The sequence below is a fragment of the Netta rufina genome (assembly GCF_964035555.1).
Source record: "Netta rufina genome assembly, chromosome: 3".
Lineage (NCBI taxonomy): Eukaryota > Metazoa > Chordata > Aves > Anseriformes > Anatidae > Netta > Netta rufina.
In genome coordinates, this window is record NC_140125.1 from 34014794 (window position 1) to 34155796 (window position 141003).

Sequence of the window (141003 nt, forward strand, 5' to 3'; positions counted from 1 at the left end):
TCATTTTGATTTCCAAATATTTTAGTTTTTAATGGTGAATTTCATAAAATGAACTTCATGAATGTCTTGAACACACTATATGGAAAACAATTTATTTGCTGTGCTTTAAGATGTTCTGTAAGCTGCTGCTTCCAGGACAAACATTTATCTTTTGTTCACAGCCCTAGAACTTGCAGCGAGTGAATGGCTATCTATTTCTCTATTAACTATATAAATTTATACCACCTTTTCTTGTCAAAACTGACGTAGAGTGGATTGTTTCAAGTCAGAAAATAAGTTGAAAAGCAACACATTTTTATTTAACTGTGTTTTGCTTTTATAAGCCAGATGAAATTTGAAATTAAAGCCTGTATGTTAAGGCCCAACCAAGCAGTAACCTATCACAAGCATTTGAATTAAAAAAGCTGCAGTAAGTCTTCCTCAAATTTTAACTAATAAGTTAGATATGAAAGTAGGATAATAAGATGTTTGTAAGACCTCAACTTAAGCTTGGCAAGTACTCTACTTCATTATACTATGAGCTGCACTGAGTAGCAAAATGAATTTCAACCTTTGCAGTGAAGACATCCTCAGAAGCCATCTTCCTGCACCAAGGATTTACTCCTAGCTGTGTTAGCTCTCAGACTTGCTCACACCAAGGTTTGTTAACCTTTCTGAGTGAACGTTTCCATCATTTCACTCCATTTTGAATGCCCATGAAGGTATGGCCTCCCTCCTCGTTCTCCTCTTCCTCCTCCTCTGTACGCAAAGAAAGAGCTCAGAGGTGATGGCCAATATTATGTTCCCTCAGGATCTGAACAGGTGCTGAAGTAACTACAGGTCCAGGCAGGGCAGGAAGCAATATGGCATCCCACACCCTTCCCAGCCGCCCAAGTGTAAAGCTCCGAGCCCACTCTAGGCAGGCATACCTGGGCAACCCCTGCCTGCCCACGCGTGGCGTCCAGTGCTCCCTCACATCTGCCTGACCCCCGAGATGCCCGTTTTTCTCCCCGGCGCAGCTGACGAACAACCCGCGGTTCACACGCCCTAAGCCCCTCACAAACAGAGCTCAGGGCGAAAACCGAGCTCGGGCGGGAGCCCCTCGCCTCAACAACGAGGCCACCGGGAACGACCGCGGTCGCTAACGGCGACGGCTCCACCCCCACGCTACTGCTACTGCTGCTAGTACTGCTACTAGGGCTAGTACCACTGCTAGTGCTAGTGCTACTGCTACTAGTGCCACTGCCGCGCCTGCGCTGCGCCGCCCCCTCCCGGCGTGCTCGACGGGGCCGTGATGGCGGCTCCCTGCCGCCGATGCCCGCACATGGGCTGAGAGGAGGGCACGGGCTGAGGGCAGGGCGGCGGGACCATGCTGGCCTTCGAGCGCGCCCTGCTGAGGGGCTTCCTCAGCGCCGCCGAGTCCTTGGAGTGGAAGCAGGGCGATGTCTCGGCGGCAGGTGAGCGGGGCGGAGGGGAGGGGAGGGGAGGGGAGGGGAGGGGAGGGGGGAGCGGTGCCCGCCTTGCCGTGGGGGTCCCGGACGCGGCTCCTGGGGTCCCCTAAGGCGGGCACTGGGCTGGGCTGTGGGGGCACTGCTGCTCCTGGGGGCACCGCCGCTCCTCAGGCTTCGCCCCGGGGCTGTCCCTGGCTTCCTCGCGACCGGAGCGAGTGAGGCACCTGCCTGCCGCGTGTGGCAGCGGCGAGAAGCTCCCTGCTGTAGCAAAGCGAAAAAAATGTGGAGATAAAGACTCCTTTATCTGTACCCCGAGCACATGCTGAATTTTGGAAAAGAGCTGATCTACTCAGCTCTATTTCCTTATGTTTAGATGTAGAGCTTAGGGATATGGTTTAGTGGGGACTGTTAGTGTTAGGTCAGAGGTTGGACTCGATGATCTTGAGGTCTCTTCCAACCTAGAAATTCTGTGATTCTGTGTGTGATTCTGTTAATTCTTATTTAACTGTAATTCTTGTATTTTCTGAAAATGTCAGGTGGTGTGACTGACATCTGGCAGGTCTTTCATAGCTTCCCACTGAATAGTGTACACTTGTGGTTTTATTTTATTTTATTTTATTTTATTTTATTTTATTTTATTTTATTTTATTTTATTTTATTTTTTAAGTAGTGTGCTGTGATAAGATGTGGAGAGTGGTATTGAAGAAAGCTGTCTTGCCATAGAGGTAGAAAATGGCAGGGGTTGTGATGGTTTTTAGTCATCGCTTCAGTGGGCCCTGAAAGTAAAAGTTAAAGACTGTGACCTTGAATTTGTATGGTGTCTTATAAGAAAATAAATAGAGAACCAAGATCAGATTTTATATGCTTACAGTTATGTTGTACTGTTTCTAGAAAGAAAAACCTCAGTATTCTTCATTAGTGTTCTCAGGGCCAAGGGTTATTCTACAAAATACAGTGCTACCTGTTTGGACGGCTGTAACATATAAATAAGTTGTCACTTTGTGAAAGAAATTCTCCCCTAAAGTACTGATGGGAGAAAGTTTCACGTTATTTATGTTTTACGTGAGGATGTGACGTCAGTAAGGCCCCAGAACCATTCTTAATCTTTTGTATATGCCCTTACAGGTACAGCTTGAAATGTTTTACAATCATTTACCACAAAAAAAAAAAAAAAAAAAAAAAAAAAAAAAAAAAAAGACTTCTTATATCAGGTGGCTGGTCATTGTTGCAAAGAACAAAAGTAAATTGTGCTCAGCAGCCTGGTCTGTAGAGATTAGGAATGAATGTGTGTCCATCACCATTCCTACCAAATCATCTGTCACTGCTATTGAAGTTGATTTCTGTGCTCAGTCTTCAGTCGTGTCCGAGACTGAGAGCACTTGGTTTTGCTGGGGGTTGGTGTTTGGTTAGCTTCCGTGTGCAGCTGTAGCTGGTGTGGATGTATACCTGTGCTGGCATTAAATAGGCTAGCTTAGGCCCTAATATTAGGGTAGCTATGGTAACACTGAGTGCACAGGAGCTGCAGTCCACAGCTGGAATCACAGGTTAATATGGCAGGTATCCTATGCAGACCTCTGCATTTCCTCACCTGCATTACAGCATCTGCATTAGCTAGTTGACAACTAGTTAGTATGTCTGCATGAGCTGCAGTGTAGACAGGTACCAATTTCTCTAAGAATAGAAGGTGTTAACGTGCTGAAACTGTTCTAGCAGACAGCTGCTGGATTGGTCGCAATGTAGCGTGCTTGGTGAAAGAAGGGAAGATACCTTCTGCGAACAAAGCCTGGGTCAAGAATACTTCATGAGTTTGAAGCTTCTTAGGAGTTAAATGTATAGCACTTTGTGAATTCTGTTTGCCTTGAAAGGATTAGGCAGAGAAACATTCATGGATTCATATCCACCTCAGTAGTTAATCTGAAGAATGAGGTAATAAACTTACAGGAAGATAATACAATTTTATCTTCAGAAAAGTACTGTCCATTCTTTTGAATATTCTAAGCATTTAAAGTGAGGGCTGTGTATTTCATGGTTATACATGGGTATTCATGGAACTCTGTAAGTATTGAACCATTGTTATTTGCTGCAGTTTCCCTGAAAGAATCCTTAAGTCTTTGAAATTGTCTCTCCCACAGGATTTTACCATCACACACTAACAAAAAAGGTTTTGGAGGAAGAAAACCCTCCTATGATAATTGTCAGTGTATGTATTTGAAAGGCTATCCATATATTTCCCCTGAAATTCCTGTGCAATTTTTATGCTTTACATTCATCTGGCAGTTTGTATTTCATTGTCACGTTAATACAAGTTCTGTAAAATTCATTTTGGATTAAGGTGACCCCTGCTACTGCTGTTCTTCAGTTTCAGTGCAACTGCAGTTTTCTGGCGACTTAAATGATAATTCAGTACTCGAAAGGGGAGAGGTATATGTTTTGGTTGGAATAGCTCTTGTAGGATGAAATTCTTTCAAATTTAACACTGATTTATTTTCCTTTCTTTTTTTTTTTTTTTTTTTTTTTTATTATTTCCAGAAAGTGGATCACTGTTGCAGTTGATTTTTGATGGGAAATATGAAGCAATATTTTCAAATTCAGCTATCCGGAATGTTTTCAGTGCATCTTCTGTGTCAGAGGAGAACATTGAAAGTTACCTGGAGAAACAGATCCTGACATACCTGGACTGTTCCGCAGAGGTTGATAACGTGGAAAGGTGGAAATCATTATTTATTATATGGAAGATTAATAGAGGCAATGTTTGGTTTTCCAAAAGGCATTATTTGTTTTGTAGTATGTGTCATAGGGCTTCCAAAGTTCTTGATCTGAGAGAAAAATACAAAATTGATTTCTCAAGTTGTTCCTCCCACTTTCCTGGGGCATCTGTTCATTATCATTGTTTCTTTCACTGGATAGTGTTCTGATATGAAGGGTTGTTGAAAACACTGGCCTTATTTATGGTGACTACCTCTGAAGCTGCTGGTATAAAGAAACCAAGAAATGTAAATTCATGTTGCCGAGTGTCTTGAAACAGTTTGTTAACAGTTTTCTCTGCAACATTGTGTTACATTAATGTGAATACTTGAAGTACCATGTAAAGTTACTGTGAAAGTAATGTCCATATTTCTGAGTCTGGTTCATAGTAAGGTTGTTTTAATGTAAACTCAGTAAGTTATTCATGGCTGGTATTTATGGATTAGTTATTTTCTTCGTAAGACTCACTAAGATGGATTTTAGCCTGTTCATTATTTACTTGGAGAATTATAAACACCGAAGTCAGACTCATTAACAGCAAGAATTAGCGTATGGAGTACAGTTAGAGTGAATCTCTTGCATTATGGATAGTAGAAGCAGAAAATTATGTACGTATAATTTAAACATGAGTATAGGAACAGGTTTTAGCAAAGGGTAAGAGAACATAAAAGTATAAAGGAAGTAAGAGGAAGGTAACGTATTGCCAAGAAGCATGGCTGAATACAAATGTGTATGTTTTAGTATGAGGCATGAAAATGATTTTTTGCTAAAATGCCAGAGAGAAACAAGTAGTTGGCACCTCTAAATTACCTAGGCTTGTTAGCAACACTGATTGTGGCTATATAAGAAAAATATATATAATAAAAGATTATCTGATAGTCTGATATCTCACGCGCTCCTGTTTTCTGATCTGGAATGTATAGAGATTGTTACTGTGCATTTTGTCTCTAGGTATTTTTTTTCCTGTTTTTATTTATTTATTTTCTTTTTTATATTCTTTTGGAAAGAATTAATGCAACTTTTGCACATGATCTTTTAATGCCTGTGGTGAAAATGTGTGTTGTTGTTTTATTTATTTTTTCATTTTGAAGGAAAAAAATCCTTCTTCCCTTTATAGGATTTTAATAGAAAAAATCCCTATTTTTCCTATAAAGGAAGTACAGCAACTTCTAAGTTCTAGCTCAGAAAAATCATTAAGACACTGGCTTTCCTCTGACTTCTAGTAGACTTCTTACTAGTGGGGTCTTACTTCAAATACATGCTTTTTTGCTGAACTGAGAACTATAATTCTAGAAATTAAACTCTGTGAGTTGAATTCAGTCAGGATCAGAAAGTTGGATAATGCTAACCTTATTCTTTTAACACAATATAAACACAGTACAAAGTATGGTTTTATAATAGTATTAAAAGAACTCTTAGGGAGTTCTTTTTGTGAAGCTAAAAGGGAGCAGCCTGAAGGCAAAACAGCTCAGACTTTGTAGCTAGATTATAATTTCTTTGGACGTAGCCTGTCAAGTTCTCTACTTCCAAATCCATGGTTCTATAAGGAAAATATTTAACAGTATTTCAAAACTTGCTGCAACTTTTTCTTTCACTTTGACTGCTTCTGTCCTTCCCCTGCCAGACATATTTTGGTATGGCACTTTTAACCTCCATAGATTAAAAGTGAAGCGTCCAAGTATATTTTGCAATAAACCTACAAAATAGAAGGTGTTTCTTTTTTTCTGCTACAGCTACTCAATTCAAAGGCTATTGCTTATCTTCTACAGGAAACATAGCTTCATACCTGTATTTGAAGTCAGCAGAATTGTGGAGGAAGAAGTTATAGTGTATAAATGCTAAACAAGTGGAAGGGGAGAGTCTCTGGTGTTGTCAAGACTTCTGTTTGAAAGAGGTGTATTTTTGTCTGAGGTAGTTTCCTTCTAGAGACCAGGAGGAAATAATCTGCAGGACACAACAAAAATATTTCAGGAGAGTTTCAAAAGAGCTTGAAAGTCTATTAAAATGTTTGATTCTAAAACCTAAAGGAACAAGGAAATGATGATGAACACTTGTTTTAATTGTCCATGTATTCACTGCTACTACCTTATTCAAGATAGCAATGAATGTCAGACTTTCCAAAACAAGTCCTTGCAATAAAGCTTGGTTTGATTTCCTGACACATATTTCTTCAGGATGCTTACAGTTTGTTAACTACTGTGCTTTGCATTTTAAAAAATAAAAGTGAAGAAATTCTTGCTGTTTCTGCAACTTGCTTTGATGTATTTAAATTGAAAAAATAACTCTTAAACATCTCTAATTTTGTTTCAACTTCTCTTCTGTAATTTGTCTTCACATTTAAAAAAAAAAAAAAAAAAAGCAATCTATAACCTACTTGTATCTAAAGCATAGCCTTACTATTGGTATTTATTTGAAAAATGGAGTGTTATATGCAAATCCATTACTTTTTTTCAAGTATCAATGCTCTGTCATTTCTGAGTTTGAGAAAATATAAGTAAAGCAATATGAATATTACAGTGGAATGTATTTAAGCATCTGGTTTTACATCATGGATCCCAAACCTACTTGAGTTGGTGTAAAGTGTTTAAAAAAATACATGGAGAAAGTATGAGTGAGATGAATGGCTCTCTGTATCTAAGGAAATTAGAAGAAAGAAATGAACCTATATATAGGTCACCGTAATAAGTGGAACACTGGCAGCAGTGCCTCTCTTGCTTTTCAGGCAGCACAGAAGAGCAGTTTTAAGGCAGCACTTGGGAGGTAAGCACTTGCAGTTCTGCATTCTAAGCATGAAGGGCAGTCAGAGATGGAATGGAAAAAAAAATCTTGGAAGAAATTAAGTGATAGGTGAGGGACGCTAGCCTTATTTGCAGGGATTAGAGTTTAGAAGTAGCATTCTGTTTCAGAATGAGTGTTAAGGGGACTGCAGGTTGGTCACTAGTCGGAAACTGAAGACAGCAACAAGAAAAAAACAACTGATGATGACAAATAAGACAGTGGAAAGAGAATCACAGCCAAAGTAATGGAATTGCATATAATTTGCAGAGCCCTTCTGCATGGTTACAAAAGCATTTAGACATCAAGCAACTTTGCCTACCATAGAAAGATTTCAATAAAGTTCTTAAATATGTATTTTGGTTGTAGGAATTATAAAAATAGAGTAAATGATAAAATAATGAAAATGAGTCTTTGAAAGACTGAAGAGTTGTTGAACTGCAATGTCTCAATTGATTATTCTGTATGTTATCTTTCCTTTTAGAAGCTTTGAAGCTTAATTTATAACAGAATAAATAGTGCATGTGTCATTGTTTTGTGCCTAATGTTAATAATTCAGTGTGCAGTAATTGTCACTGCTTTGTTTTTGAGTTGATTGGAAGTTTAGTGGTAACCTGAGATACACATCCAAATACTATTTGGTGGTAGATAGTTACCAGCTGAATAATGACAACTATAAAATCTAATTGACAAGAGCTCTTTATACCAGTCCTTTTTCTGAAGGCTCTTGTGTTTCTTTTTCTTTGTCTTTTTTTTTTTTTTTTTTGGATTCGTGCACTCTACACCATTGTTATACATCTTCTGACACATTCTTGCCCACCAGCTGCTTCTGTGTGGCTTTTTCTATTGGACTTTGTTTTTTGGAGTTGTATAATGCTTTATCTCTTTGTTTCCATTTGGAGGACTCCTGCAGCTTTAAGTCCATGTTTCACAGCAAAAGGATGACAAGTTTTTTTCCACTGAGCTCCTTAAAATACCAGTTCTTATGTTATATTAGACTAGTACAGTTAGAACATTATTGTAGGTAGGAGGCATGTTATATATGTAGTATGTAACAAGGCCCGTGTTGGCATATGACTGATTATAACCCAGTAAGGTCACAAATCCCAAAGAATCCTAAAACAAACTAAAAAATCTTCCTAAAAGTTTCCTAAAAGTCTACACCTGTTAAATCAGTCATTAAATTCTGAGGGATTTTGCCCTGCTTTCTGCAGGCCACATAGGTTATTACTGTAGGTACATAAAGAAATAGTATCATAAGGGTATTAGTTGAGTAAAATCTTCTAAACAAGAAAATTTTATACACAGTTCCAGGAAGGCAACAAAGTCTTGTAATTCCATTTTTAAATAAAATACTGTGTTTGCAATGAAAAAGCATGATTGAATGAGATAACATTTGCTGCCGAATTATCCGAACCAGCTCTGAGGTGATACTTCTGAACTTTATGACACTTGTTTGATTGTTTTGTTCTCAGAGGGAGTGAAATTAAGCAGCTGTGTAAAAGCAACAATAAATATGCTGTTTTGTAGCGTATGGTAATGCAGCAACTTCTCTTTTGAAATGTTGAGGTTTAGATACAAGAAAATGCAACTGTCTGGTTGGCAAACAGCGATAATCTTCATCCGATGCTAATCTCCCACTTGTATCTAATAGGCACAGCCTTAAATTGTAAAACATTTGATTTAACTCTGTTTCCAAAATATTTGTCATTTGTTACAACCATCATATTTTCAAACCTTTCAGTTTCCCATGAGCATTTTTGAATTCTATGCTAACTATATTTTCGTGCTGAGAGGGGTGGATTTTTAAGGCTGGATGTTTTGAACTGGTGTGGAATTAATCAGATCTTGCATTCCTAATTAAAAGAATGATCTATTGCTAATTGTTTTCCTTATCTATATTGCAGGCAGAGGCTGATGTTTTTACTTGGTGTGGGCAGTTTGCAGCTCTTCGTTCAAAGCAATTGGACCGGGCCTCCTGTTCAGTTACAGCTGCAGGACTTTTTGCCATCTGCATTGTTGCAGAAATTCAGTGAGGTATGCTTGAGTTATAATAAGCTGTCCTTTTACAGTCACTTCTATTTGTGAATAACCCACTTATCCAGAGAATACATATCTATGAGGTCCAGGGTTAGAATTAATTTCCTTGAGTGTGAACAAGCTGCTGTTGCGAGCATCATCAACTGTGTAAGTTTTTTAAGCACTATCCTAAAAGTAGCTAATGTTTGTCTACTTCAACTTAATAGATTTCCTTCTGGAAATGTTGGTTTTGAATATGGAAGATACTTACTGTGCAGCAGCATCTGCTTGAAGGATGTTTGCTGTCAATAAGCTGTTTGTTTTGGAATGTGTTCTTAGTTGGACCAGAGAAAGATACTTATAAATGACTTAGAAATTTTCCTTGGAGCAAGGTAGAAGATGGATAACTTGCATATAGCAGACTATCTGGTAGGTGCTAAGAGGACAGCAGATTTGTATGCTAGTATCCTTCTAGGCTCATGGATGATGCCAGCTGAATTGTGGAATTGGTAGTTCCCATGAGCAGTGTAAATGCTGTAAATTGTGGAATAAGGGGAAGTTTGACAAGTAGATAAGAAGCTTCATGTAACATTAATGTAACGTCTGTTACATTATTGTGGTGTGTTTTTGCAGGAATAATGTAACTCATGAATACCTGCCATAGTTCGTAGTTTCATTTGCAAGGTTGCATTTCTAAATTACTTAGTTTGGATACTGTATCTATCCCTTTTTTTAAAATATAGATGGTTATCAGTGTGGTATATTTTAGAGATGGCATGGTGTGTATATGTATAGGCTTATTTTTTTGCTTGGTTTTTGAGATCAGAAATTAAATTGCTGTCAGACTATAAGGAGTTCAGACCTATAAAACATAATGTTCATAACTTCTATCAACCATCCCATTTATTGTCTATATTAATGGACGAATGAGATGCTAATTATCTGTTGAATAAGGGAATGTGTGTCTCCTGTTTAGTTTGTCTTATGGCTGTGAATGCAATGCATTGACGGATGTTTGCATATGCAGAATATGCGTATTCCAGAATCTAAATCAGCAAGAGATGAAAAAGGAAAACAGACATGAGCATTGTTGATTTCTAATGAGTACTGCATCAGACCTTGTTAACTGGAAGGTTTAACTAGTTCTGCATTCAGGCAAAAGAAGTTTAGTTTTATGTATACTATTGCTATCTGTAGCATCTGAGAAGTTTTTTCCAAGAGCACTAAACAGTTGTGCTAAAATATCTATCCAGTTTTCTTTTGTTAAACATCTTAATTCAAAAGCTGTCATATGCTTTGAATTATTTTTATGCAGATACTTTTATGTTCAAGGATTCTTAGTATATAAACACTCCATAAAAACAAACATCTCAATAAACTGATATTTTTGTGCTTCTTTCAATCCAGCTTTTCTTTCTCGCATGCACAGATACTCAAAAAAAAAAAAAAAAAAGTGGGTTAAAAATACAGCTCTCATTTTCTCCATTTCTAATGTAATCATCTATATTCTGTCATCAATACTGGTATAAATTCTTTTTTAATAAGCTTTCAATTTTTCAGACTGAAATGATCTTTTTCCCATGTCAAGGTTAAAAACAAATAAATAAACAAATAGTTTCATTTCTGCCCTCAGATAACTGCTGAATGCATCATTAATTTTACTTTCTTATGAGTGCATTAAGACTGCATAAGAATATAATTAATTTCAGTGAAGAGCACATCTGATATTTGAGATATTCAAGGCCCATCTGGACACCTACCTGGGCAGCCTGCTCTAAGGAACCTGTTTTGGCAGGGAGGTTGGACCTGATGATCTTTCGAGGTCCCTTCCAACCCCTACAATTCTGTGATTCTGTGAAATCATAAAATAGCCTGATTTAGATGAGTTGCTAGTTGGTGCCTCTTGGATGTCTTCCACGAAAAATATTCATGAGTATGTGTACTTTATTTCCCATCCTCCAAATTGATTCCAGCCTTACTTCTCCGTAAGTTATGGTTAAATTCATGTACTCCATTAGGGTTCCATTTTATGTCCTGCAGAACTGTTTTGTGCTTTTATTTTAAGAGTCCATGCCTAAAAACAGTTCAGTAATTTCTAAACAGAAAAGCAGCTAGTGTTTTAGTTCTTAGGTGACTGAGTTTTCTAAAATTCCTTCAGGACTTTATCGTTCCAATTAAATACTCTTGCTGAGTTTTTTTATGGTAAGTGACTTATGTTAAAGCAAGATTAAAAACAAACAAAAAAGCCTGTATTTAAATTAAATGGATTATCAGATCTGTCTTCAAACTCACTGGGATTAGGCTAAAACATTTTTATTTTACAGTAAGTGGGATAAGTTCCTCGTGTTTTTGAAGTACTGTCACTGTCTCTGTGCAGGTAAGGGAATGAAAGGTGCACAACTGTTTAGGTTGCAGTGTGTTTTATCCTGACCTAAGTTTGAGAGTTACAGAGTATTGTTTGTTGTCTAATTTCATATTCACAAGTAGGATATATTGGTATCAGCTAGAAACTCCATCTGGAAGAAGATCCCAATACGCTAATGCATAATACTTGTAAATAACTGGTAGGAGTCCTCCAAATACATTTATCAACAGCTCCTGCTGGCCTTTTTGTAACTTCCAGCTTGGTTCCAAATAATGAGTTTTGAAATGCATTTGAGTAACTTTTTCTCCTGATGTTTGTATTAGTGCTTCTTTTATGCATGATATGATCCTTTTGCTGGAAGATTGAAGCATCACCAGGCTTCTGTTGATACAAATAGCCATGTTCATAATTCATATGAAAAATAACGATGTGCTGTGTAGCAGTAATGTCTCAAATCCAGTATGATCCCTTATCCTTGTAAACTTTGTTAACTGAAACTGTTGGGAGTCCTTTGTGATCCAGACCTGTATTCTTGGCTTCCATTAGCATGAACTGGCCATAAAGATGAGAGCTGAACCTTAGGTTAACTCATGTGCTGTTTGAATACCAGTGACCAGCATGATGAAGACTATGAAGATTCTAACAAACCTTTCCCTCTTGTGGGGTGTATAAGGAGGGATGGTAAAAGCTAAACACGGAGGCAGTCTTGTAAGCAGAGGGAGTTTGTTGAAGTAACCTACAAACTTGCCATACATTCCCTTGCTATGTATATGTAAAATAAATAATTCTTAATGCTACCATTGGAAAATTCTTCCTTCTTCAACAACTCAGCAATGTCAGACCTTACAGGGAATACAAGCAAGCACATTCCTAACTAAGTACTCCTACATGTAGTGCACTCAGGGAAGACTTACTTGTGCTAGCTTACCTTTATCATCTTCTGTCTGCAGCTCAGCTCTGTGTTGTTTACATGTTGCTCATTTGGTAAATGAAACTGGAGACAGCCTGCACCATATTCTCATTATCTCCTTTGCAGAAAGTTGGAGGGAAGCAGTTGCAAGCAAAAGCAAATTTTCTATCCCCAAAAGATGTCTGGAGCAAAGGTTGAATTGTCTTCTAAAGGACCAAATCTTCCACTAGTAACCTGAGTACATCTTCCATCTTCCATTATTCTGGAAGATATATAACTTTAGCTTTGCCAGTTGACAAGCTGTGCAGGAGTCTTAGTACTATTTAAAATCTGAGAAGCCCAGTATATGACACTTAGTAGCTGCATGCAGGTTCCTTATTTGATTTTCGTTATTTATTTACTTTTTTTTTTTCCCTCTGTTTTTTTTTAATCCGTCCCATGTTGTTTACTGTCTTTTTCTACCTTTGTGTTTCTCTGCGCTTACCTTTTAAGCTTTAGGTGAAGCATCCCCAAGACTGAGAAAGGGATGAAGAAAGATTAGAAGGGCCAGTTCAGAGTGAGCAGTCCCTGAAACAAAAATAAAGTGTACCAAATGCTCACATTGCCTCTAATGATTATCATGAGCAAGAAAAAAACACGAAGCCCATAAACTAAATTTCTTATACTCTGTATTCTCACAGCCATTGAGCTGGAATGGCAGCTGGTAACAGTTGTGCTGGGAAGTACTTTCTAATACTGTGAAAGCCAAGAGTGCTGTCCAGCTTGAAGCTGATGTAGGGCTTTAGTAGCAGCTACTTAACGGTAAATGTGAACTTACTCTTTGTAAGTACACGTACTTTTGTACATGTACTTTTTTTTTGTAAGTACATGTACTTTTGTACATTATCTGTACTTCGGACAGAGATTGAAGCATACGTATTTAGAGTGAATTCAGCTTCATTTGTCTGTATTTAGCCCAGCGGTGGTCAAAGGGAACCACATGCAGATTCAACAAAACCTGGATTATTATCCCAGATATTTCTGAGTTCACAAACTCTAGTATATGTTTCTGTACTTATTATATACACACATTTAAGAATAAAATAATCATAGGTTTTAAGTGGAAGTCCGGTGAAGAATGGAAAGACTCACAATCTAACTCAGGTTTATTAGGTCTGGAACATTGTGTTAGCAAATTTTTGTTATGTCCATTTTGAGATACAGGATTTTTTTTAGATGCATGAGATAAATATGGAAAATGTCTAATTTAAGTGCTTAGACACAAGAAGATAAGTTCTAAATTTCTGTTTTCTCTTGGCCAATGTTTTAAGGATTTTTGTGAATTTCAGTCCAGTCTTCTATGCCCTTGAAGCTGTAAAAACTTGAAAGTCTACCTCTTTTATATGAAGCTGTTCCCTACCTTAAAGACTAGCTTAGGATAGTAAATTGTGTTGATAGAAATCTGCAATGATAATGCAGTCTTAAAGCACAAGTTAAAAGAATGAATATTGATTTAGGCTTTCTTAGTAAAGAGAATGTTTGCTTCCTTGTATGGTATTTGCTTTATGCAAAAGAACACGGATTTGTTAAGATAAAAGATATCGGTTCTTTGGCTCTAAGACTTGTTGGCGTATTTACTAGGCGGTGACATCTCTCTCCCTCTTCCCTCCCTCATTATATTCCTATTAATGTTACATTAGCTGGACTGAGCTCTCCAGTGAAAGGCTTTGAAATGAGAATGTGAGATTAATTGGTTGCTGTGGTGCTTAACTGTGGGTAGATTACTATAGCATATCAAATGTGTTTTAGAAAACAGTTCTATAACAAAGCTGATAACTTCTTTGCTTTCCCATTGATTCTTTCAGTGTTGTTTATTGAAAAGAGACCTCAAAAAGGATGATAGGGAAACAAGTTTAACTTAACCTGAAAACTGTATGAAGTCTCCTGTTATATCTCTCATGTTTTCAAAATGAATCTTTAGAAGCACAGAGTCATAACTTTTCAAAATCAGAGTAGTTAGAGATGTTGGTAAGGCTGTTCCTCGATGGATCTAATGTCTTCCTACATGGCCATTTTTTCTTTACAACAGTGTGAGAAACCACTTGGAAATAAACTTTGTTTTCAATGGTAGGATTGATAATTGCAGTGATGTCAGGTAAGAATTACGTTTTGGGTGAATAATGTAAAGTTCCTTAATCATTGCCTACTAAGTAGGAGTATTTTCAATGTTAATACATGATAAATAATGGACAAACCTAAGGAAATCAGGAAAAAAGTCTGAAAATTGCCGTAAAGAGAGGCAGGAATTGTTTAAAAGTGGACTAGGGAAATACTGTGGTTTTGATAACTTTTGTCTTTAAAGTAATCTGTTGGTAAAGGTGTTGAAAAAAGTTCCAGAGAACTTAGTAACTACATTACTGGTTTTGTTTGGAATGCTGTAATGTGATTAAAATGACTTCTATCTCGTTTGTGTAGACTGAATAAAAATCTTTCTCAGGCAAGTGACTTCAGTGCAAACTGTCACTTAACTGTCTGGTCTTCTGTTTCTGTCCATTCCCTTTTCTTGCCCCTTTAATACCAACTGAAAACAAAAGCATTCCTTTTTTCAGTTTGCAAAGGAAACTTGCCATTTGAGAACTAGGAGTCAACTGATGAACTGACATCTGCTCTAGTCTGAACATAAACTGTGGGAATGCTTTCCTTAGATTAAAAGGAAAAGAAGAATAGGTGATTGTCCCCTGACCATCATCACTGAGAGACAGGTTTCCTGGAGAACTACCTCAAGCCCATTAAGAAAAGAATTACTGTAGGGAACATCACAGGAAAACACCTAAAAGGAGGTCTTTGTTTACTGGACAAAAGGAAAAATGGTTCTAATATTGCTACTCTGATGCTACTCCAAAAGGAAGCTATCTCTGGGGAAAGACGATAACACATCTTGAAATCACAGGAGGAATATCTGGTGCATTTGAGTATTGTAGGACATTTAATAAATTTATTTACTTCTGTGATGACAAGTGGAATGGCTTTGGTTTATCAGTTTTTCTCCCTTAGATCAAGGAGAGGACATTACTAGAATGTATTTGGTAACATTAAGTGGACATAAGCATTTCCAGTGAGAAGAAATCTAAATCTAAATATCTAAATACATCAGATCACATTGAGAAGACGCCTCTGGCAAGCAAGAGGCAAGGCAGAATTTACCATGACTTGGTGAACAGTTGGGATTCAAAGACATATTGATATGTTTTTGGTTTTTTTTGCCTTGTTTTGAGCAGACTTTTTTTTCCTTACACATATGAGTAGCTGTTTTTCCTAATTCTATGATTTTGTTCATAAACTTTTTAACGTTTCCTGAACATTCTCACTTTTCTTGTTCTTTCAGCCCAAAATGCTGCATGCAGCAATTTTGAAGATGCTGGTTCTAGATGCTGAATCAGTCTATACCTTGACTTCTCATCCTATCTTGCTGCTTATAGCTAGGATAATCCTTGTGAATTCAAGACACAAACTTGCATCTCTTCAGGTAAGAAGCATGTGACCAATGATTATGACTGCCGGATGCTCATTAATTGGTTCTCTTGTTCTTTTTTTCATACCTTATTAAGTCAGTATAGCTTCTTCGATTTCTTTTTCTGCAGTTCTGAGGTTCTTTCTTTTAAGAAACAATTCAGACAAAGTGATTACAGTTAAACACAAGTGTAATTTTCTTAAACTATTTTCTCACTGTCTTCTCCAGAAGAGAAGATCCCTTCATAATCTGTAAAAATTAGAAAATTGAATAGAAAGCAGCTTTTAAAAAGGCACATACTTTGTAGCATTTTTGAAGGAGGGAGGGGGGCAGGACTGACACGTTAAATGCCCTATAAAGTAATGCATTGTACACTCACTGTGGCCTTTTTTGACAAGCTTTGGGATCTCATTAACTGCTACCATATGAATTCTAGATGCCAAGAAAGTCCTCTTTTGCTTTTTTTTTTTTTATTGTCTTCAACCTCTCCTGCAGGCATCCATGTGGAGATTTCCTTAATTCCCTGTTGTGTTTGTACATTAAAATCAGGGAGATATGAGTCTCTTCTTGAGAGGGTTTTTGACATTACTTCCTTTGTAGTTTAGTAGCAGGACTCTTTGGAACTGGGTGACTTCTAACAGCAGCATCTTCTCTATTGCATTCCAGTTGAACAGAATTTGGCTGGAGATCAAAATGCCACATGGTCCCTTTTTATGCTTGGCTGACAACATCCATTCCCAGCTGTGTCTTTGTGATGAATTAAACTGTGTGGGAGATGTTGGCTGTACTGCATTTCTGGAAGCCAAGCTCTTCCATCGTTTTCCCTGTTATTCACAGATGAATGCTGTTGAATTTCAACAATTGGGTCAGTCAGGGAGGGAGAAAATGTACCTGGTATAGAGAATTCCCTTGCTGCCTGCCCCCAGACTGACATAACTGGGGACTTCCTTCTACCAGTGGAGGTTCAATTACTTGTGGCTACATCAAGTTTGGGTGGTAATCTAATGGCAGTAACTGATAAAAAGTACTTTTATCAGCAGGTCAATGTAACAACTAAAGCTTAATTAATTCCTTCTCATTTCCTCCGAATTCAAAGGAAAGTTTCTTAAAAACTTTGTTTTTTTAAAGTTTACTGCTAATTAATTTAGAGTAGGATAAAGCACCCCGAAATCCATTATCTAAAGCATTAATAAAGGCCTGTTATATTTTAAAAATGTTACTGTCTATAGCATATTAAATGTTTGACAGTAATCAAAAAGTATTTTTAACTTAGATTCCAAAAAATAACGTTGCTGATTAAATATTATGCAGAGCTCAAGTAGTTTACCTGAAACTTTATAAATGCATTCTGTGATTCTACGATTTTTGAGTGGCAGGCATCAGGCCTCAGGAAATTGTATCATTGAGCTGGGTACTCTGTTGCATTGGAAATAAGTACTTTATTATATACATTTAAACTGAAGTCATTTGAAACTTATTTAAATTGCCTTTAGGTTTCAAAGTAAGTGATGAAATACTGGAATTTGACCTTTTTTGCAAAGTCTGTTGATTGTGTGCTTTTATTCTATTCAGCTTGATATCAGAAATCATCTTTCATTGCATTTTGAAATAGATACTATTATTCTTTTTGATAGTTCCTTTCTAGGGACATTACAGTCAACTACATGTGATGGGTTTAGATTATTTTACTTGAAATCTGTTCAGCCTTTAGGTCTGATGGATGTAAGCATACTTCTATAAAAAGTTCAGAAGATAGGTGCCTTTGAGCAGCACTTTTACATCTGTTTTGACAAAAATGATTGGAGTGCTAACAGTAGCAGAATAGCTAGTAATCATTAGAGCCTGCGAAGAGGCTCTACGTTTGCAGAAGATTATTTTAAGAATAACAGTCTATTCTCAAAATTATACTTGAGCTTTTCCATGCATTGCCATCTGGTGCAAATAGACAGGGATAAGATACGCTGGGGAGCTTATGTTTTGTGTATACAGCTTTCTAAAATGAGTTATCTCCTAAACTGTGGTCCAGCACTGCTGTAGAATGATTGCTTAGATCACTGAAGTATTTGTCTTTCTCAGATTCCACATACAAACATTAATAATTTTAATTGTGATTGTAAGGCGTTCTCATGAGCACTTCTGTCTCAGTCTCCTTTCTACCCTTACATAAAGAGATATGAAAAGATTTGATTGAACAGAAAAACTTACATGCAAGGGCAACACCGGATGGCCAGGGATACTGTACTGGATGGCTTCCACATGAAAAGTGACTAAGTAGTCTAGGAGTCTTCAGACTGGAAAGATTACTGAAGAGTGAAATCATGGCTGTTTATTAAAATCATGAATATGACATGAAAGAAGAAAAGTAGGGAACAGCTTTTTATTTATTTATTGTCTTTCTGTTACAAGAATTCGGAGTTATGAAAACAAAGTAGCAAGTGGCTGGTCCAGAATAAGTACACTCAGGTATTTATTTATCTCCTGGTCACAAAGTTTCTTACCTGATTGTGGTCATAAACATTTGCTGGGTTCAGAGAAAAGGTAGAGAAATTAACAGAAACAAAGCCCATCAAACTGTTAGAGCATTGAAGAGCTGCTTGAATATTTTCATCTTTATGCTAGGTCACTGCCCACTTTTTACATAAACCAGCTATTTTAGTAGATTTTGTTTTTTTCCAGAAATGACTATCTAGTAGATTAGTAAGTCTATATTTTAAAGCCACTCTTTCATGAAAAGAAAAAAAAAATCTGTATTTGTTGTTCACTTGAACTATCTGTGTTTTCTTTCAGACATTACCTTGGTGGACTCTAAGATGTGTGAATATTCACCAGCAGTTGTTAGAGGAGAGATCACCTGAGCTATTTACTGTTGCCCAGACCTGTATAAAACAAAGTATGTTTCTAATTATGTGCTTTGCTGGCCCACAGCATCAATTTTAAAATATCTTTGTGGGATGGGAATTTTTATGTAACTACAGAGAGTGGAGAAGGACAAGAATTGACTTAAATTGACATGGATTTGTATGGCATGTGCTGTTTTTGACACTAAGATGAGAATGTAATTGTAGGCTAAGGTTTTCTATTGAGTACCTATGCAGATTGAAGATTCAAGTCGGATATTTATTTCAAGAGCAATATTCCAACTTAGCTTTACTGTAAAGTATAAAAGAATATTAAACTTTTGTTTTTTTTTCTTACTCTAATAGTGGTTCTGAGATATAAGACTTTTTTCAGCTTTTTTTAATGGACATATCTTTTATCCACTTGAGTGTTTATAAATGTGTGGAGGTTTGCTTTAAGCATAACAGACTTCCTCTGCTGGTATTTTAAATATAACTTAAAAATTCTCCCAGACTGTATCCTGATAGCTTTTCTTTTTCTTGGTTTGCAGTGGCAGAAGCAGAAGCTTTCTTCACAGGTGGTGAAGGCTGTCACTTAGCAGTTCAGTTCAATCTTGAGTGTGCCTATACATTTTTGTATTACTATGAGTACAAAAAAGCTAAACAATGCTTCAATACAGCAAAAGACATAACAAAACTGCAGATTAATCTGACAGGTAAGTTTGCTTTTACAGTCTGTGAAAGTTGATTGGCTGGACCAAACTACCATGTTTTTCTTTTTTTAATGTGTCCAAATAAAGAAATATATTTTGGAAATTCTTGACTTCTTACAGGTTTGTCATAAGAATTAGCATAGCTTGGAAGAAGGAAGAGAAACATACCATCCAGTTACTATGTCAGCCTTAATATGAGTGTCTGAGCAGCTGTAGTATTACAATCCTTCCATGTTGTATTTCATCAGTCTATCAAATTCTAGATCTAGTTGTCTCTGTTATGGGACTCCTAAAATTAGTTGGTGTGGTAGGGAATACATCTTCAGGGTTGGGTTTGCTATACACTTATAAAGAAGTCTGCATGTTTATATGATGCAGTCTTTAACCTTTCGTGCCACTAGTCTAGGTCTGTTCCACGTCAGTTGCATTTAAAAGTCACTTTTGGAGCTGTTTTCACCGCAGAAAATAAATAGAAAAGAAAATAGAAATATCAAGGATTCAATCAGTATAGAGATCTTAAAATTATCCTTTCAGAATCTATTCTTTGGAGTCCTGAAGATCAGATTGCTGCACTTGTAACTTCGTTTAAAATTCCATATATAGATGTAGAAAGATTTGGCCTATCTGGCTCAGCTGAGTAAACAGGATGACACAAAATGCACAGTTTTCTTGTGTGGAAGCTTTAGGTTTTGTCTGGGAAGAAATGGAAAAAAAAAGTAGAAAGGATAAAGGAAGTGAAACTTGCAGCCCCCTTACCTATTACACCACTGTATGTAAAAAAGCTAGCTATTCCTTTATATTTAAATTGGAGCTATACCTACTTCTATTTATGTCCTTAACCAATTTAATATTTTAATTAAAAATAAGTTGGAATTGTTGTAGAACTCCATGCTCATTTACTCCAAGGTTTTACAAATTAACTGAAAAATCTGTGAAGAAAATCTTGTGGTGTAATACTTTGCATAACTGTGACTGAATTGATTATATTTGATGGTATCTGTCTAAAACATAAGAAAAAAGGTGTGATGGATTGAAATATAATTAATTTAAATATGGAAATTATTCCTATATGTGACATACCGTATGTGTGACATTTGCTGCAAGCTTGATAATATAAGGCGGTTTTGTTTAAAATGAACCCCATTTTTATTGCTTTTATTAAAAAGATCAGTGCCTGTGATGATGTTCAGGCTATAAAAATTTAATAAACTAAGAACAGGTAAAATTGAAGTGCCAGATGGCTATGCAGCTTATATTCCTCAAGTTGCTTGAGGAGTATGTGCTTTTCTTTAAAAGAGATTATTCATCTAAAAGCTAATTACCTCCATAAATCTAACCTAGGGAAAAGCTGGGTTTTGGAGGGGGAGGTGGTGGCTGGTTTGGGGGGTGACTGGGTGCTATGGAATTATTTGCATTTTTGATGACTATACCAAGAGGTTACTCTAGTCCTAGAGAGACATTACACTGATAGTCTTAGAATGTTGCTGTGAAACTCCTAAAAGTTCTGTGCCTTACCTCCATAAATGTATTAGAATAGTTATAAAGGATGTTGAACCTGAAGGCAGATGAAATGAACTGAACATGTGGGAATTGTTGGCATTCAAGACAAATTCATTTGACATGCATATTTTGAGTAAATGGAAGGAATGTTACAACATCAAAAATGACTTTGCTTTGCTGTAAAAATTCAGCTTCTATCAAAGATGTTTTTACGGCTTTGGGAAGGAATTTCCATTTTAGGAAAAGGTCTTGAGAGTTTTTCATTCTTCTGGGATTGTAATCCTTACTGACTGAAGATTTTATTACAGCATGGGAACTTATGCTGCTCTTGTAAAGAATTTAGAACCAGTATTTTTCCCAAGTTTTTTTAGAAATGTGTGAATAAATCATAGTTGTTTGTGGCTTGTGTATTTTTTTTGGCCCCAGTAATCAAGGTCTGTCCTGTATTCATCATTTGTTGAAGAGCATCCTTATATCCCTCACAGCCAGTCACAATCACCAATAACTACAAAACATTTGCCAGTAAAAGACTGTAGTCTGCCTTGCTTCTAAATTTACTAAAATGAGAGGTGGTAATCCAAATAAATTTAAAATGATCAGATATGAAGAATTAATAATGCTAAATCCTGAAATCCACATATTGCCCATTTACTGTTTTCATGCCCAGTAATGCATCCCTGGGAACTCTTAACAGAGGACGGAAAGTAAAATCTCTGATGTATAGAATCCCTATTTCTTTGTGATTCTGTCTGGTGGTATAAAGCAAGCAAAATTTTCCCCCAACTTAAATACGTAATAATCATTTTAATCTGGAAAATGTGTGTTTTCCCTGTAGTACAAAGGAATTATTTGCTTAAAAAAAAAAAAAAAGGTGAGGAGCTATCTCAGAGCATGAAGGCATCACAGCTTGTAATTGGTAGTGAGTAAAATTTAAAATTTATCAGTAACAAACATAGCTTTGTGAGTGCTTCTTTTAATCTGTTTAAGCAATAAGGCGTAATAGGAAGTGAATTACGGCATAATGGCTTACAAGCATTATTAAAATTGAGAATTGAGTGGTACTGTGTAAAATTAGTATGAATCGTTGCCTGGTCTCTCTTCCTGCCCTGACCCCCCCCAATGTGGTTGTAAGGTGCTATTTTTAGAACCATTTTCATTCCTTCATAAACTCTTAACATGGGACTTTCCCATTAAAAGGAGTGACTGGCAGAAAAGGAGTAATCAGTTTAATTACTCATTTCCCTAATGCTATCCTTCCACCTTCTGGAAAAAAAAGGAGCGAGTGCTCTTACAGCGTAAGTGCCAGACGATTCTTACTGACAGTGGCCTCATCTCTTGGCATTTGCCCACTGAACACACGAGCAGTCAATCATTGTTATGTCCAAGTTCTAATGCACTGCACATTTTCAAAACAAAAATGGAATTACAAACTTCTTATATCAGTTGGCTCTGCAAAAAGAACAGTGGGTCAGTATTCACATCTCCTTTTCCTTGTATTTGATTTCACATTTCACATTATCTGAACATTGTATTATAATAAACAAGCAAACCTCCAAATTTGGTAGTTTTCATCTCTATTTTGGGAGTGGATAGGTCTCTTGTTATTTTTAAGTTACTCTTCTGAAATTGTTCTGACTTCTCTGATTGCAGTGTGGAAACGGGTTGCTAATAGAAGTACAGCTATTTTTTTCTTTTCAATTTGGTGCCAGTTGCTATCCTAAAAACTTATTAAAAGTTGTCTGAGTATCTCATAAAGAACTGAAGAAACAAATGTTAAGATGACTTTCACATAGTGCATTTGAAATATTTAAAATATTTCAAATGTAGCTGTAAACTGTACAACTGTAGCTGTAAACGATCATTTTAAAAACATCATATCCATTAAAACTAGTTACATGAACTTCAGTAACAGCAAGCAAAGGTGTTTTCTTGAGAATAACTTATTTGTGAACTATCTAGTTAGTGCAATAAAACGTAAAGGAAAAGATGCAAAACTGAAGAAAAATTCAAAATTTGTATTTCCTCACAATTTATGTTCTGTCACCCCACATTTGGTTTGGGCATCGAACTCATGTCCTTAAAAAGCAGTGTAGCCCTAGGTAAAAAGCGAATGGGCTTTGGAAAATACCATCCATAGTGATTATATTTTCCAAACCCTCCTACCAATCCACAGAAGCATTGAGACACTGAACTGTTCCCATTTGGAAATTTTGTTGCTTTATAAGACATTAGGAGATTTTTATTTACCTAAACGTTTCCATGTTGTCCGTGGGGAAATTGACAAATCGTTTGCAGTATATTGCTCGTATTTTGCTGTAAGGAACTGATGAAATTTGGCTATTATGAGTTTTCAAGAGACAATATTGTGAGTTATGGGAAACTTACCTAAGACGGGCTTTGCAAGACCTATCTAGTTGTGTTTATATATTTTTAATACGTTTTTCTTTGTACATTGTAGTAAGCAATGAGAATACATCTAGTTCATTGTAGGCAGATCAGTTAAACACCACTGATTTGCAGGTTAACTCGATGTGTTTCTTTTTATTTTGCATTTTTTTGTGAGCAAGTTTCTAATATACGATGGGATTACGTTTTTTTAGTGGTCACTAATATAAACTTGTATTACTTTTCTGCAGGTGCTTTGGGGAAGAGAACACGATTTCAGGAAAAATATGTAGCACAGCTTATAGTGGATGTCCAAAGAACAGATGAATTCCTCCTTCCTCATAGTGAGCTAAGTCCAGCACCTACTCCTCTAGAAAACCTAACAATGGTATGTATTTGAGAGGAGATGTTTTTTAATTTCTTAAAATCTACTTGGGATTTTTAATTAATTAAAATACTTTTAAGTTTTTCTTTGGTGTTTGCATGCAGAAAGTGTGTGGTACCTAGATGAAACTTAAGCAGAAGAAGTCAACAATAACTTCCTGCTTCCAAACTCTAATCTACTATATCTACTCATTCTGAAAAATAGAAATGTGGCACTAGGAATGATTTTAGTGTTTCTAAATCTTATCTTGTGATCTTTAAGGAGGGAATTGAATTTTATGCAGATCTGAGTAACAGTTACACAACTCCATCATAAGCTACTCAGACTATCAAGAAGTTACTCTTTCTGTTATCACAGTCTACTATTTAAAAAAATAAATTAAAACCTTTTATTTGTGTGTTTTGTACATCAGAAATTCAAAAACGCGGTATTGGTAGAACCATGTCCTTCTTTGAGGAAAAACAGAGGTATTTCAAGTTCAAACATGTTATTAACCTTGCGTGGGTGTCTTGTCACAGGTATTAGACCAGACTTGGCGAAGTAGATTCCTAAATCCAATTTTTTTTCCATTTTCTATCATGTCTTTGTTGATAACTAAGTATTAAAATACAACTTCTTAATGTCATTTGTCAACTAAATGTAATTTTTTTTTAACAATGGATTCTAGTTTTTCTTTTGCAAGGTCTGGTCTCAAATTTGTCATCTCTGGGTGTATCTTGAAGCTCTTTCAGGCAAAATTGGAGTTAATGCTGTTTTCCATTTGCCAAAAGCTACTGGCAACAGTGTTGCTCGTCCAAGTTTAGGCCAGATGGTCGATGCATCTTGTAGACTTTTAGAAGACTACTCATGAAAGTTGTATGGAGGCTAAGTCTTGAGAGTTGCTGAGAATCTTCACAGATGATGCATGTGGAAAGCTAGAAGGCCTGTGATCTTGTACCAAAGTAGTTATAGGGAAATTTGATTCCCATTTTCAGTGTGGCTATGTAACATCTACCATTTGCAGATAAAGTAAAATATTCTCTTTGTATGAAAATAGGATGAGAGGGAAAACTTCTGAAGAGACTAATAAAAGCTGTGAGCTTGTGTAAAGACCAAGCTGAGGCTGGTCAAAATTTCTGATTTTCATCTCCATTCATGGAGTGCTTAGTTCTAAATTTCTTCCCTTGTTGTTTGTTCAGGAAGACGACTGAACAAGTTATTTTGCAATTAAATGGTCAGTAATTGCACTCCAGTGCACACTTGGTTAAACTGACAGTGTTCCTGAGAAAGGAAAACCTCAGGCTTGAGGTGACACATAAGGAAAGAAAAAAGCCCCAATGCCAAAAGCATTTGATTAGTTGTAATCTTATCATTTTCTGATGTTTGCATTACCTTTTTCAAACATTTTTTTTTTCACATTGAGAAGGCATAAATTTCTTTGAAACTGTGTCTAGTTTAAAATGTATGTTTTTCCTCCAACAGAACTGTGATTTAAATGATGACACGGTGCTTAATGAGATAAAATTAGCAGACGCTGATCAGTACCAGATACCTGATTTGTGTGCAGAAGAGCTTGCTGTAATCCTCGGAATTTGGTAAGTTACTACTTAATTACATAAAAAACAAACAAACAAAACTCATACTATTCTTGCAGTAAGGAAATAATAAAGTGGCGGTTGATGGGAGTTTCTTTTCCTTACTTATGTGATCTGGCTTAAAAAAAAACAAACCACATTATTCTTGAATTAAAATTTCAGTTTCCTCAGGGTGAATGTTAATGTCCAGAACAGATTTTCAGAGATGTTTCATTAATAGCTGTATCATTTTTTTTATCCTTGAGAAAGCGTCTTTTTCATTGTGTCTCAGTTTAATCATCTTTTAAATGTCAAGTGACAATTAGTTACCATATTGCGATCATACTTTGGCAAATTTTCAAAATATGTGTCAGTCTGCAATGGTCAGCTTCTTAGGACAATCATCGCTATCTTTCAAGGAAAACTCTTCCCCTCTATTCATTGCAGTGGGATTACTTCAGGCTATTTTTCCCCTTCTTGCATAAAGTGAAGTGAGTCATTAGTAGAGAGAAAGTTGTTTCCTTTTGTACACCCATTTCTCTGACTACAGCTTTTTTGAAGGCCCAGACACTTGCTTGGTTTGACACTTGCTATAGTTTAAGTTAAATGTGAAGTTGCATGTCTCTGGTTTCAGCCTACCCACTAGTCGGAAATCCACGAGCAGAGCATGTAGACTTTATATTTTCTTAATTTCCAAAGACTTGAACTTGCTTTCTTTTCAAGGCCACATCTAGATGCAATTCAGGGTCAAAGGAGAGGAGTGAACAGTGGGATGATAAATATCCTTGATCCCTGTCTTTTGTAGCCTTTAACTCTGATCCCTGTCTCTTGTCCTCCACTTCATGCAAGACATTTTCATGTACACCTCATTTTCTAACACAGTATTATCTTATATTCAGACCATAGTATCCTTCCATCCTCCAGAATGAAAATTTTATTCCATATTGGTCTTGTTGTTAAAGGGTAGAATTTGACCCTGGCTGGCAGCACAGTAGATTTCTTGACCACAGCATGTTACTTTGTAATCACCCCTATCATGCTGTAAATAGTAGTTAGAAAGTATCTTGACTGCTGGTTGTGTGTGTATGTTTTAATCCAAGTGGCATGTAATTTAGGTAGGACTCAAAGCAAAAACCTTGTTTAAGAAAGGAGAACAGCCCAAAATTTTTTTTTCAGTGTTGCTTTTCTGTATATGTGGTAATAGCCACTGAGTGGTATTCAGTGGTTGGGATAATATTAAATGTATGAAGCTATTTCAGTCATAGATAGGGTCTAGATTTGATAGCCAGCCATGCTCCGGAAATGTTAGAACACATTTATTCCTACATTTATCTGGATTTGTGCAGTGACTCTGAAGGAAGCATAGACAACAGAGATTAAAGGCCTGAATCCTATATGGCTAAAGTTAGGTAAGATGGATCGTGTACTTCATGATATATCAGATTCCAGTCTTCCTTGCACTTTATAGTGAGATCATGCTTTGTAGGTTGTATCAGAAGTGCAAGGCAAGAGCAGGTAAACAACTGCTTTTATCTGTTTTGATAAGAGAGCTTTCACTCTTCCAAGTTGTTGAGTTGGAAGAGATTATGTAAAAGAAACTGTGGAAGGCCGGGGCTTATGTTCTATGAAAGTAAAAGATGTAAAATAAAATCTTGGACAGCATTTATTGGTGGCAAAGGCTTTTCTGTTATATTGTTTTTGGCAGTCTGACCCATCTTCACAGACATATCATCTAAGTGCAAGTTTTTATTTTTTATTTTTTTTGAATAAACCTGTTACAGGTGCCAGACAGTATAATGATCTCACCATGGTTATTTTATGGCTGTTTAAAATCATTGCCACAAAGTATATTGCTGTGTACTGGTACACACAGCTGTGTGAAGAGATTTCGCTTGGGAAATGAACTTCCTGTCTTGCTCTTCGGAATACTCAGATTAAAAAGTCAATTGAGAATCTTTTGTAAAACTTTGAAAATGCCTGTAAAGTGATAAATTTGTTGGGTTTGGATCTTTTTCATTAACAAAGTTAACACAGCTGGGGAAACTGCATAGAAATACAGCAAATAATCATAAAAATACATGTGTAAGTTCTTGACCTATCTGTTCTTCACCTGTCTCACACTAATTAACTGTAGTTTAAGTAGATACTGAAGAAATTTAAATTTGCATTGTCTGTACTTGCAAAGAGGTAATGCATCAGGAAACATAAACAAGCCAAAAATCAGTAGTTGTCACTATCCATCTAACTCAGTACTGTCTTCAAGAGTGGCTTTAAGAAGATGCCTAAGGGTGGGTAAGTGTTGTTGCCTCTAAATGGTGATTTTGTGAGCCTAATCTGGCTTGTTTGCATAGCAGCCCTCATTGGATCTCTTAAATGCTCATAATCTTACTTTGAGTCCCTGCAAATTTTTTTACATCTGAAACATCCTTTGGCAAAGGCCTCTGTCTACATATTTCATGTCAACTGCTCAAAAAAATAAACCCGACAATCCTTCCAGTTTTGTTTCTCAATAACTTCTTTTACTGACTTACCTCTTATTGGAAGAGATGATGATCTGTCAGTCTCTAGCCACCCTCTGTTTTGCTAACAGTTTTGAGAACCTATGCGACGTACCTCCTTGGTGCTAATCCTAGCCTAATCAGTCAGTCATTTTGCAGAAGTTATGTTTTTGTCTATAAGACTTAAAACATCATAATTCGCTGTCACGAAATAATGATTGTTCTTGATGTCTGTTCCTGAACCTTTTCCAATACCGAATTACTGCTTCTGAAATGAAAGCTCCAAAATAGAACGTACTATTCTTGGGTGGACAAAGGCTTTACACCATATTTTATGTGGGTTTGTTATTGATAGTGTACTTCATGTAATATATCATACTGAATTCTCTATTCCTTTCTTAATTCCCTACATTTTCTATTTGCCTTTTTAACTGCTGCCTGGTACAGGACTAATGTTTTCATGCAGCTGCAATGCTAAAGAGGTGCTGAACAGAAATTATCAGAGCCTATCAGTTTATGTGATGCTAGGACTGGTTTTCCCACTGTGCATCACTTGGCATTTTTATTTTATTACCTTTTTGCTCCATCCTGTAAGATCGTTTTGCAGCTCCTCACAGACTATTCACATCCTTCCTTCATCAAAGAATGTCATACCATTTGTGAGTTTTCTCACCTCATATATTCTCCTTTTCCAATTTGTTTATGAATATTATAATACATGACAGCACAGAGCTTATGCAAGATTCCACTGGTGATGTTATCTGTTGGTATGGCTGACCATTTGTGGTCATTAGTGACTTCTCTTCGTATTGTTATGAAGAGATACCTGATCACAGATCCTACAGCCAGCAGATCCTAAATTCCACTCTGATTTCAGTTCCAGAAGTTGTCTGGAGTGAACTACTTAACCTGTCCTTGAAATCAAAACAAATGCAGGTTGTATACAAGTGAAATATTTGGAAAGTACATTGACAAGAGCTGCCAGAGTTGTTATAAATGCTCAAAGCTACATTTCTACTCTAGATACACATTAAGATTTAAAATACAGCTTTAAATTTGATTTGGTATGGTAAATCATTAGAACAATTTCATTTTTTTCCTGTGTCTTTCAAGGTTTGCTTTATTGTACTTTTGTATCTTAAAACATTGTACATGGATGTGGCAGAAATGGAAATTAGAGACCTCTTTTATCACTAGTTTTGAGCTGGAAGGTCCGCATCTATATGCTTAAAGCTGTGACAAAAATCTGAAATCTGCCCTAGAACAGGGGGAGAAATAATCCTTTCTGCTTGAATCAATGTATTTTTAGGCTATAGAAAAAGAAATTCCAATTTTGTCGAAATGTAGCTGTACCTTGGCTTACCCATGTGATTCAAAAGCTGCAGTCATGTCACTTAACATTCTGGTTGCCTAGCTGCTGCAGTGCTCTTATTATATTTGAAGTTTTCTTGCAGCTGTTTTTTTAACCTTTTCTTTTTCCTTTTTGCCGTTGAGAGAGAAACTTGCTGCTAATTTTCACCTGAAGTCATGTTTATATTAGTGACTAATGGTTAGTGATTTTAGTTGACTACCTTGTGTTCTCAGTTAAGCTGATTATTTCTGCTAGCAGCTGAGTTTATACAAGGACAGAAGTAACTAAAGCAGAACAATTCTTTATTACTTTGCTATTTCCATAAAGAAAATTCTGAAGGAAAGGAGAAATGGTATGTGACAGATTTGTTCCCTAGCAGTGTTGTCTAAAATATTCAAAATAAAAATCAGTAACATATCTATCTTATGTGGGAGAAGGGGAAGAATGCATTACTGTAATAGCTAATGTACAGGGGGTTGACAAGGTCTGCTATTCTAAGCCCTTTCTCATCGCTGTTCTACCAAAAGCATGATTTCTGTGAGGCCACACTCAGTTTGCCCAAGCTGCCAGATGTTATGACACATCAGCAGAAGGTACGTGAAGAGGGAGTGGAACCTCCGTCGTGGGAGGTCTGAAGTTACATAGGTATGCAGAGCAGGAAGATGAGTTGAAAGATCTCTCAGGCTTACTTCTGCTGTATAAACTGTTGTTTTTCAACTACTCTGGTCATTTTCTCCTCTACAGATGGAAAGACGAGCAAATCTTTCTCAAAAAAATCCTTACGAGTAATGCCCATTCTCTCTCACCTCCTAACCCACCCAATATGCTTTATTAGGTGCCTGTGTTGTTACTGGATAACTGTTTGGCTGATTGATCAGAGGGTTATTGCTATTACTTAGAAAAAGGGTAAAAAAAAAAAAAAAAAAAAAAAAAAAACCTTCGACCTTAAACAACTACAGTTAGATAATTTCAGTTTGGGTTTGAGCAACCTATTCTTTTGGCTCACGTTGCAGTGAGTAGTTATAGTAAGCCTGGTATCCTTCTAGATTCTCTATTATATACCTTATATAACGATTTTAAATGTCACTATTTTAATAAAATGGGAGAGTAGCTCCCATTTGCCATTTAGGTCTGTGGTAGCTCATTTAAAAAAAAAAAAAAAAGAAATTAGAAAATGGGGTGCGTGGTTCTGTTTACTTCGGTAGGCTTGTTTTGTCTTCCAGTTGAAATTTAGAGGAATTTAGAAGAAAACATCAAGAAAAGCACATCTGAACAATAGATCTCCTAAGCTGCAAAGGAAGAGGGGAACAAGGATTTTATCTTCTAATAGAAATAGGAAATTGAATCTCAGAGGGGAGTGTAATTATGCTTTTGCTGTGTCTCAGCATACCTGTATTTGGCTGCAGTCCTTTGAACAAATGCCATTTACTTTGTTGGAGTGGAATTTATTTCAGTCACATCCCTTAATTTCCTGAATGTTGCATCTGTACTCATTCCTAGGCTGCTCTAGTCTGATGAATATTAGTGGTTCCTAAAGAATGGCTGTTTCAGAAATGCTGAAGCAGCGATCTAGAGAGAACTTTCTTTTCTTATATATTTTCCTTGGTCTTCCACTTAATGGAGGTGGAATGTGCAAGAAACCTATGCCATCAGGAAGCAGTCTTGGCTCTGTGCTACACAAATGATTATTTTTCTTTCCATGGGCATGTAAAGGTAAAGAGACGAGTGCTTGAATGGCATCAATTATTTTCCTATCATGAGAGCTTCGCTCTTTTTCTTAGAATTATTTTATTATGGCTTAATACTTCCTCATTTATTTTTTTAGGAGAAAAACAAAACACATCAGGCACTCTGGCCTTTTTGCAGTTTATGTGTAGTCTTTCGAAGTATACTCAAGTTTGAAGGCCTGGTAAACTCATTAGACAGTAATGGTAACTATATAATACGTATGAAAATTAACACTATAGTGAGAGTGAAGCTAGACTCAGGTGAAATGTTTTCTCCAAAGTAAAATATGTAAAAGGAACGTAATTTCTATCTGTGACGTATCATCACAATTAACAAGCTTTTTGCAATTCTTTCTTATGAAATCAAGCCTGTTGCAGAGTTTAAGGAACAGTGCTGATTTTAAGCATACATACGTAGCTATTATATATGTTTGGTGATAATCCTTGTTCTGTAGTATGATTTAAGATTTATTATCGCTTGATATCTGTTACTTTCACAAGGAACTCAAATTGTAACCTGGCTGATGTTTCTGCCAGTTGCAGCTATCTCTTATGGTACGTTCTTAAGTGTTGGATGAATGCTGTCTAAGGAGATCATCCACCCATATAGAGTTGCAAACACCATTTATTTTTCATCTAGACAGTAATGTTCAACTACAAACAAAGTAACTTTATATCTCATCTCTGTATTCTTCTGGTTTTCCTCCTTTGTGCACCACAAGTTAGTGGTAACGTCACTTAGTTGAGAGATGGACTCCTGTGGTTAATATTGCTTGAGTGACTAGAAAGAGGGTGTTTGAGATTACCCTCCAGCACTTTTTCAGCATTAATGTGTTTTTGCTTTGCAGAATCTGTGTTCAATTAGTCATAGAATTTTAACTGAAAACAGATCTCTGTAAAAAGAGGGAATGGATTTAAAACTGTTTAGGATGCATAAAATTTAACCCCATAAGCACGAATGCAGTAAGACATTTCAGGTTAGAATGGGAAAGACACTATGAAACATGTTTGTCCCACGAAAAGGTTCTCTTTTTCTGTGGCTTCTCCTAGGTCTTGGCGACTTTCTGCACATATGCACTACCATTTGTAATTGTAGCATTCTTCCAGAACATCCTTTAGATTTCTGCAAATTTGAGAAATTTATTCTACATAGTTGTATACTGAAAACTAAACAAGCATTATCTTATATACACTTTTTTTTCTTTACAGTATAGACTTCCAAAAGAACAATCCCATACACAAGTTAACTGAAGAGGAACTTCTGGCTTTTACTTCAGTAAGTAACTTATCTGGACTTTTCACTAAACATTTTAATTTAATATTTAGTAAAGTACCAAGCAGTAATTTGCCCATCACATTAATCTTGAAACTGTGTTCAGTTGTTTCATCATTTTTTTTTCTGATTTTAATAAACTAAGTTGAAGTTTTATCCCATTTTGAATCATCCTCATGTGGGATAAGCTTGACATCTAAAACTTAATCTCACCTGAAAGCACGTACTAAACATTCTTCACTTGTTTAAGTTTTTGCTAACTCTATGAATGACTGTAATGTTAAAGCATACATCTTTACAACAAACTCTTCTATGGCACTGGTGTTCAAAGTACTCTTCTTTTAACAGTGTTTTGTAAGGGGACTTCAAAAGAAACTGCAATTTTCTTCTATCAGATCTGTTCAGTTTAAGTATCAGGTGTTCCACATAAACATGTTTCTTCCCAGCCCAGTGGATAATTTGTCTTCTTGCTGCAGAACAAATCTGTAGCTTCCAAAGCAGCCTTCAAAATTCTAACTTCCCTATTTCTTCAAAGTATTTCTTTAACCAAGACAAAATACAGCTTGCCCCAGCCTCAGTGCCTTCTGTTTTTTTTTTTTCTTTATTTTGTTTTTCAATACTAGTTTACTTGAGGGAAGAAGAGGAAAAGGAAAGTGATTACACTGTCACTTGTACTTGCTTTGCAGTGTTAGGCTTCAGCTTCGGTGCAGTACAGAGTGCTTTACTCTCCTTCGCAAGCTTGCAGCCTTATACTCATTTTTCATAGCAGTGCTATCTGGAAGAGTAAATTCTTGTTAGAATTTGCAGATAGGATCTCAACAAAAATCCTGTAGATTTCAAGTTAGATAAAATTGTATCACTTGCACATATGTGAAAGGATTATAGACAGGAGGGTTAACCATGGTAATGTTTTTCTGGTCAAAAATGGAAAATCCTAATATTTTTATTAGAATGAATGTGAAGTAGGTTGGTTTTAAATTCATGCTTGTTTAGGACCCCATGATACTGCAGTACACATAGGATCTGAATGGGGAAACTGAGTGAATCACTGTAAAACGGTTTGTTATGTGTAATCTCTTTATTTTTTCTGCAATGACTATAGTGCTTTCTGACTATATCCTCATACTTGCTGAAATGTTTTGGTTTTGCAAGACAGTTCTGTTTTGTTTTGTTTTTTTTTTTTTAGAAAGGTAAGAATAGCAGGAAAATTAAGCCCATGTAGAACAGGTAGTAGGAATGAAGAAAACAGGTTAACCTAATATTGCAAATTTTGGAAAAAATTGTGAAACTTAAGGTATATTTTTTTCAAAAATAAGGTTAGTCAGATGTATGCATTTTCCAGATGTGTGTTATAATTTTGTTCTAACAAACCCGGCCAGTTTGTGTTTAAATAATATGTTTTTAATTGAGGGCCATCTGTAAAAACTCGGAATGTTACTTCTCACATTTTGTTTCCTGTCAAACTCCCTAGGGTTTTTATATACTCCCTGCTTCAGTCTTCCTACTACCTCTTAGTCCACCCACTAATTCTTGGATGGAAAAGTGGTTCTGACATATCCGAATCTTGAATTAACTTCTTCACATATTTTATCCTTTTAATAGTAAGTGGAGTGGTATTGTGGTAACAGAACATCTTTAATGAGATTGCTCCTATTCTCATAATGTTATGTGTTCCAGAATAATGAAATTTATAGTGAGGTTTACTTGTTTTAACACTTGGATTTGCAAACATTTAAATGCTCTTTAGGTTTTACAGCAGAGGGGAAAAGTCATGGTAGCACGTATACAAGGTAAGAAGGGTAATCAGCTTTACTCAGATCTTGTATTTGACATTGCTTGAGGCACCATATTACCTGATACCTGAGATGTAAGAGATTTGTTGGATGAATTTGTCATAATAAAAAAATTAAACTGCATTTTTCTGCCATCTAGTGGCGGATTACTCAAAAATCACGAGAGCTGATGAACTTGCTCCTTAAATACTTCCTGCAGTTGGGGAGTAGATCTCCAGAGATGTATAACTGAGAGATATGGTTAGGCTTTTTTATCACTATGTACTCTAAGCAGGCAAAAAAAAAAATAAAGAAAAAAAGAAAAACACCCAGAAGATTCTATAGTAATTAATGAACAGGAATGTAGATCTCTTTAATAGTGCAGAGTTTAGTGTACAGCAGTGACTTAAAGATATAGCTGGTAACCTAACATTTAGAGTAAATAATACATTTCAATATTGGATTAATGTTCTTTTAAACTTTAATTAAAGTTTCCTATTTAATTGTCTGTAGTGACACAATTCAATCTTATTGTTACTCTCATGTTTGATCTGGATTTGTGCTCCCAAAAGACAAATAAGAAGTGCAAATTTTAACACTACAATGCCAAATCTTTCCTTGACACTGAAAACAGAAATCAGATACGAGCCTTTATAAGTTCTTTCTAATAAAGAAAGAACTGTAGCATTTACACTTCAGCCAGGAATTGTGGGCAGTAGAATTTCATGATGAAATCTCTGAGCTATTCTGTGTCTTAGCTCCATCTGAGCCATTGAGGCAAGCAAATAGATTGCTGTGCTCCCTGGCAGTGGAAATGTTGTATATGAATGTTAGCATGACCTTGATTCTTAAAGTCTCTGCCAGCTGAATATGGAAGTAGCACTGCAAAATTTATTGCTTGTACTTAAAGTATTTTTCTAAGCTTTAGTACTACCTAGTGATACAGACAATGAGCCCTATATCAATGCTGCTCACGGTAATTTCTTTAGCATCATTTAAACTACTATGTGTGTGTGTGCGTGTGTGAGCAGGCATCTTCTCAGCCTACATGTGGATTCCTAAATCTGCAGGCTGGTTAGATGGTTGTCATGCATTCATCTGATATCTGCTGAAATTTATCTTTCCTGAAGAAAGGAGGGCATTTCAAGATATCCTAGCATTCTTGAGAAATTTTAAGGCGCTTGTCACAGTTCAGTGGATCATCAAGAGACCCTCTTCCTTTGGATACTGCAAAACAAATGCATGTGACCTGCAGGTTCTTTCTAGCAGAGAGATTTAAGGTCCAGGTAGTATGAGAGGGAAAGGATGATAAAAGCGAATTCCAGTAGATGATGTGGTCCTGCCTCATACTAAGTGTAGTTTGGCAAGCAGGCATTCTGAACTCCCATTTATATCTATACAAGTTGAAAATGACTAGGTCCTTAAGTTATATATGTATTTTAAACCACATAGCATGTAATCCTAAAAACAGCGCTATTGAACTGTTTGGTTATTGCAGTCAAGTACAAAAGGATGATATTGTTATTTGTTCAGTGAAGTGACTTGGGAGTAGTTGCCATTGTCATAAAAGTACTAATGTTTCTAACTAAGAATTACTCTTAGAATTGGTAACTTTTGCAGCAGGGTATGGAGGTGCACAAAATCCTGTTTACTTCTATATGTAAGCTCACTGGCTGGGATAGTTCCTCTCAGATAAATAATTTGGACTTAAGTGCTTGAGGTGTTCCAGTCAAATCTGTTCACCAGTCATCAGCATAATATATCAGCTTTTAAGCTGTTAACCTGTATCTGAAATCAGAAATATTTTCTTCTGCTTATATATAAATTGTTAATTTATCTTTCCAGAAGAAATTTATCTCACATACATAAAAATAAACAAAAATAATTTTTTGTTTTCAGAGGAAATTATTATTCTCATGCATAAGAATTTATGGCAACAGTTATAATGGTTTGTGCTCTATTAAGAAAAAGCACTTGGGTTCCCAAGAAAGCTAAGGTTGTGTTTAGAGATCAGATAACACACAAATTGATTCAGAGGCATAGTTATGCATATTATATTTGGCAAACTTTCTGATTTAGCTTACTGAATATTGCATTATAAAGCCATTTACAGGAGAGGAAAAAAGAAACAGTAACCCAATATTGAAACCCAGTGCTTCTCTGTTAGAATTACTGGTGGTTTTCTCATAATAAACCTTTTTCTCCAGAGCGCTCTGTATAGGAAATAGGAAGTGTCTGATGCAAGGAATCCAAGAACTAACTCAGTATTGTTTTCACATGTAGGTTTTGTAGCTTAGTTTACTCCCAGAACCCCATGTTCTGGGAAGGAGTAACTACTAGCTGGCATTGCATTTTCTTCTTTCAAAAGGAAAAAAAAAAAAAAGTTTAAAAACAATACCTAATATTTAAGATTATACTCTGCAATACAAGTTCTTACAGCCTTCTAGAAAGCTTATACCATAGCTTACAGTTTACATACTAGAGAGTCAATTTAGTGTTTCATCATCTGATACAGTACTCCTCCAGCAGAATATCCAGGATTAAGGAGCTACAGCTGGTCCTTAACATTACCCCTGCCATCTGTCCTGGCGTTCACTTTGTCCAGGGGAGATGAGATGTGTGGCAAATGTGGTGTGCACCTAGCCTAGTGTAGGAGAATGTTGTGTGTGTTTTTTTTCTCTTAGTGGGTTATGATCATATGACTTGGAGTGGTAGAAGCAGTATTAAACTGCGGGAGACAGAGGAGGAAAAGCAATGAAAGGCTGGGGACCAGAAGCCTCTTGCATTGTGATTCTCACATCTTAGCTCCTTATTTTTATTCTTTGTACAAGATGAGAAGTGAAAGAAAAGGTATCATGGCAAACTTAGCTGTGTTGGTTTATTATCCTCTTGATTTCTGTCATTGATGGAGAGGAGAGCAGTTGGTTTCTTTCTTACATGATGAAAACCTGGACAAAGGAAGTTCTGACAGCTCTTCTGTCTATCAACATTTTCTGCAGGTGAGGATGTCTTTCTTACACTATTTTTTTTCCTCTTTAAGAATAATAGCTTTTATTCTGTTCACAGTACATAAATATTTCACCTTCTTCTAACAAAATTACCTGATCATTCTAAAGTTGTTCTGATAATGCCATGAAGAATAGCAAGGTCTGATTAATGACCTAGAGAATGTGGAGAAGACTGTCAAAATCCAAGGAATACTATCTATTCCAAAGATGGAGCAGATAGGAAGGAATACATCACTTCCTTTGTTTTTCCAGTGTGTTGAATTACTAATTCCATAAAAGACTTCCTTTTTGCCGAGGAAATTTGAGAACAGTTGGACAGATTTTTTTTCAAGGTGGGCATTTGAGTGTAGTAGAAACTGATGGTTGCGTATAGTGCGTTTGAAAATCACAGCAAAGAATCATAGTGCGCATTTCATTGAGTGTGTGTGTATGTATATGAATTACTTCTGCCCTTCACTAAGAAGGGGTTTGAGGAAGAGAGGGAGGGTGAAAATGGAAATGCTTTGTTTCTGTCATCTTTTGTATTGCATTTGTGATATTAATGTGGAGCTAGGGAGCAATCAAATCACAGCACATGAGATTTTTAATGTTAAGTCTTCCTATTAAAATCTCTGTAAAACTAACATGCCAATTTGGTTTCTAAAGAGCAGTTGTTTATATAGCTTAAATAAAAGCAGTGCATTTTTCTCTGCTGAGAAAATGGCTGCAGTTTTCTTTGTTTTATAACCAGCAAGAGTATTGAAAAGCTCATTAAGATTACCACGCGTCTCTACTGCTGTAACTTTTGTGGCTTTATAAAAAGTTTCTTTCACTTCTTTTCTAAGCAGTGCTGCCCATTTTGAATAGCCTCTGCTGGTTACAAGATTATTATGCTGCGAAGACTTTCTCTCCGAAAAGCCCTGCTAATAGTGCTATTAAGACTTATTTTTCTTCAGGTTAATGAATTAAAAGCTATTTTGTCCTTTCTTTCTTCCTTTTTTTTTTTTTTTCTAAGCACTCGTACTGAAAAGCCTGAATCCTTTTCCAGGAATGTCAGCATCCAACTGCTGCTGGTAATTTAATGCATGTATGTTTTCTGGTCCATCACGCATTACTGGAAAATCAGATGGAGCATAGCAAAAGGGAAGCTTCGTCTTTCCACAGAAGCATCATGTGCAAAGGCTCAACTAGATTTATTGGATGCTGAGTCACCAAGTGTCTTGTACTTAGGTTTACAACGTATCGTGAATAGGAAATTAACCTAGTGTTACCAGTTATTTTTGCTGCTGTTCCGTTGTGTGTGTGTGTTTAGATGTTTTAGGGTACATTAACTGGATGCTGCAGTGCATGTGTTGCAGGGCAGGGGGAAAGCTTGCATTCCATTCCAAAACTGGGATTAAGTAACAGTCTGTTTGAAGTTGTTTTATTTTACAAAATATCAGATTTCAACATAACTGACACTTTCATCTCTTTCAACTTTGTTCTCCTCTGTGGCCTGCATTCTTCCCTGAGTCCATGGAATCCGCAGCTCTGCTTGCATCATCTCTTACAGGAGATGATTCCCAGTTTATTGTGAGTGGGAAGAAATTTGGGATTGCCCTTCTTTTTAAGAATATCTGCTCTTTTTCTGTACACAATTACTCAATAGATCTTAGTGGTCTCACTGAAACCACAGTGGTAAGAGAACATGAAAATCATGTTTTAATATTAATAGATGATTCTCTTGTCTAAGGGTTTGCGATGTTAAGCAGGCAAATTTGATGACAGTTAGTAACATTTTTTCCCACAGCAGCCTTTCTTCTCCCCCTCCTCCTTCATCTTTATCTATCAGCAGCTCACTTATTTTTTCTAGCAGCCTCTCTGACAGCTGGTTGACATGTTGCAGGCTTCCCTTCCCCCTCTCGTGTCCTTCACCAGCTATAACTATTATCATTTACTTCAACAAAAAAGTTTTGGAGTTCATAACATCAAGAAGATTAAATTAAACCCTTTATTCAAGAAAAGACTGCTTGATATATCATCTGACGGGAATGAGACCTTCTCACTACCCAGTGCAGTGCTTAATGTTTGCATTTTGACAATATTCTGATGAGCAGTTCAATTCATATATTATCACTACTAGTAGTCACTTTTCTTTTTGAAGTGATGTTGTGTACTCTACTGATCTTCCTGTTTAGATGAGGAGGGGAGAGATAAACCAAACAAGAGCTAATCCAAGTCTTTGCTTTTTTGAAAGTAAATGCTTTTGTTCTTGTACTGTATGTAAGGAAGAATTATTTTTAAAGTTTATTTAGCTCTTCTAATGTCTTGCCCTTGTCTTCATTGCCTAGTTTTAACATTGCCTCTTCATTTGTTCTGTTCTTAACTGAGCATTTCAAATATGACTCTAATCTTCCTTGTTTCATAGCATCTGAAAAATCAGTGTAATTGAATTCTTGTTCACTTTTCAGTTGCTACTGTCTCTAAGCAAATGAGTTTAATTTACTGTATTCCTGTCATCTGTGTAGTTTGAACTAGAAGTGGAGCACTGCTTCCATCAGTGCCCCAAACAGTCTATCTGTTCTATATTAAAATGAAGTATTGAAAAAGTAACAATTTTTTTTTTACTTCAAATAGAATGTCATAGTCTTTAATTAAAGTCATGAAGATTTTTTTTTCCCCTAAAAGTGTTCTGAAGTGTGTAAATCTGATACTGCCTTTTGATTCATTTCTCATTGTTAAAATGCCACTTAGAGGGGGGAGAAAAAAAAAAAAAGAATAATAAGAAACAAAAAAAACAACCAACAGACACAAAACCAGGTACAGCCAAAGTACCTGGTTTTTCAAAGGGATTTCTAATTGGAATTTTCTTCTACAGTTTTATTGTTGGGCAATATAAGAATTTTGTGAGAAAAAATATTTGAGTTTTAAGTGTACTAAATCATCAGCTGTTGAGAGGAGGGAGAAGTAAGGGGGTAAATCTGTTTTTACCAGTTTTTGAAAAATGTTTCTGGACAAATTCTTACAGCTTGGATTCAGCAAAATATCCCTTTGCATGCTTATCATATCCTCATTTCAGTTTTATTCAGCAAGAAACATATCCCATTTTTGTGTATCTGCACTGTGTTGCCTTTGTAGAAGTATTCAGTTGACTTCAGTATGTTGTAGAAAAGCATGGTACTGTCTGTCTTGCTGAAGGACAAAGGTTTAACAACTCTGATTCTGGTATTTTTATGTTTCCTTTCTCGTCTTTTATTAAACGCAGGAATTTTCAAGTGCTGTTGACCAGAAATCAAGATGTTAGGATTAGTTTAATGTACAAAACATTTAAATCCATCCGTATGTAGGTGTTATACAATTATTTTACTTGTAATCATTTAATGCCTGAATTCTAGTACTGATCATGCACTGAACTGTACATTATGATCAAAGGAAAAAAAAAAACAACACAAAGCAAGCATTCTTGTCAGTAGGCCCCACCACTCTTTTTTTCAACCACAAATCCATTTTACTAGGGTAACTTTCATGTTGATAAGCTAAGTGTTATTTAGAAAAATTACTTGAAATAGCAAATACCCAAGGAAGTTTCAGAAGGTCATTTGCATGAAGTGATTTTGACCATTATTAGAAGTAATTTCCAGTTGCCTGCACATAGAATAGGAAATGATCGCAATGTATACCATAAATGAGCATCATCATTACTGTGAGAAAATTCAGACTTCTTCCTCTGTAAAATTTATACAGTTAGCATATAGGATGATGTGGTATGGCATAAATACTTCTGACATGTTTGGATTGGCTGCATTGATCATGGCAAGTGGAGTTGCTAGCTATGAAGACTATTCAGATGCCTATAATATGTTTAAAAGCATCATGTTGTATTTGTTTCAATTTGTAAAGATATTTTTAAAATATTTAAACTATTTGTTTTCTATCTGTGAAGTTGGGATGTGAGGCCTTTCCGGAACTGAAGTAAAAATCATGAAGCTACATAGGAGTCAGTGTATTTTTGATCTATTTGGAAAGACATTGCTGCCTTGCCTATATAATCCTTAAGCATGTATTGCATTAGTTAAGTTGGAGCTTGGCCTTTTTTTTCCTGAGAGACTGTCTTGTCAGCTAGATTTTTAAGCACATTTGTCAGAATATGTTGGCCAACACATTCTACAATGACTGCTATCATAGTCTAGACAAAAGAGGAGAGAGAAAACTTTTGCAGATATTTAAAAATAGACTGTGAAAGATCTTCCTGCTCTCTCTCACTGCTGGAAGCATTGTAAAATGAGATGTTTGGTTTTAGAATTACAACACTTGGAGAGAAAACAGCACATGCATTTGCATTCCCGCAAATTAGTACTCTACCTGCTTTGTATATACCATCGGCTAAAACTGGATGTTTTCTTTTGGTTCTTAGTTTAATGCATGTCAATAGAAGCCCTTTCAAGTTTAGAATAACTGAAAGGAGTATGTTTAGCAAATATTTTTTTATTGTTTTTAATGTCTTTCATGGTTTGAGGCTTTTTAATAGCTTTAGGAGCAAGACTCAGAAAGCAAGTCAGTTGAGCGGAGTAAGGCTGTTTCTCATCCTACCACTTAGTCTCTAATAACTGCAGTGTATATAATTATTTATCTGTGTATTCCCCTAATAGTAGACATACGTTTATTTATGTGTCTGGTGAATCTCTAACAGAACTGTGAAAATGCAAAGCTTAGAGGTACACAACTAAAAAGGCTCCCTCTTGCACATTGAAGGAAAATGTCTCTTTTTTGGCCACTTTTCACAACTATTTTAATAAACTGCTGTTGTTTATATGCATAATACAACTAAAACTAGACTTGGAGTCTCAATCCATTTCAGCTCATGCCTTTAACTACTTTTGAGTCTAAACATAGCCCAGACATTGCCTTTACTTTGGTCTCTAGGTGAATATATTCAGGATACAAATTCTCTCTTCATAACCTTGTCAGATTTAGGAATGTCACTCACTTCTGCACACTAAGACAGGTTTTTCTTTCATGTTTCCCAGCAGTCTCAGTCATTTTTTCCAGTGTTATTCATGTTTGCCAATAGCAGCATCCCACTTGCTTTAGTTATTCTTTCTTCAACATGCCATATTCCCCTCGGTCCAACTTTGTCAGCTCTCACCTCCCATCTATTTATCTGACCTTCACTTTTACTCTCATCATTCCTGATTCCTTTCTTTCTCATATGTTCCTATTTTTACTCCTTTCCTTCCTGACTTTTGCGTGCTGCTTGAGGAGTCAGTCTTTTCAGGGCTGTTCTGTCTTCAGTCTCTGAAAGGAAGGTGGCTGCAGCTCTGGGTTTCTGGAAACCCAACTTAGGCACGTAAAGTTTAATGCCAGGCTGCTGGTGACTTCCAGCAGTTTGATCCTATTGCGTGTAATGGGAACAGTAGCTCTTTAATGAGACAGACCACTTGTACTGGTGAAGTCAGGAATTGGAAGGAATCAGAACCCAAATATTTTTAATGGACATGAAGACTTGTTAACATGCTCTTTTCTGGGAAACTGCTGAGACTGTCCTAGAACTCCCACTGAAATTGTCACCTCCAGACTTTGACTCTACCCGCTTAGTCCACCAAACAGGAATTGAGGCATGCCTCTTGCGTTCAGCATGACACTTATTTGTGAACACCAAGGATTTCTATACGTAGATTCATGAATTACAGACACTGTTGTAGGCAAAAATTCCTGTGGTGGGTGCTGGCATTCAAAATGGGAAAACCAGGTATGGCACATTCCCTGTAGAATCCTGTCTGGCCTTCTGTGGATTTTCCTCTACTGTGCCTCATCATTCTTCTCCATACAGCTGTTTCTTTTCCAGACTGAAGGTTGCAAAGATGTTGTATGTAAATTCTATACATTGTTCTGACATAGCTTAATAGTAGAGTCAGTGTCAGGCTTACTATAAATCACTGGTTTAGGCATGTAATTCTCACTGAGTTTTCTTGGCTGTCTGAGTTAGAGGAAAAAAATGTACTATCTGATTTTGACTAGTTACCATCATTATAGGGTGGTTTTATAAATAGCATTTTTGCAGTGTAAAAGCTGTATGCAACTGTTTAAGTATTCTTGCTGTGCCATTGACAAATCTGAAAGTTTTGAAATTGTGGAAACATTAAAACTTGTTCTTTTTCAAGATGATAGTTGTATGTATGCCTTTTACTGAGGGATGTGAAAGGAGCTTTTAAGCTTCCATTGTGCTGTATGACTTCTGTGGTTGGACTCCAAATCTATCTGGGAACCAGTATTTTTGCTACTCTATATTACCTTCCAATGTAAAAGATGTTCAGTTAAAGTATTTAAGGATAATTATAGCAAATATTTATTTGTCCTGAAGTTTTATCATTGCAAAAGGAAAGGTAAAAGTTTCTGTTACAGTATTTGTGGTGTATTAAATAGCAGCAGTGTACAAAGCAGTATTCTTCCAGAGGCTGTTGGTCAGAGTAAACAAACAGGAAGCATCATTTATGCCCTATGGAAAAAAGAGTGGAGAGCTCATAAATGTGAGTAGGCGGTGGGGAGTGGACAGTCCCTACTATCCGGGGGCAATTGCATAAGGATCTGTCCTGCCCAAGGGATTTTGCAGTGGTCTTGAGTGCTGCAAACATTGGTTTTGCCCTCAAAAGCTCAAACAGTCAAAGAAGCATTTTAAAGTGTTCTTAAAAAAAAAAGAAAAAATAAATACAGGCTTAAAGAGTTGACCAACGTAAAGGAAGCATTGACAAATTATGGTTCTTGTCTGTAGCTGCAGGCAGCAATACTGGAAATGGAAAGATGGAAATTCATAACTGACTCTCTCCAAAAAATAAATTCCAGTCAGCAGAGGATAATTTAATCTCTGATGTTGTCCATCCCTGAAAAGTTCCTTGTTAGATGAGAGACAAGGCTGGGGCTTGGGTGGAGCAAGTAGGCCGGGGGAATTAAGAGCCTTCTGTGCTAGTGTCCCAAGGAATACCTGCTCGGGAGGTATGTACCATGTGTTGCTTTTTCCATGCTGTCAGTATGAATGGAACATGTTTGAAAGTATTCTCCGTGGGCAGTGATTGTTGTTCTTCCTTCCTTTTTTTCTCAGTCATTTGCTTTGTTTGTCGAGGCTAAATAGATTAAGTCATCAGACTGCATGTACTATTGCATACAGTCCCGAAACTACCTTGAACATGTCTAGCTGTTTTTAAATTCACTTTTTTACTACCTTTGCAGAGAGCAATTTTTTAATATGCTATTCTTTTTCTAGGATATTAGCAAAATAGTACGTGATATGTTTAGAACCTTGGCATAGACTAGGAAAATCCAGGGTTGAGCAGTTCAGAGAAACTTGTTCTTGTTTAATACCCAGGGAAATCCTTATCACTGGTACCAAAGAGTTAAAGTCTAGCCATTTGAATCCAAAAACGTGATTTATAGCTGTTGAGATCGGGCCTTAGGAAATAAATGCAGTACTGTGATGTGGTGTGGGAGTCTGTACTTATGCTGTTTCAGGAGTAGGTCCAAACCACAGACCTGAAGAAGACAATGCTACTACAGTCAAATCTGGCTCAAGTTATTTTCAGCATAACACAGAATAAGTGATACGTTTGGCGCAGCAGAGTGTGTGTCAGTAATATGGCTGGACTCTATTCTAAGTGAAAATAGGAGCGATATCTTACGTGGTTTACCCTTCACTAGTCATTGAAAGCATATTCCTTTAAAGAAAACAGTATCTTCGTTCTTCACGACATTTCCTTTTCTTCTCTAGTTTCCTCCTTTTTCTAAAGAAAATTGAGAACTTCCAAGGATAATTTATTTCTGAACTTTAAATATATATATATATATATATTAATTTTTGTAAGAGGATAGGATATGTATACCGCTTGATATCATTGCAGAGCGTTAAGCTCTTAGCAACCTGATAAATATCAGCCCACAGATGTCTATTCATGCAGAGGAAAATTAAAATAATCTTGGACATCCAGGATAGTCCTAGCAGTTTGGATGTAGAAGTAGAATTCAGATAAAAGTGTTGTACTGTTATTAGAAAGTAGAAACTCCTAAGGGAACAAAAACATTAAAACATATTCCTAGCAGAAGTTTATTTGCATTGATTTCTCAATAAAATTACTTTGATTATTGTTCCTTCCGTAGGCCTCTCTGAAAGTTACTACCTGCATGTGTGCAAGTTAAATAGCTCTGTTATACAGAATTAAAGAATCATATTTACAGGTCACCGTGCATGTCCCTACTTTTTGTTTTATTTTTTCTCCACACCACGTAAGGTAATCTGAGCTTGCTTTTCTTTGTTTGTTGCATTCACATCCAGCTTAAACTTGGAGTCTTTTGCTGTTTCCATTGAAAATTCTTCAGTAAGTGTAAATCTTTGTAATCCTTTCATGTAACTTCTCCTGTGGAACATAGGAGGCATCCCTTGCAAGAGAATGTTTCTCCAATGCTCATTTTCTTTGAACTTTTTCTTTGTGTATAATGTACCAGACCTTCAAATGAGTTTTACCTGCAGAGGTGTAGGAACAACCGCATTTGCACTGATGTCATACCAAATGGCAGATCAGTTCTGCTATTAGTTACATTTGCAGCTAGCTAGAAAGGCAGTCATCGCATCCTTGTGTTTGTTGTAATTCTGACTGGAGATCAGACTCCAGGATACCTATATCCACATCAGGTGACCTGCCTTAATTCCATTTTCTCAATCCAAACAACGTTTGCGTGTTTCTGAGTTGCAGGGTTATGAAGTGAGACAGGAGATTTTCCAAGAAAAACCATAGAAACATCCAACTTATGAGAAAGCTCAGGAAATTCTTGATGTACATTCAGAAGACATAAAGACTATAGCAGGAAGAAGAAGAAACAGATATGGACTGAGCTTTGGATGTAAACATTGTTCTAGCAAGTGCTTAACCATTTCCCTGTACACTACTGAAAAGTGTGCTTGGGGAGCAGGAGACAGAAAGTCATTTTGGTTGGTATTCTTCATGCGTGTGTGGAAGTGTGTGTATGGAAGCAGAAGGAGAGAAAAAGGAAGCCGTTCACAGAACAGTTAGATCTGGTAGTAAAGTTGGAAGACAGAGACCTTTTGTATGTTGGTTTTTGTTCCCTATCCTTCAAAAATGGAATTCATCTGGCCTAGGGATAACTTCAGGTTCCACATGAGACATCTGTGGAGAATGGAGAGGGAAGTTGGATGTTTTGCTAACTAGTGACACTTGCAAGAACCAAGATCAGAGGTAAGGCAGCCTCATTTTACCTGAATGTTACCTGTGTTGCCCTTTCCAGAAAAAGTAAGATGAACAAAGAGAAGCTGTGAAGTCTGAGGATATTTGCTTTGGGGAAATCGTTCTTTTTCCCGTCATGACTTCTGGTCATACTGCCAGCTGAGTAAGCTGAGTCTGAGTATTTACTGAATGAAGGAAAGGAATAACCTTAGTTTATGGCTGGGAAGTAGCTGTGGTGGTTCTCTTTTGTTTTTCCAGCTAAGTGCTTTCTTTTAAAGGTGGGTAGGAGTAATAGGTGAAGAAAGGTACTGAAGTGTCTTGACATTTCTAATGAGGATAGTAACAAAATATTCTGAGCAGACAAGAAGCAATAGTTTTTGCAGTATTTAGGCAGAGTTGGACTGTTAGTTACAACTGTTACTTGCAACTGTGTTAGTTGCAAGTTAGCAGATGAATTTGTTTTGGGGGGAAAAAAAATCACACAAGACTCTTTTCGATATCCCTTTCCAGTAACTTCAGTGAAAAGAGACATTGTATAGTCCTTTTATTACAAACTATTCTTGGTTTTCTTTGTGTGGCTTTTAAAGTGCCATTGACAGGAATATGAATAGTCTTCGGAGACAATTAAGAAGAGTTGTATACCACAGGATTGTCTGCTCTTTCCAAAGAGACAGGTTGCTGAATTTGGGGGATTCATGTTCACTTACATCTATTACTAGCATGGGAGTTAGCATAATACTGAAACTGATTAAATTTCGGCAAACACATTTCTGAGCTGAATTCTTGCCTTACATTAAAAATTATATAACACAATGTGAGGTACACCTGAGGTGTTTTTTCTTCACACACACATCCTTCCCCTCTCCTTATCCCCCAGAAATCCAAAGAAAGTCTGTTTTTGTGATGTGTTCTTTCCCATCATCCAGATGAAACAATCATTCCAGAAGGGTCTGCAGTCCCACGACAGGTTTGGAGGAACTGAACAAGATTTGAGACTGGAAAGTGAAATTGTTGAGGACTTGTGTAGGGAACTTGTTGGCAGTTAGCACCTCAGCTGGGCATCTAACCTAGGTGCTTTAGCTAGGAACTCAGTCTTATTCATAAAGTCAATGCAACCTTAAGGTCTTAGGGAGCTCCTAAGGTTGATGGTTGTTCAAAATGATCTTTTGAAGGAAGTTTCCTATCACCTCAGACCTAGGGAGGCTAATTTCCAAGCTTTCCTGCCTGATTTTTATTTTTCATACATACAATGGAAATGGCCCAAAAGCCAGTTTTTGAGCTGACATAGCATCAGTTAAGGGTTGGAGGGGGGAGGAGAATAGCTGTTCTTTGCAAGATAGATATCAGAAGGAGTAGAGTTATTGCTTAAAAGCAATGCCATGAAGGAGAAATGCATTTAGAGTGACTGGAGAGATGGAACGTAAGGATTTCATTGGGTTGATGTTATCAGGAGCCTACCTATTTGCTGCAGAACATAGCATTTGAGTAAGATTAAAAAAAAAATAATGGAATGTACAGTTAGTGAAAGTATGTTATCCTTCTCATACAGAGGAGTGGAATATTTTGTAAATATTATGAGAAGAAAATGTATTGTAGTTTCTCTTAGCTTGAGTTGATTATGCCAGCTACTGAATGATTTCTTTTACGTATTTATTCAGTATACCTCCAGATATGATAAATGGTAGATACGATAAATTTCAGAGTCAATCACTTGCAAACTGAGATTTAATGAGATACTTAAAAAATTAAAATTAAATTTAGATAAGTGCAATGTAATTGCTGCTGTAGTGAGTATAGCATTCATTTCTAAATCAGTCAGGTCTAATCTAAACAGTTTAACCAAGATTTTTTTTAAACATCTTTGCATACATTTTCCATCATAAAATGTGGAGAGACAAAAAAGTAAACTTGGAAAGACTTTTCATAGCTGCAGATGGTGGGGTAGGGCACTGTCCGTTGTGTGTGTGTGTACATATATCTTATGTAAATGTATAGAATGAATTCTTTGTTGCAAATATGTTCAGGTACGTAAAAATGAAATTACTGATGTAAAAGAATCCCATTCAAACACAATAAAATATATAAAATTCCAAAAGTAAAATAAGTCAAATAGTGTCTTCCCGTTTTAGTGGTCAATTGAACAAAAGGTACTCAGTATTTACAATGATGTAATGTTACAACTATAGTGCCAAGGCTACCAGACAAGACTAGACAAAGCAAATTTTAAGGATACCATTCTAATTAAACCAGTCCCTTGGTGTGGATCACTGATGGTGTTTTGGCCTTGCTCTTGACTTCTTAACATCAAGAGGTATTTCTAATGGCTGCGGCTAAGAGCTTTAAGCCCAACTCTGCTTGCAATCAGCTAACACCTGTTGCGGTGAAAAGCTATTTTAGTTGCACAGGCCCAAGATTAGTTTTATAGACCGAAATAAACCCTTGTCATACACTTGAGCGAATAGCTTTAGACTTCAGAAAAAATATGCTGAATGTGTGGTCTAAACCAACAGAAATATATATGGAATATTAAAGTAATACTAGAAAATGGCACTGTGCATATGCTGATGTCTTGGCTGTTGCAGGAAAGTAAATCTTATCCTCTGTCACTTTAATACTTTCAGGATTTCTGCTTATCTCTGTGATTTACCTAACTGATAGTCAGATACGATTCATGTAAAAAGGAAGTAGCATTCAAATAACAGTAACTTGAAGAGACCTTAAAAAATCAAAAGTGATCATGCGATTGACTCTGTAATGTGCTATCTTGACATAACTCATTAAAATCAATAAAAGGCATAAAAAAATACAGAACTTTTGCTAATGCGTGTCATATAGACTCAAGCACTGTATAATTTTGTGTTTGTTACAGTGCAAAGGTCCTGGCTCAATATTGTAAAGGTGCCATGTAGAATTTATATTAGATACTGTTAGGCAAGAAAATATTTAAGACCTGACCAAGTAATAACACATTTTCCCCATTGAACATTGAAAGAGAAACAGTAACACGGGACTTGGAATAATGCCTGAAATGTAATTCATTTTAAGTGTCTAATACAAGTTGTGGTGTTTTCAAAGAAAATCTAAAGTCCTTGACTTGATAATTTTTGCCCAAAGACTGTTTGATGAATTAGGAATCTGTAACTCCAAAGGCTTGCATATTGTTATTTATTTAATTAAAAAAAAAAAGGAAAAAAGGTGGGGTATTTGTACAAGCATTATGGACAAAGATGTGGTCAATTACCACCTAAAATTACTGTCCATTTAGTAAAGAAAAAAATCAGAAAATTAAAAACCAATTGTTTTCATGTTGATGAAACAGTTTTAAATTGTAGGATGAATTGATAATATTTTTGTTTTTCTCATCCAAATCAGCCATAGAGTGTCTTTAAGTGTAGAATAGCATTCAATGTTGAGTGAAAGTGTGAAATTAAAAAATACACCAAGGCATATACAGCACAGGTTTGGATCTTCTCTGCCTTTCTACCTGTTAACCACCAAGTATATCCAGCATTCTAAGGTTTATGGAAGCCTTGTGTTTTCTAAGTGTGAAAATACTACTTTCCTAGTTTGTTTCCTTTACCTTGTTCATGTCACTAAGGTCATAATTATGCCAAATAGGATTAGAATTTGTCAGGCATCATCTGGAGTGAGATCCTAATGTAATGTGTTTTCTTGTCAGGCCTTAGAAAGACTGAAGGTATTCATAACTAATAAAATATGTCAGGAGAATATATGGACTTTTATCTTCTAACTTCTTGTACCTAAAACAGTCCTATTGTTTCTAGAAATTAATAGTTTATTTTGAAGGTTTAGTGTCTTGAACACATGACCACATTTTTGTCATATTAGTAGGTCTTATCCAGTTCAAGATGCATGCAATCAAATATCAAACTGTATTGATACTTATGAAGGTGTGGAGTTTATAGGCACTTAAATTACCACCCTAATCCATGGTATAAATTCCAAAAATCATCATTTGGGAATGTTGTCTATGGTGCTAGTGGTTAGAGATGACAGAAGCTGCAATGAGAAGAGGATTTGAAATTATTACTTCAGCATCCTATTTGTTTGTTCTTACCCAGTGTTGTTTCTTCTTTTATGTAGTCATGATGTTTTATATGAATCAATGATTTTAATATAGGATCTGTTAGTATAATTTCTCATGTACAAGGAGTGAAGTTGCTAGGCTAATATACCTAATTTAGGTTGATGTTTTGCTGTCACCTTTTCCAACTCACTGTCTAAAACGAATTTTTATTTTTTATGTAAGATTACGTTTGAATTTTGAATGTGAAGTCAATATCTAGGCGATACTCTCAGAGAAAGAGAAATTATTATATATTTTATATAAAAGTGTATAAAATTGGGAAGAGTTTTCATCTGAACTTCAGATTATTTAAATTCAATAAACTTATGGTTTATGAACAGGAGAAGCTCCCATCCTAGTATCAAAAAATACAGCCTCTCCAAAACAATGGTGTTTGCTTTATGAATGGGATGAATTAGATAAGGATTCACAGATAAGTGTTTTAATTAGTTTGAGGGTTGAATTTTAATACAATTGTATAATGATGTGTAAAGAGAATTACATGTGATAATTATATATCACTTATATATAAGAATACAAATGATACACAGCAATAGAGAGATCTTTGTGTATAATATCATGATGGGAAATAAACAGAGGAAAAATCTTGGGTTAGCACTGACCTGAGGACAATGGTAGGTGGAAAACAAAGACTTTTTTAATTCCAGTCTTTATTCAGCTTTCTGTGATTCTAAGTGCATTGTTAAATTTATTAGCAGTTTCATCTCTGAGCATACGGAGCATGTGTACTGTGACAATTATGAAATAAAAGCTTCTGATTTAAGTGTAGATAAGAGATGAGTTCTTATTGGTTCTTGCTATGCAGCAATTATTTATTTTTTTGCATTAAAATATTAGGTAAAAAATATTCTGCACTTAAAAACAATCATTTTTTCATATATTTGAATCAGGTTAAACACCACATACTTTTTCCACATCCAATTAAAAATGTAAGCTACCTGTTGCATATTTAGGAAATAGTAATGTATATTAGTTGTGTAGCTATATTTTAAGGTCGTGTATATGCTCATAGTTCTTGTTTCTTCATAATTTCTGATCGCTAAATGATTAATAAACTGTGTTGGCATAAGAATTAAACCAACAAGAGCAGTTTAACGTCTGTGAAAACTTAGTTTAGAGAGATTTGTGTTCACTGTTGATGATGTGTAATCAGATCTGCTTTTGATTCTGATTTATTTTTAAATCTTTGTGAATGAGATGCACACAGAATTGGTATGTGTGCTGGATTTGAATGGAAAAGCTACTTAGCTTGTTTCAATAACACAGAATTTTTTACATGTTCATACACCAAGCAGAGCAGCAAAAAAAGAAAAATTATATTGACTGGCTTGCTTTGTTGCTAAGTCATGGTTCTATTACTTCATTGTAATTAGCATTTTTCTTATTCTCTTACTATTTATGCTTTTCAGTACGACGTAAAAAGGCGCTGGTGTGGGAAACCACCTAGTCACAAATGTACTTTATTTTACTTCATAGTATTCTAATAGAATTACAGTTTAAAATCATAAATCCCATTTCAACCAGAAGCTGCCTGTACTACTGGGAATCATTGGCATTTGAGCTGTGTTGATGGAGTGGCTGTATGAGTGAAGTGCCTGGAGAAGCTCAGCAGAGTTCTGAGTAGGTTATAAAATCACAGGAACTTCACCAAGAGTCTGATCTTTTCCTTGTACTGTTAAGAACACACAATAAAAGCAAAGATGTTCGTAGGTATTTTCAGCAGTGCCTGCCTGAAGTATAGGGTTTTACAAATCACCAGCAGCATTGCGAGGGAGTTGAGTTTAGTAAAATGAATAAAGGTGGTGTAGATTAGGCACCCTGGTACATGAAGACGAAAAGGTTGTAAAATTTGAGAAATGTGCTAGTATATTTCTGTTGAGCAGGCCAATTGAATTTTGCAGAGTACACTGGTCTTTTTCAGGATACTTTGCTAAAGTGGAATTGTCTTAGCAAAGAGAAAATGTTGTTTAGTGCCTTTGTACTGGCAGGCCTTATGGTTCTGTGTATGTGGGGGACCTTAGACAAATTATCTGTGTGCATAACTGCATGTTCCTTTAATTTCTAGTGTCTGAAAACTATGTTTAAGACTTAGCATTTTAAAGCTTTCTAACCAGTCAGCAAAGAAAATCATAATCATACTCCTGTTTAGGTTGGAATGGGCCCCTGGAAGTCATTTGGTCCAACCTTCCACTTCAGGCAGCGTCAGCTTCCCTTGCTCAGTGCCTCATTTCAGTTGACTCGTGGATCTCTCTCTCTGAGGACGAAGACTCCAGAACTTCTACAAGCAACCATTCCTGATGTTGTCACTGTGAATTTATTTTCCTCACATAATCAGAATTTCCCATGTTCCAACTTTTATCATTTGTTTCTTGTTTTTTTCATTTGTGACCTCAGTGAAGAATATGGCTCCTCTTTACTTCTGCATTACGCAGTTGAATGCCGTCTCTGATTCCTGCCTTAGCCCTTGCCTTCTTAAGGCGCCCAGTGGGGAGGCCAGTATAAATGCACACCTTTTGTGTATGTTCTCCTTGCATTCAAATTTAGTGAGGGGTTCCTTGTTCACTTGCATTGGCTATCTGTCACACCTGCTCAGCTTTCTGTGTATTGGAGTGGACCCTCCTACTTTTTATATCTTCTTTGAAGGTCATCCAGCCCTCTTGTCCTGCAGGGATGCTATGCTTCAGTCTCACTATGGGTGCTACTAAACAGATCCCTCAACATGCTGAGATCTGCTGTCTTGAAGCCTGTAATGTTGCTGTTCATCTTGATCATTTTTCTCAGGGTCATAGACTCTGATCTCCTGGTCTTTGCAGGCAAGGCTGACATCAGCTTTCACATCTGCAACAAGTTCTTCCTTATTTGTGAATAGCAAGACCAATATTTCCCCTCGGCAGCTGCAGCAGTTCTGTGTTCTTATGATTTAAAAAAAAAATACATCTAGCTTAACGAACAGATTATTGCAGCAAAACTTCTGAAATTTTGTTGATTGATCTTCTGTGCTTTTTTGTGAATTGTGTCTACTTCATGTAATTAGATACTGTCTGAGTGTCTCACACTGTCACAAATTAAGATAATTTTCTTTAGCAACTTTACATGCTGAAGGACTAATTCTTAACCCACATAAGTATAGTCATTGGTTAGTCTGAAAAAAAATAATCTAATTGTCATTCTAAGGACGTGTCTCAAAACTAGCATTCTTTTTGCTTCTCTCAAAACTCAGCCTTGCCTTAAACTTAGTTTCTTAAACTAGCTTAGTACTATAAGCAGAGATACCGTAAATATTGTGTGATACAGAACAAGAGCCTCTAAGAACACACTGACTTCGCAAAATGCTGTTGTCAGTTTGTAAACTTTTAGAATATGCAATTAATTTAAAATACAAAGGCACTTTCAATAGCTTATCGTTTCTGTACTCCTTCAAAATTGACTTCTGATAGCATACAGAAGCAACCTGCAGGTCTCTGAGAAAAATAGAGATAGATGTAGACAGGCGCTGGCTTCCGTCCTCATTAAATTAATCTATAAGGTCCTCAGGTTAAGTCATTCTGTTTAGCCAAGCTAATCAAATGTGCTCATCCTTATATAGCCTGTTACCTATGGTTTATCAGATGAAATTCAAAGGTATAGGAGCTTTGGAGGCACCTGCATGGCTTAAGGATTTCTGTCACTTGAACTAAGCCATGCAGGTGTCTGTAGGACGGTTACAAACCTGATCACTGGTAGATCAACTGTTAAAAGCAACCTGTTTTCATCAGAGATCCGTCTGTACAGCAGAATCCAGCAAATCGTTTCATCAGCTCAGCTAAGTTGGAAAGATGCTGTGTGAGGAGTGAGAGGGCAAAAGGTAATGAAGAGATAAGGGAACATCTGAAGTTTGCGTTGTTGCATAAAACCACTTTTAACTACAACTTTAATTTCTGGGAGCTTTAACAAAAAGAGCAAATGTGCTTGCCAAATTCCTGTCCTCAGGGGAGGATTCTGCTTTTTTTCTTTAAAGTATAATGAAGCAAGCAGATAAAATACAACAAAGTAAGTAGGGCTGAACTTCTAAGTTTCATGCATCCATAAACAAGAGTTTTGTCTTTGGATTTTACTGTTAAAAGCATCTTTCTATATGTAAGAAAAATAACCGTGGTCTCATGCTCTGCTAGCAATTTGAAATAGTTTCATACATTTCATGCAACTATGTTCCTGGGCAAAGTTTCCTGTGCATAATTTGTTACAGAATTGCAAGAAGTGTCTTTTATGAAATAGATGTGTTATTGAAAATACTTTAGGTTAAAGAAACTCTTCAACAATGTTGTCTTTTTTTTTTTTCTTTTTTTTTTTTTCAGTTCATCTTATCTTTAGAAATTAAAGCAGCAAATTCTTTGGATCATACCTTGGAAAACAAGATCAAATTCTCTTTGTTCTCACAGTAACTTCCTTCCCCATATTTTTAGGATTGTATTCAACGGAACTGATGTCAAAAATTACCAAAGCATCCTCTGCTGTATACTTAGAAACAAATTAAGCACTTACAAGGTAGCTTTCAGCGAGGGTCCTTCACCAGAGATGAACAGATATGTTTACAAAGCAACTGAAAGAAGCAAGAACAGAAAGCTTGTTCCCACCTTAGTCATGTTCCCCTCACCAGTTTTGTTAATGTACTCACCTGACTATTGTGTATTAGATAGGTTGTTGAAAAGAAGCCACAATATTTTTCTCTTCTTACAGAAAATCATAGAATGAGTTACAAAGTTATCACCTTGCCTTTGCTTATGTTGAAGAACTAAAGTTTCTGTGGTAATTATCAGGATGATTTCATGAAAATTACCATGTCATGATATGCTTGGCTATGTGAAAAGGGACTAATTAATACAAATTAATCCATGTAATTTGGAAACCATAACTATGTATGGCTTTATGGAAAGACAAACAACAAAGCTGCTGAAGTACATTAACTGAAACCGGTAATGAAAAGAAATTAAGGAGGGATTTTTTTAAATATCTCTTAGTGTTTTCTCTGTGTTTTGTTCATTTAAAATTTAAAATATCTTGGCAAATGCCAGAGCGAATCTAAGCTAAAGGCCATTTTTTTGGAGGGAATGAGAGGACAATGGAAGAGAGCAACCCTTATGGTGCCTCATGCCTATGCCTTCAATTAAGCTGTTTCACCACATCTTGGCAATTGGATCAATAAGCAGAATGGTTTTGGTTCAGCAATGGATTGATTTGCAGATTCTTGTGAATTCCACAACTGGTTGCAATTAGAAGTTCTTGGAGTTTGAAAGTCTGCTCTCAAATGGTAGCTCTGTCATAGCAATTGTAGTAGTTTGCTAGGTTACTGATACTTTCACAGAATCACAGAATTTCTAGGTTGGAAGAGACCTCAAGATCATCAAGTCCAACCTCTGACCTAACACTAAACCATATCCCACTAAACCATATCCCTAAGCTCTACATCTAAATGTCTTTTAAAGGCTTCCAGGGATGGTGACTCCACCACTTCCCTGGGCAGCCTATTCCAATGTCTGACAACCCTTTCGGTAAAGAAGTTCTTCCTAAGATCCAACCTAAAACTACCCTGGCACAACTTAAGCCCATTCCCCCTCGTCCTGTACGTTTCATCGGTGCGTAAGATGTAAGAATAGAAGAATAGGCTTATTTGAAGCGTAGATTTGTAAAAACGAGAAAAAATCAGAAATCATTCAAATTATTTAGTACTATGGTTACCAGGGATCATCTTGGGCTTCTCATCTAGCATCTCTAATAAATGCATGTAACATGTTCCTGGCTTGGATGTCAGAAAGAATTCCTTCGGCAAATCCTACTTTTGTAAACAGCAGATGGGGTCATTGAGAAGCATTGCTCTAAACAACCTAGACCTGTAAGTCATGACAGACTAATACAGACTTATCTATCTGCCCTTCAGAAGACTTTACTTCTGTTTGGTTTGTCGGCTGTAGATTATGTAGTATTGTGGGGGAACTAATGCTGCTTAGTGTGTGCCCAGTTTCCCAAAGCTCCGTGGTTTACTTTTCTACTTCACCTTGAATGTTGCATTCCTGGTTTTAAGCTTCAGGCTGATTTCTGCGTTTTTAGTTTCCTTAAAACCAAATATTTTACCTTTACAAATAATACACATGTACATTTGTATTTGTATATGTACCTAGCAAACACCAATGGCACAAGTTTCCTTGAAGATCCTTGCGAACTTGCCCTGAGTTTTGTATAGGCATTGCAATTCATGCAACAGTACTTTCTCTGTTTCTTGAACAGAAAGCTATGGGAGAGTGCATCACGTCTCGGTTAAATTCTGATGTACTGTATACAGTATTCTGAATACTGATGAGGATGAGTAACGATACCTGAGAGTTAGCCTGGGTTTGGCAGAGCTGTTATGACTGGGTTTAGTCTTGGTGTCATTTGAAATATACTGCTGTCTCACAATTCAGTTATTACTTGCCATTTTTGTCCTTACATAATAACGGGGATATTATAAAGGTTATTACACAGTAACAGTATGCTCTTCCAAGTCTTAATAACAAAGCAGTTAGTATACGCTTTCATTCAAATATCACGTAACAATGATATATTGAATGACATTTTCTGTTTTGTATAATATTTTAGTAGTATTCTCCTTTTTACACTTTGAAATGATGAATAAGAAGATAAAAAGTGTTCTTGTTTGTAGGAAAAATATGGAGAAAAATTGGAGTAATGACTCTTCCTATCAGAAAACATAACATTCGGTGCAGAAAATGTTGCATAACCTTATATTCTTTCCTTTCTACTCACCCATCTATTTTTCCTGCTTTTTCTGTTTCTATATTTTATTGGTCTTTCCCTAAAATAAGAACAAAGATGACTTGTGAAGATCCTCAGCAGTGTGTTTAAGAACAAAAACTATTTTACGATTTTTTATCTGCCTTTGGTACAGAACAATAAACTTTCAGATCTGTTGATGAAACTTTCATAATTTTGATTTATTTTTTTCTCTCTTCCGCATGTTTTATTTTAAACTGTAGTCTCACTAATCAAGTCTAGATTTAGATGGAAATAAAAAGCTTTGGGACTGACAGGAAACCATTGTCTAGCATTTATAGAGACTTCAGGTGGTAAATTAAAGCTTGCTTTGTTACTCGCGCGTATTCTGATATTCTGAAATTCTTTAAAGTCCTCAAGTGTAAATATTGTGTCCCTTACTGTGTTGTATCTGTACTTCCTTAAATGTTAGGATTAGGCAGTTAAAAGTTGAGTATTTGAGTTCTGGCATAAGACTGAGTTCAGTATAAGTATCATTACAAGTGTTCTTTTAACCAAAAAGTAGGCAAGTTTCTCGTTGTCCTAGGCTGTTACAGCATTGGTTTTCTGTTGTTTGTTTTGTCTTTACATCAATAACATTGTTAGAGAATTTCTCTTTCTTTCATAACTGTAAAACAGGTATGCCTTACATTTTGTTTTCTATGAATGAATACCTTTAAAAACCACGTTCCTTACTCAGGATCAGAGTGTCATTGCTCCTGCAGAGGAGTGAACTGTAACTACCTCTGCCTCTTTTCCATTCGGTTTTTCTTTTCTTTCTCCTCTTTCCCCATATGATTTTTATACGCACATCATTTATAGCACAATGGTCTAAATAACTGTCTGGACGCCAGTGTCAGAGGTGCACACAGAAGCTGAGGAGAGGCTTTCCTGACCTGATGCACTGGCCTTGTGCCATGTTGGGTGGCATGGACACAGGGACTTTGTTTCATGCCCTGCTTGTGCTGGCTGGAAGAGTGAACCAGAGTGAGGGGACATGTGCTCCGGTGCCGGTAAAGAGATGTATTTGGGCCTGAGCAGCAATGTCTGCAAGAGCATTATTCATTGAGCACTTCAGTTTTCATCTTTTTTTTTTTTTTGAGAGATATTGTGTTTATGTGAAAAATAATATCAAGGTCTATCACCATGTAGCAGAGAACAAAGTTTTTTTTAGTGGCCACCTGGAATGGGCCACGGAAGAATGAGCTCAGAAACCAGGGTCCTGTGTTAGGAATGCCCTGGTTACTTCCTGCAGTGGAGGATTTGTCTCAAGTAAACAGAAAGTAGGTAGCAGATTGAACTTCCCAGGATGAGACAGAAGAGATTTGAACCATTTAAGAGATTTACTCATTGCAATTTATACAAGGGCACTTGAAAAAGTGTGTGGAGTGTAGAACATTGTTATTACATTCCCCTCAGCACAGGCAGGATGGTATGGAAGCCTTTGGGTACTTAACACTGTAAGGCTGACTAGAAGTGATGGAAGAATTTGTTCAGAGGTTGTTGGTCACAAGAGGAAGGGTCAGTTGACGTTGAGGTATCTAGTGGTACGGGCATTCATACTGCATTCATTATGCTTTCATTTGCTATTGCCTCTTTCATTCCCAATGTAATTTTGCTTGGAGAGAATTTGCTTTAGCTTGTTTCTTTCAGATTTCTTTCCTGCAAAAACACTAGGGGAAAAGCAAACAGATATATTACATTATCACAGAAATTTATGAGGCATTTCACACAAACCAGCAAAGCATACTTCTTAATGCATTAGGAGGTCTTTGAGAGGAAAGAATAAAACCACTGGGGCTCCTTCTCCAGTCTACAAATATCTATAGGCAAATTTCTTTTCTCAGTGAAGCTGGATCGTATTTGTAATGTCAATAAAATTAGTGAGGAAGTTTCCCTGCTGTCTCCCTTTTCAAAGTAAATATCTAACAGAAGTTTTGGTATACAGTGTCTGAAACTGTTCTGGAAAGAATCCAGGCTATCTGTACAGTTTTAAGGGATATCAAGTTATATTGGCTACATAACTCTTCTTGGGCTTTTGTAAAAATTAGTGGTTGGAGTTGGCATCAAGTTCCTGGCAGCAGGGCAGGGCTTTCAAAGAGAGAACTTGCCATATATTTAGCAAAGCTTTTTTACCTAGACTATTCCCTGTACATTTACTACATATCAAAAAAATCTTGCTGTTATTCTCAAGACACAGCAAATTCTAACTTTATTAACGTTTGTGAGATTCATAGCAAGTTCAGCTAATGTAATATGGAGGTGCTGTTAGTGCAGGTGTCGCGTTAAGGGGTGTAGCTGATTAACCGTTACGGGCCCGGTCAGATTCAGGGGACTGAACCAGTCGGACATTCACCAAAAACACATTAACCGCCTGGGGGTCCAGTCAGACATTCACCATCAACGCATTAACGGCCTGGGGGTCCGTTCAGACATTCACCAAAAACGCATTAACCATCTGGGGGTCCGTTCAGACATTCACCAAAAATGCATTAACCGCCTGGGGGTCTGGTTAGATTCAGAACACTGAACTATCACGGATAACCACCCTCACCCTCGTTGCACTCAATGAGAGTTATCACAATGCAATCGAGTATGGTTTATTACAGCAACAGATAATCAGGTTCTTTTGGATTGCCGGTGATAGTGACTGTCTGCAAAAGCAAGTTAGTATGCATAAAATACACAGGTGTTATAGGTGTTGTAGGTGTTATACGTGTTACAGGTGTTATAGATGTTTATAGATGTTACAGATGTTACAGAGGTTATAGGTGTTGCAGGTGTTACAGATGTTACAGGTGTTTACAGGTGTCACAGGTGTGCAGCCTAGAAATAAACGCGTTAAAAGGATCAAAGACTCTATAGAGATTTATAAGCAAGTATTTAGATCTCACCCAAAGGCGTCCCAATGGGGGGGGAAGAGAGGCTCAGCCCGTCGACTGATCCCAGGAGTCAGGAGGTCCTAAGGATGTTGTCCTTGGGATGGTATCTCCCCTGATGGTGGTATCTTCCCTAACATCCCCTTTCTCTTGGGCCAATTTATATTATTTTCTATCTTTTAGGTGGAGCTTGAGTGGCTCTAGTCAAGCATATCTTAGTTATGATTGGTGTAAAGTTTTCCCGTCTCCGTTTAAAGTAATAGGCTCCGAGGAATTCAGAGCGCATGCTCAGTGAGGTGTGGTCGCACCTTGGAGGCGGGTAGCTTTTGGGATGGAGGTGTGTTTTGCTATTATAATGATATTATAATGAGCAAAAAGTACACTGGGGTACAGCATTTGTCAAAACATGACAGGTCTTTGGCTTAGGGTGGCAAAAAGTGCAGCTTTGTGCACAAGAACAATCGAGGCCCCATCTGATTACAGAGCCTAGCCGTGGTGTCTCCACTCCACTCTACGCTCCGTGCTGTTCCTTAGAGCTAGCACACCAAGTTTCCCCAGCGCGATAGCATCAAAGGTTGGGAGCCTAGGGAAAGCTCAGATAATGCAGTTATGCCCTACCCTGAAAGCCTCTTCAATGCTGTACCTTTTCCTAAAAATGTGAATGTTAGTTTTATTTTCCTAGTTACTTCAGGCATTTACACCACAGCAGGTGTTGGAGTACCTGATATATGAGGACAGCCTGAGAGAATGGGTTTTGCTCAACCTTAAGAGGAGGTCTAAGGAAGAGGTCTCAGTACTGTTTGTAACTATCCAACAGTTAGGTGTGGAGAAGGCTGTGCCAGACTTCTCGGTATCAAATTCTTTATATTACTTTCATTTTGAGTAGCCACTTTAATTTATGACATTTAATCTATCCCCTTTCTTCAGTATGCACCATATGGGTACTTGTATGCACAGCGTTGCAGTAGCTGAGGAGAAAATAGTTTTTGATGGCTTCCATTTCCATTGAACATAGATTAATGTAATCTGTACAGCACTAAATTCATCAGTACTGCAACCACGTATTTGACTTTCAGAATAGGAAACAGAATTCATGCTTGAGAACACGGTTAAAAGCCTAACTTTTTTCAGTGTTTTTTTTTTTTTTTTTTAAGATGAATTAATGAATCATTTAAATTGCTGTTTTTCTTTGCAGTGTTTGCTCTCTCAGCCAAAGTTCTGGGCCATTCAAACTTCAGCTTTACTTCTTCGGACCAAGCTTGAGAAAGGAAGCACTCGTAGAATGGAACGGGCAATGAAGCAAACTCAGGTAAGGCTTCTGAGCTGCCTTGACCCTGACCTGAACGCTTAAGTTAGGAATACGGGTTCTTTGTGTATTGAATGGAGATGGGCAGGAGTTAAGAGCTTCTGCAGTTCCTCTCTAAACAGTAGTGAGCCAAGACTTCTAATTATGCCTCTGGATTAGATGCATAAACTACAAATCCTCTTATTTCTGCCAGTCCTCAGACTAACTTGTATATTTATAGGTGAAAAATGGTCATTTTCTTTCCAAAACATTAAAGTTTCAGAAGATTGAAATTAAAATCTGTTTTCTTACCTCAATTTTCTAATTTCTATGATATCTGAGGAGTATTTTATGTGAGAGATCATAAGTTTAAAGCTCCTACTGCTATCTTAAAATATTTCTTATTGAAGTAAATCTGTAGGAAAAAAACAAACTTGAAAATGGTCACTCACTGTGAGAACAGAAAAATACATTTGTGATTACAGCTGCAATTTTGATTTACTGTTTTGATGTGGTACTTAGTATTTGCATTGCATGTTTGAGGTGGTGATTAAATAATCTTGCTCTGAACATAGATAACATCTGTTTTCAAGTAAAAATAATAAAAAATCAATCTGAAATTTATCAGCTAGTGGGATTTATTTAAGAAATAAATTTTTCAAAGGAAAAATCTGTAGGCTATATGAACATATTTTTCTTTGTGTGACAGAGTTTTGTTAGCCATCTGTCATCTTTATCCTGTTTAGTCTTGTTGTCACATGAACAGCAGGCATTAATATGTGTCAGTCAGGGAACAATCTTGCTGACTAAGACGGCCAGGAATGTACAAATTTAACCATCATAGTACTGTGCAATTAAATCCTGTAAAGCTGATGTTTCATTTCAAATCATTATTTATGCATGGACCTTTGAAGGAGTGCAGCTTGGATGTGTTGCTGCATTTTTATTCTGCTGAGGAGGACATAGAGTTGCTATAGTGGAATTTCCCTAAGGTCAGCAGGAGATGTCAAGGAAGCCAGGATTCCAAGTCTGGGAGAAGATGTAGCATCTGGTGGCATTTGGGAAGTGATCTCAGGATCCTTGATGCCCTAATCCATAAAGCAGTTGGAGCATATCCAACATATTTTGTCTAGCTTGATAAACCTGAGTACTGGAAGCTATTACACCATACAGCTTGACATTCTCATGATGGAAATCTTCGGAAGGGCTTATCATTCTTAGTATGTTTATCTGAATTCATCATGTGTTGCAACTGCAATAATGCAAAGGATTTGATAAGCATGCACTGTGACGTTCTGAGACACAACCTCACTACAGACATTTAATATGTGATTTTAAACACTATCTTGAATCCTTATATGTTTATGTTTTCTTTCATCTTTCTCTAGATGTTTGAATACAGTGACATATTTGTGTTGATTTGATTACAGTATGAAGCTCAGTTTCCAAAAACAGAAGTTGTATAAGGATTGATCTGTGCTAAATTAATCAAATAACTTGAATAACTTTCCATTTAAGGTTTTCATTCTTGAGTTCTGTCGGATCAGATTTTTTTTTTTTAATATAAATTCTAAGAATCTTTAAGGAATCAGAAAATGAAGGCTGACTGTTTAATGTTGTTTTTCATCCATAATACAAGTTTGATAAATTGTCTTCATAAAGATGTGTAAGTATTACCTGAAGAGCTAGCTAGTTCTGTATGTAGTTATCAGTAGAATACATATTTTAAAACCCCAGGAGTTTCATGCAAGTAGTTATTTCTCTTTTTATCAAAAAGTTTGATGTGGAAAACTGTGCAAGAGAAAAAGGCAAGTTAAGCCAAGCTTGGAAGGTTGTCAAGAGGCAGATATACATATGGTTGGACCACCCCCATTCTTCACAATATTTGCCTTTTAATTAACTACTAGAATTGTTTTAAGACAGCTTGAATAAGAAGTGGTGAACAGAATTGATTAAGTAGCTTTAGGGTCATGCGAAGTGTGTGCGTGGACCATTACAAACTCTCTTACTGGAGCTGGGACTGTCCTCTAGGCCTCTCCTACCATTATTCTTCCCCTCCCCATTTCCGCTGCCATATACTTGCTTTAGGTTTGGTTTACTCTGGGCCTGCATATCCTTCTAACCAACTGGTCTGACATACAAGCAGCTTCCCAGTGATAAAGCAAGCCAGGCTACATATGCATCATTTCAGTTGCTTTTTTGCCAAATAAATTACTTTAGGGCTATGTGTTTTGTGGACCTGGCTATCTTTGTTTAACTTAATTAGTTCAAAATAATTGCAGCTATTTTTGAAAGGAGGGTACATGGGTTGAATATAGCTGCCACGCTCCAAGTATTAGATATATCACTGCTTTGTTAAAAAGCTTTTACCAAATGATTATGTAAATACCTTTTCTAATTGGAAGTCTTCAAAAGGAACTGGCCTGAGTACTTTCAAAACCTTTCTGATTATGTTCAAAGTGTGAAGTACAGATAACGTAGACTTTGAAACCACCATAGATTTTAAAATAATTATTCTGGGTACTCTGGAATGTGCATCAGCTAGTAGCTAACTGGAAGTCAGGAAGAGAGATTTTTTTCTTAACGTTTTTCTGGATGCTGCTGGCCATCTCTGTCCAATTTTTGCCTAAATGAGATTTGTATCCACGAAAATAAGGTTAAAGTTTTTTTTTTAAATGAGTACTTTTTTCAACCATTTTTCTAAGAAAAAGAAACAGCATTCAAGAGCTAAACCAGAGTTCTCTTACTTTCCGCTAGAATATTTAATCATGACCAGTACGGCATATATTGACGTCTGGATCAAAGTACTGCCAACCAAAATGTGCTTCTGGATACAGCACAATTAAAAAAAAAATAAAATAAAATTGGGTGGTGGTTGGCTTTTTTTTCCATATGGGTATATTTGAGGGAGGGTTAAGTGCTAGGATGGAAAGAAAGGAAAGGGGTAGGTAGAGAAAACAGGAGGAAAAAGTGAAAAGTGGTAGTTTTTGATAAATTGCTCTCAGCATAAGCAGGATCCTGGCATTTCTACATCAGTTTTGGGATCTTCAGCTACCTCCTATTGTAAGAAAGTAATTTAGAAACTATTAATAATGGAAAATAGGTTGGAACAAGCTGTTAAACCACAAGATACTGCTAAAAGTGCAGCCAGAGCTCAAGTAATAGAATGGGAGATAAAAGGGGAGTTTTGAGTGGTCTAGCAGATTGTTTTTTTTTTTTTTTTTTTTTTTTTTTTAATGGAGAGAGAGAGAAAAGAGGGAAGATCACTCAAAAAATTAAAAGTTTAGCACACGTAAAGGAAAGCATCCCACTGTAGTTTCTTGATATGTGAAATAAGAGCGCTCTTTCATGTTGATGATTTCTTAAAATTTTTTAAGAATGAAGCAAAATGAATGAAAAGCTTTGTGCTGAGTATAACAGTGGGGTGGAAGCAAGTCCATCGTTACTCAGGCAGCAAGAGAGGTGAAGGTGCTGTGTGCCTGGTATACCAGTAGCCTACTGTAACGTATCCTACAGTGACTTGTTACAGCTGCTTCCTGCAGCTTAATCCATGTGGTTACACTGGCTACCTCGATGCTTGGAGCTTTTGTCAGCTTATGTGCCTCGTTTCTGATTGTATTTTCAAGTGCTAGCTGCACCTGGCGATAACATGCCTGTGAGCCAATCGCTCAGTTTTCCGAAGGCGCAATACGACGTAGGTGATATTTCATACGGTTCTCTCGCTTGCTTTTCTTGGCAGCAAAGGAATTTGCCTGTTAGTGGGGGAGAAATGTGTCTTGAAAGGGTGTTTTTAATAAGACTTCAGGAGAGCAGGGAGCAGAGTAGCAATATTATAGGCTAATCATTATGTCTTAAGATTGAAAGGTCACATGAGAGCTTGTTTTATATCCTTAGTCATACACAGATGTATGTGGTTGGGAATTCTGTGTCAACTGCTCGGTAATTTTCACTTAAATTATACTTCAGAGTGTCATTTTCTCAGCAACAAATGTTTTTCTGTGTGTATCTAAATGGGAAATAATGATTTTTTTGGTTTAAATTGTTCTTACCAGAAACATGCTGTAGTTGGTGTGCAGTTACTTCAAATCTGAAAAGAGTTGAGTATATCTTTATTGAAAGAAAAGCCAGTATAGATCTAACAGAACTGTCATCTTGTGCTCTATGAGGCACAACTTGCCCAAATGCAACTTTATCGTTTCATTATTTTCACGCTGATGGTCTTTAAATAGTTATGCAAGAAAGTTGTGCCATTTATCATAGTAATAATATCCTTTTTTCTTTCAAAACTTAAATGTTGCCTCCTTGCCAACTTGCTCCCCGTGCTTTGCTTTATTTGGCAGTTCTTCGACGTTGGATAAATTCAACGTTTAAGGGAAGAGCTCAAAAAAAGAGAAGGGAGCAGCCTTCCTCCCACTAGACAACTGATCTAGAGAGGTTTGAGGCTAACACAATTTCTCCACTTTTTCTGCTTCTTAAATATTTCTGATCAGGTATCAAACCAGTATAGAGAGATTTTAAGTATGACCAAAGGAATGACAAGACTTGCATGTTCAGCTAAACTATTAGGTGACTACACTGGGAGTTCCTCTTCTTTGACCACCTCTTGTACTCTGTTAAGTGAGATTTTAATAGTTGCTTTTAGCTGTGTATTGAATGGGAGAGGGGAGGAAAGGAGAAAAATAGACGTGAAAAATGTAGGTAGTAAATTTGTTTTACATGACATTTCTAATAGGAAGTTCCTGGAATCTGAGAAATACTCTGGTGAACCAAGAGATTTACCTCGCTCTCTTTGGGAAGATAATAAGTGGAAGAGACACCTTTTCTTTTATCCTGTAGAGATCCCACACTGATACCCATATAGTTCTCAGCTATTATGAATTGTATTTATTACTAGAATATGTTTCGGAAATATTTTAGTAAGAGGACAAAAGCCAGGTGCCTTATAAAAAGATATTCTTAATGTGGTCCAGACAAGATCACAAGGTCTCCAGACCCCTAGAAATAAACCGTATTACTTCAGAAAGCAGTCGCAAGGGAGAGTGACCTCTTGGTGATAGTTATGATTTCAGTCTCAAGACACACGTTCCCAGAACGTATTTCATTTTGCTTAAGCGGATGACAAGTTTGACAGATCGAAGATGTTACATGACAGAAGCAATTCTGGGGATACACCAAGCACATTAACACACTTCAAAATAATTAGTGTAGTGGTGCTTGGCTCCCTCTGTTTTTCTTCTACTATGCAATTATGGTTTCTGCTGGGGAAAAAAAAAAAAAAAAAAAAAAAAAGATTTAGTCTGCCAAGAGTTATTCAGGAATAACTGAAGTGGTTTTGTACCATTGGCAAAAAAGAGAATATTAAATAGTATAATTTTCCAGGTACTGATTTCTGGCTAGAAATTTTCTACTGCACTGTTGTATTCGCCAAGTTGGATCACTGCTATTAGTTAGTGTGGGGAAAAGAACGTAGCCATTCTTTCTGTGCTAAATTTTCTTCATATTCTCAGCTAGCACTGTGAAAGTACGAGCCTTTTTGCTCATTTGAGAATTATGTTCAATACCTGAACAGTCCTACTCCTAGTGTCATAGACTTTCTAAAAGCAGACAAAAATATTAAGCTTTCCAGTTTTTCAAATGTTTCCCACTGATTCTTAGATTGGAAGGTGTTTACCTTTCTCTCTTCACAGTCTCTTTAGCCAGTGTTTTGAAAATTGAAATAGAGGTATTAGGAGTCATAATGCCAGATAGGACAATCCTCAAGCTACAATGATGAGTAATACCATGCTTTTTGAAGTCCAAATGATGACAACAACTTGCAAAGAAAAATATGGATATTGACAGATTTCAGGACACAGCATTCACATTTTTCTGCCTCAGTATTGCACTGGAAGAAGTAAACATTACAAGCTCAATTTCAACAAAACTGAACAGTTAAAATAATCAAGTTCCGCATGGAGTTAGACCAGATGCAAGGCATGGAGCACACACTATTCCCACCTATTGCTAACTGAATAGATGCATGTTTACAGCTGTTGTCTTAAACATCCTTGCAAAACTGCAGGTATGTATCCCAAGGTGAGCTAACAAACCATGTTCTGAAGTAGCTTAGTAGTGATAGAATTTCTTGAGTTGCATTGCGCAATGAATGTGCCAGGAACTACAAAACAGACTCTCCCTTTTCTGTTAAGGAAATTGTCTATTCCCCCTGTATTGTAATTAAACTGTAACTTCAAAGTTACAGCTTGTGTTTATTTCTTTCTCCATCCTTGTATTCACTTCCCTCTTTAGAGAAAAACAAAGTCTTTGGATCTGTCTTTCAGCATTGACTGCAATTGCGCATTCCCCCAGAGCAAGCTGATTTGGGAATTAAAAGCAGTGCAAACACAACAGATTGGAACTTAATGCAGGCTTATTATTTTGATTTGTATGCAGTTCCTCTGCCGTTCTTGCACCTTGTGCTAAGTTTTGTGTAACTGCTGTTTTGCCAATGGCAGTATCAAAGCTAGGTAACTAGCTACAACTATGGAACTTGCTTCTAGACTAGATGAAGTTGAAATTTTTCACGCGTGGGTGCGCCTCCCCCACATGGCTGTATGAAACATGTCTACTGTGAAAGATAGTAGGGTAGATGTGTGCAGCTATACAGAGCTGTGACATAAATGTCAAGTCATCTGATAGGAAAAGGGGAAAATTTGAATGAAGTTCTTTTTTGGAGACTAACTACCGGTAGTGTTCCTCATCTCAAATAAAGACACAGGTAAAAGCTAAAGTCAGCTGGGTATATTGGCATTTGAGGTTGCATAGTAAAAGAGAGGTTATGATGCTGCACTGTAAATGAGTAAGCTGCAAGGGATATGAAAGGAGGGCAAGAAGTATGTGTAAAAATGGGCATGTTCTTTCACCAAAAGCCAGATGGTGTAGCCTACATTTGGACTAATTTTACATGCAGCACGTTCATCTAATTGATGGATGATATCAGTATTCTTGGTTTTACAACTTAAAAGGAAGGGTCTGATTTTAAATCTATTCTTCACAAATAATATTACAAATCTAGCTGCTCCTAGAGATCTTAAGGGAAGTGCTTACACCTTGTGATACATCATAAGAATTAATAACATAATTGGCGTGTGAAACATTTTTCTTTGAAAACACCATTCAAGAAGAAAACACCATTCAAGAAGACACGGCTGTCTGATAAGGATAGTGTGATAACTGTAAAATTATACAAGTCACAAATAAGTGTAAATGCTATAAAGATAAAAAAATACACTTAGGACTTCTCTAACACTTCTGTGTCCTCTGTAAGTGGATTTGACTTGAGCCTGAAGCCATTGACAGACTTTAACAATGAAACATGTATCCTAAGCATCGGCAGTCAATATTTAATATTTGTACAGAACAGTAAGCACATTTTGGTGGTCACCGATGCTGTAGTGCTATTGGATGCCTCATTTATTTAACCATGCTTCTTTAGGTGGTAGTATTTGACTACAGCAAGATAGCCCAAATGGCAATTGCACAAGAGGTCCTCTAAATTGCCTAGTATACTGCTTGGCTCTCCATTCCCAATGAACAGGAAATACTACGTCAGACATTCATGAATCCTGTTATCGTCTGCTCATGACCTTGACCTTTTTTGTGCTAATTTTGATAACTAATTGCTTTAGATTTCATTTGGGATTGTTGGACTCACTTCCTCTTGTCTGCTTTTCCTCCCCACCCTGTTATATAGAAACTGAAGGGTTTTTTTAGCAGAACGTTGCTTACAATCTAAGTTAATATTTGTTTGTTAGGTGGTTGATAATGCTTTCAAAGTGGAATACACATTTGCAGAGATTTGTGGCCTGATATAACAAACAAAAGCTTTCATAGTAATAATCTGCTATGAGTTATCTTAGGAGAAAATAGGCATGTGCAGCTCCAGCATTATAATCAATAACTTTTGCCCCTTGCAGCTATAAGGATCTTCCTGTAAATTAAAAGGTCATCTGGAGTTATGAAAAAATATATATAAATTTTATTGGTAGTCTGTTACTTCTAGCCATTACTTTTGCATAGGTGCCTTACAAGTTTTTTGCCTTCCTGCTTTTCTGCCATTGAAGTGTTTTTGTAGGTGAAACTAGCATCTCGGATTCAAGAGCTAGTCTCTTCCTGAATAATTTTGGAATTTGAAGTCACTAGGAAAATTTTGAATGATGATCTTGCTTAAACATGTAAGGAATACTTAGGGAATGAGTTTAAAGAGACGTTTTAATTTGATTGCATGAGGACAAGGTAGTAAATGGAGTGGGGAAGAATGAATCGCCAGAACATCACAGAGAAAGATCTGTGAAGTATTCTATAAACAGTAGTTTTCCAGTATTCCACCATTTAAAGCAGAAACAAGAAACAGCTTTATCTGGTAGGCCAGAGAATTAGAGTGAAAAATATCACAGAGAGAAGACCCACTAAAGATAGGTGGTGTAGAATTTATCTACATGCTCAGTCTAGTTTTCTGAAATGTAATGAGTTAACAAGAAGTTAGCAAAGTTCTTTCTGAAAGTTAACCAGAAGTGATAAATCTATTGTTTATTGAGTAGAAAGTGTAGAATAATTATTAAAAAAATGTGAAAATAGCTGAATTGTGCGATGCTAAACACCTTTTAAAAGTAGTATATTTATACATTCAGTATCTGTTGATGATGCTCTTATCTGTAAAATACCATGTAAAAATCCAAGTGATCCCACAGTTGTCATAAGATAAGAGAGATAAATAGGCAAATCCAGATGATTTTTACATTACAAAATGTATTCAGCACGCACTTAAAAATTAGTAATGTAGATTAATACACCAGCAGCACACATTTGATGACGAAGTTTAAAGACAATTGAATGCATGTTCTGGTGAACTTTGTTGGTGAAGTAGCTGGAAGGAGAGTATGTAGAAGTGGTAGAACAGGCTTCAGCATCTTTAGATTGTCATGCAGGTGCAAAGGCCTGTTTTCTTTTATAGCTTGACACCTAATTCATTCAAACTTGAGAAATTCCTTGGGAGCTGATAAGACAAGAAGTGTTCTTTCCTTGTGTGGTCTGTAACTTTAGGTTGAAACACTGAGATCTACACACTTTAATGTCTTGTATCAGTGTAATAAGAACCCACACACTTCTAAGATATGTGTAAGAAAGGAGCAACTTGTGAATGCAAACTGCATTTTGATCATCTTTCTGGTTGCAAGTCATACAATTTTATGGAATTGATATAATACCTGTGGTATTTGTCAATTGCTCTTCTATTGCAATTTAGAAGTCTTCAAACAATGTTTATTTTAATTTAGAAAGTGAGAAACACCATTCATTGTTCTCTAACATAAATTTAAAAACAACAGGAGTTTAATGCTAAAATACACAGTTGTTTAAAACACGCCTACATTGGAATCTCCTAGTTTAAAAAAAAAAAAAAAACAAAAAAAAAACCAACAACAACAAAAAAAGATGCATAATTGAAAGGCAGTCTGAGTCTTACCACTGAAAATTCATCTTTTAAAGAAAAAGAATAAAAGTCACAAGTAAAAGTAAAGGAAAAAAAGATTTGAATCGAAATGATTTAGCTGATTGAAATAACAGTGACATGTAATCATTTAAATTGCATAATTTTTCGTCAGTTCTCTCTGGCTCAAGTATCGTTCACCAAGGACACAAATCTATGCATATTTTGGTTGCTCAGGAGAGTAGTCTATTAAATATATGGAAACTATTTACTTGTTAAAAGGTCTTTTAAAATCCAAATGAAGATAAAAAGGAAAAAAAATGCATTATTCTCAAATTTGAATAGTTTTCAAGAACAATAAAAAATATGCGCAGAGTAAGTATAAAACACTGTGATGATGATAGTAAGTCAGTAAGGCTTTTTTTTTCCCCTGATGTAAAGAAAGAATACATTACTTTATCAGTTCAGTATATGAGTTATGATTTCAACCGAAACAAATGCATTTATTGTCAGAGGAGATTTTCAGTAGGAAATCTGACAAAAGCTGAGAAGAATTACTCTCAATTTTAAAGCAGGGGTCAGAAAGTAGTTGTACAGCCAAGTCAGGGTAGAGTCTTAGAACATTATATTGGAAGAATTTTCCTTTTATTATGTAGGTCAGTACCAGAGATAATCACAGAAAATGCTGTAGGCAACTTGGTTTTTATGCACCAGTTGAGAGTAAGATTTCAGTAGATGAGTTTCTGCAACAAAACTGCAGTGTAAGTCTCAGATCTGTAACTATGGACCAAGGGAATATTGATTCAACACTAAGTGGGGTGAAGGGATTTGTAAGAAAGGTAATTGATCTGGTGACAAGTGTTCATGAAGTCAATTTAGAAATAATGAAGAAAAATAATACTTATAGGGGAAAAAAGAAAATAGAAAAAGAATGGACTGTTGTGTTAATAATTATGTGAAAACATTTTTCTGTTTTTATTAGATGGTTATGTATTTTAAAAAATGAGAACGAATTCAAAAAAATGAAAATATTCATGCATTGAAATTAGTTTGTAACTATGCTGCTCTAGCAGAGAATGGTATCTGTGTTTTCTGATAGATATTTCTACCAAAAGAGAATTTCCAGCATGCTAAGGACTTAGCTCTGTAGTATGTTAAAGGGAGGGTTGGGCTCAAGAAAATAATTGAATATGGCAACTATATGTGGTATATACATGTTTAGAGGTAGGAAATTTGGGTTATGGTACGTAAAGGATCGGCTGGTTGGAAACAATTGTATTGGAGATAACCTTTGCAATAATGTGGGCTGGATGTAGCTTCTGAGTGAAGAACTGTTCACTGGCCTAACTCAATGCATTTAGTACTACTTCTGTTCCAGTTAGTTATGAATTGAGGGTTATATTTGGCTTTTGAACTTTACAAACGGATTTAAGGACTATTGATTCAAATCATTATTTGGATCGGTGTATAGAGATTTCTATGATTATATGATACTGGCAGTTTTTGTTATTTCCATTTGCTTTTGCAGTTACCCAGTTTCTTCACAGTATTGCTTTGTAACCATCTGAATATTGTAAATTATAGCACTGTTTTTGTGATAAGATTTGGATGTTTTGACAGATGTGGAGCTGTTTTTGTAAGCGATATGATCTACCATGCCTGAACTAGATTTTAAATGGTATAAATAATATTGTTTGTGGCTATTATACACATTGCTGTGCTATACCTGCCGATTTTTCCAGATGCAGATCTGTACAAACATTGAAGTTGCCCAGAAATAGAAACACACAGTAAATGATTCTACCATAGAGCTCTTCATCTTGTGCCTTATTCCATTTTTTCCCTGGGTAAAATGTGTGCAAGCAAGGGTCGCAATTAATGTTGCAAACTTGGTATATGTATTTACAGAATATATATATAGATGTATACTGAATATATATATAGATATATAAACATGAGTAATTATGCTTAGTTCTAGTTGCTGTTCTGTGAAGCAGCAGCAGCAGATGTGTTGTTGTCCAGTCTCAGTCCCTCAACCTATTTGATGTGAATGACCGCCACAGACCATAAAACTCCATCAAGCTGAAAGAAAATGCTGGTTTGGTTTCTTAATTGGTTACATACCAAACAGGCTATGCACAGTCCAGCTATATGATTCTGGGAAGAATTGTGTTTTTGTGGATTCCTCATTTTTTCATTAAAAACAAACAAACAGAGTCTTCTGGGGAGCTCGATGTGCTTCTGTTTGAACGTGTCATACAGTCAGGCGTGGAATATTTAATGCAGTCAAGAGCGTTTTCATTTTTGCTTGAAATAGAACTGATTGCGAGCCAATCATTGCAGAGGTTGCTTATTTTTTCTCTTTGGTGAGTAGATCGATCATTAACACGGAATGATAGGGGATTTGTTTGTTTTTCCCTGATGTATAGAGAGCTTTCCAGGAACATGTGAAGAACTGGGTTGGATGTCTTTCAAGAAAATACATATATTGAAAACAGACTTCTTTACATGTGATTGCCTTTCTTTGGGATAGCTAAAGTTAAAACACTTCACCCATGTGTCATATTTCTAATGTACTTACCATCATATACTCTATGGTTGCTGGGTCAGGCTCAGCTACTGGAAGAATGTGTGTTTCCTGCCAAGTAATTTTTCAACAGAGACTACTGTGTATCAGTCAAGGTTTCACTGTATAGGGAAGCTATTCTTAAGAAAAAGATTGCTGGAAAACAGTGGGTGTTACCTGAGATGTTCTAATCAAATTCAGGACAAAAGAGCTCGAATTGTCTGTATTTTCTTTTAGTACTCCTGTCCCCCTCACCAAATAGCTAAAGATGTTCTTGAGATTTGCAGCTGAAGGAGAATAGTTGAAAAAGGTTTCAGCAAAAGAGTGCTTTGCTGGCCTCGGGGGAAAAAAAAAGCTGTGCTTTTCTACTACTGTTACTGCTTAGAGCAGGTGAATACTTGTGGCTTCAAGTTACAGGTATCTAGATAAGACGTAATATTTTTTCCTCCTTACAGACATCTAAGGACATCTAAGTAACATTAAAGAATTATGTTTCGTATGATTGCCAATTAAAAATGAGCAAATTACATACAGACATACCATTTTGTTTTCATTTTTCCCTTAAGTTTTCTACATGTGTAACAGAATAGAATCTCTACATTAGGTAGAAGTAAGCTGAAAGTGTTAACACACTTGCAATTGATAACATTGTCTTAAGAAATTTCCCTTTGGATGCCTTTGCTTTATTTTTTATATATTTATTGCTTGAAGTTACTGAGATTGAAATTATTGAGAAATAACCATCCAATTCATGAGTTCTAACTAAAACTTTTGTGCTGTATGTAGATGTTTATTTTGAAGTGTTAGAATATGTTTTATAATAAAGATTGAATGAGGCATTTGTTTGTATGTAGCAGAAGAAGTGTTTGTGTTTTTTTATTGCTCATGTATATACTGTTGTGCAATTTACTGTAAGCAGAATGCAAATGAGAGTTATATGGTAGGTAAGCTCAAGTCTTCCAGCAATAGAAAGAGTACAGAATGTTTCCAATACGTTATTCTCCTTGAACAGGGTGTTCTGGTTGGAATACAGTTCATTTAAATAGCTTATAAAGAGGCATGTATGTTTTTGAGCATCACACACAAATTAACAGTGAAATACTATATATAAAAGTTACACTAAAGAGTTTAGCTGGACTATCCCCTTCTGTTTGTGGCTTTTCCAAGGAAGTACTACGTCTCTTGAAGAAGACATCTATGATGCATTACAAAGCACAAATGTTTAACATAATTTGTTCTGTAGAGCAATTTTATTTTAATGCCTGAATGAAGGGGCAGGAATGCAACACAACCATCAGTGGTACCTTGGTATTCTCCCTTGCTGAAAATCGGACACAAGCCTTTCTTTAAAAAAAAAAAAAAAAAAAAAAAAAAAAAAAAAGTTTATTTACTCATGCTTTTAAAGGGAGTAACAGCCAAGGCCTCAAATGCATCAAACGTAACATTTTTTCTTTCTAAAATGTTTTAAGTGTACTGTGTCTTAAAGAGAGGACTGCATTGTTTTTAAGTTAATGTCAGGTACTAACAATGAAATTAGACCTGTATGCATATGCCACAGAAAGTACTGTCCTAAAAAATAAAAGCCTATATTGGGATTCTTCTCAGCTCAGGAGGAAGCCGTATAGTATTTGCTGAGGGATAACTGACGCCAAGTTTCTTCAGCTGTATAGGAGGAGAAGGAAATAGCAGAGGAGGAGCCACAAAACAAACACTATTAAATGGCTTTTAGCATAGATTTCATACATACTCGATCCTGTGAGTACTTATGCTCTTGAGGTGTGGAGCATCTTAACTGAAGTATCCATCAAAACAGGTTACTAGGAAGGAGCTATGGGGAGGGTAGTGCAGAATTCAGCACAAGAAAGCTTTACATTACAGATCAACGGGACTTGTGTGTTCAATCCATGTTTTTTTGTTGTTGTTTGATTGGTTACTAAAAAAAAAAAAAAAGCAACCAAGAAGTATCAGAGTAGCTGGGGAATTAATCTACGTGTAGAGAAGGGATGACAGTGATTTGAAAGAATATATATAGAACATATTTGTTTTAATTACAATTAAAGAATATCAGAATATTTGCTTGTGTGTAAAACTGCTAGAAAGCAGGGCCAAATTCTCATAACTTTAATTTAAAAAGCGAACAAAACCACACAAGTAACCTCAAATGCTGAAAGTCTTGATTTTTTTCAGTGTAGTGATTGCAGAATATCTTTGTTTTTTTTTTTTCTTATAACACAAAGTGAAGTAGTTAAAATGCTCTTTTCAATTCCAATGCACTCAGCTTTAAAAACTTGCAGCCAGAAGCATTCTCCTTGAATGTTTCTGTTGAACTTTGTTACTTTGTTTCAGGTGTTGCTTATTTTTCTAGTTGTAGAATTGCATTGCTTCATTAGTAGTTTGTGAAGCATCCAGACGTCTTTGCAGCTCCAGGTCCCCATGTAACCATTCAGTTGCTTTACAAAGTGGGCAGGCAATACTATAAAACATTTTGAAGTTAGCTTTAAGAAATTTTAAAACAGCTGTGAGGGAGGCCACTTCCTAGGGAGAAGTGTGGTATGCAGTCGTCCAGTCAAAAAGGGAAGTCTTCATGGCTACCGTGTTTTAATGAGTCCAAGATATTTGAAGGAGGAAAAAGGAGGGTAAGATTGTTGCCCTTTTCAGAATTGATCTTTTGCAGAGTTTTCACAGAACATACTCATTCTTCTGCAAATTTGAGTAATGTAAAATCACCAGTAAGGAGTGCTGTGCAGAGATCTTGACATCTCTTCATAATGCAGGAAATGGTCTTTAGAGTTTCCATGAATCACAAATCAGATTATAGTAGTGTCTCCTGTAATATATTTGCCTTAAGTTTGTAATGTCATAATTCCTCTTAGAAAATTAGATAAAGGGAGGGAGGGGTTCTTTCTTGATGTTGAAATATATCCTTGTTTAATAGCTTTTGTTTTGTGTTTGGATGCTTTAGTTATTGACTATTCAGAGATTTTCATCGTTTGCAGAAATATATCGTTTAAAAATCTGACCTTTTTGAAAGAATAGCTCATGATTTCAAGTCAGTTAAGTTCGTGAGCAACAACGTCACGTCTTAAATGTCCAAGTGTTGTTCTGAATAATGTCTGTATGCTACAGTAAGCCAAAATGTACGGTTTTTCTCTTTTTATCTAGTGATAAAACTGGCGATCCATAAGGTAATAACTATTTGGCTATTATCTCCATCTCACAATTTAGACTAATCTCAACTGTTTTCATTTTTTCCACATGATATTCATATTTATCAACAAGAATTTATTCTTTCCTATTACACAAAACTTCATTGTATTGTATGAAATCTGCTTTTATTGCTTCATGATTTCTGGCATTACTTCGCTGAATGATGAAGTTATTTTGACCATTGGATTTCAGAAGTCTGGTTATGTCTCAGTGGTCTTGCTTTCAGGAGCTCTTGGGTTGAGAGCTGTTAAAACAAGTTTATCTGGATTGTAAACATGATTTGTTGCTTTTATGAAGTATGTTTACCAAAAGAGTGTAACTCAATGAAATTACATATCCACAAGCTACTAAAATACTTATTCCATTTTTCTTAATGTACTATATCTGATTTTAGTCACAGGAAGGAAAAATATGGGAAACCTTAATTATTCTGTATATTTAATTCTTTGCATTTGTTGCCTACTTTCTTGAGGTTGTATTTAATTTTTGACATACTCCTAGTATACTTTTGCAGAATGGGGGGCTAGGTAGGTGTTAGGGAAACAGAATTATTTAGGTTACAGTGCTGTGCAGTTTTTAGTTTTCATGAGCTTAGCAAGCAGAGTAATAAAATGGGATACATATTTGTCTTGACATTTGGTAAGGAAAGTATAGACTTTGTTCTTTATATAGAGTTTTTTTTCAGTCTGCTGGTTATCAGCATCTTACTTGTAATTGTAGCACATGTGTTTCATGAGTACAGTTCCTGCAGTGGAGTTCTGAAGGGAAAGCTTCCTGTTTATGGTATCTGGTAGTAAATACTTAACTACTAAGCCTAAGAAAGGGCTGGTAGTACCCTAAGCAAGAGGATGAAAGCCAAGTCTGAGCAAAAGAAGAGAACTTGTTGGAGGGTTAATTGTTTTTTTCCCCTGTAAAGGTTGGATGATGTTGATGTTGATGCTGGGGAGTAGCACTGGAAGTGGGACAAAGCAGGGGAAAATACAGAGATGGATACAGAAGCTGTGGTATTTTCATCACGTTTGAGTAAATTAATTTGCATGAAGTATCATTTGGCAAAGCTTACGAGCAAACTGTAACCATCAGTTATTAATACAAATGCTGAAGCATGGTGTTTTTATGATGTAAAGCAGGAAAACACTAAGAAGACTGCATAGTTTGCTAAGGATTTGTTGACATATGCTAAACAAACCTAACACACAGCTGGCAGGAGAATTACTGTAAGAAGCATGGAGTGAAGGGAACAGCTAGAATATAAGAGCAGTAATGCTGTTAGGTCAATTTGCTTGTTTTAAAACATATACAGAGTTAATGGATATAAACAGAAGAAGGACCAGGAAAATGGAAATGGTTAGTTAGGCAGAGCGTGGAGAGGTCAGGCTGGTGTATGGGATTCTAAGAAGTCATCACATTTAGGAGAAAATAAAGAAAAAGGACTTGAGAATCCCATGAGCTTCATTAAGAGGTTGTACGGCTGGTGTTTCCACGATAGGAGAGATTGGAAGTTCATTCTCTGAAGTTGATCTGTTCATTCTCTTTTGTTTGCCAGGAGTTGAGTAGTACATGCTGGACCAGGGTGATAGTGAGAAAGCAAAACGTGTGACAGTATCAGATTTCTTTTGGCATAAATCAAGAAAGAAGTGAGGTGGAACAACTGTGGCTGGAACACTGAAATTGAAAATGTGGTTGTCAGAAGAGATAGGTAAACGGAAAAGGGTTCCAGTCACGTTATGGATAAACGATATGAAAACACAAGAAAATGAGACAAAATAGTGTGGATAAAATTTTGTCTGTCGGTCAAGACTATTTTGAGGGAGATGTTTTACTGGGACCAGCAATGTAAGGTTTCGTTATGGACAAACTCATCTTTGGTGTCGTTGAGGGGAGAGATCCGGTTGGAAATGAATAGTTGTTGCACAAACAAAAGCGTTAGGCTGTTTTCAAAATGTCTTTGATAAGTAGCAAGTACCTTACTATTTTGAAAAGACAGGGATTTGGGACTTTTGTGTTGGGATTTTTACCTCAAATAAGCTTGGATCAGGAGATCCTTCTGCTGAGATTAAAGAAAAAAAAATGTATGTAGTTAGTTTTACATGCAAAGGGACAACTTTATGAGAAACTAAATAAGCAATTTCATTTGGTCTAAAGAGTTTAAGCATAGAAGGAAGGATGTGAAGGTCTGCCATTTATTTACCTAAGATGCAAAAAACTACCTGAAAATTATATTTTACCAAAAAGGATAAAACTTTGAGGGAAGGATTTCAGACCAGCTGGATAAATAAAAGTTTAAGAGAAGTGCTGTAGGTCAGCTGAGAAATCAAATAGGATTATGCCTCAAAGGAAAGGACATATTAGTAACCAGGAACCATAAGGTTATAGTAGTATTTCCAGAGATTAAGTACCAAGATAGGGTCTGGTTTAGATGAAAAAATGGTACTTCCATCAGCCATACAAGTAAAAGATGTGGAGAGGATAAAGAGATTGAAATTTAGCTAGGCTCAAAATTAAAGCAGGTATTTTGCCTTCAGGACCCTGGTGATGTTACATTTGATGTTGAACATAGAAGCAAAGCAAGAATGTGTAGTAGGAAATGACATCCAAGCTGAAATAAATCATTAACATGTAGACAAGTTTTGTAGACAAAATCAGATGAGTTTGATTACTAAATTAATTAGCCTGAGACTGGTTAGTAAAGTGATAAAAGCTCTAAATCGATCGTTTCAAAATTATGTGATATAATTATCCAAAACATAGACATCTATTGGGCTTCTTAGCCTCATAATGAAGACTTGAGAATGAGATGGGGAGAATAAATTTTAGTTGCTAGAGCGGTCTTTTTTTTTTTTTTTTTTTTTTTTTTTTTCCTATGGCTATAATGTAGTCTTCGCTTGTGGTAAAAAAATTACATCAAAAACATCTGTTTTTGTTGTCTCCAGACTGTATTAGTATATCTTTCTGTACTGTACTCTTATCTATGGCAGCTGAAGCCTTGGGAAAAGGAAGGTTTTGTAACATGGACAACCAGGGAGAGGGAGTTGATCTGCTGAGCTTAATGTTATTAGGTGGTGCATGTAAAGGAACTCATACATCATTTAGGGTTGTGAATTCTAGATGGCTTCTGATTTAGTTCTGTTTAGCTAGTTTTAAGGCAGGAATTTGAGACTTGGGTTAAACTGAGACACCAAGTCTTACAACTTTTGACTATGGTGCAAAGATTCAGTGTTAACACAGATGATTAATAAGAAAGGTCTCTTGGCAGTTCTTCTTTGTTCATCTTTTTAATGTATAGTTCTATGATTAGACAGCTGTGCAATAACGTTAGGGTTCTAATTTTCTTTCTAATTTCTTTCTGCTGTGCAACTCAAATTTTATTTCTTTAAGCCTCTTTCAGAAGCATACAATTCAGTAATTTTTTATTAACTTCTTTTCTATACTTCACTAATAGTTAGAATTATCAAAGTTTGTTTGTTTGTTTGTTTGTTTTCCAACATGTGAGTGCATAAAAAGGGATTTTAATAACTTCAAAGTTTATTAGTGCTTATTCTTTTTTTTTAAGGATCGTATAATACTCATATATTCTACATATATTTTTAGTTTTTGTTGGAACTCTAAACAGAGTGCAGTGTTTTGGGAAAGGGGAAAATTCTGCCTGTTAAGTCATATTCTCCTTCAAGGTGTCATTTAAGTTAGACCTTTCTATTTAGAAAGGGTAGAAAGGGGATATGGCTACACGTTTTCCAAACTGCTTCCTTTTGAAAAATAGTTTTTATTTGAATTATATTTTTTTCTGGAACAATTGAAATGGAGGGCAGGAGGGAGAAGCTAAAACAAGAACAAAACATTTTGAACGACTTAAAAGATTTTTTGCCTTCCATCTTGTGTTCACCTCAAAAAAAAAAAGTTATTTTACTGGACGTGTATGAGATTTTCTGGCTTTGTTCAGACTTTAGGCAATTATTATTTTTTTAAATTTCTAACTGTAGTTTACTACTTTGGCCTTGTAAAATGATTGCCCTGAGGAACTGGATGATTTTTCAGTTCTAGTAGTGGCAGTATTTTGAAAAACATGCTTGTGCATAGTATTAGAACATTTCAGCATAATTAAACTGCAGAATAGTTTTTTATATTATTCATAGTCAAGTAAACTCTGTAATTAAATAATTACTTTAAAGATTTTATTTGGATCTCTCTCCTTTTGGATTGCTCAGAACTATGTGAAGAAATGTGATTTTATGTAAGTCTGTCCCTTTCTTTACAAATACAATTCAGCAGTTTTCTTGGGGTAGATTTCCGTGTAATCTCTAGGAACAGGTCTCCAGAAATAATTTTCTGAGAGTGAATGTGAATAAGATCAAATATTTTAAATATTTGTATTTAAAACTAGGAGTTTAAACATGGATTTAAAAGCCTAAATTATTGTTACCTGTTCTAATTTTTCTTACTAACAGAATGAAGCAGCCTAATAAATCTTGTTGCCATCAATAGTGGTTACAAAATTCTTTGCAGCTTAAATCATGTAAATACTTATTTTAATTTTACAGAACTTTTATTTGCATTCCCATATGGTTAGGTAGCAAAAAGATTTAGAGAGATCCTATCCCATTTTTCTTTTTGTTGGGAATCTTTGCATTTATTTCCTATGCTGAGAAAATTCTGAGAATTAGTTTAGATCCTCCAATAAATCTTTGTCAAAGTTATATGCAGGATCTACATAGGTTAATCATGTGAATGCAAGTAATTTAATGTTCCTTTTTCTGTAAGTCTGGCCTTAAATTAGCTGTTTTAGTGAGGTCTGGCTTTTTGAAAAACAGTTGTGCACTTATCTTAAAATTTCTAACCAAGTTTTTGGCTTTAGCTACCTTTTAACATTTTTTTTTCCTGCTATTGAGTTTTGATTTAATTACCTTCACAGTGAATTTACGAACAAAAGTTAGTGCTGAAGTTACTACATTTTTGCTATGCAAACATTGTTATTCCCTTCCAAAGAATTTCAGAAGACAATATTTCTTCATCATAAATAGAGAGTCCTACCAAAGCAGAAAAGGCTGAATTGAATTACACTCCAAGTCACAATAACTTACTCTATATTAGAAGCGTGTTTCCGAAAGCATGGCTCAGTCTTCCTTTCTGTCTTTTTTTTTTTTTTTTTTTAAATAAGAAATTTCATGCTTACAGCATGCCAGTACTACTTTGAAGTGAAAATCTAGCCATAAAACTGAAATGCATTAGGCAAGGTCACTTTTAACATTTGACACAATTTTCCTGTGCAACTGTTAGGATTGTAAATTTGATTCTTCCTCCTCTGAAGTTGCACTCAGAAATTTTAATCTCTTTAAAGCTTTGAATTTATCTTTCTTTTAGGTTGATTAAATTTAAGTAAATAGTAAAGCAGAATATGCTTTGCATTTACAGGCACTTGCAGACCAGTTTGAGGATGCAAATACTTCAGTATCTGAACGCATGAAGATTTTCTACTGCTGTCAAGTGCCTCCACGTTGGGCCATACAGGTATCAATCAACTTCATTTGAAGCTTTCTTTAACAATATGTAGTTCTCATCAATATTGATACTACATGACTCAAAGTCAAGGTGGTATGCTGTGATTTTGCGTTGGAACACTGTGGAAAAAAAGGTGTAACATAAGAACACAGTAGGTTTTTCTGGAAAGTAACCAAGTTGTACAATGTTTTACTTCCAGATGTCTTGTTCTGTTATGCATGGGAGTAATTGCTTGTAGTGTGGTTCTTCTTTATTTTCCCTTTTCTGTCCTTAAAAAAAATAAGCAAACTTTCAAGCTTCTGACATACCTTGTGTAAAAATAATATTTTCATTGTATCACTATTTGCTACTGATGTTTATACCACAATTATTTGCATCTTTCTTTGACCTGTAATGATGATTAACTTTGAGTTGTTTTCAGGAAGTGGATCATGGTCAAAGCAACCAAATAGGAGACAAAAGTATGTCGAAGAACCGCTTAACTGACAAAGCTTTTATTTTCTGGATGTGCCCTTTTTTGCTAGTTTTGAAAGGAGATTTTTTTCCAAAACTAAAACGATTATCTTGAACATAAATTCTAGAGAAGAAATATACATACTAGTCTGATCTGATAATGCTGTATTTAACAACAAACTTAAGAAAATATATGCATTACTTATCTCCAAAGGTGCGCATACTGTTTATTTTTTAATGGTGTTTTATTTCTTTGATTTCTAACCTAGATGCATGTTGCTTTAACAGTCATATTTTCTCCAAGCATTTTCAAATTATTCCACACAATCTTTCAACAGGCATTTGCAATAAAACTAGCAAATGTGGTTTTCATTTCCAGTTGTCAGAGTGGCACTTTTCAATCCAAGCCAATTTTCCAAGCCAAAGATAGAAATACTAAAATAGGGGCTCATAATGGTAGAAGACTGCAGTCTTCTAGTTATAGTAATGAAGAAGCATTGCTTATATAAATTTTACCAAATTTGACTCTAAATTTCATAAAACATAAATCTTATTTAATTTCAGACGCTGGAAAATGTAGTCGTTTTTTTCAAATTAATTGATATTAAGTGAACAAATTACTTAGTTACAGACTTTCACAGTTTATGCATTTATTTAAAAGAACTGTACTCAACTTCATTTTTTTTTTGACAGCTAATCTATTAGTGTATGGTGACTCCTCAAATTTGTAACAGGCATTGAAGCCAAGCCTGTAACGAGAGATCCATGCCATCTACACAGAACTAAAGAGAATCTGTTCAGAATCACCGGAATCACTGCAGAGGTTCACTGTGTGGGATCTCATAGCATAATTAGGTGTCCTTATACAGATTGTTCTCATTTTGTTTTTGCAAACCAGATTGTATATATCTTACCCGTAGTAAATAAGTTATCCTTTCTTCAGAGATGAAAACCTATATGCAAATTTAATCTCCTCTTAAAAAAAAATAAACAGAAGACCAAAAGCAACTTTTCAAAGTCATAAAAACATACCTTGTTTGTTTTTAAATTGAAAGAACTCTTCTCTTATTTTCTTAAACACGCTGAAGTAATAGCTGGATCTGAAATAACAAAGAGGTTGGTTTATCTGTGAGGAAAACTTAACTAAGGATTTGAACCTGAACCCCAATCTAATACGGATTTGACTGGAAACTAACGCACTTCTGCAGTGGTTGTTTGGGGCACTTACAGATTTCTTACAGTGTCCCTAGCACAATTGTTTCAGAGCCTTTCTCCATCTGTGTTTGCACAGGTACAGATTGCTGTGGCAGGCATTGCTAGAAGAAACTTTACTGCCTTCCTTTAGGCTGTTTCCCACTCTGTGTTCCCAACATACTGCTGCAGCTGCTCTCCAGCCGCATAGGCCATGTGCCTCACTTAAGGGATGGAAGTTCTCCTCTCAATTCATCCTTCACATGTGTGTTTCTATTTTTATATTGTATTGTAAACTAGTTCAAAGTAGTTGAGTTACTGGCATAAATTGGAGTCAAATCAAAGCAATTATTTTTCTATTGATTTTTTTGTAAGGTATATAAATTTTTGAGGCTTCAGCTTGGGGTTTCAAGAGAGTAATTTCATATTCTGTCTGCTTCTTGTTGATGTCAGAAATGCCTCTAACATCTTTTAAAAACGTAAAGAGGACTGTGTACCTTCTTTCAGTTTTGTGGAATTTCTTATCTTTCCAGCGCCAGCTTGCAAGCTTACTCTTTGAGCTTGGATGCACCAGCTCTGCCTTACAGATATATGAGGAGCTGGAAATGTGGGAAGATGCAGTAATCTGCTATGAAAGAGCAGGACAGCATGGGAAGGTAAGAAAAACTGTTTTTCACAGCTGAGAGTCTTGCGGTGGGAACAGGAATAAGAAGCAGTCAGACTTGAGCTGTCAATGCATTGATGACCTTACTGAATCTTACAGAATCATAGAATGTCCTGATTTGGAAGGGACTCACAAGGATATTACTGAGTCCAGCTCCTGGCTCTGCACAGGACTACGCAATAATCAGACCGTGTGTCTGAGAGCATTGCCCAAACACTTTTTAGACTGGCAGGCTTGGTGCTCTGACCACTTCCCTGGGGAGCCTGTTCCAGTGCCCAACCACTCTCTCAGTGAATAACTTTATAATTGACATGTACTTCTGTAGGGTTATTGTGAGAAAAGTCCATTTAGGACACATGACATGTGAGTCTATTATTACCTGTGAATGCTAAAAAAAAAAAAAAAAAAAAAAAAAAAAAAAAAAAAAAAACAAATAAAAATAAAAATCTGGGATAATGACTACATGAAATAGAAGTGGATAAATAACTCAGGATGCAAGAAAACACTTAAATTGAACACACTGAAACAATTCCCAAATATTCAAGGAAAATTAAGTTAACAATTATAGATGTGCAACAAGGTGTAACATGGGTATTGAATGAAGGTTGTAGCAGTCACTCATGATAGAGTTTGGGAGCTTTATCAAGAGGGAATCTGCTTTCTTTCTCCCTTGATTTCCAACCATTAGTTGTAGCTTTTACAAGTGCTTTAAACAGAACAACATCAGTGCTTGATGTATTTAATTACTTTATGTTAACATATAAAAACTACAGAATCAAACACTTGAGGCAAAAAATGGCCTAAGATTAAAAGGCATTATCTTATTTTGTGAAATCTGTTGATATTTTGCTGAGCCTCTCTGTCATTTCTTTAAAACTGCTGCAGTTACATGTGATCAGCTCCAGGCAGAGATAATTTAAAAACCATCATCTAGCTATGTATAGATGACAGAATTTTTAAAAAATGCTATGAGCAGGCGGTAGCAGCTTGATATTTTTGCTATTCCAGTTAGAGCATTAGTAGGAGGATTTTAGTGATGCCTGGAAGCAACACCTATTTGTGTGTCAGTTTAGCTGTGTTCTCTTCTGGTTCTCTTCTGTTCTCACACAGAGGGACTGTAACAGGAACTTACGGTATCAAGGATTGTTTTCAGTATTTAGATAACTTTCAGAAATATTCAATTTCAGACAAAAGTATCTTTTTTGTTTTCCTCTCTGTTCTCTTCTTCTGTTTGGTATGTGGTAACATTAAATATATGTATGCCTTTGTAAAGACATTGCTTATAGTAATTTAAGCTTACTGAACAGAGACCTATAACTTAATAGACAAAACACAGAATTTCTCATATTTACTTATTATTGTTATCATTCACCAATGACTAGATTTCAATCATTATAAGCTATCAGGTATGCCTTGCTGTCAATTCTGTGTCACATTATGCATGCCTTGGGGGTACTATGCTAATACCACAATCTTTCAGTACAGTGGAGAAGTAGAGGTCAATATTTTCCATTTCCTGGAAATTCATTCTGTCCTAGTTACATTCACAAGCTGCCCTTAGGGAGTTATGAAAATGGCACTCAGAGAATAGGACAGGATATCTGCCACAGGAAACTGCTTAGAAATGCTTTCAGAATGAGGGTTTGGGCTGTACTTTGAAAACAGAAAGCACTATGTAAGTACTAAGTAACAGTAGTGATATTAAAAAAAAAAAAAAGCTTCAGATCAAAAAAGCTGGAAAATTAGAAATATTTATTCGTACACCAAGGGGAGTAACTTTGTGCTCCTTATCAGAAAGCTTGCAGTGTGTGAACTGTGTGTATTTATCAAAAATGTTGCGGTTTTTAAATATCGTACTTTTTCTTTTTGAAATGCATGAGGAAATACTACAGCAAGGTGTTCTTCAGTGGACATTCATGTCATTTAAGACATAATAAACATGTGCCAAAAAGAACAAACTCTGTTAAATAAATTTGTGCATGTTTTTCACTTACAGCTGCTTTTATATGGGAAACATTAATTTAAATACTGAAAAACCTAATAAAAAAAAAAAGGAAAAGCTAATAAAACAGCCAAATATCAACAATATCGATTAGTCTGCGTACTTAGGCATCAAAGAAATATGTTCCTTCCTCCATTTTCAAATCGTGCACTGACAGAAAAGTCAGAGGATGTAGATACGGGTACAAACAACTCCACATTATACACTTGGAAGTGCATAGTTCACTCAGTTATAACAGGGCAATATATCAACTCAAATTGTGCAAAGAAAGATGTCACATTTAGAAAACTTTTTTTGTGGATCCTTTACTGTTTTAAGATATGGCTCTATATTCACTTGTTTCATAATCTGAACAAAAATAGTAAAAAATGATATCATAACATGAGTCAACAGAAGAGTATCATAGTGTGAAGCAGTGAGCAAAGCGGGGCACAGAAAAACATCAACAAAAAAAGTATTACAATCTGAACACACAGTATGTTGATGGTTGCTGTGGCCTTGTCATTCACTTGTATTCCTTTAGCGGGCTTCCTGAAAAGCAGATGCTAACCTCTGTCATTGTAGTGAAAACTGGTGTTGAAAAGTCTCTCTCATTCTTTCAGTTGTGAGGGAGACCCAGAGATCTTGAGAGTATTATTTACATCAGACAACTTTCTTTGGTTTAGGTGATGACTCTTCAACCTCTCCTGAAATAGATACTGCACTAAAAATGGTTTTCCTTTCCCTGCTAAAGGAAAAAGAAAAGAGGGGATGAGCTGCAGATGTGGATTTTCAGTTCTTCCAATAGAAGCGAGGCCTTTCTCTCAGGCAGGAGCTCTAGAGCACAGTAGCTTCTCACCTTTGACAAAATCACGAGAGCTGTTATTCTGCTGTACAACACAGCTTTCAGCCCTGTCCCCATCATTTCCTCAGAGTATGGCACAGCATGGCACATAGCCTGGTCTTAGACCAACCTACCCAGCAATCCACCTTCCACAGAGTTATTTTTCTCGTTACAACATGACAAAGACAGCTCAAAACATTTAAGTGGGGCAGCTCAATTATAGTAAGATACCTGACGTTTACTTTTTAATGAAGGAAATGCTTTCCAGATGCGAAGTTGGGTAGTGTTACACTGATTAGTTCATAAGATGGTTCAAGAACTTGGTTGATTTTCACTATATATCATTGTTTACTTGTCTTCGAAGTCTGTTTTCTCTCTGTGTAGCTGCATAACTGAGAAAGATGAGTAAATGGCTCACCCAAGGTCATCCATGAAGTTACAGACAACAATTAAATTAAAACTGAAAAGCTCTCCTTTTTTCTCACTTTCTTCCATGCTCATCTGTTCTGCTTCTTCATGCTACTGCTCTGGTTGTCTAGCAAATAATGTGCAAGCAGAAAAGGGGAAAGCATTTCTATCCAATTCAGTATAGGCAATTCTGTGAAAAGCAGTGTTGTTATAATTAAATGTTTCACTTGGTAAGAGTTATATGGTTTCTTTTTTAGATTATTTTTAGGTAATTTTTAATTGAGAGGTTTTTTTTTACCAAAGCTTAGATACCAGCTTCAATTATGAAACATCTGGATTAATATTTAATAGCTGTTTAATTAGTAACAATAAATCTCTAGTGGTTGTATTTTTATGTACAGTGTGTGAACTGCATGGAAAATGTTCCTTGATAATATTTTTATTGTTAAGATAAGATTTGCTCCTTGCAAAAGTAGAGTTCTCATCAATGATTAAAAGTGTGTTCTTGAAAACCGTTTACTATGAAGTTAGGAGAAAAGAATATTTTTCTGTAAAGGTAAATCGATAGCAAAATGAGAAATCCTGTATTATCTGGTTTTGTAGGAGACAAAGGATAAATGTTGTGAGAATGCAGTCGTCTTAGTTTGTAGTTACGATCCTTTGTATTAGCCTTAAAAGGTTTATGTGATAAAAAGATTTGTAACATGGCAGAGATGATCAGATAGCTAATCGGATGAAGAAAAAGTCAGACTTCTGCTTATTTAATTTTCTGTTTTATCTGTGTGCTGAAATATTTACATTGGCAATGGATTCTTTTAAGCTTAGTCCAGATCATGATATCTTTATGCTCTTAAATGTGAAATGCAATTAGTGAATGGTTGGCTTTCTGGTCTGGTGAACGATTGGTACTAAGCACTACCACAGAATAGTCATCTAAGCTTGGGAGTAACCTACTGAGGAAGAGGTAAAGCAGCAGTATGCACTCAATTTTTCACATCATAGCAGAATTTCAGCCTTTTTTTTTATTTGAGGAAGGAACAAAAACTTACTTTTTGGTGCCTAATGTGATTATTGCAGTAATAAAGTGCTCAGTTCTCTCTGCTCTAGAAAACTACAATGAAATCTTAAGCATCTGTTGTTAATACACATTCCTTGACTCTTGTAATGGCAGAGAAGAGGAATTAAATTGTCCTTTGACCAAACAGTCCACAGGCGCAGCCTTCATATTTTAAAATGCTTTGAGCAGGCTGATTCTGAATTGCTCATTTTTCTTTGGAGAGCTCTTTCAAAGGCACTAAAAACACCTACCATGGAGTTATTTTCCTATCTTTCATCCCCTAATTTTCTTCTTTATGGGATTCCATTTTTGCTAGCAAAAGTTCCCCTTACAAATCTAAACAATATACTCCATTTTTTGCATTTGTGCACTTTAAGTATTTACAGACTTTTCCTACTAAAGTAGTTAACAAAAATTACAGTAAGAATGAAGTGTTAAAATTATTATATGTTGAAACTTTCAAAAACAAAATAAAACTTTTGAAGAAGTCACTTTTCATCAAGAAGATGACTTTCAACTTGGATCAATGAGTTTTCTGATTGGAAGAGAAGGAGCAAAAGACTCGCATAGCTGACTGATTCTTGAGAGATCATGTGAATGGGAAATAAAACAGTTCTCATAGAAGTAAGAAAAACAGTCATTTAAATACAGAGATGAACACAGCTTTCATTTTAGATAACCTAGCTATGATAGAAGAAAAACTAGTGTTATAATGTCAGATTCTAATTCTGTGGCAGGCTGTGTTGGATCTCTTGGTTCACATGGTTCAAATAGATCTTTTCAGATAGAAAATTTATACTGAGCTGAATTATGTATGTAACATTTTTGCAGCGGGGGACTGAGGTAAGAGTTCAGTCTGAACAACAGATGATCTGTCCAGCGTATTTATCGTTTCAAAAAGCCACAGAAAGCAGACTTATCTCTTATTTAAAAGAGAAACAATAATTTTATTGTTAGAGCGAGATAGCAACCCTGAGATAAAGAGCTTTTAAAACTTGGTAGCAGCCCATAACAGATTCTGGGAGACAAAGCTTGTGTCTTTTCCATAATGCTGTACATATTTTAATTATATTTTCTCAAATACCAAGATAAATGCATTTTTATAGATAAATGTATTTTTAAAGATAGATGCATTTTCAGGCATAGTAGAATGGAAATTGCTGTCTTCAGAAAACAGTAATTAGAGAAAAAGAAATTAGTCATTGCAAGAATACTTTTTAGGATATGTAAAATCCACAGATGATACACCAACAGGATTGAACATATGCTAATGATGTTGATACTGCATTGCCTTGAGGTAGGTGTGGATTTGATGTCCAAGACTGGTACTTGCTCTTGATACAGAATACACACACAAAATATAAAATTAGGATCTGGCTCCTTCTTGCTTTGATGTATATGTTTCCCTTGGTGCATTAAACCAAGTGCCACTATATTACAGTGATCACGAAGTATTGTGGTTTGTTTTTTACTTTTGTTTTTTGTGTGTGTGCTTTTTTCATTGTTTTCTTTTTTTAGAACAGATTGGAATTAGATTCTCTCTAGACTTAATCTTTGCTGTGTTAGATCAAGATACTGTTTCCTGTCTATCCCCACTTCTTAATTTTTAATTGATGATTATGAGGTGCTAAAGTGGTATTTGTTCAGATAAGTGATTAACTGAAGATAAATTGCCCAATTAACAAGTTGATTTCTCTCCGTTCTTTTACAGGCAGAAGAAATACTGAGACGAGAGCTAGAGAAGAAGGAAACACCAGGTTTATATTGTTTACTTGGTGATGTTCTTAAAGACCACCAGTACTATGACAAGGCCTGGGAGCTCTCTCGGCACCGCAGTGCCCGTGCACAGCGCTCTAAAGGCCTCCTCCATCTCCGCAACCGGGAATTCAGGGAATGCGTGGAGTGCTTTGAACGTTCAGTGCAGATCAACCCTATGCAGGTTGGAGAATTATACGAATATGGCTATGTTTTAGTTAGTGTCTTAAGTTTTGAAGGATTCTGTACTTTTTTAGAAGTTAATTCTGTGCAATAACTTCAAAATAGTTGTTTTGCATTCCATATAACTACTACTATACTTCTGCTTTAGAAAAACTTCAGAGGTCTCCAACTTCTCAGATCTTATATCTTGAAGCTGTTCAGTATTTACAAAATGTGTTTTCTTCCAGTGAATCTGTCTTGTTTTGATTCAAATGAACTCCAGATAACTTAAAAACACATTTTTGTTCATTTTGATGTCCATTCTAAATGCTTCACTTGTCTTCAGTTCCCTTATTGTCTCAGGAAATGCCAATGCCAACAAAATAAATACTGTGACTCCGATAGGAGCCTTACTGAAATCTAGAGGACTCACAGAGAATGAAAGGTTGTAGAAGTTGGCTTACAGGGTTCAAAACTAAGAAACATTCTGCTGAGATGCCATTTTATTTTCCATTCTATCAAAAGGAAGTTTAAAGTGAAAGATAATCCAAGAAAAACAGTCCAGACCATATAGGAAAGCGAACATTTCCTCCTCATGTTGCTCAGGAAGCTCTATTTAAGTTTCAGATGAATTGTTTCAAACAAACAGATTGAGTAAATGGATAGCGTGGATTGGCATATCTCTGTCTTCTGAAGTCTGTGTGTTTTGTCACTAGAGAGATGAATTGTTTCCTCTTCTGGGATGTTCTGTACACAAAGAGCAGAGGGGCAGGTGACTCTAAAGACTCTAAATTCTCTTGAATTCTCTTTAATACAGGGAACATGAGGAAAATTCATTAGTTGTTTCCAGAATTGTGAATAATTTGTAAGGTAAACAAGGACTCCCTATTACAAAGAAATTTTCTTTTCAGTGGTTATGAGAAACCTTTTTGGAAGAAGGCATTTAAGACTGCAGCAAATGAATCCTCCAGATATCTGATGGATAAAACCATTCTCTGTCAACCCTCCTTTAAGCCTATGTACTCTTTGGCCAATTGGTGAAATTTAGTGGAACTCTCTGATGTAGATCTCTGCAGTCTGAGCTGACCACCGCTGTAACTAGACTTTGGAGAATGAACAAAAGAATTAATCTCACAGCTGAAATATATCTGAAACCCATCTTCATTAATACTGCCGCTCACAGAATTACTTGTTTCAGTGTGTGCCTAATGGGTGACAGCTGCACTTCTCTTACACTTTCACTAAGAGCATCTTGCAAGGATAGGCTGAGACAATTCCAGTGGATTGTGGAAAGAGAAAGGAGGAGAGATCAAAGAGCCCATGCAGTGCGTTCTCTGACTGTGAAAGTCTATAAGAAACAGAGCTTACAGCCTGTTAAATTACAGATTTGTTAGTTCATATACTAAATAATGTATGGTTCTCTACACCCAGTCACTTCATGTTTGAATTTTCCAGAAACAGTGTTCATGGCACCCTTTTTGTGTCCACGCTCCTTTTCACAAAGTCTGCAAGAAAGGAAGAATCATCTTCTATGTTAATAAACGGTAACATATAACTAATAAACACAACTTCTCAGGCTAATATTCCTGGGTGTCAGGCAAAACAAATGATCTCTCTCAAATTTCGGAAAAGAGTCACATTTTAGAAATCAGATTGCTATTGACTACATCGGAAATTTAAAGCTATGGACAATGCAGTGAGCCTTATTCTCGACAAGTCTCCTTCTCATTCCTCCTGTAATAATAAAAGCAAGTTAAACAAGAGTTGAGCTGGTATCATTCCTTGGCGAAAATGATATCAAGTCTCTGCTTTCTTAAAGCTATAATGTGTTCTTCCAGTGTGACGCATTCAAAGGAAACAATTATAAAGCAGATTAACTATGCCAAAAACGAGTAATTAAAAAGGTACTCAAGATTTCACTCAGAGCTCTTAAAATTTTAATTACTAACTCTAAAGAGTAATTTTGCTCTGCAGGGTAAAGATAGTTTCTGAACTAACACTATTATCCTCCTAAGAGTATTATACTAAAGAATTCACTAGATTCTGAAACAAATATATGTGTATTTGCCATATGTGAATGCTAGAAATTGCTTTAAGACTACAGAAAGTTTCTTCATACATCTGAGTTTTTAGCTTACTTTTCTTTTCCAGGTATACTTTAAACTGGTTGTTTTGGAACCATATTCATGCTAATATAAGAGAATTGTTTAGACTTACTTAAAAGAAATTCATGATCATTTAAAGCTATTAAAGACTTGTCTGGAAATTCCTGATGGCAAGTTTTAACAGAGACTGAGCCCAAATTATCTTCCTTTGCTGGTCACTGTCTTCTGTCTTGAAAAGGAGAAAATGTTACAGTTCATTTTCATGTGTTTTTCCAATCAGTAGCAAGATTTGAACCTCTAGCCAACACTTTTTTTTTTTTTTTATTTAAAAAAAAAAAAAAAAAAAAAAGAACTTTAACCTAGTTCCACAAGTCTTGACAAAACTTTCTTTGAACTGTGGACGGAGTTTTCATTGCACTACCTTTCAGTCAGTCACTTTCCTCAGAGCAGTTATTACATCAGCCAGTGGATTCAGCAAATTTCATGCCCTTCCCAATAAAAAGGGAATTCTCACCATTCTTTCCACTCAGAAAAGCTATAAATCCATTCTTAAACTGTATCCTAAATATATTATTAAAAAGTTATTGTCCTTACATCATGGAAGAAATTCATGCACACTTTCCCTTAGATGCACCTATCTAAGGAACAATAAAATACCATTTCAGTGTGACAGTAGATCAAGCTGATGAACCTATGTTTTTATTTTTTAAACTGCTACCATATATTCTCAGTTAAGCTGGCAAATGAGTTCTTCTCTAGCTTTCTGATCAGTCTAGCAAATCCCATTAAAGTGTGTCCTGTTAATAATCTCCTTTCATTTAACTGTTACGATTGTCTGGTCTTTTTAGATGCTTTTATGAATGACAATATGACATTGTTCCAAGCCTTGAAATGTCTTCAAATTTTTCAAGTTTTCTGCAGACCTTTTACTCTTTTTGCTGCCTCTTTTATTTTTAATATAGCTTCGCTATTTTTAAGCAGCACTTAAAAATAGCATCTTCTATATTAAATATTCTGCCGTTGTTTTTGAAGGACTCTTGAATCAAGGTAGTTACAAAGCATCTTTTGTATGGTAGCCTTTTGAACCTGATCATTCATAATGATCAGAATCAAGATAAGTATTATTTTCTGACTAACTTCTTCATAAAATTTATCCTTGGAACTGCATTCATTGTTATTTACTGAATGTAAACTAAATTACTGGAGTAATTTAAATCCCCTGTATTTTCAGAGTTTTCTACTTTCACAGCTTTCTAATATTCCTCAGTATGTTACATTCTCCATTTTAGTCAAGTATCTGGAGATGCAGTCTTCATATTTTGTTTGTTTGTTTTTCCCAACTAAGGCCTGAAATTTTAATCTGCACCAGTCCTGTTGTTCATTTATGCAGTTAATTACTTATGATTGAGGCTGAAGTTTTCTTTAACATATGGCAGCATTTTTCTATCTGCATGACCCATTCCATTTGCTGTATATTTTGTGCCCCCATACCACAGCAACTTAGCTCCTTGTCCTAATTCCTACTCCAGAGACTTTCCATCTCACTGTTCATTTAGCATCTCTTCTGGAGACCTTTCCCAACCTTCTCCAGTATGGGCAATTCTCAGATATTTTTTTTTCCATTCACTTGAAACCTTCATGCATAGTTACTGCTAGGCAAAATATCTTGTTTCAAATTACCAAAATTAAAAAAAAAAAAAAAAAAAAAAAAAAAAAAAAAAAAGCTTTTGCTCGGTGCCTGCTCATACAGCTTTCTTCCACAGAGATCATTTCCCTTTCTCCTTATGTTGTGAGCTTTCTTGGAGAAAAGGGTTGACAAGCTTAAGGATTGATAGACCTTATGCTCAGCTTAAGCTGAGAGATGCAGCTGCTCATCATCATCCTCAGAAATGACTTGGAAATTAAAATAGTGGACGTTTTAGTCAATCAGATGCTGGAAGTACAAGGCCAGAAGGGAATCCGTGGCGTAATTATTTGTTTGAAGAAGAATAAATGCAATGACTTTTTTGTCGCTCTTGACAGAGATACAATTTAACTATATTCTTTGCTATAGTGTTGTAGCCAGCCTTCAGTTTCATATTTGATTCCTCCAGTCTCTTACCTCACTGTTCTTGTCCAGGTAGTTGTCAATCTAAAAAGCAGAGAAAGGTGAGTTAATAAGGTAGCTGCCATGTGGGAATGTTGGTGCTGGTCTTCTGGAAACTGGATGGATAAAAGTGACTCAAAAATAAAACTGGACTAAATTTATTTCCTATAAATTTTCCCCTCTGAGATTTGGGAAACAAATGGTTTTCTGTTCATATGCAGTTTCTTCTCAGAGTGATGAATTTAAGGATCATGAAAGGTGACAGGCTGACAATGCTGAAAAGTAGATGTTTCATGTTTGCACAGGCCGGGTATAATTAGCAGAACCACCTTAGCCTGTTAATACATCCACGTGATCAGTCATTCCAAATACACTCCCAAATGCAAAAAAAAAGATCTTTATTGCAAAGCTTATTGAGTTCTTTTCTTGATATATTGAAGACCGCCCACCTGGGTGCCAGATCTGACAGTGATGGATGCGATGTATTTACATGCTGGGATCTAAGCAAAGTTGTGAAGCGGATTAACTATAGACTGTATAGCAGGCAACTCAGATTAACCCAGCTGGATCAGATGTTCTTACTGATTCTAAGTTAGGGCTGAGAGGCTAAGAGTAATGACACAGATCTGGACAGAGCTGTATAAAATACCTGCTGTGGAGTTCACAACTAATCTATTGGGGTAAACAGCACCCTGCATGTGAGCCAACAACTTGATCAGAAACATCAGAAAAGTTTCTTGTAAAATGTAGGTTCCCTAAAATAGGTTTCTTAGTATTTGACCTAATTATAATGATACGCAGTGAATATGAATTTTTCACGAGTTAAAGCAAAATGTACAAACCTATAAGCAGTTGTCACTTTACTCTCTAAATGAAGACAGGCTGTTAAAGAGCACTTCATGTGTGGTTAAGTGGTCTCTGTAGAACACTCATTTATCCATATTTATTAAAACTTTAAAGTTTTCCTATATTCTACATACAGGTTATTATTTATTCTGATGCAATATAGCTGAAAATCAAGTAAAATGAATAAGAATTATGTGGTTTTGAGTATAAAGGTAAAACTTTTGTGTAGAAATGTGTATGTGTATCTGTAATCATCCATTTTTCTCTCCAGCTAGGTGTATGGTTTTCCTTGGGCTGTGCATACATTGCTTTGGAAGGCTATGAAGGTGCTGCCAAAGCATTTCAGCGCTGTGTGACATTGGAACCAGATGTATGTACATTTCAACAAGCAATTCAGATGGCTTATCTAAAAGCAACAAGGATGTTTTCATTATAAACAAGCAAAGCAATAATGAAAAACTTCTTTAAACTTTAGCCCTCTGAATAAATTAAACTTTTACATAAAGGATATATTTTTGTCATGAGGCATCATAAAAATACTTGCCCAAAACTTAACTTTGTCCAAATAGCTGTGTGTGAATGTCAAAATACACAGAAAATGACCAGAAAATTCCTTTATGCTTGCATACATTGCTAAAACAGAGGGAAAAGGGAAAGAGAAGAACACAAGGAGAGATAAAACACCAAAATAAAATACTTAGTCCTCTAAGTAATCAAATGCTTTTGTGTGGGGGGAAGCAAGTCAAATAAGTGATTGTATGACAGATAAATTTGTTACTGTCTAGTTTGTGAGCACAAGGGGAATGGACCTTTTTTAGCCATTTTTTTTCTGGATGCATGAGGCAAGCATGTACACAATACATGTACTGTACACAGAGCAGAGCTTTGCTGGTTTTACCAGAAAAATGATAAAGCACTGTGCAATCCTTTTTAGCTAAAGCCTTGGAACTGACCCTGGTAGTTTTGCAAGAGATACGTTAGGGGACATTCAGATGATCTTATTCCCCTACTAGAGAGGTGTAAGTTAGTAGCTTCCAAGTGGTGAGAAGTGATCAGCTGCTGGCAGCAGTGACCTCTCGATCCATTCCAGTTAGATCCAAGTGAAGGATGCCTCTTTACGGTTTAAACCAGAGGGAGGCAAGAGCTAACACAGTGTATTCCAAACAGAAGACTGTTAAAGACATATTTCCAAACGTTGCTATAATCAGTAATATATATTTATTTATATTTTCATGCAATATTTTCCATTTTAATGTAGCATTTTGACTGCCTTGTAGCACACATGATATATTAATGTGTGATAATATGCATGATTAGCAAAACTGGTACTTCACAGTAGTTTAATTTACATATTTTTATCAAGTAAATAATTTTTCTGGTGGTACTTTTGTTGTTGTAGAATGCTGAGGCCTGGAACAATTTATCAACTGCATATATCAGATTAAAACAGAAGTAAGTACTTCAAAAGGATTAGATGTTACTGCTTCCAAAACAAATAATTGGGATTTCCTTTTCTTTTTGACGTTGTTTTTGTCTTCATAATGTGCTTAACTCTATTTTCATAATTTCTGTCCCTTCAGTTCTCTCTCTTGGGTTGGATCGTTGATAACTTCATTTTGCCGTAAATGTGTTTTCATAATCTGTATAAAAGTAGCAGCTTCTAAGACTACACTTTTTTTGTTAAACTTATATATGGTGTAGTAAGTATAACCAGTGTAAAACATTCATATTAAATTTGGAAACTAATTTGATTATTTTAGACAGATATGTCCATTTCAAACAAACCATATATTCAAGTCTATGTCAATTCATACTACATTTATCTCAGGAGATTTAAGGGAAAACATGCAATTTATTTTTCAAGTTATGAAAGCAGATGGAGGCCTACACACATAAAAGCTCACTTGTTCTTTTCCTTCCAATTTAAGCATTAGTACAAGAAGCTTTGACCTAAATGGACTACATTTCTTATTTTGTATTTCAACTCAATGTAATAAAAATTACTTTAGACACACAATACCTGCAGGAACGTAATATTTAAGAAGAATTTTCAAATTGACTCATTCCCAAAGAATGAAATAATAAAATAAGATTAAAAAACAAAAAACAAAAAACTTCTGGTATCAGTTTATACAGTTATGCAGTCATGAGGAAAAACAAGAAAGAGAAAGAATAGTAAGTTTACATATAAGGAACATAAACGTATGATGGAAATGTGGGAACTAATATTGGAAATAAATTCAAGAGATGATTAGATATGTTAATGGAGGGAAGAGAAAGTGAAGGTTGAATGACTGCTTAAGGCTAAAAAGTATAGTAGAAGTCAAAAGCTTGTTTTACCTTTTCATTAGTTTCCTGCATCTTCAGCAGTGCCTTAAGAATGCACAATTTAATTATAAAATTGTACAGTGCTTCCTCTATTAATTTTTCTGTAGCCTTTTTGAAAATAAGGTGATTGCACATTCATTCCAAAATCACTTTCCTCAATGTGTTTTTTGTGTTAGACTGCTTCTGATAGATTGCTCTTCCTTTTGCATAGAGTTTTAGAGGATGTTAAGTGCTCAGCGTATTGGCTTATGCATGATTCATAAAAGTATCTTCAATCAAAATCATTTTCATTCATCAATTATGAGGCTGAAACACTACTGAACGATCAGTTTCACTTTATTGTGATTGTGAATCTGCTCTTGTGATTTAATGTGCTAAATGTAACATCAAAAACAGTAAAGAGGAGTAGCTTTTGACCTTTTTTTTCCATGTAAATCATGTTGGAGAGGAATATGTGTATAAGAAACCATAAGATAGTTTTATATGCTAATAGCTGAGTGTGTCCTCTATTTGCTCTGGAATAGATACTTGAAATATATTACTTCTCTAATCACTCATACATAAAGACTGTGTATGATTTTGTTTATTTCACTTTGAAAACAGAGTGTATTTGTTGTAGCTTGCTTCGGTATAACTTATTTGGGGGGAGAAAAGCAGTGGTGAATGCGTTCACTTATTTTTCAAGCCTATTAACAACAACAAAAAAAAAAGGAGAAAAAAAAAAAAAAGCATGGGGGAGAGAGGACTGAGAAAAAGGAAAAGAAAAATAAGATATTAAAGCTAATTGTTTTCTTTTGCTCCAGCCAGGCTTTTAAATCAGTCCCACCCAAGAGTTGCTCATTTGGTTAAGGCTTAGCAGTGTAATTCAACAGAGAAATAGAAAATGTGTAAGTTTTTTGAAGACACTATGCAAACAGCTTGTTGACACCCAAATGAAAGGCATTTTGTTGTGTTTTGGATTTGTTTGTTTTTTTAAGAGTCCACACACTTTATGTATTCTGAATTTCCTTAAGAAAAAAAAAAAGAAAGCGATGAAACTGGAATCTACTATTCAGTTCACCTGATAATTTTCTATGAGTTCTAGGAGGTCTTTGAAATTTAGATCTCATTTTTCTCAAAACAAGCAGGCTGTTCCTCTGTCCTTTGGGTGAGAGATTCCTGGTTTCCAAGACAGCATAGCGCACTGGTGCTGTGTACTGGCTCCTATTTGGATAGGAACTGGTTCAAGTGTTGCACTGGATAGAGATACTCCATCATATGATTACATAGGAGATTCATTTTGAGAACCTGGAGGACTTGTAGTGTAGCAAGAGCGATGATTTGAGGAATAGGATCTGCATCCCATCCCTTTGGTATCTTGTCACCATTTCTAAGATGAAAACAAGCAGTGTCATTCTGTACCTGCCATGACCTCAGTTGTGGAAAAATAAATTTTTCCAAAAACAAACCAAAAAAAGTTGCAAAGTTGAGATTTAAAGTTATTTTTAATGTGTTCTGCAATTGTAGTGTAAGGTTATTTTCTCATGGTTTCAGTTAAAAATTCAAGAATGAAAATATCAACATAGATGGCACAATTACAGTGAATTTTTGCGTTCTGCGTACATAACTTTGCCAAAATGTAGTTGAGAGCTAACATAGAGGTAACCTAGATAAGACAGAGCATACTGAGGAGTGAACTGATGGAAGGTAATTGGCAAGAGAAGACAAGGAAGTATCAGTATTATAAATTGTGAACTATTATTTTTACATTGCATTGTTTTTTAAACAGATTTTTTAAAATAGACTGCCTTTTAGTTGATAGAAGGACAATTGATTTTCGTACATTTGTATAGAATCTTATTTCTTTTTCTTCTTTTTTTATTATTATTTAGAATCAAAGCATTTCGAACCCTCCAGGAAGCACTCAAGTGCAACTATGAGCACTGGCAAATTTGGGAGAACTATCTTCTCACCAGTACAGATGTTGGAGAGTTTTCAGAAGCAATTAAAGCTTATCACCGGCTTATGGACTTAAGAGAAAAGTACAAGGATACACAGGTGGGGAGGTTTTCATTTTCATAGTAAGTCGTTCTATGTTTCTTCTTGTGAGGCTGAGAATACTGCTGATAATTGTATCAGTAATGATAGTGCGCATACCAATGAAGTTACGTAGGCAAGCCATTTAAATTTTTGATATCTGGACTGTAGGTCTTAAGTATCTAAAAAATGGACAAACAGGAAAACCTTTGCATCCAGATTGTTTCAGACAATGTAAAAGCACAAATGAACCTGGCAGTTTTCAGGTCTATTCTTAAATAAAAGGCAGTGCGAAACCCTATCTTTCCACATTGTTCCTGCATATGTCAGTATCAGGAATAATGTAAGTTAATTTAGCTTAAAGAAAGGCGAGCTTTTCCAGTGTGTTTGAAAACTCCACAGAAGAGCTTTTGAAGGTGAGATATTTTTCATAGATAGGAATTGATGAACGCATTATAGTCAGAACGATGGCTCTTAATAATCTGGAACAGAGATTGTGTTCTCTTCTCTCAGGTTATATTCAGTATTTGTAGGAGTCACAGATTTTAATTGTGAAAACAGAAAACAGTCATTGGACCTTCATATACAAAACACTTTTAGCCCAATCAGTGTTGCAGGATTCCTTTTGGGAGACTGAATGCATCAAGTAAGAGTGCGCGCTTGAAGATTTATAATCTGAAATGTCCTTGGTTTGTGTAATTACAGCAGATACATTGATATATATATATTTAATTTCAGCATAGTATCCAGTCATATTTGTAAATCACTGATTTCTTCCAATAACAGTAAGGCATTTATATCTTCCTCTGTGACTTCTGTTATGTCGTTGCTGTTTTTCTGCACCAGACTTCTGAGTTCAGAATGGAGCTTTGAGAAATTTTGCATTTAAGTTATTCTAGTAATGAAATGATGTTATCCTTGTGGCAAAGGTTCTGAGATCAGGATATAGTGAGGCTGGATGTAAGTATGTACAGATTCTGCAGGCAGAACTTAATAAGGAGAAACAGAAGGGCTCTTTATAAATGATCAACAATACAATAAAACATTACAGCAGGGGAAGTAGTTATCAAAAGTCCCTGTTTCCTAGTAGTCCCTTGTAGTATTTAAAGCATGCTCTCTTACCTCCCTTTTACTGGTTCTTAAAATTCTTTAGATTTCTATATTTGCTTTTATATTCATGAATTTACTGAGAAATACACCTTGACAACTTTTACTCATTGAATTATCTATACCTTCAGCTAGTAGATGAGTCATTGGAAAGAACCTGAGGGGAAAGTTTGCTCTAACTGTCTTCTTAGCCTCTGAAATATTAGTCTGAGGCTGTAAATGCAGCCAAGAAATTTCTGTAACTGCTAATGACACGGCTTTGCAACATACATGCTTGTGGAAACAAGAAATACTTTTTTACTTGGAAAGTTGCAGTTCTGTAAGTAACAAAATTATTTTGCAGGTGGAAAAACTGTTTAGCTATGCTTTCAGAAAGCAGATTTTCATCTTGTACTGTCAAAGAATATGAATTCAGAAGTATGGACAGTATAGTTGCTCTGCAACTCTGTGCTCTTGAGAATCTAACACATTTTCTCTTACCCTTCCCATCAAATGTCATCCTCACTTCAGTGGTTCATATTGACAGACCCATTCCTAATAAAAGGCTGCAAGGGAATGTTCCAAGGGGATTTTCAGGAGAGAGGGTTGGTACTTCTTGAAGTCCTCTTCCTTTTAAGTAGTTCACTAATGACAATTGTCTTTATTATAAAAGTTAAATTTGGGAGGAGTATAGGGAGTGCTCACAGACTACAGAGTTGTCATTTTGGATCTGGTATCTGAGGGTTCTTTTCTTGAGCACAGTCAAGCTTGATTTGCATTAGTTAAGCGTCTAAAAATAGTTTGAAGTGAATTTTTATATGAAAGGAACTGTTTGGAGAACAACTGTGGAGTGAGACTAACTGATCACAGCATTTAAGAACAGTTGTGTTCATTAGTACATGTATGTCTAAGGTTGTGTCCCCATGTGGTCTTTTATTTAGTTTTTGGTAAACAGTCATTCTCAGAAGAAAAGGAGGAAGAAGAATGCAGATGATGTGACATACTAACCACAAACAGTGGGCACAGTGGTCATGTGGGGCACAGTTCATTAAAAGTGGCAAACCAAAAACAAAACAAAACAAAAAAAGAACGCTACTGCTTGTGTAGGATCCTGGGCAGCAGAGCATTGCTTGAACAGTTCAGTGTATGTGGCAGCTTAACTCTCCCAGATATAAATTAAAATAGGCAAAATGGTCTAAAATGGAATGCTCCGTTAGCCTACTACTACTTCTTAATCATTAGCACAATTCACCTGCAATTCTAAATAGCTTTATTGAACAGTTGGGCACAGCCAAGTAGCGTTAATCATTCATTAGTATTTAATGGACCCTTTAATCTGGGCTTTCACACCGGTTTTACTTTAACTGCTGTAGTGCTAATGCTTACATGCTGAATGACAGAAAAATGAGAAATTACTATGATTAAAGTGAAAGCAAAGCATGACCTCTATGAGAATAAGAGTTATGTTTCAGTCGCTAAATCCTACTGACTGAGGAACCTTTTTACACGTGCAAATAAAAGATATGTCTATAAAACATTTTATAACTATGTGATACACATCTGGATGTTTAGGGTTTAGAGGAACAATTTTGTTACCATCAACTTGAGAAATTAAGTCATACGTATATGAACCCTCAGGACTGCTTTTAGTTCTTTTTCAAAACAGATCACAAAGTTTCTTCTTGCACCTTTTCTATGTTACGCATGCCAATGCTAAGCTAATGGAAATATCAGCATGTGCTTGTGTTTTTCAAGCAAATAATTAAGCAACACCCAATTGGTTTAATGCTGGGTTTTATTCCCTTAGTTTCCAAAACATGAATGCAATATGAATTTCAGAACTTTTGGACTATTAATAGTTGATCAGATTTTCTATCATCCTAGTCCAAAATCCTAGCCCTTTATAATCGAAAAGAAAAACAGGCTATTATTTTGTACGTGGTATATTCTTACAGTTTTGATGTTGGGGGTACATTTAGCTGATGTTCAGATATTTCTGCTGTTGAATCTGACAAAAAAAAATGGGGAGATGGAGGGTGTTTTCTTTTTCACTTTCTGTTAAACATTTATGTCATAACAAGATCAGACATTTTGATTTGATTGTTTGTTTGCAAAGGACTTATTTCTTTAAACTCAGTAATTATTCCTTAGAATGTATGTTACTTGAATCATTCTATATAAGAAAAGTTTTGGAAAGATGACATCATGAATCCAAAACCTTACATGTTTTTATTTGAAGTGTAATATCCTTTGATGTTGTGATAATTTTTATCTTACTTGCTGCCACTAAACTACATCTTGGTTTGCGAGGATGCCCCATCACCCTACTTCTGCTAGAGTAGCAGTATATTTTTTGTGGTTTGTGGTTGATCATCTTTGAAAATTCCTTATATTAATTGGTTGATATTAGTATTGTTATTAATTTGGTTTCATAGTAAATATGAATTTATGGACAAAAATGTTGAAGTTGCCAAATGAGTGTTTGTATACCCTTCACCTGTCTATCTTGAATGAAAATCCTAAAAGACTTACATTTATTTTTATTGTTAAGATTATTTCTTTGCTGATTTCTCTCATGTACTGCACAGAAAAGGTAGTTCTCATTAAGCCCTAACTTACCTGGGTTTAATTTTCTTGTAACTTGATCCACTGCCTTCATTGATTTACATTTGTTGCTTCCATTTTCATGAGACGGAACTGAGGTGCAGTGAAACTGTCTTCTAATTCTGTGTCTACTTCAAGACCCAGACTCATGCTTTGGTGTGTTGTTTTTTTGTTTTTTTTTTTTTTTTTATTTCTGGGATACTTGGTATTATGTAGCGTTTCATACATGCTGGCTCCCATCAAGTTCATGAGCAGCTGCAAGTGCTCAGCATTTCTGCAGGTCAGATCCCACATTCTCTAGTCAGTGACTCAGAAAGTAATGTCATTAAATGAGTACTTGTAAAAAGTTTGATTGAACTGACCTGACAAGTAATTCACTAGAAATACATAAAACACAGAATTTCCCAGGGTAGCCTTCAGTTGACTTCCAATTTTCCATCTCATCCAGTTTATAACTTTCAATTTCTGCAGGCAACTAAATAAAGGTCTTGTAAACAACAGTGTCTTCCATCACCTCAAATGCTCTGGTTCAGCCTGTTGACTAATATTTTTTATAGCCATATTACAAGGTAAAAAAATCTTTTGTGATGCTGCTGCAATTTCCTATGCTATCCTCTTGCACACTAGGCTGTCAGGATAACCCAACATTTCTGTCTTAACGCTTTCACCTCTTTATCTTCTCCAACCATAGAATCTTGTAGATGAAGTTTAAATTAGTTGAATTACTCCCCTAATAATGTATTTCTTCATATATATGAAGAATATACATATATACGTGTATGTAGGATTATTAATATAATCCTATATTTACTATATGGTTCTACATTTGTTTTTTACCGATCCATTAATAGAGATCAAATGCTGGAGATACCAAGATGCTCATTACATATACTGATGTTGATTTGAGTTGAAACAAAAACTTTCCTGCTGCTTTTTTTAAGGTGCTGGCTATTCTGGTCAGGGCGGTAGTGAATGGGATGGCTGATCGCACCGGAGAGGTAGCAAGTGGATTGAAGGGGAAATTGCAAGAGCTCCTGGGCCGAGTGACTTCACGAGTGACAAATGATGGGGAAATCTGGAGACTCTATGCCCAACTTTATGGAAATGGACAGAGTGATAGCAGTGAAGATACTGAAAAGGTAAATGTGATTTTTGTTTTTATCGATACACACTTAGTACAAACATTGTCCTCTAGCAAATGAAGTGGGATAGTAAGATGTGCTCTAGTTCCAAATGTTTTGCTTTAGTGTTTCTATAAGCTTATCTTCTGTTTCTTGTGTTTCTACACCACACATTTTTATTATCTAGCAGGACCATAATGTTTTACATTCATATTTTTTAAACAATCTCTTTTATCAGTATTTTATTTTAAAACATTATAACTCGATACGTGTTCATTGTCCTGGATTGATATTCTGAAGCTTTTCTTGGCAGCAATCTAATAGCTATATTATGTTTTTATTTTTAATTGGCATCTACAATTCTGAAGACAAGATATTGTACCTTCTCCAGGAAAAAAAAAAAAAGTAGATCATAATGGCATGATCCAGTGGCATCATAAGCCATCTAAATTCTTCTTTGACACCTCTGAAGAAAAACGCACATTGAAGTGGTCTGTTACTCAGAGTTCCCAGTGTAAAAGTACTTTGTCCTGGCTTACCTTAAAATGGACTTGATATTGCTATGTAATTCTTAACCTGTTAAGCTGTTGGCTCTTCTTTACCTGTCTCTCTTTTAACTATGATAACTTCTATCTCTTTTTTCCTGTCACTTCCTAGGTAATTGAGATGATTGCACTTTCCAAAAATAACATCTTTGCAGTGCTACAAGTGTTTACTTTGTTGTATGCTAGACTGTGCTTTGCATTTGGTGTTAAATTTCCAAAATTCAAATAGCCTTGCACACTCCAAAAATACTTACGGGTTATCAGATCTTCACTGAAGCTGAAAATACACAACGTCAGCACTCAATATGTGTTTCCTAATGGGGGTATGCCTTTGGCCAGGGCAAAAAAGTCAGTCTAGAGGGTTACTTGTCACTTGATATCCAGTATATTATGCAGATAGCTGCGCCTACAAATTGTGTGCTGTGGGGTTAAAGTTGTAATTATTTGGGCCTTGTTCAATGTCTTCTTATTCATGCTCTGCTCTGTGAAATGTCTTGTTTAGTCCTTGTCAGTGTCCATGATACTTCCTTTTTTTTTTTTTTTTTTTTTTTTTTTTTTTTTTTACAGCTGAATGACAAAAGGGATTTGGCCTATTTAGAATTCAGAAATACAGACACTGCAATATCCTGTAATATATCCTCAGATTCTTACTCAGACATGCAAACGAGCAGAGGCCCTGTCTATACTATAAATGTAATCATATCAGAATCTGGTTACATCACAGTATTTTTCACTAACCCAGTTAAAAAACATGGTTTCAATTTGTAGAGTAGACAGGAATTTAACTATGTTTCCTAATCAGACTCTTTATGGAACATGTGGTCTAGCTTGCCCTGTAAACTCTGATCATGTTTATAAATACTTAAGGTATGCCTACGTGCATGTCCACATATCATAGTGTGATGGTACTGCAGAGCAAAACTGTCTACAGCCATGGCATAAACTAATTTACAATACACTAGATAGTCACTGGTAGCTTTTCTGATATCACTGATACCATATTATAAAGCAAAAATGTGAAAAACTGAGTATTTATTTGGCACAAGTATCATCTTGTGTCAGATATTAAGTGAATATAGTTACCTTTAGAAAAATTCTAGATGTATTATTGCAGTTTTCAACCCACATTGATTGTTCAACAGGACAGTGAATTCTGGAAGGGTATTATTTACTATTTTGTGGCATCATAGGACACAGAAATGGAAAAGATCTGTCATAGGATCATGTACATCCTTACAAATGCAGAGTTTGACCTTTGTTCCATAATGCAATACCCTATTTAATACAGATTTAATTATATTTAGTTAGTGTTGTACCTAACACTTAACTAATACTGACAGAACAGATTTATAGAGGGGGTTTTGTGGTGTTATTTTTTCCTGTTTGCTTGTTTGTCTTTCTGTTCTGATATTACATCTGACACCGTGAATCAGTAGGGTCTACATGTACAGCTACAATTCAACACAGTGCTTTGTAAGTTGAATCAAAGTCAGATGGGGGTTACAACTTAGTGTAAAACCATTGCTTTTTTTACTTTAACCTAGTACATATTTCTTTTTAAACTTCTATGCACCTGACTTACCACCACATTGAACACTACATTATTTGCTGTGCTGAACCCAGTCCACCCCTTTCCCACCAAACAGTCTTTCCAACCTTCAAGTTGTCTGCTGATCCAGACCCAGGTCACTGAAAACCTTCTGTTCCTTAATCTCTCCCCAGCTCATAGCTGTTTCCTTTCAGGATTCCAGGATAAATCCATGATCCAGAAGTGCAAACAAACAACCCATCAGGCTTTGAATTCTTTCCCTTCCCTAACATACATCAGCAAAACTTGCTTCTCAGATACATGCAGATTAAAATCAGACTGCTGTAAACAAGCCTGTTGTTCCTTCTCTTGGAAGTTCTTGCCTCTGCTGTCCAGTGCTATCACCAACTGTGACCTAGGCTATTATGGAAAAAAAAAATAAAATTAATTTGCTCTGGTTTGACTTCAATACATCTTTACTGCTATTTGCAGCATGAATGGTTCAATTGCCATGTTGGAACTCCAATAGGAGAGAGAAAGATATGGGGTTTATCAGCCTAGAAGCTTATACACGTATTTCATCTGTCCATGCTCAGCAATCACAAGTCTTTCTTGTGCTCTTGTACATGTACTGCACTGAAATTTTTTTTTTCCTTTTATATAATACTTAAACTCTTTAAAAAGATGATTGAAGAGTTGTCATTGAACCAAGCCAGGCAACTTTTCACATGCATTTGTCTTTAGTATTTCTGATGCTATAGAAAGAAAACAAAACAAGAAAGCAAAAATTGATTCTTGCTTCTCAGTTTTTTTTCTTGTATTGATTTGTGTGCTTTGATTTAGCCAACTGAACTTTTATGAAGTGAGCTAAGGGATTTAATGAAATAAATTTTTGTATTATTCTGTGAATTTTGAATTTAGATTATTCTATGAATTATGCTTATCATTTTGGGCTGTGGTATGTCCTGACTTCTATTCATAACCTCCTTAAATACAAATATAACTAATTTCACTCATGAACTGTTTATTTCTTCTTCTGGGTAATGGAGTACTAATTCTCGTAATACATCACCAGATTTCCATTGTCCAATTTTGTTATAAACAAAAATTACAATAATGAGATGAGTTGGCAGATTTTATTCTTTCTTGTCCTTAAACCACAGGAAAACAAAAGCTTTCCTTTACTTTTCATGTGTCTTTCATGCTCTTTGTTATACGTGTTTTCTTAATGGCTTGCTCCTGCCATATTGGTTACAATTATTTTCTTCATTTTTCCTGTTCACAGTGAGAACCAGTGCAGTATGACAACTAATAGATGTCTGTAAAATATATACTCATCAAAAATACATATATAGAGAGAAAGCTTTGATGTTTTCAGTTATGCATTTAATAGTTACAAAATCGCTATTCCAAGTGTGAGTACAAGTATCTTCCGCTTTTTCATGTGCATTTAATTATGATGACTTGGCAAACATGGGTCACATCCATCAGTCTAGACAGATTTTTAAAAGATAAAAATTAGACACATGTTACTTTATATGCCTGTCATACTTGAGATACAATATCAGTGAAGAACATCTGTGTTACAGCTGGTGCTTACCGTTGTGGAGAAGGATACTACTCCAACTCAAAGAAAATCAAACACAGTAAAATGCATTTGTTTTCTGGATTGAGCATCAACTTCATAGCTACTTAAAACTAAATTAGTCTCCTACTTTGTTTTCATGCACAGTGATTTTTTTTTTTCTTTCCTTGCAGTCACTGCAGTGTCTTACAAAAGCACATAAATGTGAAATTCAATCAAGTGGCTGGGAGAACGATGTTTCTTCTTTTAAGGAAGTGGTGAAAGGAGCCATAGAGATTGCACATGGTATGTTCTACCTGAGAAGAGTTAATGTTATACGTGAAGAGTGTAGCAAATATTTATTAAGCAAAGTAATAAAATTAGCAAAGTAATAAAATTATACCTTATCCATTATATTTATTCCTACTTTTGGGAGCCTTCTAACACAGAACATGCCAGACTTGAAATGAAGTAGAGATTGTGTTAGGTGAGTCAACAAACATTATGAATGGTAAACACAATTGACTCCATGTTTACCAATGTATTTCATGGTCTAAGAATTTCATAATACAAGTGGAAATGCTTGAGTAGTTCATTCAGTCCTCAAATTGTCACATTTGATTGACAGTGCCATACCAACATCTCCAGGGTGGTTGTGTGTATACTTCATAGGTGGGAGATGGACAGAAGTTAAACTCAGGAGAACTATTCACACTGTGCTGTAATATTCATGTTTAAGAAGGATTCCTTTAGTCATAGAGTTTTCTTTGAGTTTCTTTTTTAGGATATTGCATTCAAACACTATGTATGGAAAGTGTCAACGTATTTTTAATTAAATGCTGTTTTAAAGTTTATTGATATAGAGATAATTAATTTTTTTTTTTGTGGTCCTTCTCTTTTCTGTTTGGATTCTAGTTGCTATAAAATGCAGCAAGCACAAATCTAATTATCAGGAAGCTTTACAGATACTTTCTTCAGCTCGGCTCAACTTACGTGGCTTGTCATCCAAAGCAAAGGTAGGAACGTTTGAACAAAATACCTTTCTTCTGTTTCCAGAATCCATTTTTCTGTTTTAAGTAATTTGTAGATAAAAATAATATCTTTCTGTTCCAGTGTATCATCAAAAAAGATGTTCACCTCTACATTGTTAAGGATTCCAGTTGTACATACTTCTATTTCCTTTCTTCCTACTAGGATTTGACTGCTACTGTAAAATTTCGATGTTATCTTTCAGACTAAGTTAGTACTTAGTGTTGGGCAAGCAGACTGAATTGTTTGGAAGAAATCAGTCATTTCAAGACCTGTTCCTTAATGTTGTGTAGTCATGGGTAGCACAGGGCAGTCTGAGAAGAAAGTGCATATAAACCTCTAGAAGAGACAAAAGTGTGTAAGGACTATTTTACATTATGTGAAAGTGTTTTAGAAACATTTATTGAGGGATAAAACAAATTTAATAAGGTTTTCATGAATGCTCTACCAATTCAAGTAGTAATTATTTGGAAAATATTATATTTGAATCATGTTTGGGTTTTGGAGTTCCAGTTTCTGCCTCTGTAGCCAATCACCCAAAGAGCCAAGTCTATTTCTGCGCCATTATTATCCTAATTTTATCCACTATCTCATGTGAGACACAGCCACAGCTTGAGACACAATTGTTTATTCCACATCAGTCAGTTCTCAATTACATTTTTGTTCAAAATGCACTTAATGTCCTAAAGAAGTATTCTTCCTGGCTGTGTGTGAGGTTTAGTAAATGTGAATCACAGAGCACGAGTTTTATAACGTGCTTGTGTTACAAAGTGTTGATCCATCATCAGTGTGTTAAACTTGGCTCGTTCTCTTAAGTCCTATAATTTTAAGGATAAGAGTCTTGGAAAGCTGTATTAGCAGACACAAGCCAGCTTTATAACTAACTGTGCTTTTAGATGCTAGCATATGTAAGTCTTAGGAATGTGGACCAAAACAAAGGCCATAATTTGTATGTTGTGTTGTGATTCTAAAAATGGTTTAAAAAAAAAAAAAAAAGCCTGTAGACTGTAGAGAAATCAAGAATATTTGACATAAATGGTATAAACAGAAGTACAGGTGGTTTATATTATACTAGATCTTGCAGTCTCTCGAAGATTCAGAATAGTTCAGTGTAGTAAGTTGTATTTTTAATTTCTGAAGGTGCTAATTAAATTAATATCTATACTGTTGCCAGATGATGGTTTCTCTAAGCTTTATGGCATTTCTGTGAAAACTGACATGGTAGAGATAAAGCTGTTGGTGTGACCTAATTTTTTTCACATACTTTTCAAGAATCCATCTTATTTTTAATTTGAAGTCAAATTGATTGTCCAAAGTATGTTGATTGTGGTTTAAAAACCTCAGTCATCTTCTGGAAGATGCTATGCACAAACAGTTCAACGCTGTTTGTGTCCAAACTCAACGGCAGCATCTTCTTGCTTCCTCACAAATAAATACTAGTGTGCAATTATGTGTTTTTTCTTTTAATACAGAAAAATACTTTTTGTGGTGTAAGAGCAGACTTGGTAGTTAAGGTGTTAGAATGAATAAAGAAGCAGTGAAAATAACCTTTCACAGATAAAAGTTAAAAATTTCACAGTCAGGACATGCAATTGGACTAAATCAGTAGGTCTTGTACAAGTGACACAAGGTCACTTCTCAGACTTCTCACCTTTACTTGGTTCTCCATCTCTGAGAATCCAGTCCATGCATTGTGCCACACATGATGTGGCCAGACTCTGCAAAAAAGTTGCCCTGAGAAAATGTGCTATTAATGGGCTCCTTTCTGTACAGAGCCTTCTGGGCAGTCACATGCTCTGTCAAATAGCATAGTGGTCTCCCTTCTGCTCCTTGGCCCCATGCATCATTCAGATTTGACAGGTGGGGTCTACAAACAGGAGAGAGGTCATGGAGCTGTATCGTAAATGCATGAAATGTGGGTACTGTCGTGGGGAAATGTGAGGCACAAACCCAAAGAGCGATGGTGCATGAAACTTCCCCAGGCTGCATCTAGTTGAATAGAGCTCTTTAACTGTGTGGGGAAAAAAATGAATAAATAATTACATCATCCTGATTTATTGAGCTGTCTTAGCCAGAAAGAACCAAACTTTTGTCACATCTTCAGTGTGAGGTTTTGGGGCTGAAAGTCAGAAAAGCCTCTGTGCTTGCAGCAGGAACATGTTCATATTTTCTTGGAAGATGTTGCTTTGTTCAGTGACAAGACTGTTCTGAAGTACATTGAAAACCTTGGTTCAGGCCATTTAAGTACATTTCAGTTTATTTACGTATCTGTGTTGTCCCATTATATTTTGATGATAAAGTGATGACATGTACTGCAGAACTTTTGTTTTCTGTGTTTGTTTTGTCTCTAAACATCAATTTTTTGTTGTATCAGATGAAATATGAATCACTCTCCCTTTACATAATAAAGGGAAAACGTGTTTGGGTGTCCTCCCACCATGTTTATGTGGAGTGGTACCTCACATAGCCTCCATATTAAGTCAAATGACAGCTCCTGGCCTTGCAATAGCAACATGTTCTGGCCCAGCTCCAGTCAGACCTTATGTATCTCAAGACTAGTCATTTAGCATTCCTCCCTCGTGGTTTCCCTGTAAATATATGAAATTTATGATTGCTCATGAGTTAGCCGCTTTGTGTTTTTGTTAATGTCTTATGGTCTTTAAGAGCAAACTATTTTTGGTACTTGCTAGTGCTTTTTTTTCCTCTTGTATGAATTAATTATGCACAGACACGTCTCAGCCCATGCACGTCTTCATACCAAATGTTAAAACATACATTATTTGGGGTTTTGGAGGAAATTGCAACAGAGTATGACACTGAGAAAATGGTCACTAAAATTCCCAGCTACTACTTTATAAGCAGGTGGGTTAGTAAACTGCAGTTGGCAATCTGAGGTACCCTTCAAATTTGAGTTTCATGGTAAAACTCAGAAGTCCATGGCTTTTGACCCAATGAGGACTCATTATAGGTAGTCAGGTCAGAGCAGAAACCCAATGTCCCCTGGGGGATTTTGGCCCATTTGACAAAATACCAGGTAGGTGGCACAGGCAGCAGGTCTACACAAGTGTGTGTGTATGTATGTATGTGTCTTCTATTTGTTTGTCACAAAATGGACTTTACAGGGAGAGGGATACCACTGTGGGTGCTAAAAATATAGGAGGCAGGAAAATGGTGAGGAGGCTCCCGAACCCTGTCTCTTTGCTGAAACAGAGAAACTCAAAGTGTAGATTAAAACCATGTTTCTATTTGTCCCGCAGCAGCTTTTTGTAGATGTAACAAGCCAGGAGGTTCGCAGTGAGATAGCTGATGAAGTGACAACTATGGACAATTTGATTGCTGAACTTCAGGAGCTGAGCAACCGGCTGAGGGACCAGTGCTGAAATACAGACCAGATTTGGTGACTGGAAGACAAGGATGACATGTTTGTTTTGCCACAGCACTTGCTGATGACATGGTAACATTTCTAATGCAATAACAGCTGCAATAAACATTTTTCTGTACAATGCTGTTCTTGTGGTCAGCTTTCTTCAGATAATAGACTGCTTTTTAAGATTATCTGCTCTTGCTGTCATACAAAGCTGTGTGTCTGCTTCCTCAGGCCCAGAGTTTCTGAAAGGGGGCTGGTTGTGTTTATAGGGCAATTTTTGAGGATTAGTTCTGCCTGAGTGCATTACATGGGCGGCGCCAGGAGAGGCGCAGAAGATGGCGGATGACTCAGCGGCGGCAGGAGCTGAGGCTCCCTCTCACCTGTCACACCCTCATCAGCGAGGCACACAGCCAATCAGAGGGCATGCCTCCCTGCTACTGGCCAATCAGAAGAGCTGTGAGGCTTAGCCCGCCCATGGGGGGGCGCTGTGGTGGTGAGGTGCAGAAATCCCTGGGCACCACTTGGGGCGTGAGGTGCTCGAGGCCTTGGGTGGTGGCTCTTCAGGCGCTTTCCAGTTGTAATTCAGTCTTAATTACTTATAGGGGAATAGGAGTGGAGTCCCAAGAGGAAGAATTTAGTCCTTTTTTGTTACACAAAATAGCATGATTTACAAAGTTATTGTGCAAAGCAGTAGTATTTTCTTCAAAAATACAAAGGTTGTGTCCATGTGCAACAGACAAACACTTCAGTTGGGACTTTTACAGACATGGGGATTTCTTCCTGGTATTGTAGCAGTAGAATTAAAATCCAAAATACTTGCATCTGACTTTTTTTTTTTTTTTTTTTTTTTTTAACTTAGACTATTTATCATTGTTCAATTTTTAAGCATCTTTGCTACAGCTCTTCCTAAAATAGGGGTTTTTTAGAAACCTATGTGAGATTGCCAAAATCATGATACGTGATGGAACTTTATTCCATTTGCGAGTGACACAGTCTCCAAAAATGTAGCTGTCTGTGCTCTGAGCACACTCGGTTTATGGTATGGTCATTACAGCTGTGCCATAATGAAATGGCGAGAGTCCTGTCCCTGAGGAGAGCTAGAAGGTAAAGGGAAACCAAACAAGAAAGTGGATATGAAGCCACAATAAAAGCGTGTTATTGTAGTGTGTGAAGGGGAAAGCATCTTGACATCTTTGTAAAGCTTTGTATCCTCATAAAGCTTTTTAGAATGAAGAATAAATTATTCTCTTGCCAGTATTTTAACATGCAGTTCCCACACAAAGGATTATCTTTACAAAGGGTAAATCTGCTAATGAAGGAGAGCTGACTTGAAAACACCTCATTGAAACGTCTCAGAGAGGGAGGAGCGTTAAAGTTTATGCAGAGTGGCTTTGCTGGAGATACTCGTATTTTGCTCATATGCATATATATAGCAAAGAGCCTCCATGATATCTTTCTTAAAGGCATCAGATTTGTAGGACTCACACCACTACAATTGTTTTAGAATTCTATTTTTATATAATTTAGTTTATTCACAGAGAAGGAAAATCTTTAAAATTATTGTGCCCAGTCTTAATTTTTCTTGTGAGGGGAGGGTTTATGTGTAGAATGATTTGTTATTATGAGAATCTCCCAATCTTGAGATCTTACGGTAAATTTTAAACCAGAATTATATCCAACTCTCAACAAAGTGGTCATATGAAAAAGTCATTTGCTCTTCCACTGTCTCTCCCCTGCACTAGTTCATGCTTTCTCAGCACACGTTTTCGCTCATTGGAGCCTCCCTCTCTTCGCAGATGTGTGGAATATAAACAACTTTCTTTTGCCTAATAGAGGGAAAGCTTACTACTCACAGACAGTGTATTGCTGAGGAGTGGAATGGCTAGTGTTATGGCAGCACACCAATTTTCTTGTAATAATTATTGTAATAGAAGGGGGGGGAAGTCTGCAGAAACTTAAAAACATACAATTTAAATGCATGCAGACAGTACACATGTTGTAGAGGATGGAGAGGCAGGAGCTGGATCACCATTTCAGGAGGCACTGGCTTTTCAGAACGGATCACCATCCCAGAATATCTCGTCCACCTTATCCATGAGACTGAACACCCAATCCAAATCTCTTACCAGGTATGTTCTTGCTACATATTTCTTTGTATTAGTGGCATTTTTGTCTTTCTTGGATACAAGGTGAGACTACTTTGCTAAGGAGTCATCGCAGAGGCCTTTTAAAGCTGTACAGAGACAAAAGCCACCTCGGTTTCGTACAGTACTCATTTTCTGTACTCATGTCAGGAGCGTGTGGTTGAGAATAGCTCTAGGAGGCCATTGTCCTGAAGACTATGTTACTACTAAAGTTCTGGCTGTCAAAAGCTTTCTAGTATGGAAAGAGGAAGGAACGTTTCCCAGGCTGTGGACTTTCCAGATCTCTGTCTCAAAGGGAGCATCTGTCTTGTAACATGGAAATGTTTTTTCACTCAAACCAGACTCATGACAACCGAGGAAGGAATCCTTGTGGGTTTAGCAAAACTGTATAGTCTTTTCCCAATGTAGTTGTCATACCTACAACCACCTCTGTACCATCTATGTTATTTTCAAGTGCTCTGTGCACACCTATGAGAAAAATTATTTTGTGTAGCATGCACCAGATTAAGCAGTAGTTCACAGGAATGGCTTAAATCTCATGCTAGAACTCCATGTACTTGCAATTTTTTATTTTTTTTTAACTTTTTTTTTTCTGTAGAAGTGTGAGGGGTTACCGGTTTTGACATCTACCTGCTAAAAGAGCTAATTTGGTGTGAAAGAGGTAAAAGTCAATGAATCCAGAATTTTTCAGCTTCTGTCTACCCAGACTGGCAAAGCAGCTGTCTCAGGGTTTTGAAAGATGAGCAATAACCTAGTAAAGCTTGAAAGATATGAATGGATGAAGGAGAACTTACTTGTATGGCCTAAAAGGATTTGCTTATGGCTTTGACTTAGTATGGTTCAACCTACAGTGTTTTTTCAACCATTGGTAGCTGGAAGCCAGGGAAGATCTCCTGATTCACTGGGAGGGCTGTGTCAGCACTGAGGAAACACATGCAACTGGGTGTGGTGCTAAAAGGTTTTTGTGGGTCTGCTTATTACTCATGAGCAGAAGTGAATGTTTGTAGAGCTGGTAAGGCCCTGCTGAGTCAGGCAGGTCATCCTGAATAAATGTTGGTAGATAACGTGTTCCACGTTGTCCTCACTGTTCCTTCTACCACAGTGTCTGGTAGGGCAGGCAGCTTTCAGTCCCCCATTCGTGCAGAGGGCTCTACCAAACGTGCCTTGGAATGAAATGAAACTTGGAATAATTTTTCAGATCTAAAAATGATGTATGGCTTACATGCGAGTACAGAGGATACATTGACAAGGTTAGCTTTAGGATACATGTATGTATGTATGTTGGTTAAAACTAATTTTCAAAATAAGGCAGGGAAAAAAGGTTTTAATTTTATCTTTGGAGCATTACTGCCCAAGAAAATATAAAGTCCTTCTCAAATTATTTTAGCTTAGCTCTTCTGTTTGGTATTTCTGTCTCAACATCGGTGGCTGTATGAATGACAGTACAGATGGACATAATGTATTTTAGGGGATCAGAGGATGCCAAATAAAAAGCTATTTCCAGACTAATGCAAATTAAAATAATATACAAGTATTTAACTTCAGTGGCATTCATGCAGATGTACCAAAAGCACATGTGAAATAGGGAAGAGGTAACAGCTAATAGTGTCCAACTTGGGTTCTCTGAGCTTAAACTAGAACTTTGAAGGAAAGTCTTGTTCTAAACAGGAAAGAATATACCATAAACTCTGTGGAATTATTTTCAGTGTGATTGCTTAAGCCAGGTGATTTGTGTTTCAAAAATGTTTTCAAAAGCCTAATTTGGTGATTTGTTTATATTTCATATATATGTAAGCATATATAAATGTGTGTATACATATATAAGCGCAAATAGATCCATATATAATTCTGTGTGTCATAGAATGGGGTTGTTCATTCTGGAGGTTAAGAGTAATCAGCCTTTATAGGAAGGTAAATCTCATGAAAGTAGTGTGCAATAGAGACTGGGACACAGCCTCTTATCTGTGCCTTTCTGGTATGCTTGCCACTAATCAAAGTGATGATTATCAGCATTGATAGTCTTCATTTTCAAAAATGGCTAGTTATTTGGGGTGTATTGTTGAAAAAAACCCTTAAAGGCATCTGACCTTTAAAGTGAATGTGCTAAACACTCTGAGAAAATCAAAGCCTTTCTATTCTCCATTAGACACTCAAAGTCTCTATTTTCCAAGTTCCTATTCAAATTTGAATGACATAGACCTTAGTGTCAGTCTGAATGGGAGTCGTCTAAATTTGTTATTAACAGGCAAGAGAGAGAGAATTTGTAAATGTTCACTTTTACAGCAGCAAAAATTTTTCTCCTGAATTAATTAAATACTTTTATGCACTGTCTTACTTCTGATTGTGCTGCTATCTTTGTTTCAACTCTGATTTCCATAGAGCTTTTCACTGTTGTTGTGCTGGTTAGGTTTAAAATATGTAAACAAAAACATTTTAACATGTTGCATCCATTAATGTATTCATGTAAGAGATTTCCGTTGATGTCTGAAGTTACAAAACCGGTTTCATCCATCTAAGAAACATTTTAAATGCAAATAAAGACAAAACTGACTTTGTATTAGGGCTCAAGAATGAACAGAGTAGAATATTAAAAATGAATTTTTATCATAAAATGTTGGTTACTCTGAGTTACCTCAGGCATGGATAGCAGTTACTTTAAGTAGTGCTTTAATTTACATTTAAGATGTTTTATGTACAGAGGTGCCTATAGAAGGTGTGCCTATCCCCTATTGCCAAACCAGTAACACTTCTTTCTTTTGAGCTAAAAGTCGTAAGCAAATCAGGCCAGATGTAGGGAAGTCCATCTTATGCATTTTACGTGATAGGACTCAGAAATAAAACTGACAAATGAGGGAAATATCACAATGGGAATGATGCTAAAATATTCACTCTTACGCAAAATCTGTTGCAATATCATTTTACAGGTGGGTTTTGCACCATTCAGAAGCACTTACAAATAGGTTTCAGTCGACGAGTAGCTTATTCAGACGTGCTCAAATATAGTGGCTGTATTCATTAGACAAACATTTCTGATAAGCCCTCAGCTACACCAATAAAAGAATATTCCTCTATAGGATGAATGTAGTGGCTGGCAGAGGTTGTGGGCTTTTTTTTGTTGTTGTTGTTTTTAACTTTTAACATCCTTCAAAGATCTAATCATTTTTAGTGACGGTATTTGGTATTCAGCAAATAAATTGAAAATGGGTAACCCTTGCAGCACGTTCAGTAGGAATTCCTTGCTGAAAATGGAGACACCCTTAGTCACAGGAACAATTTACATTTGCTGTACCTTAAGCAGATCTTAAGCAGATTTTTTGCATCTCATTAAACAAACAAAAAAAGCACAGAACAACAGTGGTCTTGGATGGTCTTTTGTTTGTTTTTGCTGTCTTTATAGCATTTGTCCATTCACGCGCTTCTTTCACACTTCTGATTTCACTGTTAAAGGCAAGAAAAGTAAAGCTGTTGGTCAGGCTGGCTTCACTGAGCAAGACGAGAAGGCAGGGTAGGGACAAGACAAGTGAGTCAAGGCCCTTCTGTACAGAAGTAAATAAAAGACCTATTACAAATTTAAACCACTAACACTGATCTAAGCCTTAACTGGGTCCCTGCAAGAACAGGGTGGTTTGTGATCAAAAAAGTGGTAATTAGCTCTGCTTTCTGCGTAGCACAATTTTCCAAGGTGGCATAAGTATGAAAGTGCCTTTTTCTGTTTCCAGTATACTCTGAGCAGAATGTTTTTGCAGAACACACCAAGAACCAGTCACCAGTGATATCACGTATCCTTCCTTCATCTTTATTTATTCATTTATTTTAAACCCCAGTGACTTGTGAGTCAACTACAATAGTTCTTGGCTAAAAATAAGTGTAATTGACCTGGCAAAGAAATACCAACCGAGAACGATGCAATGGAAAACTGGGATTAACAGCATGAAAATTTTCAGCACTGCAAGGTCGCCTGTTAATGACATCACTGCTGAAGTGAAGCAACTAAATGTTGCAACTCACATTTAAAAGTTAACCCCTACAATTCAGATCTTTTCCTCTGTCATCCATCTCTAAAAGCTTTTTCTGTCTTAAGTGCAGTCATTCCATCCACCTCAGGGTCCGTTGTCCTGCCTAATTTTCAGTTTCCGCAGACCCACGGGGCTTTCTGTTCTCTGGAATGGTGTTCCAGTTTTGTGACCCATGTTCCCTGGAAATGCACCCCTTGAATTTTACAGTTCTTTTTTTTCTTTTATTTTTTTTTCCAGTTTTTGTCAGTTTCCTGTCCTCCCATCCCTGTAATTTCTCTTCCCACTTTCTTTAAAGCTTTTCTATAAGTTTGTGTAGAAATGATGCTAGTAAGGCCCTTAAGGTTGTAATTAGTGTCAAAGGTAGCTAACAGCAACATGAAAAATGTCATCTGTAGTGAGCTGAGTGCTATTTGGTGGAGTAGAAAAAGGATGGTTTTCTCTCTGCCTTTGCTGAACTCCTCTGGGGATGAGACAAAGGGTAAGTACCTTCATGTTTGCAAGGGTAAGAGCACTTTGCCAGAAAGCTGAGACTGCGGAGGGAGAGCAGCAGCCCAGAGATAGTGATGGCCCCTGTGGAACTGCTGAAGCAAGGAGAGAAAGATTAGCACTGCTCATTAGGCAGGAAGGCACGAGTCCTTCCTAGAGCAGAGGATCGAGCAGTAAATAACCAGGCTGAACTACTCCATGGCCATGGACAGACAGCAGACCAACCAGGAGTAACAGACACAGCTGGAAAACGCAGGTAAGTCATAGCTTGGCAGTCGCCCAAAGTTGAAAGACCCAAACTGAAGAAGCAAACACCAGCACTCCGTAAGGCTTTTAACAGCCCATATGGGCTGAGTGATTCTGTCTGTTTGGGAGTGCTCCAGCCATACCTACAATTTTTTGATGGGCTGTGTTTATAGCAGTGTCTTGCACTGCTCGGGTTTTGCTATTGTCGATTCTGTCACCTGTTTTTAGAGGCCTGTAATTTGGCCGTAAATTCTATGTGGTCCTAAACCCAGGCATAGTGAACACGACCTCAGCCAGTCTGCGTTTTCTGTTTGTAAAAGAAATACAGAAAAGCAGTTTGTAAGCTTGACAAGCTGCTGAAACCAGATAATTTTTGTAGTCTGCAACTGCAGAACTACCTTACTGTCACACTAAGCAGACTTTTTAGTAGCTGAAGCTTGTTTTGCATTTGGTCTGTGCTCCACAGGGGCTTTTACTGCTGTAGGAATCTCTAAGAAAGCTGGTAGGGAAACAGCACGTTGAAAAGAATTGTTACAGAATATCTTACGCAATTTCAACCAGGACTTCAATCTGAGTCCTGTATAAATTAATATTAAAATAAATAAATAAATAAATAAAAAGGCCGCCCTGTAGACACAATTAAGGAAGTGAGCTCCATAAAATGAAACCTGTAATAGTACTGAGAATGTTTAGTGTTGTGAGACTATTCAGGAATGGCACAGAGTAATATGTTGGATTCTGTTGGCACGTGCTGTTGTACTGCAGAAGCGCTTGTCAGGTGTAGTTGTGATTCTGAGATGTTTAGTCAGAACTACGGCAAACTCTTGGTTAATTGGGAGGATCGACACTGAGCTTGGTAGGATTCTTGCAAGTTCCTTGAGAAAGCTTCTATCTTCTGAGGTTCATTCTTTGCTTGTCCTGTCCTCTTGGCTTTCTCTATCTATTATACTCTTACGAGTGCCTCACTCTTTTGGGTAACACCAAAGTTTTTGTGCTTTGATTGAGTGACCCCAACCACCTAACACATGCTGCTGTACCAGACCACTCAGGTGTATGCACAAAATGACCTGTCTGGGGCTCAGTTTCTCAGTGTTTTACCCGTCCTGCTCATGAATGCTCCCACCCATTGTTGCAGTCTGTGAGTGCCTGCTGTATAACATCACTGACTGTAACCAAGTCTCTTGTGGACTTCATGGGACCTTTGGATTTCTTTTCTTTCAAGCGTTCTGCCTGAGGCAGAATTTCTGGTTAAGATTTTATTATTACCATAAGGCTTAACGGGGTGAAAGAGATGTCAGTTTTGTCAGCACCACTCTTACCATGGTTGGTTGGTTAGGAGACAGGGTTTGCTATTTTTCTACAAGTGTTTGAACTCTGTTGTTTTGCTGACAGTGCCTTTAGGTGACTGGCCAGCTTGATGCAGTGTGTGGAGGACTGGGGAGCTGGACCAAGGAAATTTGGAAGGAGATAAATTAGTTTCTCAAAATACCATAAATATACCCATATAATTCCTTTGTGCGCTTAAACTGTTTTGTGACATCTTTTCAAGCATTCTTATGACAAATTATTTTGCACATTGCAGATGGTTTTTCTTAAGGGTCTAATTCATTGTGAAAATCTCAGAAAGGCAGTGAAGGTAGCTCGCTGTAAAAACAACTACTGAACACGACTGGCATGCGGTGTCACATGCTGCTTTGTATGTTTTGGATCACTGCAGATAACGTCCACCTCCCCAGACATAAATCCAAAGCAGAATTTGGTATCCTCCCTGATGCTGCTTCCTTATCTAATGACATTTCCACAACAAGGCTCTGCATCAGTGAAAACAAATGGGCTTTATATTATGAGTATGGCTAGGTACTATCTATGCAGAAAAGCTATTGCATTTGAGTTCATTTTAAGCTCTCGTGCTTTGATTTATTGTCACTGAAATTTAATCTCGTTTTGGTTGTTGTTGTTTTTCTTTTTTCCTTTGGACTTTCTCTGCTGGAGTTCCAGTGAAAATATTGCATCAGTGCTTGAGGAATGGAGCAGCAGTGTTATTCCGATCTGTCAAATGCAGAGGCTGTGAACTTCCCCTGAGAAACCCAGTGAAACAGCCTTTCAGGTCTGGTAATGTAAAGAATACTTCCTAAACTGAGGCACCTACAGTAGTCCTCACATCTTGTTCTGCACGTGAGCCTGACTTGTTTACATATTCGTGTTAGATGCAGTGGAGGAAAGATAGTTTTATGTGTTTAGATTTATCAGGGTAGATCCCAGCATAGTAATAAAAGAAGCATCCCTCAAAAACTAGTGGCTCTTCAAACTTCCTGAGAATGATTTTATCAGGTCTTAAATATGCCTTTCTTGAGATTAAATATGTTGATTTTTTGTGAATATTTCAAACCTTATTTAGAAAAAATAATTAAAAAGTAGCGATTTAAGAGGAAGATAACTGAAATATTAGACATCTTAAGTATATGAACATCCTCACAGCAGTCATGCATCTATCTGACAGAAGCTTAAAAACAACTTTGCCTTTTACTGCTTGGCAAAGCCGCGTGCGTATGATTGCATGTGTGTCTGTGTTTCTGTGCCTTTTAAAGGCAAGGATGCTAATAGGGCTTCATAATTTACTGTCCTGTTTGCACATGATACCATCAGTGATCTCAGCACAACACTGAAAATGGTGCTTAATTGTGGCAGAATGAGGTCACAAGTAGAAATATTGTTTTCTAAACCTCTCTTCTAAATAATTTCTGTGCTGTAGCCACAGGATGGGAGGCTTTAAGGAAAGGCTGTTTGAAAGATCTCTGAGCTCAGCTCTGTGCCAGGAGCTGGAAGGGATGATGCAGCAGTGCTGTGACCGGGAATCCCAGTTAACAGAGAAATGAATTACTCCTCTGATTTTTCCTCACTTAAAATCTAGACAGGAAAACACTTTTTTTTTTCATGCCAATTTGTTTTAATTGACTTTAATATAAAATAGTGGCAAAAACACCTTTTGCTAATGTCAGAGGTGTGCAAAGAACAAGATGAGCACTGCACCAGGCATCAGTCTTTTTCTTTCCCTTCCAGCTTGATGCTTGACCCAAAAATGGCTGCAGGTGTATGTTGAGCAGAGGGTACACACAGGTGTTCTTGCTTTCATTTGTTCCTTTCTCCTTTGGGGATTTTGCCACTAAATCTTTGTCCTCCCTCAAAGGGGACCTGAAGGAGGGAAAAACAGCTTTACTTGTAACCACACCAAGTGGTTATAATCTTTTATACCCTGCTCCCTCCAGAGCCTTGAGAAGGAAGCATGGGGAGGCCTCAAGCCCTCTGAGTAGTGCAGGTTCTCTTGCCTCTTCTTCGCCTTGAGACACCACCTCACCTATTAACTTCCCTCTTGCAACTCATTTCCAGCTGCCTTGCCTTCGAGATGCATTCTCAGGCCTCCCTCCTGCAGGTCTGTGCCTCCCCAGCACCCTCCTTTCTCCTGCAGCAAAACTTTTCTGGAGTCAGGCTCCCTCCAGCTCCCACTGCCCCAGTGTGGTCCCTGAGGAAATCACAATGTTCCTGGGGAAGATTTGGAGAGGAAAACGCTGGAGCACTTGGCTACTGCCTGTTAAACCTTGTGTCAGCAAAGATAATTGACATGGCTTGAGGAGGAAAATGGTTAAGTGGAGATTTCTGATCCTTCCTCTTGGCTTCTTTCATATGATTGCTGGGGGAAAAATGACAAAAGTTTTCTCCTGCACTCATAAGATCTCAGAAGTAGCAAAATATTGCTGCCATTCATGTACTGAGGTTTAGACAGCAAGCTGAGACCTCAGTCATGGCTGAGATCCCCAGTGGGGTGGGCGCTGCATGCAAGCATCCCAACCAGTCCCTGTTGGAAGGGCCAGCGTTTACAATGGCATCTGCTGGGATTCAGCCTGTTCTTTGCTGACATGACACAGCTTGAACCAATACAACTAAATGCTTTTCTCTCTCAAAACATAACGGGAATGGCCCCTGGCACAGCCCAGTGCCCAAACTTGAACTGTGCCCGTGTATTGCCAGTGAAAGAGTTAGCTGGCCTATGCCAAAACCATGTCAGAGGCCATGCTACCAATTCAGCAAGAAAGGTGATTGTGGTGGCCCTATTGGTCTGACCAGTCTAGACATAGCTGAAGAACACAGTTCCTGCCCCAGGAAAACCGAAACCCATGGACTACCACCTAGGCAGAGGAGTAAAAACATGAGTTTTTAGCACGTTTGCTTTATATGCAAGTTGCCATGATTTTCTGTGAGTAGGTACAGGAGATGGGAGTTAAGTCCTTGTAAAAAGCAGAGGGCTGTGCAGGTGGCCTTAGCCTCCCTGGTTTTGTGTAGAGTTACACATATGGAAGATGTCCCACACGTGACCTTGGGGAGCTGACAAAGAGGAACTTGTTGCCTTGGCAGAACAAATAAGCCACAGATGGAAGAACAAGTAGATAACGTCTGTCTTGACAAGAAAGCATAAAAGAGGACAAGACAGAATTAAGCCAGTGTTGAAGGTCCTTAGACTCTAAATGACTGATAAGGGAGAATAATTAAACAGGAAAGGGTAGAGAGTTGGGAACTATAAAATAATCAAACATGCTAGCTGACAGCAATCACTAAAATTAATTACTTCTGCCCCAGAACAAGGGTTTTAATTTTCTGCTTTCATTTAGTCTGTTCCAATCTCCACCCTAACATTATTTTTATATGTTACACTTTTCTGTGAATATAGCAGCTGGCAAATATAACAGATGTAACTTCTATATGAAGTCGAAGAATTCTCTTACAGCTGCACAGACCAAATATTAATGCTCAGAATATCTTCAGAGAAACATAACTTTAAAAGGGTTTAATTTGTAGGAAGAAATAGAAATTTGAGATTGATACATGCCTGCAGTCCCCCATGTGCTATAATCCAGCCTCAGATGATAGCACCAGGGTGGCAGCCAGGCCATAGCAGCATTCTTTGCAGGGAACCTGTAAATTCAGCAGCAGCTGGACTCCTCCTGTGAATTGCAAGGAAAGTTGTAGGTACAGTTTTCCATGGCCTTATAATGGATTCCCTACACAGAATGGAAGAGATCTGCGATGTCTGACCCCCTGGAATTTTTCTTCATTCCCCCTTGCCATCAGCATAAGTACTGAGATAGGTGAAAGGTGTTGGAAAATAAATCCCAGCCTGTCCTCTCAGCTGCATCTATCAGGGCACTTTCAACACCATTTGGAAGATTTCATTTTAACTGACCTTCAGGCATGAATTTATTTTTGTGCTCTGGGTATTTTTAAGATGAGCCCGGAGGAACTCCAAAATATCTCCCTGATGAGAGTGGAAGAGGACGCATGCTGTTGCTGTTACCAATAGTGCTGAAGGGGCTGGAAAGTCCCGGCGTGCAGTTTTCAGCTTGAAGAGCTTTCTAAATGTGGAAGGCCTGAGCCCATAAGTAGTCTTTGTTGCCAAAAGACTGACAGGGGACGAAAGAGATTTGTGCTTGGCATTTAGAAATCTTCCCTGTCCGGCTTTACCCAGCTGACTTCACAGAGGGGAGACAGCAGTGAGAGCCACTGTATGAGCTCTACTTGGGTAGAGTGGGGAGGCAGGGGAAGCTGCTCTGCACCTCTCTGCAGTGTTTCCTGGTGGCAGCATGTGGCTGGCCACCCATGCCACGCATTGAAAGGAGACGCAGGCCCATGAGTGCTGCATCTCTTCCGACAGCCCGTTCCCAGCAGGATTAGGCTTGGAGCAATTGCATAAGGGAGGACTACGAGACTGAATAGTCTCAAGATACTCTCCAAGTCTGACTAGTCTCAAGCTACTAAGCAGAATAAACGTACCCAAGACACCCTTTTGGCTTATTTCTTGCAGGGCAGCAGGCAAGGAAACTGAATTAGTTTTGTACTTCAGGGACAAAGAATTGAAATGGTGTTTGTCTACTGGGTAGGATCGCAGGGGGTTAAGCTTCCTTGGAGAAAGAGCAGAAGAAGAAGGAAGAAAAACTTAGCCTGCTGGGTAAAGAGGTAACTGGTAGTGGCTACAGCTTAATTACAGTGTCTGTGTATCTAATTTACTTTTCCTCCTTTTCTTTTTTTTCTGAAATGTTTTTCGAGTAATCACTGCTGCTACTTGTAAACAATCATTTTATAAGGTGTGAAATTCCTATAGTGCTGTGTTTATCATGATTCACGACCTTATGCCCCAGGGGAAGGGTGTAGTCAGCTTGGCATAAGCGGTCCTGTGCCAGATGCAGGGTGGTTCACATTCAGAAATGTTATTTACAGGGATGCAAGAGGGGGGTGGGGGAAATCTGAGGATCGAGGTCCCAGATAGCCTGGAATGTGCAGGATCGGATATCTGCCTTGGAGCATTTACCCCTTAATTCATGTTTCTCAGGATGCCGGACTCTTACAGCTCATTTCTCTTCTCAATGAACATGTGCCTACATATAGCTATTTCCATTCCAGTCATAGCCCTCGTTTATGTCACTAACGACCTCGTCACATTTGACTGGTTTATTTTTACCTGATGACCAAAGCAGTGGAGGAACATGGAATATGCAGTATACAAATTCTGAAAATCAGCTTAAATGCATGCGATATCACATGGTTTCAAAAATAGCGAAGGGACTTTGCTAACATAATGATGCCTAGATGCCACAGGGTCTCCCTGGTGATGGTTCTGGTGTTAATTAGCCATTTACAGACTGAGATGATCGATTAGGGAACATATCAGTGAAATGCACCACAGCTACTAAAATTAGAAAAGAATGAATGTCAAATAGCTACAGAACGGCTTGATGAATGATTTGTAAACATTGAAGAGAAGTATGTATTTATTGTCTAAGAATCAATAATTGTCTGGGATTGGAAAGACCCAGAGTTAAAAGCTATCCAAACATCCCCATTAAATACAAATGTAATTGGAGAAATACCAGTCAGGTATTTCTTTAGGTGATGTTGGTTGCCGCTTCCAATATCAGCGTTTCTCCTAGCGCCAGTCTGATGCTCCGTAACGTTTCGTGTTCAGTTGTTTTTCTAGTCACACCAAGCCGGGGTGGACAGAAATGAAAATCGGATATTAAGAAGTTGTGACAAAACACACAAAGCAAGTCCCGTGGCAGGGGAGTAAGCTGAAAGTGGTTCCGATGTCACAGAGCTGAGGGAAGGAGGTAGAAAATTGAATTGACTTTTAAGGTGCAAAGAGAAAGATTATGGGAAATTTGAGAAAGGGACGGGAAGAAAAAGGAGAAGGATTTAAAACCAGAGAAGGGGAAAACATTATTGAAGTGGGGCTTCGGAAGGGTAAAGAAAATATTATTCTACAGAAATGTTGATCTGGCTACAGCTAGGAAGTATTTTCTTGTCATCCTGCTAACCAGGAACAAACCAGACAAGGGATGAACTTAAGGAACTCAATTTAATCCATACCTGTGTGACTGCAGCCCTTGACAACTTCGTTGCAAAGATGGGATGAAGAAGTAAGAAAGGAGAAAGTGCCTTCTGAGAGGCAAGGGGGGATGAATTAATCTCTCAAGCAATTGCTGTCCTGAGCAGTGGATCTGTCCATGAGCAGTGGATCTCTGTCCATGCCAGTGCTCCTATTTTGTGTTGGATTGCTGCTGCCTTCACCCTTCTGTGATTTTTGAGGATTTTAAGACAGCACCAGGGTTGAGGTGAACGTTGGATGTTTTTTTTCCAAGCTTGTAGCTTGTTTCTTGATGCTGACCTAACAAAAATAAACCCATATAAAGCCACACCAGCAGGCCAGTGGGGAAGAAAGCCAATACCTTACTTTTTCAGCCGGACAATACTGGGGAGCCCAAAAGTTTCAATTCCTTGACCGTGGCCAATGTCTCTAAGATGTTTTTGTGAACACTGGTGCACCACGTAGTGCAGAAGATTTCCGGGGTGTTGAGTGGTTTGTTTTTTATTTTTCTTAGGGTGTGTACATGTGTGAAAACCAGAACTTGATGGGTGGATTATTATTACAGTTTTGTAATTTGCTTCAGTGTTTCAAGAGTGCCTGCTGTAAAGAATATAGAGAGACTTTTGTGACTAAATTTCCTCTTCTTCCTAATGGAGTAAGAATTCTAATAAGCCCAGCAGCATACACAACCCATGATTGAAAATGAAATCATTAATGACTTTTTGCCTCAATTTTGTGGTGACCAGCTATAAGACATCAAAATAGACTTGTTTTGTTTCCGCTGTATTCTCAGCACTGGCTCTCTAATAATAAATCTGTTTTCAGATGTTTCAGCATGCAGAATGACAGCAGAAAAATTAGAAACTGCTGAAAACAAAATTCTGAGTAGCTTGATTTTTGGCATATTTTTCCTGTATGTTCTGCTCAAGATTTACCTGTTAAAAATCCAGTGTGGCTTTTTGGCTAAGTAGGCAAGCAGATTAAATTGTTCCTTCTTTGTTACTCTCAGTAGACTTATGTCACGGTGTGGTTGTGCAAACATTCTCTCAGCTCGTGTTGTGTGCTTCACAGGTCACTATTTTATTCATCTTCCTATTTACAGCAATGAGACTGTTTCTCAGAGAGTTAGGTACACAATTTATAGTTCAATAAAAAAAGGCACTTAGTAAAAATAAAAAATAAAAAAAACAGACTTGTACATGCCTACAGGACAGCGTGTTCCTTCAAAAAGCCTGGAATAGCCATTTCGTTAAACAAGTAATTTTGTGGCAGCAGAACTAATGAAGCCTGGTTTCCTATGGTTTTTTGTCTCATGGGTGATTGACTTTCACTATCTAAGAGGATGTGAGCCCCAGGCAAAGCTTTTCCCATCATTGGGGTGTTTATATAAGGGTTTTCTCCCATGAGGCTTCTCTCATATCATGAACTCACAACTGCAAGTTTTCTCAGAGCCAGGGCTCTGATAGCATCTCTGCCCGTCTGTCTGTTTTCAGGAAAAAAAGAGGGGGGTTTCAGCTATCTTTCACAATTCTACTGGTGTTAAAAAGTGGGTTGGAAATATCATTAAGAAATCATTGGAATTAATACGCAGGTGAACATACAAATATCCACATAGGCTCCAGCTCTATAGGCAACTACTGACAATAACTTGGGCATTTTGGGGGTGCAGTACTGCAGTGAGTATCAGGGATTTTCCAGTTTGCCAAAGATGGGAATATTCTGCATTCGTGGAAGACCTGGTTCAAACACTTCCCTTAAGAGAAGCTAGATTTGATGGTGTGTTTCCCCATTTTCAATGTTACGTGCACCTAACAGCAGGTGGGCAAGATGTCTCCAAAATGGTGTTTGTCTCCTTTTCTTTTGATGAATCCATGAGACTGCTGCCATCAGTTGTGGTTAACTATGCTGTTTAATCCAGGTTGCATAGATTTGCACTTCAGAACACAAGATTTACATTTCAGCCCTACTATAAAAGCCTGCACTGCTAAATATTCAGCCTCTTTTTTTTTATTTTTATTTTGCACCATTGCACGCTCATGTATAATTGTGTAGGAAAATATCCAATTGAATATGAAGTATCCACTACTTTTCAGAAGAATGCTGTTCTTTGCAGTCCATTGTAACAACTTCTAGCACGTTGTGTATGTATTTGGATTGTTAAGGTGAAGTTGTAAAGAGATAGTCCTAGGATATAGCAGTGCCTATATTAAAATCAGTGAAGTAAAACGCCAGCGTGTATCCTTTGATGCTCTGCCTCAGTGATGCAATACGAATGTACATTTTAACAGTGCTTTTATAGTCCTTGAACTCTTGGCTATATTGAAATACAATTTTTCATCCTTGATGTTTCTGGAACATGTTGAGAGCATAATATCCATGTTTTTCATAGATCCCAGGGAGACCTCCCTCTAGCTTTTCTTTTGCCCGCTCACAGCAAACCCAGCCTTGTTTGGGTGCTGGGGAACTCCTGTGAATCATTCATCAGTGAGGTCAGAAGTGGGGATTGAGCTAGCTGTCTGTATTTTAATTAAATGAGAAACTCAGCATTCTCATTGGATTCTTACTTTTGGACCTTATTTCTTCCTAGAGCCTGAACTGCTGGAAATTTCCTGATTTTTTTTTTTTTTTTAAATGACCTGTGTTTTTGTGGGTGGATCCACAGCAATTTTAAGAGCTGCTGGGGATGTAAGCTAAAAATCATGTCTGGTACTTCTCAGTCATCCATTTCTAAAGGCTTCAAAGAAGTATCATTAGCTCCATTTCACATGTGGGGAAACTGAGGCCCAGATGATTGAAGTGACTTGCTCCAGACCACCCAGCAAGCTAGAAAGAGGACTACAGCTAGGAGCTCTGGCTTGGAAGATGTGACAAATCCATTCAGAGACACCCTGCAGCCAGAGGAGACACATCGCATGCTAGCAGTGAACAGCAGAGATTTTAACCTTGAGAAACAACAGTTATTTAACTTCTGTAGTTCAGACAACAAACTGAGTGTCTAAAGAGCAGAAAGACCTGGTGATCTGAACCTTCTCACTTTCGGACGGCTTGCACCACTGAGCTGGCAATGAGAAGTTTGTGTCTCTGCATGAACTAGAGAGGAGGGGGTATGCCTCCATGGCTGAGTCAGTCTTCCCATGATTTCCTCTCTCAACAAAAAATAAAATAAAATAAAAAATATTTTTTTTAAAAAAGAAAATCTTTGGGTACCAAATGAGATTCTGTTTTCTCCTGTATTCAGCTGTGATGGTAGCTGGGTACTCAGGCTCCCATGAGAGAATTATTTTTCCTTTCTTTGTGTGCAGACACCCCATATTTCTTTAGATACCATCTGTTTTACTAGACGAGACATCTGATGTTTAATCAGAATACAAACAATCTTATTTTGTGCATGTGTGTCACAGTAGGAACCTGGCAGGACAGAACAAACTTTGAACCTCTGTTCTGGACTGCCCAAGTAGGCAGAAGTGGAGAAATACTTGTACTACCCTTCACGGTCTAGAATAAAAGCTTTTCAGCAGCCAGAGGTTGAACACATCTGATGTTTTCCTTGTTTCTCTTACAGGCTTCTTCAGATAGAGAGGGAAGCAAGCAGCAGGATAAGAGATTTGCTATGTAATCTTCTGCAAACGATGGGCAGAAACAGGCAGACGCAACAGTGGGGAAAGATGGGAAACTGTAGGCAGAGAAACTCAGTTCTGAAATATTTTGAAATGATCTTATTTTGCTTATGCCCTCCAGGATCTCGGTGGTACCCGTTTCATAGCACGGTCACAGCACAGGAACTGAGGGGTGAACTCCAAGCAAACAGTAAAGAAGGGGGAGATGTGGTTACATCTGTTTTAAAGGAGAGCAGTATAAACATTTCACTGAAATTTTCTTATTAGATTTTCATAACAGCAGTGAAAAGTAACCTTGTCTAAGGACAACAACAAGCCCAACAACAGCTTCTGCTTTAAAACAATCCCATATTCCTAAAGTTGTGTGCTAATGTTTTTGTAAGCCATCTACTGTGTGTGTGCATTTTTTCCCCCCACTAACAGCCCACACTGCAGGCTGAGATCAAGATGAGGTTTTCATTTAATTCAGAACTCTGGAATTCAGCCCACTGGAACTGGTATCTTTTGAAGCTCTAATAATTAACATGCCTGCATTCCTTAAACTGCATCACTCACCAGAATGTGCTTTCTGCAGAGCTGAATGAGGGTGAGGACGTCGTCTGGCCAGCGGGAAGAAAAGGATGGTGGCCCTTTCTGGAAGGATTCCTGCTGTGTTTGGACAGGTCGTCAGGGAGAGGATTCACCTGAGCCAGGGGTGGCCAGAAGATTTTTGGCCCCTTTGCACATATGGGAGGTTTGTAGGATGTGGATCAGTCTCTTTTTTGTTTTGTTTTTTGAACTCAGATGAGAAGCACACTCTTTCCCACCCTGCATCTCAGCTGTAGAGATGCTCTGGTTCTTTGTTAGACCAATTTGGAAGGAGATACAAGAGAAATCGGTTGATCTTTAAAACAAACAAAAAAAAAACAATTATGATTTGGTGGGAGGATACGACTTCTTCCAGCCCCCTTCCTCTCTCATATGAAAGGAGGGCAGTGAGGCTCTAGCAGTGGCTCAAAGACTGTCTTCTCTGAATCAGCTCCCAGATAAGTGGAAATGAGTTGGAAGTGGCAAAGGGGAATAATGTTTTCACCCATGGTATGGCCTGAAATAAGTACCTAAGATCCTCTTCTGAAGCGCCAGTGAATCCACTTGGCCTGTCAATATGACTCAGTCCTTGCTGACTTCCATTCATGTGTGAAGGTCTCTGGGTCTCTGATGTGACCATGATGCAAAGTTTGTCTCATTTGGAATTTTCTCAGGTTATGGTCTCGGGAAGTTTATTAAATCTATTCCCTGTATCAAGGAAGGATCGATTAAACCAACATCATGCCTCATAGTGGTCTGTCTGCCCCGTTCTGAAATGCCACCTCTAATGACCTCTCCAGAAAAAATTATCCAGTTCTTTTTTTTTTTTTTTTCTTTTTTTTTTTTCTCCTTATTTGTTAGAAGACTTCTCCAATTTCTTGTGCTGCAGTTCAGGCATATTACTTCTCATGCTGTCCACGCTGGACCTGGAAAACAGTTTGTTCCTTTCCCTTTTGCAGTGTTACACAGTGTTATCAAGTCTCCTCTCAATCCTTTTCTCTAAACAACTCCAGTTTATTCAATCTTTCCTTCTACGTCAGGTTTTCTGGACCTCTGATGAGTTTCCATAGCTCTCCTCAGGGCTATCTCCATTTGGCTCCATCTGTGAAGTGCAGTGTCCAAATGGGGCAGAGTATTTCAGCTGAGCTCTTTCCCATGCTGAGAAAGAAGCATCATCTAGCCTTTCTATATGTTTCACAGTCCTACCAGTGGCTGCTATTCCAGCACTTAGGCCAACAGCTATTCCTCAGTTTAGGGGTAAATCAGAGATCTCTAGCCATTAGCCAAAGCAAAGCAGGTACTCAGACACTGCGTTTCAGCACACCCCTGGCTCTGGGTGGACTGGTGGCTAAATCCACAGAGGGCTCTTATTTAGCTCCCTTTCTTCTTTCTTTCCTCCCTGCACAGAAAGGGTGACAAGGTGTGGCTTGCCAAGGCAGACTGCCAACAACTAAAATTTCCTATACAGCTGTAGAAATAAAGAACTCTTGAGCATGCCTGGTCCCTACCACACCCTTTCCCTGGCTCTGCCTTGCCCTTTCTTGCTGAAGTACCCTGCTCTGCTGCCTACACATGCAGGGAGGCACACGGGGTTGCAGGGTACAAACCCTGCCTCTTCTTATGCTTTTTTTTCTTTTTTTTCTTTTAGGTGAACAGATTCTGCAGTATCAGGTGTATGGCATGTATCATGCTGCATGGCTGGGGCCTGTCTCCGTGGTATCCTGGGCTTTTTCTAGTATTTGAGGGAGAGAAAGTGTCTGGGTTGGTTGTTCTTACTTCAGTCTCAGTTAATAGTAAAGGTGCCCCTTACATTCAGAAGGGCTGTGAGGTACGTCCTTATTCTGACCCAAAGCTTGGGCCTGGCTTTTCTGCCCATTTTTATTTTAGCAGAGATCTGATGGTTTATTTCACTGATGTCCCTGGCAGAAGAAGGGAACAGGCAGTCCTGAAAACTACTTCAAAAGCATTAATAGTTAGATTGGGACCACGTCTCAAGCTGTGGGTGCAAGGGCACTCAATCTTTGGAGATGCTCAGCTTCCTGGAGGTCAGCAGAAGTAAAAGTCTCCAAGCTTTTCTTACCACCCTCTGGGATAAGAACCAACTGAAATCACTGAGTGACTGCCCTGGCTGCCTGCTTGTATTAAAACCAGTTGTATGAAACTGACCCATGGAGTAGAAGAAATGAAGAATTTAGTCTGAAAAGGGGTGGAGATTCATTGCATTTTGATGTGTGTTTGGGGAGACTGAGCACAATCAGAAGTGATTTTTTTTTTGTTACTGATGTTTTTATCACCCAGCACAATTGTGTATGTTGGGGAATAAGAATAATTTAATTCTAATCCAAAGCCAAATAAATGTTGCAGAATAAGAATAATTTAATTCTAATCCAAAGCCAAGCCAAATCTAATGGAGCAGGCGTTCCTAGCCGTGTGGAGAAAGGCAAGGTGTTTTTTCTTCTTACAGTAGGAAAAGTGCATTTTTTCCAGCCTTTCATAACTCAAGAAACAGCTGGATGTATTTACACTCAAACTTTTCAATACAATCTACCTTTCAGATGAGAATAAGCAAGACAAAATTAAAGAAAATGTTTAGACAGCAGACAGAGGAAATGTTGGGGTTCACAACCATGTCTGAAGCTATTCTTGACAGGCCGTAGTTTCTGAAAATAGGATAAACTGAGAAAATGATTCAATATGATTAATACTCTGTATTATGAGAGATTGATGTTAGGTCATCAGGATTGTCTCCCTACAAACAGAGAGTAGAGAGAAGGTATTACGGTGTAGAGCAAACAGTTTGGTTAAATTATTATATATATATATATATATTTTTTTTTTTTTTTTTTTTTTGCGTTCAAAATGTCACATGTTTATTTACTACAAAACATTAATTTAAAAGATGAAATTTCTTAGCAATAAGCCCCAGCCCTGCTCAGAATCATGAAGGCTGTGGCTTGGCTATACGTGCAGATGTGATGCCAGAGAGCGCCACTCCTATGCCATCTTCGCTAAGAAAAAACACGGGAAGTGGTCGAATGGGTGATTTTATGAAGCTGTGACTGTCTATGCTATCGATGCTATCAGAGGCTTTAGTTACATAGCAATTGCTGGCAAATATCTGGTGATTGATGATGTAAATGTGCCATGATTTACTCTTGCTATGGGCTTCATTTAGGTACCTGCTGTCTGTCTGTGGCACCATGCACGATGTCTTTGAAAAGCAGCTTTTGTAACTGGTCTTGGCTTTAATGAAAACCAGAATCCTTTCAGGAATTGAACAATAAATTTGTTAAGCGTTTGTTTTTCTAGCTGAACTTCTAGTGACAAAATATTTAAGGCATAATATAGTACAATTGGTTTTCATCAGAGAGAGAAGATGTATGAGGTAAGGGTGTAAAGAGTACCTAATTATATCTACAAAGTTGTATTACGCAAGTAACCAATTTAAAAAAGTATATATTGGGAGATCTTTCAGTCAAAACAAATGTATTGTTTGAAGTGTTTAGTGAGTGTAAGAATCTGACTTTCCTGCTGTTGTTTTTTAAATATCTGTGGCTTGAACTTGATTTTCTAAGTTTCCATTGAGCTGTCCAAATTGGTTAGCTATTACAGCCATATTTTAAACTTTATTTTCAATTTCTCTTGCAGTCTATCTAGTATTTATCAGTTCCAGGAAAAATCTTGACATAAAGGCTGGGTCATTTTTCAATTTAATATTTTTTTTTAGTGGGTTTTTCTTCCTCATAGATACAGCATTATTCTTTATTTTTTAGCTTACATCTGAGGTCTTCACTTACAATAAAAAGAGGGCAGAAACATGGCTCTGGATTTCATTCTGCCAGAACTCCGTAACAAGGTAATAAAATAAGACAAATACTGTAGTGTTGAAATTGCTGCATGAGATTTTATGGATTGCATGATAGCTGCCCAACACTTCTTAGGAAGGAGGGCTGGAGACTAGTTGCAGAACCTGCTCGCAGGACGTGGCATCCTTGCTTGAGGTATCTGGCTAAGGAGGAGGGCTCCAGGTCTTCCCCTTCATCAGTCCCCTGTGGGGACTGGTAACAGCAGCACTGGCTTTTTGGAGGCAGAGGCCATCTTTTGCATGGAATTAGCCTGCAGCCTGGATGGCACACACAGGCAGCTGCTTGGTGTGAGGTGGGTTGGGACTACAGAGATGTTTTTCTATTAAATTATAACAGTCACCTATCAATCACTGGATAGAAAATAGTTTTGTATGGAGTGAGATTCCTGAGCTCCAGTATTAGATGGCTTTCTGTCTTACAGGTAGATCTTGTCTGGTCTAGAGTGCAGATGCCTGCCAGACCTCTTCCCAGAGCTGGGATACCCACAGTGTTGCATTTGTTGATGTCAAACACTGCCATCCTTTCTTCAGTGGAGCAGTAATAGAAAATTGTCCTCAGTTTAGTTTAACAAGCTTGTTGGAATTTTATGTATTTGACACCTCTGCTCCTCTTAAAATTCAACTGCAATAGGCCATGTGCTCAGAAGTTAGTAGGGGAAGACACGTTGTGATTACACATCTTCAATATCTTAAGGAGCTAGGACAAGAATAATAACGATATTAGTTTTTTGAATAAAATATCGAGTCACATAAAGATGTTATTGAATGCAAACTCTACAGGTTTGGCAGGATCTCATTTGGAAAATGAATTATACATTATAGGAGTTAGCTGGAAAGCAAATTGTCTGCAGATTCCTTAGTAGGACAGAGCTCAATTTTCTGCTCTTCCCCCATATGAAAGACAAGTGATGAGGGAAAAAAAAAAATGCATTAACTTACTTAGATTGTAGGAAGTCAAAGGGGAAATGAGCTCTGATGTTTTATTTGCTTTCAACATTATGTAACAGAATAGGTCTAATGTCAGACAGCCATGTCACAGAGAGCTGATTTGTATTCACTATTTGTAAAGTTAACTAAACACATTTTTGAGTTTAACTTGAGGATTCTACTTCTTCAAACATGAGGTAACCCTGAGTGATGCCTGCAGAGGTGTTTAGCACATGCTCTACTAGAAGTATCTGATTGCTAGGGTGAGGACCCTCATTTTCTTTGGAAAAAGATACGGGTTTTTCAGGATAAAATGCAAGTTAAGCAATTAAGAAAAAAAAACTTCATAGTATCTTACAATGAATGCATAAAAACAGGCTTACATCTGAAATGGGTAAAGTATTTAGTAATGTAAGCAGATCTTTTGGGAAAGATTATGTGGTTTTTGATTATTTTTTCAAAAAATCAGGAAAATAAAAAGTAAATCAAACACACACACACACAAAAAGGAATGCTTCCAAAATGGTAAAATAAATTACAACAGTATATCAGATAACTTTTCGAAATGTATTAATGCCACTATGATCAGAGAACTGATTTTAAAGCAAGGAGGAATTATTAACATCAATCTCTTTCAGTTTTTGTTAGAGCACAAAGCATAGAATTTTGCCCTGCACTTTTTGCTTTGTGCCCAGAGCATTTGTGTTAGGTGTGAAAAACATTGGTATTGACACAGACTTGAAGGCATGGAGACTTTAAGGCATCCTTCCATAAGCTGTTGTAACTGTTTTATTTCCTCACAATAGAAATTTGTGTGCTTTACTGTTTGAGCTTGTCTAATTTCATCTTCCAGACGTGGGATCCTGTTATGTCATTATGCAAGGCATTAAAGCATCTGGTTTTTACAATGTGAACGCCAGTGCCTGCGCTGAGACAGGTACGTCTGCTCACTCGGATGAGGATAACGCTGTGTATGTCACGTCTCTTGAATGCATGAAGGCTTTTCCCAAAGTTAGAGAATCCCATCAAGAATGGATGCACTGGTTCAACTGTGTCATTCCGGAACCAAGAGCAGAGGCCAAGTATTGGTCTGGTTATTTCTGTCACCAGAAGCATGATCTGTCATTTCACTGAGGTCATGAAGATAATTAACTTGACTGTCTCTTCTATATCATTTTGAAAAATGCACTTGATATTTGTCATCTCCTTTCTATAGCATACAGAATCAGCATAAATATGAAAGCTTAAGTAAGCGATGTATTTTGATGGATGTTCACCACTGAGAAAGAGAGAAGGAAAAGGCAGAAAACTATTTAAGAAATTATGGTGACATTTTGATTTTTAAAGTTTAGGATAAGTATATTGGAATAAGTGAATGGTCTTCAGACACTACAATTAAAGGTTTGGGGCACGCAGAACTTACTAATATTTTCCTTGTGAAGCCTGCAATTGGTAGGTCTCAAGTACTGTCCCCTTTTAGTTCATACTATTTATGCTATAAACAGGAATATAAGGTACTTTCAGATCAGTTTAAAAAAAAAAAAAAAAAAAAAAAAAGCAGATTCTGCCCTCCTAAAGGCATAGTTTCAGAGACATTAAGTTTCTCTGAACATTAATGATGACAAATAAGCAATGTTTGCGGGATACTGATGTCTTCTGTGTTAAGGCTAGTTTCTTTTGCAAACTCTGAATCATATTATATACAGAAAGAGAAAATATTGAAGTTCTCAAAAGACAGAATATTCGATTTACATGCATCCTTTAGTCTCAACTCACTTCCTTCAAGCTCCAAAGAAGTGTATGTATTCCTGCTTCTTTGCCTTAAATACTCTCATGAAAAGCAGTTAAACTTTACAAAACAGTTCCTGTATTTGTTTGGATTTTTCATGGATGCATTGCCTCATTTAATTTGCTCCTTGAAAATAATTTGGGAAAATATTTACAGTATAATTTGGATAAAAATATTTGTAACAGGAAAGATAGATGGCTGGGTCTGAAGGAGAAGCATTCCTGTCTGGTAACACATGTGGGATATTACCATGTACTCAAAGCTTCAGGCTCAACCCCACAAATGGCATAAATGCTCAAGCTAGGTGCTTGGTAGCCTGGAAATACCAAAACAGAGCCCCAGAGCCCTCACTTTGCTGCCTCCCAGTCTTAAACCCATAAAGTCCCTCCTTGCTTGAGGTGCCAGGGCTTCTATTCTACAACTCCAGTTGCAACCTCAGCATGTTTCTGGCAATGCTTTGGGTGGTTCTGCAGTCCTCAGATGGACTTAAGCTCAATTAGTTAAATACATATACACACCTTTATGTGTGTATGTATATATGCATATGTCTAAGAATGAACCTACAAATGTTCTTTAGTGTGGATGTGGAGACCAGAACTCTTTCTTCCCAAATGAATGCCCTGATTGCTGCATGAGAGTAAGTTCTGTCCCAGACTTACTGTATGTGACTTGGCTTTCCTCAGGCTGAGGAAGAAACTGAGCTCACATCTGACCTCCTTGGCCAGGAGTTCCCAGCAGGAGCATGGCAGGAGGCACAGCATGGGCACTTGCATCCATGCTGGGCCTGTTTCTTTAGGTTCATGGTTAAAAACCTCTCTGGGAGCAAGAGGATGCATTGGGACACATGTCTCTGAAGAAGCTAGACCAGGTCATGCCAGGCTCGATAGTTCTCCTGACACACTTGTCCCACAGGGCAGCTCCAAATCACTGCCCAGGCCTCAGCAGCAGGTTCTCAGGACTCATTGACTGGGATGTCCCACTGCCCTGTCTATAACGTGAGGTGGTGGGCAGCAGCACTTCCTGCTTCCTTCATGCAATGAGAGCTCCTAATTTCTAAAAAGGGAGGAGCAAATTGTGCAGCATCAGCATTTGAAAGTATTTAGGGGGGAAGTGTAGTGAAAAATAGGGAAATTGTGTTGTTGCATGCATGGGTTAATCTGCTTGTTTGTTTTCAATTCTTTAATCAGAAAAGAACATTTTAAAGTTGTTTATTGTTTCCAAGGCCACATTTTGTCTGGTTTTCATTGCAAGTCTGGAGAACTTCAGGTGGCAAGGTTTTCATCACACCCATGTGGACTGAAGTCAGAGTGGTTTTGTCTTCTGCAAGGTGAGTTATCACACACAGTGTAATGTAGTGGGTGATAGAAATGGGCCTGTTTACTTGGAGATCATGGCTTTGTGAGTGTGTCTGCAATGTCACACATCTGGTGTTTGTCTCTGCAATCAATTTTTCCTAGTTTTGGTCTAGCAAGTCTCCTGATAGCTATGGTAACCCCCTAATATCTGAAGCAGAGAAACAGGTAGGGTTTTCCAGTTCGCTAGAGCGGTCTCCTCTTGCCCATCTTACTGCTTCTTTTGTTGCTCCTTTAGCACAACTGCATTCATGCCAGAACAAAGTAAGAAAGCATTGAAATTTCCTAGTGCAGGCAGAGACCCACACAAAATGATTAAACTGGATTTGTCCAAGCTTTTGCCATTTCATTCTTTCTCAGATGTTTTGTAGGGAAGTTGTGCTCTGACAAACTATTGTGTTGTTTTTGTTTGTTTGCTTTTTAAGCATTAGATGTTTTATAAAGTTCATTTTGATGCTCCAGTGACTACACAGATTGCTACTATCCGTTAGTAATTGCCTGAAGGATTAGGACTAGCATTTAAAATAATGTAACTGGCATGTCTTTTTGATTATTACAGAACTGCCACATGAAGTATTATTTGGCGGCAATTTTATGATGTGCCCAAGTGGAAGAAAATGCCTATTTTATTAAAAAAGAATGCACCCAAGGACAGTGCAATGGGACCCTGATACAAATGTTTCACAATAGGACACATTCTCATGAAGTGATTTAGTGTCTCAGATCGGATTTAACTCCCAGAGAGAATTCCAGAATTGTCACTTACTGACACTGGTTTATTTTCAGTGGAGAATGCTGGCTTCTCAGAAAAGGAGGAGGGGAGAGAAGAACCATCTCATTTGTTTTATCCCTGTGTTTGATGGGTCAGGGCAAAGTTATCTGGGGGCAATTCTGCTACATTCCTTGTCAGATACTCATTCCTCAAGCGCTGAGCAGGGAATTTTATTGCTTTCACTTGGGGCAGTTAAAAATAATAAATTGTATTTGAGAATAGGAGATATATTTTATGTCTCTTGTAAAATTTGCCCTCAAAGATCTCCATTACCTGTGCAAATGCACCAGCAATCTTGTTAGCATTTAACAAACAGGAAACACAGAGAAAAAAAAAAAAAAAAAGTTTAAAATAAATCTTTTGTGTAGTATTCCAAAGCAAATTTTAAATCTTTTTTTCCTGCTTTGCATAGGCCTAAACCAATTTCCTAGTCAGAAAATATGCTGCTTCCATTGACAGTTCTGATTACGGTGTAACTACAACTACTGAACTGTCCTGTTTGAGCTGAGTTGTCATTGCTGCATTTTGGAAAACTGAATTTGTAAGCCTGACAAGGACTGGGTGGGACTACTTGTCTACAGTAAGCACGTGTCAGCAGGGGACATAAAGCTAAATAACTCCATGAATTTTAACTGAGACGGAATGTATATTGTGTAAGTAATAGGCAGAACACTTGTTGGAGAGCTATATTCATAAGTGGGAGCTATATGAGCTCTAATTAACGAAAGGGAAAAAGCCATTTTCAGAGCTATTTTCCCATAGGAGGATTTTTTTAATGATAAAACATGTGTTATGAGTATTGTTCTTATATGTAGATGTGTCCATATATACACATACATGGGTATAGTGCAAACTGATCCCTTTCTTCTGTTTTTAAGACGTGTCTGAGAAAAATCCAAGTTCTAATGTATAAAATATTCACAAAAATACAATGGCGAGTATTTTGTTCGCTAGCAATGGTTCTCTGTTCACTTCTCAATCAGAAATCCAACATAGAGTTAAAACGTACTTCAAAATTTTTCAGTATTTATCATGTTTTCTGAGAAGCTGTCAATGCATAATGCTCAGAAAAATCAGAGATTACATAAATTTGCTTTCCTGCATGACAGAAAAGTCTTTTCAGGTGGATGGTCTGTTACGTCTCAGAGACCCTCAAGATTGGCAGTATCTATTTTACTGTCTTGTGTATGCCTTACTGGCACCTGGAACAATGCATTCCTTTCTTTTCAACAAATTCGTGCTTAACTTTAAACATAACATGATTGTGTTTGACTTCTCTGTAGGTTCCTTACATAGAAGGGAAGAGAGAGAGAGACCTGTACATCTCTGCCTTGATCCTGGAGGGTGTTTCATTTGG

At 36.9% G+C, this 141003-nt stretch overlaps 1 protein-coding gene across 2 annotated transcripts; it reads left to right on the forward strand.

Annotated features, from left to right (window-relative positions):
• The first annotated feature begins 1257 nt into the window (after nucleotides 1-1257).
• TTC27 (tetratricopeptide repeat domain 27) lies at nucleotides 1258-112590 on the forward strand. 2 transcript variants are annotated; one of them, XM_084284974.1, is made up of 20 exons: nucleotides 1258-1436; nucleotides 3960-4137; nucleotides 8858-8987; nucleotides 15609-15749; nucleotides 18522-18624; nucleotides 19123-19287; nucleotides 23421-23557; nucleotides 25016-25128; nucleotides 31893-31959; nucleotides 60890-61003; nucleotides 81628-81723; nucleotides 83892-84014; nucleotides 90024-90251; nucleotides 95538-95636; nucleotides 96666-96718; nucleotides 99466-99631; nucleotides 104242-104439; nucleotides 108253-108364; nucleotides 108974-109074; nucleotides 112345-112590. In XM_084284974.1, exons 1-20 carry the CDS (start codon nucleotides 1349-1351, stop codon nucleotides 112465-112467), a joined length of 2535 nt encoding a protein of 844 aa, XP_084141100.1. In that variant the 5' UTR covers nucleotides 1258-1348; the 3' UTR covers nucleotides 112468-112590. The 2 variants fall into 2 exon arrangements, with proteins under 2 accessions (XP_084141100.1, XP_084141101.1); XM_084284975.1 differs by having other exon boundaries at nucleotides 112348-112590.
• The last annotated feature ends 28413 nt before the right edge of the window (nucleotides 112591-141003 follow it).

Coding starts and splice junctions, on each gene's coding strand:
- TTC27 (XM_084284974.1), top strand. CDS start 1,349: ATGCTGGCCTTCGAGCGCGCCCTGCTGAGGGGCTTCCTCAGCGCCGCC. Junction 18,625..19,122: donor CCAGACCTGTATAAAACAAA/GTATGTTTCTAA, acceptor CTTGGTTTGCAG/TGGCAGAAGCAGAAGCTTTC. Junction 84,015..90,023: donor GAGCAGGACAGCATGGGAAG/GTAAGAAAAACT, acceptor GTTCTTTTACAG/GCAGAAGAAATACTGAGACG.